Source organism: Fundulus heteroclitus, chromosome 11 (genome assembly GCF_011125445.2).
Source record: "Fundulus heteroclitus isolate FHET01 chromosome 11, MU-UCD_Fhet_4.1, whole genome shotgun sequence".
Lineage (NCBI taxonomy): Eukaryota > Metazoa > Chordata > Actinopteri > Cyprinodontiformes > Fundulidae > Fundulus > Fundulus heteroclitus.
In genome coordinates this window covers 7,853,003-7,997,181 of record NC_046371.1, presented here as the reverse complement: position 1 = coordinate 7,997,181, position 144,179 = coordinate 7,853,003, and the positions used below count along the sequence as shown (strand labels likewise).

The following is a 144,179-nucleotide window of genomic DNA, read 5'->3' as shown; positions in this document are numbered from 1 at the left end:
CGGTTTTTGCAGTGCATTTTTGACAACAGGTTATTCCTATTACCCTTCAGGGCTACATCAGCCAGTAGAGCTGAGGAGTCAGGACTCTGGGAGAGCCAATATTTAAACCAGACGGGGTCCCCTCGGCTGTGTTTTCCAGCCTGCAGAGAGAATACTGCCAATTACACATCATGGGGGAACGCTATGGGAGGCGTTTCAGTGATGCAGCGAGTCCAGAAAGAGCCTCAACGCTGAGAAATTCGTCTGCTCAGCTGGAGAAAACATGCTTGGTAAAAAGGCAACAACTGGATTTAAAGTTTCCTTCATCAGTGATATTTAGCTGAGCAGACAACTACAGATATGGTCTGAAAACGGTCAGCATCCGATCCCCCCAAAGTCTAAAGAAAAAGTCCAAGACCTTCGGAAAATCTGAAGTATTACAGTATACTGGTCAGTTTTGCACACACAACAATAAAAGCGTAAATATTCCCCCCCCCCCCCTATCTGAATCAAAGTCGACTGAACGCTGAGAAATGCTTCACGACGTCCCCCGTCAGCAGAGACGTTTTCACCTACAGCCAGACGGCAGAGACACTAAACTGGCTCCTCTTTCAGCTGATAAATAATGAAAAGGGGGCCCCTGAGAAAGACCCCCTTAGCTCGCTCTAAATTTAGCTCGGGAAGACGGGGAGGCCGCTGCCGGCTGGCTGCCCGGCCGGGTGTCCACGACGTCCCATTATCTGATGCCTTCTTCTCCCAGACAATAAATCCTCAGGTCCAAATGGAGAGCAGAGCACTACAAAAAGGGAACTAAAAGTCAAATTTTCTTGAAATGAATGTATTTTTCCATGATTTAAGCAGGTAAATAAGACTATTTGCCAATGGAATAAGATTTAAGCACTTAAAATGTGAATATTTCATCTCTATCATCTTATTTCAAGGGCAGGGTATCTAATTATCTTATTGTAGGGGTCAAAATACTAACTCCATTGGCAAATAGTCTTATTTACATGCTTAAAATCAAGGAAAAATACATTAATTTCAAGAAAATTTGACTTACTTTTGCTTCCCTTTTTGCAGTGAGGGAGCTGCTCTTCAGTCGCAGATGGTCTCCACTCCGTCACAGGTTGCCGATGGTTGACCCCCAAGGCGCCTCAACTCACCAGCAATTAGGGCTGGGTATCATCTAGGATGAGCCGATTCGATACGATTCTCGATACACAGCTCACGATACGATACGATTCTCGATACATAGCTCAGCTTGCTTTGATTCCAATATCGATATTTATTACTTTGAATTAATGTTCAGTGATTCAATCACCAAAATCAGCCAAATATTATGTTTATGTTCTATTTATTGATCACAGACATATTAACAGGAAAATAAAGTGCATTTGCTTCAATGCATTTAACGTGTCACAGAAACCAAAAATGTGCCCAAACATCTGATTTTAGGGACAAAGGAGCTTCTAAAATCCTGTCGGCCGTTCCACAAATTCGTCTCACTTGCTCTCCTTCGCTGTGAACTGTAATGGTTGCGCTGTAATAACGCCCCCTAGAGGTTGGGGGGTATATCGATATTGAAAGCCAGAATATCGATATTAAATCCTTTTTAAAAATATCGATATTAATCTTTATATCGATTTTTATGCACAGCCCTACCAGCAATCGTGATACGGATTCACATTTTAAAACCCGCCCACATGGATCCTGCTGAATACGCAGTGATCCTGCTCAGATCCCTAAGAAGAGTCCTTGTGGGTTGTTTTTTTTTAGGATTCTAGTCATTTCCAGGTAAGATCTAAGATCTAAGATGCACTTGTGGATGTATGTCGGACATGGACCGCCATCTTTCATCAATCAATGCACATCCACATATTAGAATGGCCTAGTCAAAGTCAAGGCCTATTTCCAATCAAGAGTCATGGATGAAGACTAGATTATGTTCATAAACGCTCCAAAATCCAGTTCCACTGAACGTGACCCATTAAGCAAAGAAGAGTTTATAAAGAGGTTCCAGTCCAGAGGTGCAAAGTTGGTGGAGATGAAACATGGTTTAAACTAATGTACTTTTTGGACTATAAGTTGCACTTTCTTTCATAGTTTGGCTGATTCTTGGACTTGTAGTAAGGTGCGACGTCTATAAAATATACAACATGGTGTTAAATGTTAATTCATCCTGACCAACATGAACCAAGGACTATACTGCAAAAACTGATCTAAAAATAAGTAAAATGTTCTTAAAGTTAGTGTATTTGTCCTTGATTTGGGCAGGTAAAAAAGATTATTTGCCAATGGAATGAGTATTTTGACCCCCAAAATAAGGTCGATATGTATCGTTATTGAATTATCGTAAAGCCCTATTTTTATACACCGTTTATTTCCTTCAACTCAGATATAAACACCCAACTGGTTGCTGGTCTATCACGTAAAATCTCAATAAAAACACGCTGAGGTGTGTGGTCGTAACATTAAAAGACTCGGCAGGATGAATGATTTACCGTTCTGTTTTCCCCCTTTTATGAGGCCAAAGTGGCTTTTGCATTCTTTCGGATCTGTGGACGTTGGACACCGATGCTCCAGCTAAAAAACCCACCAATTAACAGAAAGCATGGCTTTCAGAGTTCAGCGTCACACGAAGGGGTCCGTGTTCCTTTATAAAGGAGCTTATCTCAAACTACAGCGGGACAAAAACATTCAACGTCTGCCACGTTTTGACGCTAAAGTCGTCAGAAATTACCTTGCAGGATATCTGGAGTTTTTATTATGGGTTTTATTGTCTTTCTATAAATGTATCAGCCTCCCTGTGTGTTCCTTTGGTTGAGCCCTATGATGCAAAAACAGCCTGAAGTGTACAGCTGAGTGAAAACACCCAGGGAGGTGAGCTGCATAGCTAAACGGTGACTCAGCGCGCAAATACCTCAAGCCGCGTTTCTCCAAGCCGCGACTCACAGCAGCTCAAGGTCCACCTGTAAAACATTTACGCCGACGAACACGGCGCTCTTTCACGCCGGCTTAGCTGGCGTTCTGATCATAAAAAAAAAAAAACAACAACCCGCCGCAGGCTTTCTGCTGAGTCTTATCTGGCCGACGGCATTCCTTTCGCCTGACGACACCTCTGCGAGCGCATGATGCTGCACCTTGAGGAATTTATAACCACGTTGGAGGCAAAAAGAAAAAAAGTCCACCGGTCGTTTCACCTATGAGCCGTTCGGCTGATTTCTCAGCTGAGGGGGGGCTTTAATTAAGAATCGACGGCGGCTTTGTTTTCAGGTGATAAGAAGATGCGAGGAGGGCCGAATCACTAAAGATCTCTTAATTGGGCCGATCTGCAGAGCTGCAAGATATTCAAATAAAATGTTCTGATATATCTGCTGTGTGTCCTGTGGGGACGTTCTAAAACGCTTAATGTGAAAAAGCTTAACGTGGCTTAAGGTAGGAAAACAACGAGGAATCATCACCAAATTTCGCATGGCCATATCTTGTCATGAAGACTTAAGCCTGTCAAAAAAAAATAAACCAAAATCCAACGATTATAGAAGATATCTCACATTAACGTTTTCTTCTTCATTGGCGCCTATGGCGAGAAAAAGGCTTAACGTGGTTTAATGTACCTAATCAACGATCAATGATCACCAGATTTCTCTTTAATATTGCTCCTAATAAGCACATAAAACTGTCAAAATGTCAAACCCAAAGTCCAATTATTATAGACATTATATAACATTAAGCGTTTCTGCCTCATTGAGGCAAAGGAAAAAGCTTAACGCAATTCAATGCAACTAAACAACGCTCAGTGATCACCAAATTTCTCTCATATATTGCTCCTCATAAGTACATGAGACTATCAAAAAATCAAAACCAAAGTCCAATTATTATGGACGTTATATGACATTAAGTATTTAATAGAGGCTGGCTATATGAAAAAACTTAACGTGGTTTAATGTACCTAAACAACGTTCGGTGATCACCAAATTTCTCTCTCATATTGCTCTTCATAAGCACAAAAAACTATAAAAATATCGAACACAATATGAAGAGAAATTTGGTGATCATTGATCGTTGATTAGGTACATTAAACTACGTTAAGTTTTTTCACGTTAAGCGTTTTAGAATGTCCCTGTCCTGTGAGCCGGATGGTTTTAGATCCAACCCTAAATGACATCTGGGACAAAAGGCGGGCGGTCTTTCTTCATTCCTGAGAGCGGACAGTGATGGGAAGGTTTTCACCTGAGAGCCGCGGGGAATTCAGACCATCCAGTCCTTCAGCTTGCTCCGAGCACTCGTCTCCCCTTTACGGATAGAGAATCACCAGGCGACGAGAACGAGCAATAAGAGTGAGAGGATTCCTAACATTTCCAAACACTTTGTTTTTTTTTTTTGTTTTTTTCTCCCCCCCCCTCCACAAGGGAACGGAAAAACCGGTTGAACGTGTCGCATTTTTCCCGTATAGGCACAGCTAAGCTTAGCAGAGAAAAGTATTCCAGCAATCTGAGCAGATGCCGCTTGCTTCCTCTTCGTTCCACGGCGGCGGAACCGTGACTCAGAAATATGACGGGTGATAAAAAAAAAAAGAACGCAAAAGATCAGAAAAAGGACAGCTTGGACGCAAGACAGGGCTGCACAATGTTCGGAAAAGTTGCTGTAACATAGGGAAACGTCCAGATAACGGTATCAGCTTGCAATAAATACAGAAAGAATTGAAGTCTTTTGTGTTTTTCTGCTTTAGGATTAGGGCTGAACAATTAATCGCATTTTAAAAATATAAATCGCAATTTAAAAAACGCAATTTCCAAATCGCAGAGTCTGCAATTTTTGGCTATGTAACAATTAGTGAATTAGCCACGTCCATTAGGTGTTGGTAAAATGTTTAAAGTGGGTTTGCCTCCACATGGAAGGGAAGACAGTTGCAGCAGTGAGATAATCTAATTTTATTACTTGTTTTAGAGTTTATATATTCATACATATTATTAAGTACAGGTCAATCAGTTTAATACATAGACTTGCTTGTTGGTTGGACTTTATGTTCAACAAGGATTGATGTCCAAATCAACTAACAGCTGTTCTCTTGAACAATATTCTAATTAATAGAAACATTAAAAGTTCTTGTTTTGAATAGTCCTTGTTTACAAACGTCTTTATTTAGACGGCATTTTTGTTGCTTGTGGTTAACGCAGAGAAAAGTCAAAATTGCAATTTTGGTTGAAATATATTGTAGGCAGAACGCAATCATTTCTGCTCTGAGTTTAGATGCTGTGGGTCTTTTAGCAACTAATCCGCACAGCGACGAAACAAAATGATTTGTTGTGTGTATATGTTTAAAAAGACATGATAAATTAAACTGGAAAAAAAAAAAAAATCACATTAAATCATAATATTAAGAAGAAAAAAAAAATCGCAATTAGATTATTTTCCAAAATCGTTCAGCCCTATTTAGGATCTCAGCAAACATAGACCCTGGTTAATGACTAGTCTTTGCAGCTACTAAAAAACTTTTATCATTTCCATCTTAAACATGAGGCTTTAACGAAAAGGTCGCCTCTGTCCGACTTGTGATGTTTTGACGATGAAACAACTTACCTGTGGTTTCGTATCAACTTCACCGCCTCTTTACCTTCTCAAACATTTTAGGTTGCATTGAACAAGAAATGTCACCAAACGTAACTAGCTAACACTTATTGCACTGTAAGCAGTTTGTAACAGGGCTGGACGATATAAAAAAAAGAAGCATTTCGATAAAATAGAAATCATATTGATCGATATCGATAATTATCAACAAATTCAAACCATGTATTTTAAGAATATAAAAGGAAGGAAAACTGCCCTATTGAACTTTTTATTGACCCTTTTTTTCTATCATCGATATACGTCTATCGATCGATATATATTGTTATTGAATTATCGTCCAGCCCTAGTTTGTAATAACTTTGTAATAACTCCATAATGATAAATGTGCGATATTCCGTGCCTTATTTTCTAGTATAATATAATATTTCCTGTGTTAGGCATTGATATCTGTAGCATATTTATCCAGCTGTGTCCATGCCAGGATTCCTTCTTTACTGGCTGAAATGCTAATGGAGGGTTGTAGAAACACTGGGAGCGTTCGGAAAATCAAGGTTAAGCGCAATCCATGTTGTCACCGCTGAACAGTATCGCAATTAAATATTTTCCTAAAAATCAAGCTGCTCTAGGTTCAGAGCATTTCAGTTAGTTTTTGGTTTGGACTTTGACTAGGCCACTGCAACAAGTTGATTTCTGCAGGGACAGATGACCAACCCGCCACCACCATGATGGAGGCGTTGGTGCTGATTCGTAGTGTTTGGTTTTGTCTAAACAAGATGTTGTGTATTATCTTCAAGCATCGCTGGTTTCATCTGTCCACAGGAAACTGGTCCAGATGTCCTCTGGTGTCCATCACTTTCGTTTAGACAGAAGAGGCTTTCTTCCTCAACCCTTCCAACCAACCAGTAGAGTCTGAGTTAAGGCCCATTCATACCCTACGTTTGGCCTACACGTCCGTACGTTCTATCCATTGACTCCTTCATACCTCCGTCCGTTGAGGTGCGCAATAACCAATATTTCCACTATGTGGCAGTGCTGGGCGCCAATGATTCGTCACTGATCAAACATGGCGATGGTCCAAGACGTGATTTTGTTGTATTTGCTCCGTAAGTAAACTTTTTGTTTGTCCCTGTGCCCCGGACACGACACATCATGTGTGTGGGTAGTTGCGGACAAGCTCCGCAAGTCGTTCCTCGAATGCCGCCATTGTTTAAAGCCCAGAATTACAACCTTCTTCGTGATTTTGTTGACATTTTGTACTACAAACTCAATAGCGCCCCCACCGTTTCCGGTATTATTGCTCCGTATTGATCCGTTTCGTCCGTAATCATAAGCTCCCAATTTACGTGTCAAAATACGGACGAAATCGACGGTTAGAATGTATGAAACACTCCACACGTATCCGTCTTTTACATGAGGTATGAATGGGCCTTTAGAGCCATCGAGGTTTTGTCATTTCTTTGAGCATCACACTCTATGCTGGGGAAGTCCAAGATTGACAGCTGCCTTTAATAGACCACAACAATGAGCGCTGCAAAAACAGAACTAACAACAAGTTAAAAGTTTCTTGAAACAAGTGTATTTGTACTTTATTTGAGCAGGTAAATAAGATAATCTGCCAATGGAATAAGATTTTTTCACTTAAAATAGGAATTGTAGCAAAATACTCATCTCCATCAACTTATATTAGGTGCAGTATGTCTAATTATCTTATTTTAGGGGTAAAATTACTCTTTCCATTGGCAGATAATATTATTTACCTGCTCAAATCAAGGACAAGTACACTCATTTTAAGAAACCTTTACCTTATTTCTAGTTCTGTTTTTGCAGTGAGGACATTTAGTAGTTTAGACATGACCATTCATAACCGTTCAGACTGATGGCCATCAACAAATGTCTCTGTAGGTCCAGTGCTGGTGTGTTAAACAGAATGACTTTCCAGACTTTCTTACTTAAATCTCCTGGAAGCAACAAGTAATCACGTAGTTTTTCACACAAAGCAGACAGCCTCAATGTTTTGCTACTAGAAATAAATGGACCCCGATCACGCTACCCAGTCAACTCTAGCATCTTCAGCTGTTTTTATGGTTGCTGGCTGCAAAAACCCTGCAAGCAAATTTTTTTAGTTGCCGTTTAATCCGAACGCCTTTTTTGTCGTTTATGTTGCACTTACTCGTTTTTTTTTTCCACCCTGTTGCACGTCGTCAATAATGCACCTGGACGTAGCCGTTATTTAATCCGCACATTGCAGATTCATTCCTTTGTAGGATTTAATGTGGCAGTATATGGCTGCATTACATGCGCATTAGTCATTTTATTGCACTGTAGATTTTACCTGCACCCTGTTGGCACTTAGTTTGTCATTTAATTGCATCTTTGACTAATTTTATCTGGGTATACATTTTTTTTTTTAAGGATGCTCCTTTAAGTTTGTTTACACTAAATAAGAGTAGGTGCAGTAGGTGAAGTAAAACAACCCTTATTGTTGCTGAAATGCGACATAATATTCTTTTAATAACGTGCCACCATCCTTCATTCAAGTGTTTTCTAAACAAATATCTGAGCTGTAATTGTAGCCAATTGCTCCCTGCAGCAATGAGATAAATCAAATGGTCGGGTGTCTGCAACACAAACACTCAGCGGCCGCGTGGAAAGATGCTAACAGGTGAACCGACGGTGTGACATCAGCACTCGGCACTAAATTAGTTAATTATAGCAGAAATATGCTCCCCAATTAAAACCTAATCCAGTTTGTTTTAAAAGTGCGTCACCGGGTCCAGTCCTGGCTGGGTACTGAAAATCAGCGCGGCATCAGCAGCAGCGAGGCGGACAGCCGCTCATCTGATCCCAGCTAACAGTTTGCTTTGCCTCAAGCTGCACTTTGACCCCGTGCACCTTGGCAGGCGGTGAAAGGGATTTCACATGAATTGGGCTTTTTTTTTGGTCGGCGAGGCCGCACACTGCTCGCTCCTTGGCGTCGTGCGTTTCAGGAATGTGTGTTCCAAAACTACAAGCCACTGCCAGACGTCCATTACCCTCAGGAATACTGGGATGAGATCGTTAGTGAGGTTTAATTACCCCTTAAGGGTCCAGAAGTAAACGAGGTTTGCTTTCAGAAAGTCACCATTTGGAAACTGAATACTAATTCTTAACACCATTTGAGTAAAAGTTTCTCTTGCTGTGATTGACACCTATTTAATTCAGGTGTGCGATTTACTGCACTGCAAAAAGGGAACTCAAAGTAAGTAAAAAGTTTGCAAATGTTTGCATTTTTTTTTTTTTTTTTTTGCATTATGCATTTTTCCTTGATTTCAGCAGGTAAATAAGACTATTTCCCAATGGGATAAGATTTTTGCACTTAAAATAAGGACAACTCATCTCCATCATCTTATTTCAAGTGCAGGATATCTAATTATCTTATTTTATGGGTAAAAAAAACTCATTCCATTGGCAAATTTTTCTCATTTAGCTGCTCAAATCAAGGGAAAATATACTAATTTCAAGAAAATTCTACTTACCTTTAGTTCCTTTTTTGCAGTGTGGCCAGGGTTGGAATTGAAATAAAAATAAATTTCAACCTGCTACAGTGCCTGATGGCACTGTACCAGCAAGTATTTTTGTTTTGTCTGTATAACATTTGCCTTGGTTACAAACACCCCCAGTACAATTTAGTCATACCAATTATGATTCATTCTTAATTTGTAAGAAATTATATATATATATATATATATATATATATATATATATATATATATATATATATATATATATATATATATATATATATATATATATATACACACACACACAGATAGATAGATAGATAGATAGATAGATAGATAGATAGATAGATAGATAGATAGATAGATAGATAGATAGATAGATAGATAGATAGATAGATAGATAGATAGATAGATAGATAGATAGATAGATAGATAGATAGATAGATAGATTGTAAAGGAAATGTAAGAATTTACTATAAATGTGAACTTCTAACAGATTATACATCTAAACAGTACTACAGTTTAGAACTTGGTACAGTTACTGTACCAAGTTCTTTTTAGGTAATTACTAACATCAAACTTTTAAAAAAGCTACACAACCCTGTTTTTAACAAAGTCCTTTCATCAAGTTGTTGCTTTAATTTACATAAACTGCACTTCCTACGACCCGCTGTATGTATGTATATATATATATATATATATATATATATATATATATATATATATATATATATATATATATATATATAAAATCCCTCCTGCTTCCTCCCACTGTCCAAAAATATTTCAGCTCTCCAAGTTGCCCTTAGGTATGAGTGTGTGTGGATGGTTGGTTGTTCTTTGTGTATCTGTGTTGCCAGAATGAAGCCGGCCTCTCACCCGAAGACTGCTGGAGATAAGCATCAGACGAATGTGGATAAACAAATAAACACGACGCATGGAGTCTATTCTATACCTAATAACTGCTTATAGTTTCCCCACTGAAGGCAACACAAGCCCTTTGGTGTAGGCAATAATTTCTGGGTTAAATAAAACAACCCCTGATAATAATAAGACGATTTCTCTATAACAAAGTTGAACTTTTTTTTTTATTTTATTGTGGATACCTGCTGGTGATGCGTCCGCAGCCTTAACAGCGAACCTTAAAGCAGACAGAGTGAAACGCCTGTAGCGACAAAAGAATAAAGTCTGGCCTTGAAAATAAGTCGTTACACACTGACGGCAGAGTCAGCTTACAGTTCTTCTAAAATCCCAACGTAAGCCATTAAAAGGATTTGGTGCCAAAGTCCGAGGGGTCTTAAGTGAGCGGTCAAGTCGAGGGAATAAATGTTGGTTATAATCTGCTTTTTTTTTCCTGGCTTGTTAGACGTCATTGTGTTTTCTCACTTCGACAGAAAGCAAAAAAGACGGGAAAACTTCTGCAGACCAGCACAAAAAAACAAAAACAACGGATCTTAACCTCTACAGTTGATTTCCAAGGAAAAGCGTGTAAATAATGTGGAAGATCTACTAAGGGTGCGACACAGGAAGGACAAAAGTGAATACAAAAATATATATATCTGATAATTTTTCTACAAAAATACATCTGTATTTGAAAATATGTCCAACAATATATATATGCTTATATAAAAAAAACTCAGGTTGCACCTAAACAAGCAATAACAAGATTATATCCATTTTAGCGCGAGACTTGCTTCTCATTGGTCGGTTGTTCTGTGACGCGTTCAAATCAAGCGCTGTTATTGGTGGAAATCTGACCGCATGCAAACCTGTAAAGAGGCATTTTTAGGGGTGAATTTCATAAACAACTTTTCCCCACTTCCTGTTTCTAGACGAATGATGACAAAACGCAAGCGCTACACTAAGCCCGGTGACCAGAAGGCGAATTCTGCATTTTTTTGCTGCGTTCTTGGAGGACTGGTCACGTATGGAAATGTTTGAGTAAGAATAAACAGCATAGTTTGTTAGGCTAGTTCAGGGGCCTGCAACCTTTACAGTCCAAAAAGCCATTTTTTTGCCTACAGTCCACTTGAATTAAACTCGTTCAGAGCTACAAATGTCACCTGGCCTTTTGAAAAAAGACAAATTATAATTCTTGATAAAGATCTACTGTAGGAAATAATGTCGTCATCGTTAAAAAAACGCCTTTTTATGTCTGTTGTGAGGTTTAAAAAAAAAAAGGATGGATGGATGGGATAATTATGTAAAAAAAAAAAAAACGTTTCCAACATAATGAAAAAAATATTGATTTAAAATGTAATATTACTGGCCCTTTTACCATAATTATGTAGTGAAAATTAAAAGAAATTATTCCAAACCTGCATTTATTATCATAATTACATTTAAATACCATAATAAAAATATAATTTGTAGCCAAAGTTATTAAGAGCCACTGTGGAAGGTCCAAAGACCCCTGGACTAGTAAGACCATATGAAGGTAAACATTACGTATTTGCTTGCAATTTTACCTTTCTATGAGAATTTGTACATATTGTTAGCAATAAACAACATTTCATTTGACCTTTAAGAAGAACTTGGTGTTGGATCTTTCTTTATGTATCTTAAGTTGTATATTTAAGGTGGACTGAAAGCTTAAGTTGCTACATTTGTACCTGAAACAGTGAAAAAGCAGGAGCTTTAGAGAGACCCTGACGAACAAACGTTTCCCATTTTGTAGATTTACAGTTACTACAATTTTTAGGCCTCTAAAGTTATTTATTTTGTTACTAATTAATGATGTTAAAGGCTGTAGTTCTCCATATTTTACTACAATAAAAGGTCCTGCAGCATATTTTACTCAAGTTGTTCTTTCATACATCTTTAGCAGGTACCGCTTAAATTTGGGTCAAAATTAAAAACTTTCATAAATTCAAAAATCTATTTTTAGAGACCACAGCCAGATCGTTTAAGTCACTTTCAACTTTCCATTTCATATCTAATCGTTTATTTTACATCCAGTCCGGGCGGACAAACAGTTATTTATCCATATATCAATAATCTCCATCGGTTCCTCTGCAGCACGCACTGTTTATTCTCTTCCTGTCAGTCCAGCTGACTTTACGGTGGACTGAATATCGTGTTCCTGTGCCGTAACGTTTGGACGCCGATTCAGACACGACACATCCAGCGTTCGGTCAGCGTTCTCCAGAGATACGCCGAGAAGTGACTTAAAGCAACAAGCGGTTCGAACTCCGCTGGAACAGATGACGACGGCATTCCAGGAATGTAGAGGAGAAATCTCCGTTTCTGAGAAAAGGCCAAACGTCACTTTGAAAACTCAAACTGCAGGAATTTAAGGACTAAAAATCAACATCAAATCAGTAAAAAATAAAAAGGAAAATGTGTAAATGGAGTCAGCGGGGTCATCAACAAATAAATCAGCGAACTGTGTTTGAATAAAAGAAAATCGCAGACGAACCGACGACACACAGCCAGGCTGACCAATGGGAGGTAGGGCTGAACGATTTAGTAAAATAATCTAATTGCGATTTTTTTTTCTTAATATTGTGATTTAATGCGATTTTTTTTCCCAGTTTAATTTATCACGTGTTTCAAAATATATACAAACAACAAATGAATTTGTTTCCTCGCCATGTGGATTAGTTGCTAAAAGACCCACAGCATCTAAACTCGGAGCAGAAATTATTGTGTTCTGCCTACAATATATTTCAATCAAAATTGCAATTTTGACTTTTCTCCGCGTTAACCACAAGCAACAAAAATGGCCTCTAAATAAAGATGTTTGTAAACAAGGACTATTTTAAATATGAACTTTTAATGTTTCTATTGATCAGAATATTATTCAAGAACAGCTTTTAATTTAATTAGACATCAATCCTTGTTGAAGATAAAGTGCAAAGTCCAACCAACAAGCAAGTCTATGTATTAAACTGATTGACCAGTACTTAATGCTATGATTATATAAACTCTAAAACAAGTAATAAAATTAGATTATCTCACTGCTGCAACTGTCTTCCCTTCCATGTGGAGGTAAACCCACTTTAAACATTTTACCAACACCTAATGGACGTGTCTAATTCCCTGATTGTTACATAGCCAAAAATTGCAGACCTCTGCGATTTGGAAATTGCGCTATTTTAAATCACGATTATATTGAAAATGCGATTAATTGTTCAGCCCTAATGGGAGGCAGCCTTTTTTATTCTGGGAGTAATATTTTTAGTGATTGCTGTTGGTAATTTTAACTCGTCTTCACTCTGCTGAACACCTTTGGGGATGAACGACTTTAAGGTGGTTTCTCCTTTAAGTCTGGAGCGGTTCAGCCCAGAGACTAATTGGGCTCTGGTTAAACCAGTCAGCAAGCACCATCCCCTCCAATGCTGATTGGTCAGGTGAGATTGGCTCCTTCCATGTTTTTTTTAATTATTTAAATCCCAAGTGTTTGTTGATTTGTCGACTCCATGGAGTCGGCGAAGTTGTGCCAGAAACTTTTGGATCACTTGATGTTTTGATTTCCAGCCGGTGCCAAAAACCTTTGAGCTGGGTGTCTCACTATCCAAACCTAAAACGTTAAAAGAAAAAAAGTTTTCTGCTGAGCGGAGCGATCACAGAGTTATTAACTGATGGCACTTTTAATTTCGATTCAAGATGTGAATAAAGTTATTTAAAAACAACCCCCCACCCTTTCTGTTTGAAATTTGAGGGAAAGAAAAATCAACCATGAAAATGGTATTTGTACCTAAAAAAAATAATAATGTGGTTGTTAAAAAGCGATTAAAAACCTGACATTTCTCAGCGTTATATGGAGTTTATGGAGTAAAAACAAACAGCAGTGCTAAAATCAATCCGTTAAACATGTTGCGGGTCGGTTCTGCGTCCTGTTTGAGAACGACTTTAATGACAATAACGCTCTACGCTGTGTTTTGGTCAAACAAACAGAGCTGAGACATCCCATCTGACGAACTCTGAAAGGTATCTCCTGTATGACTCACTCAGTGTTACATAAAACAACAGAGAGCTGCTACAAACAGTGAAAGTATGACGTTTTGCTCAATGTTGCTGAGAGTAGCAGCCATGAATGAAGTCGGGTACCGTCCAGTTGCAGCAATGTTACGACCGGCTTTTAGGGGCCGTTCCAGATTAAATCTCCATCTTGGAGGTCGAGAATTCAGACTACCGAGGACAAATGGAACGCACAGATATTGTTGTTATGCAAGCAAAATTAAATTTCGATGATAGAGAGGCTATGAATTCAAACATGACATGCATTTAAAAGTTGCAGGACACCGGCCCTGGAGGATTGGAGTCTGAGACCACTTATCCGAACCAATCCATCGCAGCTCTGAACGTTTGCTTAAGCCCCGTTTACACCACCCTTTTTTTTAACCGTGCCGAGAACGGTCCGAGCTCGGTAACCGAGATAACTATCCGAGTATAAATGGAACGCAAACTGAACTGAACCGTGCCAGACACAACCGAACCGCGCTAAATCTAGACCAGTTCAATAGGTGGGCTCGGCCCGGTTTATCAGTGGCTCAGTTCTCTGATAAAGAGCGCATGAGCAGACCGCGTCACCTCCTCACAGTCAGCTGACTAATTTTGCGGTTTCAGACATTCATAAAAATACTAGCTTCCCTACCGTGCCACACGGTTTCCAGTGATGATTCTGCTTAGCAGTGTGATGAACCTCAACGTCTGTCATTTCCTGAGTCTGTAAATCCTTATTAGACGTTTGTTTGTCTTATCCACTTCCCAAAAGCCGACTCTGTCAAGTAAATTCACCAAAAGTTGCCTTCTTCGCCTGACTCTCTGCTAAAAGCAATTATAACCAAGCATAACTTCCTGAATGTTACGGGCGCTGCCATTTTTATTTGCTTTATTCCCTCCTCCAACCCTAGAGAGCAGTAGTACCGCAGATCGTCACTAGGAGGCGAGGAACCGTGCTAGCGTGATGTGTAAATGGTCTTAAGAGAACCAAGCTCGGCACGGTTAACTGATCCAAGCTCGGACCAAACTCGGCATGGATCGGTTAAAAAAGGGTAGTGTAAACGGGGCTTTAGGGTTGTTGTCCTGCTGGATGGCGACCAGGGTCCAAAATTAACCCTCGCCAGACGCCAAATGTGAGTAAATTTTCCGTTTTGGCAAGTAAATTTCAGAGGGCTAGCTGCTTCATTTAAAAACATCACAATCCTGGCTGCAGTGCATCACTAGCTATGTTTTTACATGCTAACAAAAATTCACAATCGGATTAAAATGTATTCGGATTGTACCGTTTATATGGGCACGCATTAAATTATTCCAATCAAATTGTGCATTTGATATCAAATGTCCAAAAAAAAAAAAGGCACAAAAAAAAAAACACAGAAGTTTGCTGAACAACAGAAAAACAGTAAAAAAAAAAAAGCAGTATTATACGAGTTTGTCTTCCGAGCGCCCAAGCTGGACTTGCACTAATTACGGTTGAAACGTTACTAAATAAATAACAATTTTTTAGGTATTTTAATGTTTTGAATAGAAAGGTTTTAGCGGGAGCCCCGACAGTTTTGCTTCCCGACGTATTTCCGCCACTCGCCAACGTAGAAATACGTTACATTACGTCGGGCGCAACGTAACGTTTGCCACATTCGGAATAACTTGAGCCTGACGAGCGTTTATTTGCACGTTGATCGGATTACCAGTCGACGTAAACCACCCCTCTCACAATTTCACTCCGATCGAGCTTAATCCGATCATCATATTAGGGCTGGACAATAATTCAATAACGATATAGATCAATCGATAGACGTATGGTTCAATATGAAAAAGAGGGGTCAATAAAAAGTTCAATAAAATAACAGTGCACTCTAGCCTATCATGTAGGTTAATATTACAGTCATTACATCCTCCCAACCAATCACAAACCCAGGAAAGCTCCATTAGCCTTCAGAGAGTTCAGAGAGCACGTATGCTTTTTTTCCTTTTTAAACACTTACAGTTTTTGTAAAAAGTTGGTTGAATAAAGGGTTGTTTGAATCCATTTATTTAAAAATAGGTCATTAAGCAACGGCATAAAACGGCCAGGGCTCCACTTAAAATGTATATTTAGAATTTTTTTTTATATTATCGATATCGATTAATATGATTTTTATTTTATCGATATGCTTTTATTCTATATCGTCCAGCCCTACGTCATATTCCGACTGCCTTATTTACATGACGATTTTTTTTTCTCCCGATCAGCCCTTTATTCCGATTATTTTTAAGTCCGTGTAAACGTAGCTACTGTCACCAAAAAAAAACAAAAAAAAAACAGCATGACCAAACTAATCCACTCCTGAAACAGCAGAACAAACGCCAACTAGATGGAAATAAACTTCGGTTGTTAATATCGGTAGTTTCACTTATCGGTCCGATACATATCGGATCGGTCCGATATGTATTGGTCCGATAAGTAACGATACGATATGTATCGTTACTTATCGGTCCGATACATATCGGATCGGTCCGATATGTATTGGTCCGATAAGTAATGATACGATATGTATCGTTACTTATCGGTCCGATACATATCAGATCGATACATATCGGATCGGTCCGATATGTATCGGTCCGATAAGTAACAATACGATATGTATCGTTACTGCACTTGCTCGGTCCGATATGTATTGGTCTGATAAGTAACGATACAATATGTATCGGGTGGGGTGGGGGGGACGTATTGTTAGTAAAAGGGGGGCTAAATTCTGAAATTCAACCCTACATTCCTTAATAGTTATAGAGGGTTCTGTGTTTTTCCATAAAATACACATTTGTGGTGGATACACGGAGTGGAAACAGGTGAAAAAGTTTATAATCTCTCCACCAGGCCTGTAGAAATGTTGATCAGGACCACTTTGGGAGATTAGGAGTGAATTATAACAGGAACGAGGTTCAGTACCGACAGAATCAGGGCATTTTCTGCGATCTTATCAGGGATCGAGGGCCACCTGTCAGGGGTCAAATGTCAGAAGCACCTGTCCTACCTGTCTCTGGGATCGATCCAGCTGGTGCACTGGTTAATGTGGTCAATGTAGTAAACTTTCCCATCGAAGTCTCTGGCTTCCTCCCAACCGTGTGGTAGTGGCAACTCCTTCCTCGGCATGTCAGGCGAGTCTCCATGTAATGAACTCCTCTCTAGGCAGAATCATAACGAAGGGAGACCATCGATCTTCTCTGTCATCCTCACCACCATCGTCGTCGACACGAAAATCCGACCTAAACTCCAAAAAAATCGGCAGGGTAATCTGCTGCGGCTCGGATTAGGCCATAATCCAGAATAATAATAATAATAATAATGATAATAATCCACAGATTAATGAGGAAGAGAAACGAGGAGGATTTTCAGAGGATGGAACTGATCCAGGAGGCTGCACTTGCTCGCCAAATCATCAGCATCCGTCATTAAAAAATAATAATAAAAAAATAACACAAAAGAAAATAAATGCTCAGATTAATCCTTCAAGGTTTTCGGGCTTGTTTTCAAACTTGTGGGGAAACTTTCAGGCGGTCTGGTGGGAACTTTTTTTTTTTTTTTTTTTTTTTTTTTTTTCCCCCAGTTGAACTCCAATTATCCACAGTCCACAGAACACGCTCCTTATGCGGCCACCAAACCGCGGTTTGTTCCGCAGTAACCAACCACCGCGCAGGTAAAAGTAACGCCGGGACGGGGACGTGTCCGGGGCCTCGGCGTCCGGCGCCGCAAACGGTTCGGGCTGCGGATGGAACTCGTGAAAAATTCCCCTCACGGAGCTCCGGGGCTCTCCTCACCAACAGGCCACCATGTTGATCAGCAGTAACCGAGGCTAACAGCCAGCCAGCGGGGGGTACAGGCACTCCTGAGCCGCACCGAGCGTGTCACAAAGAAGTACGGAGAGTCTCCGCGGCGGCCTTAATCCCGTAAATCCACGCAAATTTCCCGCGTGTCCAGTTGGAGTCTCCGTTTGAAGCGGGGAAACGGATGGGAGCAGAGGCGGTAAAGTCTGTTTCTCAGTCCCGATCACTTCGGTCCGCCGCCATCAAGCTACCAGCACTCATTACCAACTACTTCCGGTTTCAAAATAAAACACTTGTTGATCACATCCGGTCTAAAATAACTGTTTTAAATTCCTGTGGTTTATCTTTCTTTTTTGTTTTTCTTTCATGTGACTATGGACGTAAAGTCTGCTAATAAAGATTTGTTATTATAAAGTCATCAATCTCACCACAATGCATTCTGGGAAATGCATAAAATAAAATTTAAAATCTGGGATTTTTTTTAAATTACGCAAAACATGATTAATCAATTGCTTGTTTTATGCATGTATTGAATCTTAATAACACAGAATATTTAAAACAGAACATCAATTATAATATTATTTCGTATTATTAAAATTAAAAGTACTTTTCGATGGAACAGTGAAAGTTTTACGACTAACCTGCCTCCCAAAAAGTATTGGGGGGCAGAGTAGAGTTAAAACTATATACCATACTTCAGACAAAAAGGATTTTCAATGAGGAATTAATCTTTTTTTTTTTTTTTTTTTTTTTTTTTGCTTTGCAAAAGTTTGTGACAAACTTTTTTTATTGAACAACTTGACTGTCATATTACACAAACAGTACCATTGCCTTACCACTAAAGAAACAGAAAATATTAACTGTATATACACATGGATCCACATAAATACACATGCATATTATTTACACAGGTACACCAAAAGAGGAGAGATAGAAGATAGGAATTAATCTTTTGTTTAAATGTTATTTTTTCTTTTGTTAAAGCTCAGGTGTTTGGTATGAAAAAAATATTGTTATATTACATCATTATGTTATTAACGTTTTAAAATATATGTCATTAAAGTAATTACACATACATCTGCATTAATTTGCTGCATTAATAACGATGCATTTTTACAGCTTTTTACAAAATTAGTTTTTTTCTTTCTTGTACCCAGATTGTAGATTTTAACAAAACTTAACGATACATGAAAGGATATTGAATCGTCTTGTTACTGACAAGTGCTATATCGATAAACTTGCCATGCCTTATTTACATTTATAAAACAGAAAGTACATCAGTGAAAAAGTTATATAGATTAATAAATTATGGCCTTGGATTCACAAATTATTTTACAAATATATTTTATGGGCTTTTTATTATTTTCTATTTATTTGTTTTGTTTTTTTAGAACAACTGATAAGTAAATAATTCAAAAATATTTCTACTTTAGTCTCTTCTGAGGAAACTGTTCTGTTGTTCAAGTCTTCTGGTTCTTTCAGATGCAACTTTGCAAACTTATTTAATGCATCCATATTCTTTTCAGAGAGAAGAGTCTCCCCCTTTCAATGCGTCCAAAAGGCTCTTAATATTCGCTCTTTTTTCCCTAATTGTCCAGTTATGAGCTTTAACATTTAAACAACCAACTGAATCACACAGAAGTGGAGCTATAGGCCCTATTTATTTACCTCTAATTTCTATGATCTAAAGTGAATTTGCTGGTGTGTCTTTTTTTTTTGTGAAACTTGACAACAATCTATTTTTAAATTTAACCTTTATTTATACATATTCTCATTGAGATCCAAGATCTCATTTTACACAGAGAAATGTTGTCCACGTAAACAATGTCTCCCGCTTAGACGATGGATGTTAGTCTTGAAATAACCTTACAGACATCTTTGTTGATGTATTTTCGCCTTATGTTAAACACATATCTGTATCTTCCAGAGCACAGGTGGAACATATACAGGTGCTTTACTCTGACGTATAGGATGTAAATATAGACATTTTGAGAATATACTTTCTGCTTCAGATTTTTAGATCCTATGTTCCAAATCTGGGATCGATATAGTACATCTAATCTTATGTAATCTTCTTTCAAACAGACTCAGTATTCAGCTCCTCACCCTCTTAACTCATTTGGTTGCTGCAGCAATGCTGTGAAATTAAAACATATCATGAAACTACAACCAAATCAGTTGTAAAAATAGATATATTACCAGAAAACGGGGAAAATGACTAGAAAAAGAAATAAAACAACTATGATCAGATGCAACAAAAACTAAAATATGTGAACCATAATGGCAAACAGCATGACTTTCAGATACAGTTCCTCTTAGTTGTTTTTTTATTCACTCTGCCCAGAACTGATCTGCCCTTGGGAGGTTGTTCTTCTTGGGACACTTTTTCATGTTTGGGAGAACCTCTTGGTCCACTGGTTGTTACATCTTTCGACCAACAGCGCCCCCTGGTGAACATTAGTCACCCTCCCAGTTTTGCCCATCTTGGAGAAAGTCGCACTCCCCCACATTCTCAAGCTTCTTATTGAACGAAAAAAATAAAATATTGTAAAGAAAAACTGTTAAAGTCAGCTTCGTGCAGTCTTATCTTTTTATTTGCCTCATTTCTAAGTCTTATGCAAGTATAAATTATTACCACTGAATACCATTTCAACTCAACATGTTATAACATGTCTCGAATTTGTTTTTAGAACATAATTATTATTGGTCATTATTGTGTCAGACACTCAATGTGAAATCTTGATAAACCACTTTAACCTTTAATTTTAGCCTAATAGGCTTTTCGATGACTAAAATGATCTCTTCCAACATATCAATCCAAAAAAAGTAAAAAATAAATAAATAAAACACCTGGACTTCTATTTTGAAGCTGCAAATATGTATTTATTTCCCCTGACAGGTCCGTAAATGAGGTTTACAATTGATCAATAATTTAATGCTTGAAGATAAAGTAAGCCCTTATTTAAGTGTCTAAAAGCCTTTGTTTAGACCACAATTATCAGGCCTTATACGAGGTTCAACAAGACAGCAGATTCTATAGATAAAATGGAGGCCTTTCAGCATAAAACAGAAAAATATCTCAAACGCATTTCTCCGAGACTTGTTTTTATTAGAACATATCAAATTTTTAAAGGCTGACTGAATCCAGTTTTCTGAGAAGGATGGAATAGCCTCTAGATGGCGCTCCAGCCACAGCTTCCTCCCATGCAGGTGGAAAAACTTACATATTTGCAGCCTCCAAAACATTTTAGACAACGAATGTAAACTTTCACATCCTTTTATGGATATTTTAGTGCTTGTGATACCTTCAAGTCTTATAGAATACTTGCAATGTAGCACAGCTGCTTTTTTTTTTTGTTGTTGTTGTTTTTGTCTTGGGATTTGTCAAATTATCTAAAGAAACCAGAAGTGTCAGATTCCTTTATCCCATTAGATAACTTTTCGTGACTAAAAACTCATCCTTTTAAATCGGCTTTTAATTCGAGAGAGCAGTACCATTTGGCCAGACCTGTTTCTTCTTTTTGTTTATTGCTTATTTTATTGTTTATATTATGAACCTTATGTTGTATTCGTTGCCCTTTATTATTCCGCTATTTTTAGTTTTTTTATTCACATGTAGGCTACAGCACTTTTAGTTGCCAGGTGGTTTTTAGCGTGTTTTATCAACTGGTTCCCCCATATAGGAAATTTTTGACCAATCTGTATAATATGATTGAATTTGACTTTGTAAAGTGCCTTGAGATGACATGTTTCATGAATTGTCGCTATATAAATAAAATTTAATTGAAATTGTATTGAATTTTATAAGTGAAATAATAGATGACTGGATTTTCTGAGGGTACCTTTAATAATTGCAACGCATATTCTAATCTATTGAATATAACTATATACCTCATATTGTTAGATATTATAGATTTTATTAATTAAACATATTTCAAGAAATACGTCAACAAAATAAAATAATTCAAATACAAACTTTTAAAGGCTGTCCTAAAGCCAGGAAAACCACCGATTAAGATCACGTTGATAGATTAAAACAAGATCCGACAGCTTATTGTGTTTATTACGCGTCTATTCTCTCCTTATTCCGGTCTCTCCGGTCTCCAAAAGGCACCCGCCGTTTCCGAGCGGCACTCGAACGCACCACTTTTTTCCATATTCCTTCACACGCTCCACGAAACAAAAACAAGCAGCTTGCGCGCGGTCACATGTAGCGCGCGGCAGCGCAGGAACCCGACGGAGCAGGAAAGCACACGGCCCAGGAGCAGACTCCGGTGTCCCCCACCCCTAGCTCTGGTTCCGGGTGTCGGCCGCCTCACACATGGTTCTCCTCCGGCACATCTCCATCGCCCTGACCGCCGCCGTGGCTGCCCTGGGCTCGGCGCTCTTCATCGCCCTCAACTACTTCTACAAGAGGCGAGTGTGGTCCCCGCAGGCGGCGTACTGCACCATCACAGAGGTGAGAGGTTCTGCTCTGATTGCCCGGCTTTTATTTAAAGAGAACCGATCGAGATATTAGAGGTGCTATTTTTACTAGGAGCATAAAATAAAAATAATTACATTCATAAACAATAAATCAAAAACAAACAATAACACACAGCAGAACCCGGATCCCTGAGGGTGACAGCTGTGATAGGTAAGAATTGATGAGGAAGAGGAGGAGGCTGGCAATGACCAAATGACACGCTGGTGGTGAGGAAGATGGTGATAACACAGAGAATAAAAAACCCATAAGAGGAATTTGATTTTAAGGCTGAAATGTGTCAAAGTGGACGAGAAGAATCCAGATATGAGTGGGTTAAAAAAAAAAAAGCAGCCAAATTAAGAATGGTGATGAAGATCATGTGAATATGATAACTTAAGTGGAGGAGGATGGTGGTAAAAAACAGGGTGATGATGATGAAATGGAAGGAAAAGGATGACGAGAGTTATAGAAGCAGTGATGTGTCTCCCTGGGTGCTCCTTCTGATCCATCATCTGAGAGGTGATTTCCACGGGAGACCAACCGTGGGCTGGTGCCCCGGAGAGGCCAGCACCAGACGGAGTGATCCCCTACGAGTCGGGGGCCGATTTTCTGCCCCATCCAGTGGGGTTTCCACCGTGAACGACGCAGGAGATGGATAGATGGATGGATGGGGGGCTTTGTTTGCGATAAGGAGCAGCGCTCTGGTCTGGTGTGGTGAAAAACGAGCTGAGACCAAAACGAGGAGATCCTGGAGACAAAGCTGCTGGAATGAGCTTCCTCTTAGGGCAGGGGTGTCCAAAGTGCGGTCCGGGGGCCTTTTGTGGCCCCGTGACTGATTTTGTGCGGCCCCCCTGCCAACTGCAATTCAAGAATGATTTGGCCCCCCAGCACAGGTGGTTGATCCAGATGGAGATTATTATTATTTTTTGATAAGGACAAATTATTACAGACAAGTTCAAATCTTCTTCCAATTTGAAAATGTTTAGAACCACAGAAGGTATTCTTCTTTTAATAACCACACTTTTTACATTCTATTTAATTTCCTAGTACCGTATTTTTCGGAGTATAAGTCACACTTTTTTTTCATAGTTTGTCCACCCCACACAGTGAGACAGCTGGTCAGAATGCTCTCTATGGTGCTTCTGTAGAAGGTCTTGAGGATTGGCTGGGGTTTTCACAAGCCTAACAAGAGGACTTGTTAGGCTTGTGAAAACTATCCTTTTCCTGTACCACTTAAAAAGTAATTGAAACATTAACTTATAAACAACAAAACAGAACACATGTTTGTATGTTGTTCACTGTTTCGGTATGGATTCACTCAGCGGAGCTCGAAGGACCCAGACCGTGACAGAACCTGTTACTGGGCTGCCCGTGAAGCTAATAACAGCTAGTGTTAGCTTACAGCTCTGTTGTTCTTGCGGATTACAACTTCGCTGATGCATGTGAGCTTTTATGTTGCTCTGAAAGATCCGTGTCGTACTGTTAGCTTAGCACGTAGCACCGTTACGCTCACGGTCTATTTTAGGCGTAATTTTGACAACTTTCGCCGTAACGGGCCGTTGCGCTGGATAATTTAAATCATTCATCCTCCCTGGTACGTTCCATGTTATTCAGCCAGCTGTGGATGCAGCTGTGTAATTTAACAAATTGGCTTACCAGATTAAATGTCTGTTTTTGTTCTTGGATTATGTTTAATAAATGTCTAAATAAATGCAAATAGTCCGGTGCGACTTAAACTCCTGTTATTTTCCCCTCTTTATGACGCATTTTTTGAACGATGCGACATATAGTCGAAAAAATACGGTAAATAGGGCCAGATCGGTCCAGTGACCTGTTGCTCAAATGCAGACTTTAAGACATAAAAATCTGCTTTCATAGTCATTTCTTAAAATTTCCTAAATCCAGCAAGCGTTTTCAAAGGCAGAACAAAATATTTTTCTTATTGCCGAAAACAGACAACACTTTTTTTTTAACCCCCTGTCTTTTAATACAGCTAATGTGCAGAGCCTTTTTCAACTTTTGGATCTAAATCCCTTTCCTACAAAAAAATAAATAAAAAATCAAAATAATTTCATTGAATACAATTTTTGCATGCTCATATTTTTGATAACAGGTAAAAAAAAGTTCACATTGTTATAATGTTTTGGTAGTTTTAGTTGTTTTTTAGAGTATTTTTTGGTCTCAACTGGACTCATCTGTAAGGAACTCGGTCACCCAGGTGAGTTCAGAGGCCCTGATGCCCCAGACACCTGATCTGGATGAAAGGGTGGATGAAGGGGCAGATACATGAATGGAAGATGAATCTGTGGACATTTTTAGGGACAAACGCAACATTGTATGAATGAAGGAATGTATATGTAAATGGATGAATGGACTGCAGGTGGCTACATGAATAGATTTGGCTAAAAGGTGGATGGATGAATAGAACGGTCTCTCTCCGGGTGGATGGACAAAAGGACAGACAGATGTAAAGTTGGATGGGCGAACAAATGTTTAAATGAATGGATGGAATTGATAGCTGGATGGATGTTTTTGGATGGCCATCTTTAAATCAACAGAAACCTGCTTCTAGAGTTTTTTTCTAATCAAGATGACAATGATGGAGGTCGGAGGAGATAGACTCCCAAACAGCGGCACACGTGATAAGACGCAACCCTCTGGGATGCTGCTCTTCCCTTTATTCTTTTCTTTTTTTTGTTCCGTTTTAATTAACAGTAAACAAGCCACTGCACCACTTGATTCCCTCCTGATTCCCCCGACAGAAGGGAGCCCAGTTTTGCCTTTAACAAACTTCCGTTGGAGCTGCGGCGTGAATCTCCCAGTGAAATCTGCTTGCACGTCTCAAATCTGGTTTCCTCGATGCTGCTGCCTCTGAGCAGCTCAGCCCGCCGCTTATCTGGCTCAGTCCGTCTTCAGCTGGCGGCCAGAGACCCACCGCGCCTGTGTGGGTGTAAATGTTTTCAATCCAGGAGCCAAAATGGTCAGAGGAGCGTCCTAATCACAGGCGCAGACAGAGGCCGGGGAGTCGGCTGCCTGGACCTGGGAGAGTTAAAGATGGTGGGACCACAGAAGGTTGGTGGAGAAGCTGAGGATCTGAAGACTAAACACACTGCAAAAACAGAACTACAAATAAGTGAAAATTTCTTGAAATTAGTGCGTTTGTCCTCGATTTGATCGGTAAATAACATTATCCGCCAATAGAATGAGTATTTTTACCCCTAAAATAAGATAATTAGATGATGGAGATGAATTGTTCCTATTTTAAGTGCAAAAATCTTATTCCATTGACAAATCATCTTATTTACCTGCTCAGTTCAAGGGCAAATGCACTGATTTCAAGAAAATTTTAGTTGTTTTTAGTTCCGTTTTTGCAGTGCAGCCATCATGGCGATAATTTACCTGCTAAAATGGGGAAAAAAATATTCACACTGCAAAAAGGGAACTAAAAGTAAGTAAAATTTTCTTAAAATTAGTGTATTTGTCTTTGATTTGAGCAAATAAATAAGATTATCTGCCAATGGAGCGAGTATTTTGACTCCTAAAATAAGATCATTAGATATATTGCACTTCAAATAAGATTATGGAGATGAGTTGTTCCTATTTTAAGTGCAAAAATCTTATTCCTTTGGCAGATTATTTAAATTTGCCTGCTCAAATCAAGGACAAATAGACTCATTTCAAGAAAATTTGCCTTAGTTTTAGATCCCTTTTTGCAGTATAAGTTTGCAGCAGCTTGGATTGTTTCCACAAAGCGGGTGATCCATCTCACCAGGCTACATTTTTCTCCATTCATGTCTGCTTTTGTCCCTCTGGAGCCGCAGACCTCAGGTAACAGGAAGTCACGTCCACTCTGATAATATTTAATCTCAGAAAAATCCCACAATTCTCCCTCTGCAGCACCGTCACAGGCCTCACACGGGAATATGACGTGGGTTTTTTTCAGTCAGTGGTGGGGGGGACGGTTCTCCAACACAGTTCTATAGAGCCTCGCAAAAGTATTCACGCCTGTTGAACTTTCTCCACATTTTGTCACGTTACATCCACAAACTGATGCATTTGGGTTTTACGTGACACACCGGCACCAAAGTGAGTTTTGAAGTAAACCTTCCGTTACTCTCATCCCCTGAAACCCTGAAATTAGCTTTTAATGCTTTCCAGGTCTGGATTAATATGGAAAAATCTGATATATATATAATTATATATATATATAATTTCGATTTTCCAGACTTTTTTCCCCCCTTCTGTTTTTTAAAGGGGTAAAAACTAATTAAGCTTAAGATATGGAAAGGCTTCTACATTTTTAAATGCAAATCTCTCACTTAAACTCTGATTTGCCACACCTTGATTTTAACATTTTTACTTTTTTTGACCTGTGGACTGAGTCAAAAAACATCCATTCATCGCTCATCCTCGCATGGAAAAGGTAGACACACATAACTAACGACAATTTAGAGACACCAAATAACCCAACAGAGAAAGCTGATCCCACGCAGGCGCAGGAAAAACATGCAAGCCCCATGCAGAGAGAAGCAAAGACGGGAATTGAACCCAGGACCTTCAAAAAAAATGTATACAAAAACCTTTTGGGTATCAAGGTCATTTTTAATTCAGGTTATAAATTGTTTTGCAGGACAAAAGAGTCATTGTGCTTTAAAGCAACGTTTTTTTTTTACCCTGCTCCTCTAGGCACACGCTGCCCTGCAGGTTTTAGACATTTCCCTGCTTCTGACCCACCTGAGTCAGAGGATTGCTGTTCAGGAAAAGCCTGTTAATCAGCTATCGATTGAAACCAGGTGTGCTGAAGGAGGGAGACATCTGAAGCATGCAGGGCAGCGTGCTTTTTTGACCGGGGTCGACAAACTCTCCTTTAAAGATTACCCCCGACCTCCGTTTGAGCTGTGGAACGGCCTTTCACCACACTCCCAAAAATCATACATCGATTTCAGAACTGTGTTTATTCATGACTTTTCCAGAGTGTTGTTATAAAATCGAGAAGAATGCTCCCCGTCTGCATGGAGGGCAGCAAACAGGAGGAAGGCGGTCGGATGAGAGGAAAATTACACTTGTTTGGCAACATATTGAACACAAACCATCCCCATAGTGAAACATGGCGGAGGCAGCATCATGCTGTGTGGAGGGTTTACTCAGGCGTGGAAGAAGAGAACTGAATAAAATATGACAGACGGACCTACCTTTTCTTATATTGCTAATATTAACATGTTTCTTATGCATCTAAGTTTAAAAAAAAGTGGTTGATTTTCAGATTAATTCAAGAAATTAAGGCTTTGTCGTGAAAGTTTAAATGCAGGCTCACGTTCCCCACTTTTCTACCAACAGAACAATGTTTAAATCTTTGTGTCACATCCAGACCTTTTAAATTAACTATTATACGTCTGTATGGGTGTTTGCAGGACTCGAGAGTGAAAGTGCATTTATTTCCGATGTTGATGTAAAGTTCAGATTTTGTTTTTCTGTGTAGATTCTGTTGTGTTGTAATAACTCACAGCAGTGCAGTTATATATATAAAAAAAAACATAATCGCATTCAGGTGGACTTTGACAGATTAAGAGGTGTGTTATTTATTTTTTTATAATTTGAAGACACTAAGTTGAAGGTCCACAAACTCATTAAAATAGAAATTTATCAGAATAAATCGAATGAAATTGTTCGTTCTTGTAAGGAAATAAATTAATGCTTATCTTTTGGAGTTATCTGTTGCACATCTGCAAGCTTTTGATTTTTATGTATCTCTAAAGTTGTATTATTGCTATAATAAGTTATCAATAGAGTTTGAATAAAAGCCGTCCAATCTGAATTGGAATCAGAATCAGATGCAGATTATGGAAATTAAAGCAACAATTTAAGGAAAGGACTTAGTGAATAACAGCGTTATGTAGCTTTGTTTAAAGTTTGACGTTACTAATTACCTAAAAAGAACTTGTTACACTAAACTACTGTTTAGGTGTATAATCTGTTATAAGTTCCCATTTATAATAATTTCTTGAATTTCCTTCACAGTAAATGTTCTATTATAAAATTAAGAATAAATCCTACAATGGATATGATTAGATATTTTGCAAACTTTCTGTTTACCGTCATTACTTGTGGTCGTTATAATCACCGTCACTCTCAGTCTTTCATTATCGTCGTCATGCTAGATCATTATTTTGGACGTATTTTTCCACGTTGATCATAAGTGTATTGCTTTTGATTAAGGCACAGTTTATTGTCCTAAGCTTTGAAAATAAATACGAAAACGCAAGTGGGGCTCATCATGGCGTCTTGGATTTGCGTCTCAGCACAAATACCCACTCAGCTGTGTTGTTGGATCAAAGTCGCTACACTGACTAAGGCAAATGTTATGCACAAAAAAAAAAAGAAAAATAGTCGCTGGTAAAATGTTTAAGTGGCTGGCAGAGATATTTTTCCATCAGCTACTGTGGCAGGTTGAAAAGCAATTTCATTTCCACCTCCCAGGATGGGATAGTGGAGCTAAGTACAGAGCAACACTGGAAGAAAAACCTGTTAAAGCCTTCAGACTGGGTCAGAAGTTCTCCTTCCAGCGGGAGAACCTCCCTGAGACATTCCAAAAAAAGTTAAAAAACAAAACAACTGGACCTTTTTTTTCCGAAGTTTGAAGACGTTTCGCTTCCTATCCAGAAAGCTTTCTCAGCGGTACCGCGCACGTGACGTCACCGTCTCAAGAGCAACGCCCCTTTTGCCGCTTAGGTAGGACATACAGGAGAGAACGCATACAGGAGAGAACGCACGGATAACAGATATGACCGACTTTACAGCCGTTAAACTTTCCCAAGACGATGTCCCAGGCACACGGATTACTGGTCGCACTGTCGAAGAACACACCAACCTTCAGCTCAAACGATGGCTTGAGGTTCGAGGGCTTAAAAAGACTGGAAAACTGGCCGAGTTGATGAACGGTAAGCTTTGTTGTTTTTTCCTGCGCGGCGATCACGGCAGCGTCGGCCGTTTTTTTTGTTGTTGTTTGCAATCACCGTCCAGGAATGGGTATATGTTTAATGTTTGTCTCATTTGAAATGTTTTTGAGTAAGCTATCCTGGTAGCAGGCTATCATGTTAGCGCCTGCTACCATGATAGCCTATATGCTGTCATGGTAGCAGGCGCTACTTTATTAACATGTCGGCCACCAAAATACTCTTACCTTGACTTGATGTCGCTGGAATTGGGTCAGGATGTTCTTCGGTTGGGCCCTTTCCTCCGACAAAATGCTTGCTACATATGTACTTGAATTTGGTAACTTTTTCCGGGTTGAACTGTTGTGTAGGCCGACCGCCCCCGGTCCCAGCGCACACATTTCTCCTTGGCAGTCTTGAAGAAAACATCCTTCATATGCGGCCGATCAGCGTACCTCGAGTCGCTGTTGCACGTTCCATAGCAACAATGTTTAAAAACCATGGTCTTAGATTTGGAAAAAGCAGTCGTTTTAACGAGTAAAACCTAGGCTAACGCACGTCTCTTACAGCGAAACAACGGGGGCTTTCCGGAGTTTGTCCCACTGCGTACCACGTGATGTGACGTCATCGTGACGTTGTGTTTCTAAAAATAGCTCGCGCGCGGTACCGCATTGTCTGGAGTAGTGTGGAGTTGCAGGCTTTATACCACTGCACTGCCTAACAAAGGCCTTATAATGGCTTAGATAACATGCAAATTCAACCGAAACTGGTCCACGCCTCTGCAATGGGGAGTCGTTAGGGTCGTCTACGTCTCCCTGAGACATACAGTCAGAGCCACAGTGGACGGGTTTGGATCAAAGCATATTCATGTGTTACAATGTCCTAGTCAAAGTCCAGACCTGAATCCAGTTGGACATTTTTGGCAAAACCTGAAAATTGACGTTTACAGAAGCCCTCCGTCAGATCTGAGGGAGCTTCAGTGGTTTTGCAAAGAAGGACCAGCAAAAGGTTCAGAATCTAGAGACATGAACAATAAACATAAATTAAATAAGAATGTGTGTCTACCACCCTAAACCTCCTAAAATCCACTAAAGCTCGTGGTTGTAACGTGACAAAAGATATTTATGTCCATGTACCTGCAAAGGTGGCGAGAACCCCGTCCTGCAGGTCAGCACTCTGCCGTAACGATTTGCTCGTCTCCTCACACCTCTGCTTCCAAACAAGCTGCTCCACTCATGAATAAACCCTGAGCCAATCAATGAAGCTTGTGCTGAAAAGGCTGTTAAAGGAGGCCTCTCCCTGTCAGGGGTAATCTGAGCCGTTATCTTTGAGCGGATAGGTTTGCTCAACGGAACCAAAACCTATAAATAAACGTGCTCCGTCAGCGTTTTTTCCTCACTTTGCAGAAGTTAACGTGGAGGCGTCCGAGCGAGCAGATTGTGGTGTTAAATTTTACAGAACGTGGTGCAGCAGAGCCCAGGCATACAGCTTAAACTGAACATTTACACACTTCCCTCTCCACTGACATCAGATTTCTGTCATTTAGGATGACAGAATGTAGTTTTATTTGCCAGATGCCAGAGTAATGAGAGATTCTCATTAAAAAAACAACTTTTCTAAGAAAATTCTCTCATAATTCTTTAATTTTGAAAAGCTAAATAATTATGGTAATCCAGACTGACCTGAAACATTTAATCACTGAATCACAGTCAGTGAAGAAAAAAAACGAATGCTTCTTTTAATTCAGTATAAGTAAAAGTGAAATTTCAATTGAATTAATTTACATAGAGCACAAAAAGTTTCCTCTCTAAGGAAACCCAGCAGATTGCATTGAGTCGTTGACTTGCAGCATTCACTCCTCCTGAAAGACCGTAGAGCCACAGGCACAGTTACTTTGCAGCAATCCCTCATACATGAGCATGCATGTGGCGACAGTGGAGAGGAAAACTCTCCTTTAACAGGAATAAAACCAGTGTGAACAGCCATCTGCCAGAGCAGAGACATAAGAAGAATACAGAAGCGCTGATCCAGGAGTACTTTCTATGAGACAAGTCAGTAATGGCAGTAGAGCCCCATTTAGTGGCTTCATCACTGGATGTGATTCTAATTCTAATGTGTGCAAAACTTTGTCAATATTCTGCTAATGTTGAAAATTTGCAGCGCTCCCATTAAATAATAAATGCAGCTTAGTGTTCCTCTCCACTGTCGCTTCATGCATGCTCAGTATGAGGGATTGCTGCAAAGCCATCAACAATGCAGACGACTGTCCACTGTGGCTCTACGCTCTTTCAGGAGGAGTGAATGCTGCTTGGAGAGACTTGATGCAACCTGCTGGGTTTCCTTAGAGAGGAAACTTTGACCAATCTGAATAATTTGATTGCGTCTGACTTTGTAAAGTGCCTTGAGATGCCGTGTTGTGAATTAGCGCTATATACATAAAATTGAACGGAATTAAAAATTACATAAATATGTTTGTTCATGTGATAACTTATTTAAATAACATGCAGCGCCATCATCCTAATACTACTTCCTGTCTTCTTTGTTGTTGTTTTTTATTGGCAGTAGTGACATCAAGTTTTTGATAACGCATTATTCAAACAAAGTGTTTCCATTGCAGTTTTGCAAAATACACCAATTTTGAGTCGGACAAAAAAAAGAACTGCCTCACCCAAGCGCAAAAACTTTTTATCGATAAACATGAGTTTTTGTTTTTAATAATTGGGGTGGTTCCATTAAACAAATGTATTTTTATAAGTACAATTTGAGCAATATGATGGTCAATGAAGCTTAAAGAAACAGCTAAGCAGATAAACTGAGTGAGTTTTTAGGACAAAATGATTAAAGAGAGACATACAGGCAGTTGTAGGAAAGGCTCAGCCAATAGCTAGGAGAGAAACAGGGTTAGACTCTGAGAGACGGTCGGCTGGCTCATCTATAGGAAAACATGAAGGTTCCCATTTAGCTAACAACAGCTTAATCTGGTATAAAATGTCCAGTTTGTGGTGATTTATTTATTGTTTGCACAAAGTCCATGCATATAGGAGGAACCAGTGCTTCAGCCTCAACATTGTTAGCAATAGTTCTGGAGGTCAAACTCAACCAGAACCAGAAAGAATTAAGAAAAGCTTTAAGGATCATCTGCTGCGTTCACCATTAAGCATGCAAACACTCATCAGGGCATCTAAAAACGCTTTTATTCTGCAGCAGCTGCAGCACAGAATTTGTTAAAAACATGTACAAATCTAAAATTATTAGGACTGATCAGGCAGCAGCTGAGGGGATTTTTTTTCTAATGAGAGAGCTGATGGGTTTTGGCTCTAAAAGGGCTGATATTAATTATCAATTAAGTTTAACTGACAGCAGAAATTAAAGCAATGCTTGTCTGGGTTCCTAAAGAGGAGAAGACTCCTGGACAGAAAGACAATCAGCCCGGTGAGAGATCCCATTTATCAGCGCGATGCTCTATAGCGTCGTCTGGTAAAATAGGAATTTAATCTCTGATGAGCTGATTCACATTTCATGATCATCATAATGAGGGAAAAATATTATAGCGTCTTTTGATGCATAAATAATGATCCTGCCCGCTCCAGTCAGAGCTCATCTGTGTCTGAATTGATGACAACCTGCTGCTGCTGCTGCTGCTTGTCAACGCTTCAATGCTGAAGCTTTTATACGCCGAGCTCCACTGCTTACTTTTAATTGCCTAACATAAGTGTTACAGTTGGGCTGTTGACGTTCTGTGTGGGTAGTTGTTAGTAGACGGTCTCGTATAAGTATTCACACCCATCGGTGATCGCATTTTGTCGCATTACAACCACATGATTTCGACGTTTCTTGGGATTGCATTTGATAGACTGATACAACGTGGTGCAGGTATGTGAAGCAGAACGCCGCCGTTTATTTACTGTGACACCCCTAAATAAAACCCAGTGCAGCCTACTGCCTTCAGGAGTTACCCAACTGGTTACATGAGACCCAAGGTGCAGGAGGGCCTGGTTCAGGAAAAGCCTGATGCCCGCTGTAATAGCCGTCCTTGTTGTGCCCTGTGCTGTATTTTCATGATTATTTTTTATTATTTGCAAGGTTTTATTTATTTATTTTTGTAACACACACACACACACACACACACAAAAGACTACAGAAGCTTCTCCCAGAACTGACTTCTAATTTTGGTGGACTTTCTTTAAAGGGAGATATAATTTATGTTGTCCTCTTGACGTCATGATACTGTAAGCTTGATTGCTGAATATGGAGGAGAAAAAAAAAAACAATAACCCTTTAAAATCTTTCATTTGAGAGTATATTTCAATGTCAGAAGCCAAACTTAGTAAAAGACTTCCCAATGAACTAAACAGATGAACAAACAGAGAATTGAGCCATTGGTGTGATGACACACAAACTCTTCCTTAATAATTTTAAAATCTGTGATATCGCGTCTGAACAGGTTTAAAAAACACACACAATGCCATTGAAAATACAGAATGATCAAGTAAACAAGAATAAAAAAAAAAAGGACAGCATGGAATGACTCTTTTTATAATGTATTATTGTTCTGTCTGTATGTTCACTTAACCCTAAGCTGCCTATCAGAACGTACATAAATTCACGTACATAAATTCAGCCCATTTCCCATCTTCGAATGACGTGCTTCAGTGGATTTTTGTTTCTCACGTCTTCTCCGCCTGCAGGAGGAGGAGGATCGCGAGAAGCGGCAGGTTCTGGTTCTGGGCCTGGACGGAGCCGGGAAGAGCAGCATGCTGCAGGGTTTGACCCCGGGCGAGTCGGCGGCGAAGAGACCCCAATGCCGGCCCACCCGCGGCTTCAACTTCATGAGCCTGGACGCCAACGGCTGTCAGCTCGACTTTCTGGAGAGTAAGAACCCCTTTCATCCCAATCTGTGTGGATTTCTGTTTTAAGAGCATGAAACGCAGGAATTACCCCTTCTGCTCAGAACAGCCGGGCCTTTGTTGGATCAGCGGCTGAAACCGGCCCAGCTATTGCTGCATCTGATCCTCAGACAGCTTTTTAAAGCCTGAAGAATATGGCTGTACTGGAAGGCAGTGGAAATAAAATAATGACTCCATTCAGTAAGGATGAGAGCGTGAAAGGCTGAGGCCTCAGAATGAGTTTCTGCAGAAGGATTCAGGGGAGGGGGGGAATGTGTCACGCTTGGCTGCTGATTTATTCACGATCTGAACATCTAATCGGTTTCTCATCCCGGTTAGCGGAGCCCACGTCGACCGCCCACCCAGAGCACTTCAGAGGCTGTTGGGTACCGTCTCTGTGACGCGGATGCAGAGGCAGGTTGGTAGGTGCACTGCAAAAATGGATCTAAAAATAAGTAAAATGTCCTTAAAGTTAGTGTATTTGTCCTTGATTTGAACAGGTAAATAAGATTATCTGCCAATGGAATGAGTATTCTAACCCCTAAAATAAGATAATTAGACATCCTGCACTTGAAATAAGATGATGGAGAGGAATTTTTCCTATTTTAAGTGCAAAAATCTTATTCCATTGGCAAATCATCTTATTTACCTGCTCAAATCAAGGACAAATACACTCATTTTAAGAACATTTTATTTATTTTTAGTTCCATTTTTGCAGTGTGGTTAATCTCTGAGGGAATCTTGCAAACTCCAAACAAAATTTAGAGCCTTGGTAAACTGCATTAAACTGTTTAAAGCACCAGAGGCTAACTGGATCTTTGAATAAATAAACGAATAGTCTTATATTTGTCAACACAGAAGCATTATGAAGGTTAATTCCTTTATAATTTAGAAATGATCAAGGTTTGTGGATAATGTAACCTTTATTTATCCAGGTAGATCTCATTGAGATTAAAAATCTCTATTTTAAGAGAGACAGGGCCCAGAATGGCAGCAGCACGCAATTCCAGTCAAAAACTACAGACATTTAAATACATTATAGATACAATTTTTGGAGAATATGATTTCTAAAAAACATCTACAAAGAGAAACCGTATTTATAAACTGGACCAAATCCTTCTGTAAGTGGTCACAGTCTGAGGGAGCTGCAAACTGGAAAGATTTTTTTTTTTTTACCATAATCACTGTGAACTGTAGCTACATTTAATAAAATGAACTCATTCAAACGCAGAGAATAGCCTTCTGAATATTTTCTATTAACAAGGGCGAGAAGATAAGAGGGGAAGCAAACCCAAGATGGCTTTGCAAATGAAATTATACCAGTGACAGAGTCTGTGGGTGGATAAGAAAATCCATCCAACATGGGAATACAGAAGACAGCGATAAGTAGGAGCTCCTAGACCAGTGATGAAAGGTAACGCTCCATTATGCACAGAATCCAACATATGTAACCAGTGTGAGCATGCACGCATATAAATTATATCGCCATAGTCCAAAATGGATAGAAAAGTTGCAGCAAGAAGACACCTTCTAGCCTCCAGAGACAAACAAGATCAAATTCTAAAATAAAAACTCAATTTCAATTTCAGCCTCTTTTTTTTTTTACCAACAGTTGAAAACCCAGAGGACAACAATAATAAAACCTAAATATTTATATTTAGATACTACTTTGATAGGAGAGCCTTGAAAAGTAATAATGGGCTGCAACAATTGAGAATTGAACATCGTCGTATAATTGGAGAACAATACTGCTCTTATTAATCGATGCATGGAAGGACGTTCAACAATTTCTCCTTATGTCAAACATTATGTCAGACTAAAGATTTCTTGTTTTAGTTGAGTTTTAGGATTAACAAAATTCTCTGTGTTTACTAAAAGTGATCTGGTTTAAATAAAATGGATTTTCATCGAATTTATTCTAATTCAGAAATTTAAATACGTCAAGATTACTACAGATGTACTTATGTCGCCAAGATATCAGGAAGATAATTATGGACCTCCACTAGTCTGTGACACAGAACCAGTGTTTTTGGTGTGAAACGTGGACATAAACGCTACGACAAAAGCTAAAAGACCATGTGAGGATACAGGCTGGAGCTGATTGGAAAGTGTGATTATATACAGCAAAGCGACTCCTGCTCCATTGTGGGCTGAAAGGCCAATCATACAGGAAGAAGCCATAATTTGAAAAGCAACATAAAAAGTCAGTATTGTTACACACTAGCTTTATAAATCTAGTATAGAGGTGGGGCTATAATAATGCATGGGTGTATAACTTTGGTAGGGACTGGTGTATTTAAAAAATAGATGCAAAAATAACATTATGTGAAAATTTTGAACAAAACCGTAGACATTAACAGGTTAAAGCTTAGGAAAAAATGGGTCTTCTAAATGGATAAAGACGCTAAATAGCGCCCCACCAAATTTGTTACACAATGACTTAAGCCTTAAGGACAACAAAGTTAATGTTTTGGAGTTGCCAACAAGAAGCTACAGTCTTTTCCCATGGAACATTTGTGGGCAAAGCTTAAAATGCATGAAAGAGAAAAGGTGGCCTCCAGCTACACCAGTATGTTAGAAGGAAAGCGTCCAGATCCCAGCTAACTATTGTGAGAAGCTTATAAAAGGACGGCCAAACCATCTGACCTAAGTCGCACAGTTTTAACGCCACTGAAGCTCTCCCAAGCTGAATATTTCATGAAATAAATCCCAAAACTTAAACTGTGATCGTGTACAAACCGTAAAAGTTATCAAACTGCTTTCTGTAAAGCATAGCTGAGCTATGGAGGTCCAAAGACGGCCGGGTTTTTCTCACCACTGGGGCCAAAATATTTAGCCAACCCATTTCGGTTTGGGTTTCCTGACGCCGAATGCCGATTACTGGTTGAAATATCATGACGGAAACGGAAGAACAAGAAACGTGTCGAACAAGGAGTAAAACGTGCAGACTGCTCCCAGATAACGGTTTACAATGAGCGACGGAGTAAAACCAGCGCCGCGTTCAGACGTGGAAACGCAGCATCGCAGGAAGCAAACACGGATAAAACCTGGAGTGTGTCAAAGTACAGCTTACACGAACTTTGGATCCGGTTCTCAGTCATAAAGCCAGAGCCCAGTGCAGCGGTGAGATCCTGTAAATATCTACGAGGATCCACACAGATCGGTGATTTGTGCAATTTTCCACAGGCTGCCAGAAACCCACACAGAAAAAAAACAAGCAGCAGGGACGAGCTGAACTTTTACAGCTGGGGGCTGACGTCGACCACCTCTCCGGATGGTTAGAAGGTTCGCCAAGCTGCTTTCGGAGACCTTCATCATCAGGCGCACACCCACCGCCTTCATCGCCACATGACTCAGCGCGTGCCGCAGATGCACGAGTGGGTGGGCGTCTTAATAAGCGGGCAGGAACGGCAGGACCGGCGTCCCGCTGAGCTCCCAGCCGAGCGGCGTGTCGCCTCTGGTGAGCAGGTATTTACCGCTGCCACGCCGCATCAGCCCGAGGGTACATCACTGCCCAGTCTCCTAGCAACCTCCTCTAATTGATGCTCGCCGGCGAGGACCCAAAGTCACGCCTGCCAGCGTGTGAGGAGGGAGCAGTTTGACCGCCGACATCAGAGCTCCCAGCGGCTGTGAAACTTTTCCTTCCCTTCAATCAGAAAAGCGGTTCTGTTGTAAAGTTGTGTCTCTGCGGAGGGCAGCAGAACGCTTTGGTAAGCTCCTCTGCAGGGTCAGATTTTACCTGCCGGAGTCGTTTCACATCCCGGCCACTCATCTTTAAAACATGATGAACCAGCTGCTGCTGCTACTGTTTCTGTAAACGGATTCAATAAAACGCTGCACAGGAATAAATTAGTTGTCCTCAATTAAACCCACGCATTCTCTGCTGGAGAGGAAGAATAATATCTGTAAGGGCAGGGGGAAAAAAAACAAATACAAAGTCAATCAAGCGCAAATTACTAAAGTCTTAAGGCCAATCTTCTGTGGAAAAACATCATATTAGATGAAGAAAGAGATTTCCCTACAAGCCAATTTCCCCAGAGTGGAAATGTGAAGATGAAGGTTGCCGCCTCAGCTCGTTTCCTCCTTTATTGAAAAACCGATCTCATTCGGCTCGTCGTGAAAATGGAATAAATCTGTGGTCAATTTGTTTAAAGCGGTTTATCTAATTCCGCTTGTCAAACTGTCCATATATTTATTAAACAGGGCCCTGTAGCGGTAAAGGTTGCCGACAGAAACGATAGAGGAAAGCCCCGGAGGTTCGTCTGTCAGTCAGGGACAAAATCTGCCGCAGAAACATCCTCATCTCCGCTGTTTCCCACAGATTTCTTATTACAAATTTTTCCTACACTTTCATGTGTCAGACAAACATAACCTATTTCAAGTGTTTTTTCCAAATCTGATGTTATTTATCGAGGGAGGGGAAACAGCCAGGTGAAAAGTCTCTAAACCTTTTAGCTGATTGTGCCACCCAGCTGTCACCGAGCGTTTGCGATGACTGGCGATGGGTTTTTACATCACTGTGGAGCACTTCTGGCCCACTCTTCCTCACCGGAGGGTTTTTCAGCATTAATGTTCAAATTTAATTTTGATTTAAGTTGAGAAAAGCTTCCGTTTAGTTTTTATATTTTATTTATTTCACCATCCTAATAACATAACAATCTTTGGGATCATCACGATGCTTCTTGGTAAATCTGCTGTGTCCATTTGTGTTCTCAGCAGAGTTGTTTTGTGCCTCTCACATGGAGACAAGTGTTGCTTATTCTTTCCTTTGGTGAATCAGGAACTCTGACCTTAATTGAGATTAGCAACACCTACAGTCCTTTAGATGGTTTTCTGTGTTATTTTCTTACCTTCTGGATGAGATACTGATGCACTTTTAGAATAATTTAGACAGGCCATTCATTCCTGGGAAGAAGGATCACAGCTGTTCAGTATGTTCTCCATTTCTGAATAAGGGCTCTAATTGGGTGTCACTGGATTCCTAAAGTCTTAGAAATGAATCTTAACCTTTTCAGACTGATCAATGTCAATGATTTCTTTTCCTTTTAACTTATCTAATGTCGCCAGACAGGTCCTATTTAAGTGATTAATTGATTTTAAAAGTCTGGCTATTATCAGGAGAGGATGCGTCTACTGAAACTGAACTCAGCTTTTAAAAAAAACATAATGAATAGATCGGCTAGACCGGGGCAGGTTATAGTGTGAAAATACGTAGGTGACAGAAGGTTGTGCTGAAAACCTGATTAATGTGGGTCTAAAGGATACTTCTGGTCAAAGATGACATCAGGTTTATAATACCGGAGGGTAAATTAATGGCATATTGAGTAAATCACTAAGCAGTTTCTTCTGATGACAATTTATGTTTTTTGCAGAGGCTAATAGCCGGACATTAAAGGAAATCCGGGTTTTTATGATACCAACGCATGCTTGTTTAATTGACTGACTGAATTTGTCTGTTGGTTTTTTTTGGGTAAATATAGCAGATAATCATCAGCATAACAATGAAAACGGATTCTTCCCTGCAGTTGGTGGTGGCGAGGATCTGCGGCGGTACTGGTCGGACTACCTGAGACGGACTCACATCCTGGTGTACGTGGTGGACTCGTCTGACAGGAGCCGCCTCCCATTGGCTAAGGCCGAGCTGCACCGCCTCCTGAGGGTGGAGCCACAGCTGCCCGTCGTCGTTTTGGGGAACAAGCAGGTAAACTAACCGAGATTGATTGTAGTTTTTAAACAGAATGTCGACTTCGCCAGTAGACACTAAAATAAAAGGACAGAAATTATTTAGAGGCTAAAATATTTCGGTAAAAGCACTAAATCAAGCAAGTGCATGTAATTTCCTCTTCAGTTATCCTGCAGAAATAACTCCACTCCTGAAATAAACATGCCTGCACTTCCTCCTCCGCATTTATTCCCTCACCCCGTGCTCCACTTCTGGAATTATGCACTTCTCCTGGCGAGAGGAAGGAATATTTATCACATCTAACATCGGAGCCGTGTAGCTTTCATCCGCTCAGTGCTGTGGACAGACGGTATAATGAGCTAAGAATGAATTCAACTCAGACTGCACAAATGATGCATAACGATGCAGAAGAATAGAAGCCCAGGCAGAATGTGTTAACATTTTTTAAGGGTCTGCAGGTGGGAGGTTAACATACCGTTCCTTCTCTGCTTTCATCTGGGAAATTAATGAGGCGAATCAAACAGAATATTTCCTGAAGACTTTTCCAACTTATGAAATCTGTACAGAAAAAAAAGTACTTTTTAGTACTGCTAAGTTTGGGTGTACGTCTAAAATATACCACTGTACAACAAGTTTGGTTTTGATAAGTGGAAAACGAGAAACTGTTAAATCATTGAAATAAAAAAACTGCTAAATATATCATTCAACTGAGATTTATACAGGTCATAACCCCATCCAGTACTTTCTTTCCTGCCTTTTACTACATTGAGTTAAATTTCAATAAAAATCAAAGAACCTGTGTTGAATAGGATGTGTTTAATATAAACGAGGCAGAAATCTGCAGAGGCTACCATGGATTTAATGGTCTGTGCAGGAGGGCTGCAGTACCATGATCGCCTTCATGTAGATGAGCTCTAACAATGACTGCCACAGCAATTTATATTTCTTTACTCTTTTTAAGGTTATCCAACACTCAAATAGCAGATTGATGATTTAAAACCCTTTTATATATTAACTGTAAGGATAAAGTCTGAAAGATGAAAGATAAAAGTCATAATGTCGCTAAATTACATTTTTTGTTTTGTTTAGTGACATCCTAGTTGTGTTTATTTATGTTATGTCGTTTTCATTTGCTAATTTAGCTAAATAGTGAAACAAAAGTTAAAATTAAAAACATTTAAGACGCTCAAGTGAAGTTTACCTGCATGCTACAGAACTAGCATCAGAAGCACTGCATGGATGCATTTTTAGCCACATTCACCAAAGATAGCTACCTAGGACGCCTCTCTTTATAACTGCAATTATTAGTTTACATCGATAAAAGTCAACAAATATAATAATGTAGATGCTAATGCTAATATACCTCAAAGTTAGCTAAATGTACTTATTAGCCAAATATCTTGAGCTTCACTTCAACTGATAATGCATTCATGGATGTAGCAAGCTAAATGTTAGCATAGCAGCAAAATGTTAACCTTTTTATAAAGTAAAACTTTATCATTTAAAGCTGCATGCTAACTAGCTACAAAAGAAACTATTGCATGGATGCATATATAGCCATAATTCTATCGTAGTATGTCCTAACATGGGCTAATAACAGTGTTTCCATTTATTATTGCACAGATAAAATTCAAAGTTTATGATATACTCAGAATGATTTTATATGGGTAAAGATAATACAGCTTAAGCTAACACTAAACATGAACTATCGCTACATATTTGCTTACCTCAAGTAAAACACAAGGACATCAGGCTAGATTCAGTTTTTATAAGCTTTTTGTAAACACGTAGATGCTAAGGTTGTACATTCATTTAATAAAATGTCATTCCTTTCAGCAGAATGTTTTGCCTCTTTTGTGAACTTTGCAATCAATAAAAAACTGTTTTGGTACTTTTTATAGTTTTACAGACGATATAGATACTTGTCTGATCCTTCCTTAAACAAGCTGAGGCCTAAAAACACAGAAAACAATAAAAAAAAAACATGATTAGGGACAGCTGCTCGTTTAGCTGTGTGCTGATAGAGTACTAAAAAAAAGTCTTGCATAGATACAATTTTGGCTTGGACTGTTTGTCATTTGCATCAGAATATGTCAAATGGTGGGAACATGTTCACCCACAAAACCACATATAATGGTGTGTAGATTAAAATTTATGGCAAATCAATGAGTTAATCAGAAATGTGTCAGTGAAATCCATAAATCTTTGCTGATTCTAACTCCTTGTGTTCTATACCTGCACTTAAAAAAGCACGTTTACAGAACATTGCACAACTAAAACTAATTTGGAAAACCAGAAGCTACAAAAACAACTTCTGAAAAAAAAAAGATTTCTCTGCAATCAGAATGGTTTTCATTTATTAGTTTTTTTTTTTTAATCTTTGGCCACTTGAGACAAATTGTTTTACCTTTACAACTCAGAACTAATTTCCTTTCATATTGTGCATTCTTTTTAGTTTGGGCTGCAAGAGTTTTTTATGGAACAAAAATTAATGAACATAGATTAATAACTCGTTTAGAGGTAAATGTATAGTTGCCTTTGATGACTCCAATACCAATGCCATTGTCTTGCATTGACATAGCAGCTTTAAGTTAAGCTTTTGGGGGAGTTTTTTTTTTTTTAAATCCATTTTATACGTCTTATGCTTGCCACAGGATAAGCTCAACGCCTTGACTGTGGCAGAACTACACGACGCCTTGTCTCTGGATGCCGTGACCGATGATAGGAAGCTGTTCCTCCTTGCTGCCCAGCTGGGCTCTGAGGAAGCCAAGAGGAAGTCTTGCCAGGGTCTGGACACGGTCCAGGACCTCATCCTACAGCTCATCTGATCTCAGATCCCTCTGCAGAGCACAACTGGAGGACATGGGCAAAGTTTTTTTTTTTTTTTGTTGGAGCTCTGGGATTTTTTCAGGCAGCAGAGGAGGGGATGACTGCAGGAACGCTGAAAAAGACACCAAAAATCCACTGCCATGGAGCGGTCATACTAACGGGAAACGAGGAGGAACAAAGAATGTGGGAAAGCAGGATGAAGCTTTGATACAATCAGGTCAAACTGTCCCAGGTTTACTTAAGCAAATCGTTTTTAACGGAGCACATTGTAACACATTTCATTTAAAGCTGCACGCACATTTTTAGCTGGTTTCTTGATTTATTTTATTAGTCATTTTTTTATGCACAATGAGATTAAAGTGAGCAGGTTAGAAAATGTTAGAAAATGAAAAAGTTCAGGCTCATAAATTTGGGTTTCCTGTAAATGAAGAAATGACACAAACTCTATGAAATAATGTCCTAGGGTGATAATTACTGACTTCTGTATTGATGTTTTATTCATGGAAATTAAAAATTGAGCCCTATGAGATTTGCCTTTTTGACATTTTACACCTTAGCCTTGCCATAGATGTAAAGGCAGGTTAACTGTACTCTGGTTAGGAGGAAACTGTTAGGCCAATAAATAATGCACAGGGACACAGAAATGTCATTGTTTTACCCAAGGCTGGAAAAACAAACCCAGGGTTGTCAGAATCAAATGATGTTAATTGGTTCTTGCAGTTGTAGGAGATCAAACGTCTCAGTTTCTGGCAGTTAGTTTAGGCCTTTTTTTTTTTTTAGGTATACTTTCAGTGACTTTAATGTCTTGTCCACACGTAGCCAGATATCTGGGAAAACTAATACATTTTCATGTGTTTTGGCCTTTCATTCACACAAAAACCTTGTTTTACACAACTAAAAACTGTGATTTGAGAAAGCAGGATTCTTGTTTATGTGTACAGGTGAAAACAGAGTTTTATGGCCCCGTGCATCACAGTCTGGGACAACTGATGCGACGCTGACGTCACATGTGCAACCGTTGTTATTGACTTGAACTATCAGAGACGAGCTGATTTTAACATCGGTGTTGCAATTTCATTGTTTACAATATGCTTCTAATCAATGTTAAACTGGACAAACGAAATCAGCGGCATCTCCAATCCTTTATTTTCAACTGTCCAGCAAGCACACAGCATTTCCTGTCTTCACCTCGGTGTCGAGCCTTGAAAGTAAAAGCATACATGGAATGTTATGAACATTACAGTCCGTTCAGACGATTTTAGCTTGTATTTTTTTTTTTTTTTTTTTTTTTTTTTACAAGCTAAAATACGCTGAGGTGTAAAATCAAGTCTAGTTTATTTGTATAGCACATTTCAGCAACAAGGCGGTTCAAAGTTCTTTACATCATGAAAACATAAAAGCATCAAACATCGAAACGGTCACTGGTTGTGAGACCAGTAACAAAGATTAAATTGTATCAGGTGAAAACATCAATACACATCAAATATGTTGGTCAGTGTTACTGTTACTATGGGCCGAAAGCAGCTCTAAACAGGTGAGCTTTCAGTCTTGATTTAAAGGAACTCAGTGTTTCAGCTGATTTGCAGTTTTCTGGAAGTTTGTTCCAGATTTGTGGAGCATAGGAACTGAATGTTTAAAAAAAAAAACTCCCAGTGGCGTATTTGTGCGGATTAGTGCGTATGAAAAATGATCCGGTGTGCACGATATTTTTAAAAACAATGTTGGGGAGATATTTGATTTAATAAAGACTAGACTACGTGTGCACAAGGCCTGACTGTATTACGAAATATTCTCAACTCGGTAGCTTCACAGCATTGGTTAACCCAGTAAATATTCAAACAAATAATAGAACTAAAACAGAACTAAATAATGCATAATCCAATGAGTATAATCCAAATAAGGTCAAAAGGTGTGTGATAAAAAGTTATTGAATATCCACCTTAACGTTTAAGCCTTTACCTGACAGAGCTGGTCAAAATGCACAAGATAGCCTCTTTGATTTATTATGTAATATTAAATATAAAATATTGTATGTGGGATGTAATTAAAATTGATCATTAAATTTCATTTTGAAATTTTTATAATTTTACTGTATTTATAAATGCACCAATGTTTTTGACAACACTTATGTTAATGCAACAAGTAACTATATCCAAACATTTCTGAACAATTTCTCATACACTGGAAAATAAACGTTTTTTCTTCCCACTGAGCTATATTTAAACGAGTAATTGAATACACTGTTTATTAACAAGGAGGAAAAAAATAAGATCTTCAGTTTAACACCAGACACAATAAAACTAATGAGGGTCATTTGATATATTAGGTAAGATGGTGGTTGTGTAACTTTAACCTGACATCTAAAATGTAATTTGTAGCTAAAAGAGCATTTTGTATTTATTTTTGTGTTTAAGATGCAAATTTACCTTTATTTCCTTGCATCTTTTGGTCGTACATTTTGTGCTGGTTACAAGTGTTTGTCTATAAATAAATTTGATTGTATCTAACAGTATAAAATTCAATTTCAACTTACGTGAATCTTTTTTGCCTATGGAGGATTGTTGTTAACTGGCACAATGTAAATAAACTAAAGTGGTTTGAATGTCTCTGAAGTGGAGATTTTTTCAAAACTGTATGCACTAAAATTCAACACTACTTATAATGAAACATTTAATTATTTGATATGAATGTTAAATTAATCCGCGCAAAGTTTTAGACTGTAACTCCTAGTAAAAGCTGACAGTGTTTTAGCCTTTAAAAGTTGAAATATTTGTTAATGGTTATTTATGAAACATTTATAGCAAAAGTTTTTTAAACTATCAAACATTTATAATGAAATAAGATATAAAACAAAATGAGATATTTTGTATATATATATATATATATATATATATATATATATATATATATATATATATATATATATATATACACACACATATATATATATATATATATATATATATATATATATATATATATATATATATATATATATAGACATAGATATATATATAGATATATATTTGTATAATATATATAAAAAAACAATATATGAATGTATACCTTTCTGATGTCCTCCATGTATTAGCTACTGCTAATAGCTACGTGTGAAATAGCTTTTGACACTGTTGTCAAGCCATTGACATTATTATTATTATTATTATTATTATAAACAATTTAGGGCTTGTTTTTTTTCTAAAGTTGCTTATAAATTCTGTGAGTCGCAGTTTTTGTAGTATCTGAACATGGACTGGCTTATTTGGGCTCCAAAATTAGCGACTATAAACAAGAGTAAAGAGACTTGCACTTTTCAACAGAAAACTGCAAGTAGAATGATCTACGGTCGTCTTTGCTTGTTTTCTACTTCTCTTTCACAAATGTTTAATCTACTTCTTTATGTAGGTAGGCTACTACTTAAATAAATGTACATCAGCAGTGACCTTTACTGAAAAATAAGGTAGCAAATGTTTATATGCGGACAGTTCTTTCGCCTAAACTACTGGACATCAGGGGCCTGTTTCAGAAAGGGGGTTAAGTGAAAACTCTGAGTATGTTAATCCTGAAATGACGGAAACTCTGGGTTTTCTGTTTCACAAAGGGAGGTAAGTTAACCCTCAGAAAGCAGAGTAAGTCAAGCCCGTTTCTGAAAGAGAGGTAACTTATACTCAGAGTCAGTTACCATGGCAATTTACTCTGTGAACCTAACCTGGTCGGGAGCAGGTTTTCTTCAGAAAACCCAGAGTTTATTTTGGTCTCCTCCCCTTTTTCAAAGAGGAAGTGGTGTTTAAACACCTCATTGATTCTTTGGGGACATATTCATTGCGCACATTTCAGTCACGGAGAGCGCATCAAAGAGAATGAAATGGCATGTCCTTTTATGGATGATCCTGTTGACGAAGAGGCTGTATTACTTCGTAGGGAGTTACATTTACGTCGGGAAAGGATTTTGAGGCCCAGAGTGGATTTTTTGTCATATCCCTATCCTATCACAGCAATTTATATGGTGTTGTTCATCTGCTAAAAAAAAAGAAAACAACAAAAAAAAGATTTTAAAATAGTTTCAATACTTCCTAGAATTCAACTGTGACCATACACTCACCTCTAGCTTTAGTTTCAGAATGTTGATTTCCAGATCTGCCTTTTGGATCTGGCGGTCCAAGTATACAAGTTATTTGCTGTTTTTTTCTATCTTTTTAATAAGAAGTCTATATAACTCCTTAACTGGCAACTGAAAATACATTAGATTAGAGTTACATCATGAATGTAGTCTAAAATTCAGAATGAAACTGTGACATTTACTGTAAATCACTGAACTGTGTCCATCTGTGCACCAGAAGTTGATGGACCTTCCTCCTGCTGTTCTTCCATAACTCTGGAGGGTAGAGATAAGAATGACCATTTATAGATATAAACTTGGATTCTATAGGCTACTCCACATATAAATGTGAATGTGTAGATTGTTTGATGTGTAGACATATAATATTAAAATTACCTCTGTAGGCCTGTCTGTGGCAGCAGAAACGGTTTCTTCATCCCCATCATCCTGTGAAGATGAGCATTTCATAGAGTACACTTTATAATACTATTTGTCATAATTGATGGTGTATGGAGTAGGCTACTGACAACTGTATGGGGTACTGTTGGGACAGGAGGCTCCAAGAGGCAGATATTACCATCCGAATCTGTTGAGACCAACAAAAAACCCAACCCAAAGTAATATAAATGGAAATATCACATTCAGTCTATATAAAAAAATAACACTGTAGGTAGACCTCTTACATTTTATGAAGGCACTTAAATCTTCTGGAGTGACTGGCTCTGATGAAGTCCCTCCAGGAATTTCCTCAGCCATTGGCCTTCCAGCATTTAGGCTCAGGGCCATCTCTTCTGCATTTGTCAGGGGTGGTGGTGCAGGTCCTCCTGTTTTACGAGCCTCTGCCTTCTTTCTGTTGGCTGAGTAGAAGTCAAATGAGAATGAACATTTAGACCTATGTCAAAAATACTGCTGCACTGCTAGACACTGAATGCCATTTAGTCATTTAATATGTCAAATGTTTGTAAAGCCAGGTAGCTACTCTACTCCTATGATGTGCTCAAGGCTTACCTGCTTGAAGTATGTTTTTATATTTCATTTTCAGCTGCTGCCATGTTCTTTTGATGCCTGCAGGATTGCACCTATCCATGAAAATTAAATTAGGTTTAATAAAATACTGTTCTTCCAGTTTCACCTCTGATATTATAACAGTTGGGTAAGTTACTCTAAAATAGTTCTTAATTACTAACTACAAATTTTATCTTCAACAAGTCTAATTAGATTAATGTAATAATTACTGTCTCGAGAAAGTATTGGTCTACTTACTAATTTGTTTTATTTACTTATTAATTACTTTCTAAATCCCAAATCAACCTCAACCACTTGAACAATACAAGGACAAGAAACTGCACTTCTAATGCTTTCAAATTAAAACAATATTCAATTGCATGAATTAATCATAAATTGACCAAAGTGTATTATAGAGGGAGAAAGTTAAATTAAAAATATACCTTTTAAAATTTGATATTAAATCCACTATTGTTTTATAGTCTTTAATTTAATTACAGTATTTAGATGACTTAGTAACTTAATTCATTACACCCAACACTGTATAAAAGTAATTAAAATGTAAACTTACGCATTGACTCGAGCAGCTATTTTCACCCAAGCTAACTCTCTCTCCTTCGCCGCTGCAGCCGTGTTGCTTTTTTTTTTTTAAATACATGCTCAAATTCTGCATATGCTTGCATAAGCACATCCAGTTCTGCTGGTGAGAAATATGTACACCTTTTTTTGTCTGACGCTGTTGCCATGGTGACTCGTAATATCTGCGCTCCATTGATAATGGCTTTTTATAGTTGTGGTGCATGCACTTAACTCAGAGTCAGCCAACACAGAGTTGATTGAACTAACTAATTTCAGCTGTTCTGAAACCCAAAACTCAAAGTTTCCCATCTCAGGCTAAGTCAACTCAGAGTTCAAGTTTTAACTCAGAGTTGGTTGAACCTCCTTATTGAAACAGGCCCCAGCTCTTTGTTGTTGAGATAAACTGCGTTGTAGATTAACAACAATGATCTAAAAGACATTGTTTTAAGATTTTAATATAAATATAAAAGCTGCTTTAGCATGCTGTCAAAAAAAGCAGTAAGGAAGTTTTAGATTTTTTAGAGTTTTAGATAGAATAAATTTTCCATTTGTCCTTAGACAGAATAAGACCGATTACTTTTAAATATTTGGAAAACTTTCACATGATCAGAACCAAGGAAATTATCTAAAACCAGGGACAAAAATCAACCAGATCACACAAACTGGGAACCTTTTAATAAACCTTTAATTAAAAAAAATATATATAATAAATTTCCCTTCATTTCTGTTGCTGTAATTAATTTACGAAGGCAGAAAAATAGGGCCCTAATTAGATCCTTGTGTAATCCCAAGTATACTTGGCGTTCTGTACACACTTTGTGAATATGGAATGACAAATAAAGCTGTCTAAAAAGAACTTCTCAGAAGTTATGAGAACTTCTGAGCTGCAGTAAAAACAGTAGTGACCAACCTAAAAACCAGCCATTATAGTATAGGCACAGCTCAAAAAAGTGAAAAAGTTCTATGCTTCTTGTAACTCATTTTAGAATCCTATATTATATAGATTAAACAGAGTGATATAGAGATGATTATGAAATACAGATTATGAAAAAACGTGTTTCCAAAAATTATTGTGACACTTATGGTCCCTCGTCTCAAACAGTGAAATAAATCAAAACATCTGCAAAGGTTTCCTGAACCTCTAAAAGATCTCTCAGTCTCAATCATAGGGAAGACTGCTTAGATGTCCACAAGTCATGCTAAAGAGGTTTGTTGTTGACAGACCGCCGTGTCCAAGTATATTCAAAGAAAGTTTAGTGGAAGGAGAAAAGCGTTTGGTATGGAAAAGCTTTTCATCTTCCAGCAGGACTTGGTACCTACCCACCCTGTCCAACACACCTAAATTTAACCCACAAATTACAAGCAATAAATAATAATAATCATCTTTATTGTTATTGCAACATACATTCCAATGAAATGTGCTCTCTGCATTTAACCCATCGCTTTGGGGAGCAGTGGGCTGCCACTGTGCGGCGCCTGGGGAGCAATCCGGGGTTTAGGGTCTTGCTCAGGGCGCCAGAGTGGCAGTCTGTGGGAGTTGAACCCAGAACCTCCAGGACACAAGCACAATGCTCTAACCACTAAGCAACCACTCTCCCTACAGGAAGGCTTGAAAAAGTTCACTCCACATATAGTAAATCTATTAATGATTGAGTGACAAAATAAACTTTTTCACAATATTATACATTTTTTAAGATGTAACCATTTAGGTCATTTACCAATTAACTGAGTGGATAATAACACAAAATCCTAAACTGTCATATATTTACCCATTTACGTCTTTCCAATGGTTTTTACCTCATCACTTATGGCTGAAACGTGTTTTTTTTTTCCAGTCGAAATTATCCTGTCAAAGAACAAGTTACATAAACCTGATTGAATTAGGAGAAAGGTAAACCTCTGAGGACCAGAGAGCAGCTCAGACACTCAGAAAATGGGTTATGTAACCATCTGCAAGCCCCAACAAGTGACACGTTATCTTGCTGAGAAGCTGAAAACAACTTTTCTTCCGTCTGCTGACAGAGCAGATCAATGCAAATACAGACCAATAAAAACCTACAGGCCTCCATGCTTGGCCTGGGGCAAAGTTCTCAAACCGGTGGAGCAGGAAGTGCTTTCTCAGACAGAAACGTCAGAGATTTTACAGCTGAGGGACAACCTGACCCGGTCGGAGCGAGACCCCGTTGATAAATGCGGCGGCATCACGACACCCTCCAGAAGGAAAGAGGTTCCTCACGGGTCACAAGTGATTTATCTCTTTTTTTTAAAAATGTTTATAAAGTCTCAAAAGAAAACTTTCATGGTCAGAACTGAAAAATCCTTCATATGCGTGTGAATCAAGTCTGCCACCATTTATCATACGACGGTTTATTAACCTAAGCACTAAAGCAACGTCTAAAAACTCTACTAGAGTTTAGGCGCTTTAGTTCAGGAAATCTATTAATCGGCCGGGGCCAGCTTTCCACAGCGTGGTTTTAAAAAGCTGAAGAAACGGCTTCGTTTACGGTTAATAGGAGACAAGTAAGGAAAAAGAACTATATTAACATAGTTAAAAATGTGTTTACAATTTTGATATAATTTTGTCCCTAAATCAAAACGTGGCACAACTTGGAGCTTTTTCTGCAGGTGGTCACCTGGGCTGGCAGACATCTCTGTGCATCCTTTAGGTTTACTGAATAACGAATACCCTTAATTATAGCTCCTATCTCCTGTTCCTTGACCTTTCATGAGGTCAACAGTAAGAACTCTATTGTGGGTAGGAAAGGAGCTCCGGACTGTTGTTCTGATTTCGGACATCCTTTAACTCCGATGTCATGATGTTGAGTGCACATGGATGATGGAGGAAGCATACAGGCTCCTTTTCCTACCTACATCCTTAACTGAATGTACTATCCAGACCGCATGTCATGGCAACTGCACTTCCACTTTGGCTAAGGAGTCCTTGCTGGAAACAAAGTTATTACATTTATAGTAAAAGATGCTACAACTGCGCCACCTAGTGGTCTAAAAAACCCAACTGTGTGTAAAAGATATTCAGGAAGACGTGATCTTAATTATAGCTCCTGTTCAGTGACCTTTCATGAGGTCAACAGTAAGAACTCTATCAGGGGGAGGAAAGGAGCTCCGGACTGCTGTACCGATTATGGAAAGCCTTTAGCTCAAATCTGAATACCCTTTTAGAACAAGGACTCTTTAGCCAAAGTGGTAGTGTGTTAGCGGTCGCCATGATAAGTGCTGTCTGAATACTGCAGTCAGTAAGGAAGGAGGTAGGAAAGGTAGCCTGTATGCTTCCTCCTGCTGCTAGTTATGCCTAGGAACCTCACAAAGTCCCTTACTGGCACCAAGAAGCCTTAAAGTTTCCCAATATCCTTTGCATGACATGACGTATCAGCACAGACCCCTCACACAAATCAACGAAAATGTCCGGAGAGGAGCGCAAACTTTGTAGTTTATTTTTCAGAAGGCCTAGATTTGACTCATGTCATCCATGAGCGACAGAGTTAAAGGCTGTCTGAATTCAGCACAGCAGTCTGAAGCTCCTTTCCTCCCCATGATAGTTATACCGCTGACCCCAAGAAAGATCAAGGAACAGCTTTTTTTTAAATGGTATTTAGATGGTGTTCTGGTTAAACGATGAAGGTTCATATACAAGATCTTAATGCTAGTCGACCTTAAACCTTTGAAGAAAAAGAATCCCACGGCATAACATTTCCACCTCCCTGCTTTGACTTTGTAGATCAGGGGTATCTCAGTCATTTCTTTATTGGGCCAATTTGGCATCATGAACTCATTAAAAGGTCAGTTGCACCTGTATAGATTATAGTTTTGATTTCATAATTTCATTCCAGTTCACGTAAAAACAATATTCACAGTAACAAATTTGGTACACTTAGGCCCATTTGAAAAGTTATCTGCAAAAAAACAAAACAAAAAAAGGAAATCATACTGGGGTGAGTTAGACTTTAATCTTTCATTATTCTGCACTTTTCTTTTTGGAAATTTCTGGGTTGTTTTAATGTTGTGGGAAAACTGACATCTAGTGGCAGGATGCTGTTACTACACAGTAAAAAAAAGAAAGAAAGAAAAAAATCACCACAGGAGGCACAATTTTATCCACTTTATAAACTATAAAAGGATATATGCCTCTACTTTATGACATGATATGCCGTTTTTGGTTTGAGGGCCGAATAAATTACCTTGATGAGCCAGATTCTGCCCACGGGCCTCGAGTTTGACACATGGGGCGTAGATGATGCTCCTCAGGTTTGAATTGACAGACAAGCTTGATTTTGTTGTCATCTGACTGTAGCACCTAAATGTCTTAATTGAATCATTTTAATTATGAAATCCTTAACGAGCTACTCCTGTCGTGGGAGTTATTCCCTCAACTTTCTAACGATCATGCTCTTCCCACGACCTTACAGGGAGCTTCAGACCAGGGGACGACTGAGGCGCATAGCTGTCAGCTTCTTACCAATCTACTGGCTGATGATCTAGTCTACGCAGGAGGTGGAAGTTAAAGAAAGCCAGTCTGTGAACAGTTATAGTTTGAGATCCATCAGTTTGTGATGTTGGCTGTTACTAGCGTATAATAAGCTCGTAAGAGTCACACGCGAAACCCTTTATTAAATAATTGGCAGTAAAAAAGGTTTTCCACTGGGTGTTACTTTGTTTATTGTTGGTTTCTGTTTGGCCTGGTTTCCTGCAGACGCCTCCAGTCAAAAAGACCCAAAGAATCGGGTCTAGAAGCCAGAACATAAAGGCTCTCGAGAAGTTTATGATAAATAAAAAAAAAGGAGTTATAAAAAGGTAAAGACAGGGAAAGTATTCCTCCGACAGAACAGAGGAAGAGCGTTCACGCAGAAACGCTGCTGGTCCAACAGTTTCTGTCTTCGCCGCGTTACGGCCGTCCGGACCGAGCCGCCTACTGGTCCATGGCCTCCGGCGCTGCCAGGGAGCTGATGAAGGCGTCGTAGTGCTGCGGGTGGCAGCGCTTGTACTCGTTGATCTTTCTCTTGATCTGTTTGGGCGTGTCCTGGTAGTAGTTCTTCTCGTCTCGAGCCATCGCCTGCAGGGGCGACACCAAAAGACGACGGTGAGGTTTGGGAAAAAAACCACAGAGGAAGAAGATCCCTGCAGTCTTTACACGGCCTCGAAGACACGTTGAGCAAACACGAAAATGCACTTTAGAAACGATGAATTGAGTCCATGAAGGTTTGAAAAACATTCCCAGCCAGGAAGGTTCTGTGTAGAAAAGTAAACGCCCCCTTGTTGGATTACAAACTAACTGATTAACCAGATTGTTCTGGTTCAGTTTCACACCCAGACCTGATTACCGCCTGACCAACAGAATCAAGGAATCACTTAAACAGACCCTGAAAGAGATGAAGGACGAATAAAAATTAATCTGTAAAGAGGATTGGAGCCAAAACTCCTCCAGACGTCTAACAGATCCGTTCCTATTAATCGCAGCGTTTGACTACAGCCGTCAACACCAAGGCGTTCACTGCAAAAAGGGAACTAAAAGTAAGTAAAATTTTCTTGTAATTAGTGTTTTTTTCCCTTGATTTGAGCAGCTAAATAAGACTATTTGCCAATGGAATAAGATTTTTCCACTTAAAATAAGAACAAATCACCATCATCTTATTTCCAATGCAGGGTATCTAATTATCTTATTTTAGGGGTAGAAATACTAATTCCATTGGCAGATAGTCTTTTTTAGTTGCTCAAATCAAGAAAAAATACACTCATTTCAAGAAAATATTACTTACTTTTAGTGCCCTTTTTGCAGTGTTTGGTTTAGGGGGCATTTACTATTTCCACACACAGGCAGGTTGGTTTAGATTGCTTAGTCTTTTCTTAGTTTAATGACCTGAAAACATGTAAATGTAAGAAAAAACTAAAAACCAAAAGATAAAATCGTTAAGTGGCAACACGTTCTCCTCAAACCTTCAGTCTCTTAAGTTTCCCCTTATTATCAGCACTTAGTTTCCACCCTGATCTTTAAGATTTATTGTGGCCTGAAATTGGAAGCCTGATCATATAGAAATTAACATAATTTTAGAGGCATAACATTTAACTGATGCCAAACGATGCAACGTTTCTGCTCAGATTAGAGTCAAAGCTCAGAGGCAATAAAGTCCAGATAGTTTTATAACATAGTAATAACCATCTTTATGAACCATCCATATAAAATGTGTCTTCTGCATCTGAGTCGTCCCTTAGGCTGCCACTGTGTTCTGGAGCTGAGGGTCTTGCTCAAGGACCCAGAGTGGCAGTCTGTGGGAGTCAAACCAGGAACCTTGCAGCCTTTAACCACTAAGACAACACTTTCCACACAAAAAGGTCCAATAAATTACAAAGGTCATCTATGGATTAGTGACAGATATTTCTACGGTGCTGATGCTTTGAACACACAACCTAAAACCAGAGCCTGGACAGACGGACGGAGGGTAAAACTGACTGATAGGAGACAGATTGATGTTAAATTATATGATTGATGTTAAATTATATGATTGATGTTAAATTACATGATTGATGGACGGACAAACAGATCATCTCGGTTTGGCTGTAATGGCAGCTGTCACCTGACATCTGGACCGACGCAGGAGGAGCAGATCCAGTCAACTCCGTCTCATTTTTAACCGACTGGATGTGGAAGTTGTACTTTTGCTAAAAAGTGACTGGAGTGCCGACACATTATTGTTCAGTTGGTGGATTAAAACAGAAAAAAAGCCCCCCCCCCCTCGGTCCTGGACTGGAGGGATATTATCAACGAAATCTGCATTATGGAAAGACTGACTTTCTCATTAAGACTGGCTGTCGAGAAGTGTGAGAAATACTGGGCAAAATGGGTTCTTTATCTAAAACAGAATATATTGTAAATTAACACTTTCCATGTGTTTGTCTCTCTCATCTACTCGGTTGTTCTTTACTGGTCTGTACTCTTTGTAGTTTTCTTTTTGATGTAGTGTCCTTTGTTCATACTAGATGCTCTGACTGTTTTGTTTGTTTTGGGCTGTAATGTTCTGTTCTTTGTCCAGGGTGCTTGCTCTTTTTCCAAATTAAAATTCCAGACTTTTTCAAAACTGATATTTTTTTCCCCCCCAAGACCGTAACTTTATGTACTTGTATACTTGTGTGCCTACTGCCTACTTCATTGGTTGAGATTGTACAAACTGTTTATTAGAAATGTTAATATTTATAGGCTAGTATTCAATGAACAAATGCATTATTCACAGTAAATTATGCTTTTACTGATGAAAACGTTTCAAAACATGAAAATCACAATACATGAATTTCACATCAAACAAGTGTTTGATTCCATTAGGCTAATACAGTACGTGACCAGTTAGTAAAATTATAGTTTTATAGCCTACCTTCCTATTTCTCATTTCACAATGCCTTTGAGCATACTGTAAAATTCTACCACACATTTTTTTCCCCATACTTTATTTAGACTTTCACACAAAATTCAAGACTTTTCAAGGTCTGGAAAACTGTGTTTCAAAATTCCATACTTATTAAGACTTTCAAGACTTGCGCAAGCACCCTGTTTGTCCATTACAAAAGAAAAAACGATTAAAAATAAAGTTAAAAAAAAAAAAAAAACAGAAAGAAAGCTCAACTGTTCTCCTGTGATTGTTTCAACATACCAAGACTGCCTGATATGAGGAGAATCACAACATTATCGCTCAATATTGCACCTTCTAAACAAGTCAACGGCTCGTTTGCAGATTTCTGACCAAAATTAATTTTCCTCTGATTGTCGCTCATCTCCAGAAATTCCAAAACTCCTCCTTCCTGAGTCCATTCTGCATGTCTGCTTTATTCTGGCAAACATTTTGTTTCCACATGGACCCGCGTGAATGGATCAAATGAAGCCGACCCCACATGTACAAATAGTCTCTGCAGACCCAACACATCCTGCACACACAGACGTTCACCCCCAGGGCGGCGCTACAGAGCTCCGTTTGCTAAACTAGCCGACACAGCTGCCTCCCTGATGAACAACGAACATCTGACAGCTCCAGTGGTCCGCCACACTGCTGCTGAACACAACGGGTATATCTGTGTGTGTGGATGTTATTTTAATGCCTTTAAGCAGTGCAGCCCCCCCCCCCCGCCCCCGTTACCTTGTAGTTGTCCTTATGTTCCCGGATCATGTGCTGGACGTACTCGATCAGGTCGGACGACAGCGTCTTGGAGTCCTCCTCCTGGAGGCTGGCCTCCTCCTGCAGCTCTGATGGAACCCAGACAAACCGTTTTAATATTTTGAGATTTTTTAAAGACAAAATAAAATAACTTACATTAATTTAGAGTCACATTATATGTAAAACAACCATAAAACGTAACAGTAACTCTAAGCTTTCCACTTTTTAAAAAGCCATTTTGCACTTAACTTGATGTTTTTTTCCAGGGGGTTTATCACTCAGCTTCATTTCAATAAACATCCATAGACTTTGTAATATATAACCAATGATTTAAATGATTCATTTATCCATCCTCTAATAAGATTCAGAGTTCTTAATTTACAAAAGTTGACGCTGATGCTTCATACTCACTGCTGAGGATGTAGGGTTTGGTGATGAGGGGGGCGGGTCTACAGTCATCTTTGCCCGCACCGAGGAGCTGCAGGAACGTAGACAAACACAAAATATATTAAGACTTTTCATCGCTGTCGTCATCTCAGGACACATATCTTTCCTTCATGAATCGCTGGCTGGGGCAAGATAAAAACCGGGGGAGAAAACTGCAGGGGAACATCTGCAGCTCACACTGCGACGCTCCAGCAGCAGCAGCAGCAGCAGAGAGAATCGCTGATTAATCTCAGCTCTGGGAAATGAAAAGGCATTTTTAAAAAGCCTCAACTTCTCCGCAGAGGACTTGAATTTAAAACAGTTCAGAAATATTAGTGTGAAAATATTATTCTTGGGAAGAAAGATAAAATTAAGCGGCCAAAGATGCCAATTTCAGAGGTTTACAGTTGGGTTTTAGCATCCTAAGAGACGCTGGCGCCCCCTCCTGGCACAAATCTCAACTGCAGCACCACAGCTCTGCTATAAGATATTTCCTGGATGCTCTTCCTCTGCTACACTTAGGATAAAAAATTTTAAATCATAGCTTGCTTTAAAAAAAAATTAAAAACACTTATTTTATAACATTTGAAAGATTTTTGTTGGCTGTAAGTCGTATTTTACTTTGTACAACAGCTTAATAAGGTGTCTCTTGAAAATAAGAGCTCATAAGTCACCTCTACAAATTCCCTGAGTCGGGCGTTCTCCTTACCGCCTGTTTCTTTATGGGCAGCGCCCGGTTGGGATCCAACGACAGACCCATCTCCTGCAGGTTCCTGGCCGTGGACTTATTGTCGTCCCAGGCATTTCGGATCTGTGCACTGAGCGAGAAAGAGGGGGGAGATGTTAAAGTCACTGACTTTAGGAGAGCGGATCTAGTTTTAAAGCATCGGAGCGTCCAAGTCCTTCCCAACCGTCTCTGAATTTTAATTAATTTCTTTACCAAAAAAAAAAAAAAAAAAAAAAAAAAAACGCACAAAAAAGAGAAACCTATAAAAACAATTAGCTAACACTCTTCTTGCAACAACAAGCTCATATAAACCTAACACTTTTATGCATATTAAGATAAAAACGGGGTTATTTGGTTGTGTTTTTTTATATATATATTTAGAGCCTTGTTTATTAAATTAGTAAGAACCTGTTATCAGTACGGGATTATTACTAAGTAGGACATATTATATGAGGGAACAGAGGTAATACTTTGTTTTTTGCCATTTATTTTTACGTGTTTTTAGCCAATACTAAGCTCATTTTCACTTAACATTGGAATATTACATGAGGCCGATAAAAAAGGGATTTTTGATGTTGACGTGCCCCCTTACTGAGAAGTAGGGTGAGACGTACAGCTGTGTTTAGTTGACTCTGCTGCATCAATGCGAGGAACATGAAGACGATCTGCACTCATGAGGGGTTAAGGAAGTATCAGAAGCTTTAACAGCACCCTTCAGAGTCTGGCGTTTAATCTTCCAATAGAGAATATACTGTTAATCCCTGAAAGGCCATAGTTGTCTATTGTTTTGCACCTTTATCCAGCGCACGTTTTCCTTCCACACAACTTTCTATAGAAATAGTAATAATATAGTAATAGTATTACTATTACTATTAAGAGTATTACAATTACTACTATTACTTTTTCCAGCGCACGTTTTCCTTCTACTCAACTTTCGTTGATGCAGCCAGCTTCTTCAGCAGCCATTTTTTTATGTACCCTCCTCGTAGGGCCTATCACCAGCCGTTAAAAGCTACTATAATACAGCTTTTTAGGAGGCATACCTTCTGAAATACATCTAATCCAAGGGTTTAGCTCGTTAGCAGGCCTGCTGAGCTGAATGACTGAATGCTGAGGAGGTGCAGTCATTTGATTCATGCATGTTGGAGCAGGGAGAAGTGACAGGATAGTAGCTCCGGGGGACTAGAGTTGGGGACCCCGGTTATTTCCTGCATGTCTCACTTCAGCAAAACCCTTTTTTTAATTAACCTTATGCGATAATCTACTAACATTGTTAATATACTTGTAAGCCATAGTAGTCAAAATAAACAAATAATGTTATTCAACCTGGCTGACATGTAAACCTGACCTTATGAAATGGAACAAATAACCTTTTTGGTTTTACTCACTGTAATAAAGCTTTAACAGATCACAACCCGTAGAATAAATCTGCCCAGATTTGACCATCAGGTGTTTTAGATTTAAAAAGCGGTGTAAACACCCGTTACCGTCGCATGGGATGTTTTTACTCCACAGCGACATCTAGGGGGACAATCTGAAACTTCACACGTTCTCGGAGGTACCCACAAATCATTTTTATCGACATGTGTTAAAATACTAAAAACAGTAAAAGGACATTTTACGGACCTCTAACGAACCCCGATGCTAGCTAACACCCCGAATGGTTGGGAACTCACTGCTCAATCCTCGGCTTGGCCTTCTTTATGAACTTCTTCTTCAGCTTCTTCCGGTCCGTGTTGTAGTCGAACTTCTTCCTTCTCTTCGACTGCTTGGCTTTCGGCATTTTTATTTTTATTTAAAATTAGCTTTAAGACGACGCGAGACTCAACTCGCGAGCTACATACAAAACGTGCTTGCTTTGCGCCCACCCCGGTCATGTGACCGGAAGCCCAACTTTCTCGCTTTTTTAACACCTCTCTCTGCCTCTTTTTTTCTTTTTTTCAAACAAATAAATAGGACCAAATTATGCGAAATATCAACATCAACGGTAAATAATATTTTATATTATAAAAAAATTACTTAAAAATTCACAACAAGTAAAACATAAAAAAAGCCTTCAAACAAATAAATACACTGAACTAAATTACATAAAAAAAGGTTTAAAGGTACTATAATAAAATAATAATAATAATAATATATATATATATATATATATATATATATATATATATATATATATATATATATTAAAATTGGTAAATAAAAACCAGTGACAAAAATGTCGCTTGTGTCCATTTGAACAGGAAGTTTTAAAAAACAGGCAGATAAAAATAATAAAACTAGGAAACGTTACCGTGGATTTTAAAGTAATTTAATAAACAATAAAATCAATTAAAATGTGGTTAGAAATTGATCTACAGTGTAAATTTTAAATTACTTCAGTAATATATTTAAAATATCCCTTTGGAAATAAAAATATCAAAAATGTACATTTACAGGCATCAAATAATAAGAAATGTAGCCTATTGCTCATATTCCAGACATCTGGTACAACTGAAGTTAATCTTGGCTTCAATTTTTATATCTTTGTTCATATCTACAATTCTTTGGAAATAGAAATGCAACTTGGATCTTTATGGATATATGTGGTTGGAAAGGACAATCTACTTTACACAAGTGAGTAGCGCTTAATTTAAATTTAGCTATATAGCAACTATACAACAATGCTATTTTTCCCTGAAGCAAATCAGTAAAAAACATACAACTCATGTGAGATTCTCACTACAAATAACAAAAGTGAACAGTTTGATGATATTTCATTGTACAGCATAAACATTTTTTATTCTTATTCAAATATTTTGCTTTCATTCTCTGCAACGTTCATCTATAGCTTGTCCCAGGTTGGTACATAATACAAAGGTCCAGGAGGGAAGCGCCTACCAGCTCCTCTTCATGGATGATAACAATGTGATCCAGGGCCAGCCAGTGCAGCACGTTCTGTGGTTATTCCAGGAAAACATTCAAAGGGAGGAACATTTAGCATAACAATCAAGTACTCATACCAACCCAGCTGATTCCTTTTGATGTGAAGGAACAACGGCTCTACTTTGAACTCTGCCTGGAAGCAAAGCTCCTTTTCATCATTGTCATCTTTAATGTGCACCAACCCACAGAGCAAGCCTGTCCAGCTTTAGATTCGGCCATAAACCACCATTCATGATAAGGAGACTTGCACTTTTATGCAAATGTTTGTGGCATATAACAGAAATAAATGGCTCATCTAAATTAATTTAATGCTGAGCAATTTGATGTATGCAGCTGCCGATTTTGTCCTCTAGATGTCAGTAAATACTTGCTTGAGAAACTGCAATTTGTCTTCAAAAAAATAAACAAAAATAATAAAAATAAACAGAGAACCCCTAACTTCTTCAGTTTGGTGTTGTATGCATAAACTGTACTAAAATCCACAATTATTAATTTAAAAAAAACTATATTAAATTATTTTTGTGAGTTCTGCTTAGTTCAAAACATTTAATGCCCCAGGAGGGATAATTATAGGAGTCGATCAATAACTGTAGCTCTCTGCCTGATCTGTACTATCATCAGTATGAATGACAAAACAGTGAATGGCATTCCTAATGCACCTTTAATGCACTGTGGTCCTGGCTTTATTGATTGGCACAGCAAAATCCACTTCCTGCAGGATGAGAAATGACCCACTAAGAGAATCAGCTTCACAAACAAACATCTACTTACTTGAGGATTTGTAACAGACATTCAAATCTAATATTAAATATTTTGGCTTATTATTGTAAATTGTGCCATTGTAATTCATAATGGTAAGATTTTTTTTCTGACAGGATATTTTGTCAAGTAAAAGGATAATGAGAGAACCTGGCAGAGGAAGTACTTTGTAAACTGGTAATTTCTTCACCGTAAAATACTAAAATTTGTTATATTTGAACCGTCTACAATTAGACAGCTGTGCATTAAGTTTACACGTATTCTTAAGTTACAAGACAACTAGGAAGAAAAGTAATGTTACATAGTGTTCAGGTTGTTTTTCAGTGAAAACAAAGTTGCCAACTAACCTTTGTTTTTCTGCTAAATAATTGTCGGAAAAGTAGAAGAAAGATCTTTTACTTATCAGATTCCCCTCCTACAGAACAAGCTCCCAGAAGTCCACGAGGTAGACACCCTGTCTACCTTTTTTTTGGTAGCACCAGTGGTCTTTATATCAAACTGGACAGGCAGAAAATAGGGTTACGAGAGAGGGGGAAGAAGTTCAGCGAACGTCCACAGGCTAGGAATAGAACCCGGGACAGCTACCTGGAAGACTGAGACCTTTGCTGGAGGGCATAATAACCACTTTCCCTCACTCTGCTACATTCTCCTACTACTCTCTGGTTTTGCATTATGTACTATTGCTGTATTTCAATTGTCCCAGTTTTTTCTCTCCATCGTTGTGACATGTTCTGTAAACTGGCTTTCTATTAATATTCCACTGCGTAACTAGAATACTACACCTTTTTTACCCAAGCATGCCACATTATCATTAGTTTTGCTATACTTATTCTTTTAACTTTTTTTCTTTTTTTTACAGCACTAGTGGCTTCTGATAAACTCGTTCTCTGTTGTTTCAGAACTAACTAGATTAGATTAGCTTGTTTTTTCATTACTATAAATTGTGTGTAACTCTGTGTCTTTGCTACGGTCACACACAAATTTCTTCATCGTGGGACAAAAAAGTAATTTCTTATCCTATAATTTATTAATCCTCCAAAACAAGTGTCATTTCAGGGTCCAGAAAAGGAACCAGAGGTGTAGGTGCACTTCTATGCAGCTTCTGTACGGTTTTGACTGTATCTTCCCACCAGATCAAATTAAATACCTTTTAAACTAAGTCAAAAGGAGAACATAAAAACATTTACATAAAAATGAACACACATCTCTGTGTCTTATCGCTGAGGTCAGGGTTCAGTCTTTGTCTCAAAAGGAGGACATTAAGACTAAGTGTCATGTTGATGATTGATGTTAGGATGGAATAGGAGAGATGGACAGGGGCCTTGCCTAAAGTAATGCGAACATTTCTCTGGTCTGTCATCGCAATGAAGAAAGAACGGAGTAAAAAAGCATCAACTTCGATTTACCAGTCTGTCAACATTCCCCCTCTCACCTGCGGTCATGAGATATTGATCTTAATTGAAAGAACAAGATCCTGCATACAAACGACTGACAGACTTTCTCCAGAGATTTGCTGGGCTCAGGCTTGACACCCTAAATTGGGAGCGCTGTGGCGTTTCTCATCAATTAACGCGTGTCATTAGGCACCATTAGGCACCTTTAACGCCCATTTGTCACCCCATGCTTGAGTGCCTCGTGAAAAACAAAGCTACCAGACTCCATCCTTGGATAATTTTACGAGGAGCGTCAAGGTTTCTGATGCAGGCTCTGCTACTGTTACCCCACACAACCAAATTTAGAAAAATGAGAAAAAAATATAGTTGGATGGATGAGTGGTGGGTCTGGTGTCTGTCTCCAGAGTCTGAGGTGGGGTACACCTACACCCAGTCACAGGATAACATAGACAGACCCAGAGTGATCAACCATGCACGTACACACACATTCAGACCTAAGCGCAATTTAGAGAGACCACTTAACCTAACATGCTCATTTTTGTGATGTAGGAGGAATTACCCAGAGAGACGCCAGAAACGCAAAGGGTGAACATGCAAACCCCACGCTGAAACGTTTGAACTTTGGACCATCTTGTTGCTACAGTGCTAAAAAAAACTGTGCCAGGTAATCCACCTATCAGATGTCATTAAAAAAAATCTGAAGTTTTTCAGTAGACATAATGTTATGCCTGATCGGTGTTGATACTTAATGAAAGGTGATAAACCCACTCACGAATATTTTAGTTTTAATTTGGCTATAAAGAAGACAATTTTGAAATTTAACTGTAAAGTAAAATTAGTCAGAGTGAACGGTCTGTCGGTTTAGTTAGACATAAAAAAAATAGAGAACAGAGTGAGAGGTCTGTACTTCTACTCTCATCTATGTCATAATGTTAAGCCTGATCGGTGTTGATACTTAATGAAAGGCGATAAACCCATTTATTAGTATTTTAGTTTTAATTTGGCTATAAAGAAGACAGTTTAAAACTTAGCTGAAAAGGAAAATTAGTCAGAGTGAGCGGTCTGTCGGTTGGATAGACATAAAAAAAATATAGAACAAAGTGAGTGGTCTGTAGTTCTACTCTCACCTCTGTCATAATGTTATGCCTGATCAGTGTTAACACTTAATGAAGGTTATAAACCCAATTGTGAGTATTTTAGTTTTTCTGTGGCTATAAAGAAGCCTGTTTTGAAATGTAGCTGTAAAGTAAAATTAGTCAGAGTGAGCGGTCTGTCGGTTTGAGTAGACATTAAAAAAATAGAGAACAGAGTGAGTGGTCTGTACTTTCTCTCCTCTCTGAGAAGACAAGAAAGGGGCGTGGCGTCGGTGAGCAGGAGGAGGAACAGGAGGAGGAAGCGGGGAGGAGGGGCGCTTCACGGCGGCTGTGGGGAAGCAAAGACCGAGGTTTCGGGTTTTCCTCGTTCACCGGACGGTGGGCGGAGGTAGTGCACGGCGTTCAGGAACCGAAGCTTACCGGGAGGCGGGTGGATCGCCAGGAGCTGCTGGGGCTGCCTCTGGAAGCCGGCGCAGCGTCGACATGGAGCTGGAGAACATCGTCGCCAACACCGTGCTGCTCAAAGCACGGGAAGGTAAGGATGAAAGTGGCCGGGGGTGACAACTCCTCTGCCCGGGCGCCGTTTCGAGACAGCGCCCGGTCCTACAGCCCGAGGGATGCCGCAGACGTGGGTCGGGCTGATGCACTTCCTCATCGCCCGGTGTCAAAGCCAGGAGGATGTGACTGTGTTTGCTGTCAGATAAACTCTGAGGGCGCCGTGCGTCTGGTCAGTAAGCCGGTGTTATGGTGCACTAAAGTACTGGTGGTGGTGGAAGAAGTCCGGAAGGCGCTGCAGCTGTAAACTGGGTCTGCAGAGGCGCACAGTTCATGTTCTCACGTTGCAGCATCGCTCCTGAACTTTGCGAAACAGGATGTTGAGGCAGAGCAGCTGTTGCGCTGCGCCTTTTCTCTCTCTCGCGCTCTGCGTGTGGGCACAACTGGTTTGAAATCTTTTCTTTAAGATGCTAATTCAGATTAGTGTGGCTTGCATCAAATGAAAAAAATAATAATAATTTGTTTTCATTAGATAACTGGATTAAATGAGAACCATAAAAAGCGACATTTCACAGAGAAATTATGAAAAATAATAATAATCATGTGGCAGAGTGCACAAGGAGGGAAAGCCCAAAAAAGGAAGAAGCTGCCTGTTCAAAGGGTCAAGGATCAACTATTAGTGGAAAGTTGAGTGGAAGGAGAAAAGAAAAAGTGACCCGAAAAGGTGCACAAGCAACACAGCTGCAGCCTTGAGAAGACTGCGAAGCAAAGTCCGTTCAAAGTTTTTTTTTTTAGGAGGTCAGGGTTGGACCGAGGCACAGGTGAAACTCGCAACAGCATATGGCTTCCGGTTAGCTTTTGAGGCCGAGATAATTTAAAAATTTCACAGATGTTGAGAGAAGCAGTAGTTGCAAATCAAACGGCAACCTTGACCCAAGAACATATGCCTTACACAATCACTTGGAACCACGTCCTCACTCTTTTGGAAATGATCCGTATTTCAAAGCGCGCGCTTGACCCAGAAAGAGGTTCTGTTTTTAACTGTTGAGAAATAACCTCAGACTGACAAGATCTGAAAAATGCTACTAAAAACTGAGTTTGACAGACAGAAAAGAAGACTTTAGCTCCAGCAGTGACTCCCACAGAGCTGTTGTGGACTTGAAGGATTGTCCATCGTTCAGGTCCTGTGTCGGATCTTTGCTGGATTCTTTTCCTGTTTCCTAAAGACTTTCAGAAAGAAAGTCTTTAGAAAGGAAGACTTTATTCCGATGCATAAATACCAACCCTTCTTATTTGTAACTTCCTTCGTAGTTCGGGTTCATCCTGGTGTAATTTCAGCAAAACAGAGCTGCTGCTTCTCTGCATCGAAAGGAGTCAGTTGAGGTGGTTTGGGGGTCCGATCAGGAGGGAATCCTGATCAGATGCCTTGGAATCACTTCGAGAAGAGCTGGGGACTTGTTAAGGAGTTGGATGTTCCTCTTGGACCTGTTTAAATCTGAAGATCTACGATTATGTGAGATAATAAATGGATGGATAGAACGGAGGATAATTATTTGCCTCACCCAGGATAGAGAGATAAATTGAAGAAGTGGACTGGGGGGTACTTTCTATGAAGGAGAAGGTGAGGTTCTTGGTTCAGTCACTGAACAGAGCAATGCTCTGATCCATGGGCGTCTTAAGCCTATTAAAGGGTCAATCCCCTGACTTTATGGGTCTATGATGAGCCACTTGCTGTCGTCAGGAGTACTGAGTATAACGTCTGTTGTCCAGAAGGCTTGAACCTGCCTACATGTAAATGTGGTTTCATGCAAATCTCTCTAGTCGGCCATCATGTCTTAATATTTTGCTTCTGGTCATCCTGACTTCCTTGTTATCCTCTTCAGTTCTTCCCCAAGCTTTCTGGAGGACCTTCAGAGTTTTTGTTGGGACTTTTGCTGCTTTTTCATTTAGTTTCTGCTTAGTTTACCTTCCATCCATCCATCTGATTTACTATCCATCTGATTTACTATCCATCCATCCTTTCGATTTACTATCCATCCATCCATCCCTCCAATTTACCATCCATCCATCCATCCAATTTACCATCCATCCGATTTACCATCCATCCATCCAATTTACCATCCATCCGATTTACCGTCCATCCATCCATCCATCAGCATGTCTTCAAGCAGAGATGTTCAGCAGGTGTCCCGATCAGATATCAGCACCTCATGATCCTGATCCGTATTTCAAAGTGCGCACTCGGGGAAAATCTAAAAAAAAATAACCTCTTTCTGGGTCAAGTTTAACTGTTGAGAAACAACCTCAGACTGACAAGATCTGAAAAATGCTACTAAAAACAGACAGAAGTTTGACAGACAGAAAAGACTTTAGCTCCAGCAGTGATTCCCACAGAGCTATTGGCTGAAACCTCGATCTGCTGAAGGATTGTCCATGGTTCAGGTCCTGTGTTGGGTCTTTGCTGGATTCTTTTCCTGTTTCCTAAAGACTTTCAGACCCCGTTCATTTGCTGGAAGACTTTATTCAGATGCATAAATACCAACCCTTCTTATTTGTAACTTCCTCCTGTCGTAGTTCAGGCTGATCCTGGTGTAATTTCAGCAAAACAGAGCTGCTGCTTCTCTGCATCGAAAGGAGTCAGTTGAGGTTATTTGGGCGTCTGATCAGGAGGGAATACTGATCAGACGCCTTGGAATCACTCAAGAAGAGCTGGGGACTTGTTAAGGGGTTGGATGTTCCTCTTGGACCTGTTAAATCTGAAGATCTACGATTATGTGAAATAATAAATGGATGGATAGAACGGAGGATAATTATTTGCCTCACCCAGAATAGAGAGATAAGTAGAAGAAGTGGACTGGGGGGTGCACTTTCTATGAAGGAGAAGGTGAAAAAATATAGACAAGTTTGGCAACTGTGAAACATAGAAGCACAAGACCACTGGTACTGGTTCAATTTAAAGTTTAATATCAACAATAGAAGCACTGGACCAGGGGTACCTTCTATGAAAAACACTCAGAGAACATACAGATTTAATACCAGTAATGGCACCATCAATGATTTTTTTAAAAGAAAGACTCAGGGGGATAGCGGTAATTTCTATTTCAAAAAAGCTAAGCGAATAGACAAATTGTTTCATTAAGGAGATCTTAATGAAGCAACAGCTTCATTAAGATCTCCTTAATGAAACAATTTTATCCAGTTTATCCATCTGGATAAACTCAAAAGCAAGTCGTCCAACGGTTTCTATAGGAAACAAAAAAACAAAGCTAATGGCAGAAAGAATTTTAAATGCCAAAACCCACTTATATTTTTACAGTTTGGGACTAAACTTCGGGAAATTATTATTATTCTTTTCAAATCTCATTGACCTTTCTGATAGTAAAAGGATACTTCTTGAATTCAATTGAGACCTCAAAAGAAATGTTGGTTTCAAATCCCTTTTTTTAAACCATTAAGACGTGATAAGCTCATATTAACAGATATTGAGTTAAATCATGTCATTGAAGCGTCTGTACCCTAACAAACCTGCTTTGCTCCATGTAGGACCGACTGTAACCTACAGTTTAAATCGTGTAAATGTAGTGTGTGTGTGTGTGTGAGTTTATGAGGTTACGTTTCAATGGCCTCACAACAGGGAGGAATCTGAAAAAACAAGCAAACACTAAATGCAAATGTTGCCTTTTTAGGATTCATACCCTGTCCCCATCGGGCGCAGAAAGGGGATTATTGTCGTTTAATCTAGTTTAAAATGACTCCATCCATCTGTCACTTAGGAAATTTAAACACTGCTGGGTTAATTAGCTTGTTTTTTTATTTTTTTTTCTAAAGAGGCGCTGCTGACGTTCTTGGATAATGTAGAAATCGCACAGGAAGTATAGTAACAGGAAGAAAGTCGTTGCAAAGCTTTCAGTCTTTAAAGCAGCAGATTGCAAATGTGGGAATGTTTCTCGCGGGATGTGGGAAAAAAAAAAAAAAAGGGGAACAGGTTCAGCGATCCGTTTGTCGAAGCACGCAAACATAAACGGGAGAACCGAAGGCAGAAAACTATGTTACTCTACATAACACTGAGATCTCACCCTGCAGGAATGGTTCTTCAGCCTTTTTATGGGGGATCTGAAAACTACCCAAAGCCTTTTGCTCCCCAGTAAAGATCCTCATCGCTGTGGAACACGTTGCTCAAGACTTTCAGATCTCACCAAGATTTTTTTTGTTGTTGCCAACGTAGCGGTAAATATTGGTAGAATCCCACTGTTGGGCAGTCCTTCAAGCTATTAGTAGCTAGCGTTAGCGTGAGTTCTCTAGTTTACCACTTCACTGCTGCAGATTCAGTTTTACTGACCTTCTCAAACATCCGTGTCGCACTGTTAGCTTAGCATGTAGCAGCATTTGCTTTTTCGTGCGTCTGGGGAAAGTTTATCCAAACAACACCTTTGTGTTTATCTATTCTACACGGAGGCTCGCGTGTTTTCTTCTGGCTCTTCTCCACAAAGCAAACTTTAAAACTTCCATCAGCTCATTATTTGGGTTGGGTGTGTGGTTGCAGGGAGGAGACGGGAGTGTTTGCGCGCTGCTGATGGAAACCCTGAGCCGAAGGATGATGTGATGATGTGATGCCAGGCATGACCTTCAGATACTACACATCTGTTGGTTAGGGCTGGACGATAATTCAACAACCATACATATCGATTGATAGACGTATATCGATGTTAGAAAACAGGGTCAATTAAAAGGTCAATAGAATAAAAGTTTTCCATCCTTTTGCAGTTTAGCCATGTAAATTAATATTACATCATTACATCCTCCCAACCAATCACAGCGCAGACCCAGGAACCAAGCTCCGCCCTCTTCAAAGAGTTCAGAGAGCACTTTTTTTCTTTCTTTTTTAAAAACTTGTAGTTTTGGTAAAAAGTTGGTTGAATAAAGGGATGAGTTAGAATTCAGTGTTTGTGTGTTCTGTATCTAAAAATAGGTCGTTAAGTAACAGCATAAAATGGCCAGGGCTGCACTTTATATATGTTTTGAATTTGTTGATAATTATCAATATCGATCCAATATGATTTCCATTTTATCAATATTTTGAATTTTTTATATCGTCCAGCCCTACTGTTGGTGTAAGTTTATTTTTACAAGCCTGGCATCTCCTCTTTATAAACATTTAGGCTCCTCAGAGTCTTACAGATGGCTGAGCCACTTCGTTATTACCTCCACCTTGTGACGTGGTGCTCAATAATGCTGAAAGAAATTCCCAGACCACCACAAAATTGTCCCAGGATGGTGGGAAGAAATTGCCTCTGGAGGATGACTCGATCCAAGTCTTCATTGGTGTCAAGTGCTTTTGGGCAGAACTGGAAGGAAGAGTAAGCAACTCCATGCTGGACTCATGGTAGCTCTCATCTTCTTTGTACATTTAAGCTTTGCTTTGGCATCCTAACCTACAGTGATGCACAATTAGAGATGGCCTAGATGTTGTGGCTTTGATGAGACTATGGACTTATAATAATATAATACCTTATAATAACTTGACAGCGTCTGTGGTGAATAAAGCACCAAAAGATGACACTTCATTGTTTGTAAAACAATGAACTTTTAGCCTCAAATGTTAATTAAATATAATAGACATAGTCATTATGTCGACTGTGTCCATCTATCGTTGAAACCAGTTTGAGTTTTGCCAACTGTGCTTTGCATTGCTGTGACTAAAAACCTGCAGATGCATGCTCGCTTACTCAGGTTTCATGTCCACATGAGATCATTAGGCTGTGGTTTTAAGCTGGACCTGAGCTACGGTGGCTCAGATGCCGTAGGAGGAAATGAAAGAACCATTTCAAGCAGTGAAAATGCGAAATTTCATCATGGAAATTTGAAGTTACCTTAAGATTTCACCTGTTTACGGCTTTGTATCTTTGCAGTTTGGGCCGTTTAACAACTTCGTATACTGACTGTGCATCTCTTATCCTTTAATGCGTTGCTTGCATGTTGTTTTTGAGGCGTTTATGTGAGAAAACTTAACATGTCGCATTTTTGGACCCTTTCCATTTAATATAGGACGCTTTATACCGGGTGGTGGTCATTTCACACCTCTTTAGTTTTAGGCTCTTTTGCATCCAACTCTGCGAGTATGAAATGGAGCGTTTGCAACAGGAAGTTTTGTGCCGGCTCTGTATCAATTCGTACCAGCCATAGAAGCTATGGAAACCAAGGAAGGCCAAAACACGCAACTTTTCAATTCTACGGCCTGCTTGTTGTTCTCTCTTTGCATGAAAGTCAGATGTGTATTTAATTATGTATTTAAGAAAGTGCATACGACACATCAACATGTCAAAGACAGCTGAAAACTCATGTTTTTACATTAAAAAACAACATTTTGTACTGTGTGGTGGTAATTTCACCATTTTATACCTAGCAACAGGTTATTTAAATGATTTTCCATCATCCACTCATAGTGTACTGTAAGGAAATTTGGTTATGTGACTTAAATAAACAATATATAGCCACCAGAGGCTATTTTGGTCTCATCTGGGGTCATAATCTCTCATATTTCAAGAGTCGACAAGCCCAAATGGAGAAATAAAAGAAATAAATGGGAACTCAGTGAAAAAGCAAAATCCTCAGCAAAACGGTATACAAAAAATACTCAGCAAGGCAAAATAGCATGTATACATTTGTCCAGGTACAAAATGGAAGCAGGAAGGGACAAAATGGTGCTACGAATAGCTAAAAGGGTTAATTCATCCTGTGCCGCCTACTGTACAAACCGCTTTCCTCCTATTTCCAAAAACAGTTAACTTCTTGTTTACTTCTTCAGCAGCTTTTGCGAAAGCGATGACACACACCATCATTGTTAGTTCTGAAAACGCACAGGAAGAAAGGATCACATTACTTTTGCCATAGCTGCATAAACGTATATCAATTTCCTGGAAGCTTTTGCCTAAACAAACAGTTGGAGGAAGTGTTTACAAAGAAAGTGACAGGGCTCCAAGTTCAGCAGAAGTTATTATTAGACGCCTGATTAGTTTCACTCGAACAGTAATGGACTGGAGACGACTCCGGCTAAAAGTGCCCGGCAGGGTCGTACTTTCTACTGTCTACCGTGCTGCTCTTAGATGAGCTTGATTTTTTTTATTAAAGCTACCTACTGCTGGCATTTCTTTAGATCATGTAACGCGCTAAACTGAAACCACAGATACAAAGGAAACCCTCTGTTGCGACTGCTCACAGGAAGACACACATGAAGCCACAACTGAAAACATCAGCGCCTTCAGGGCTCACATCACGCTTCAAAATTTCAGGTTCCTCACATTTCTGCTCCCTGTGCTATTAGGGAGTGAAGCTTTTAATATTAGAGAAAGAAAACACTCTTAACAGCATTTTAGACAACCTTTGTAGATGTCTGGCGGTTTTGGTTTAAAAAAAAGTCTGCTTTAATATCAAATAAAGGTACAGTCACATGTTGGAAATAAGTTAACTTACTGTTAGGATGTAAGTGTTATAACTAAGTGTTATAGTCCTTTGTATACTGTATTAGACATATGAAGTCTACGTTCTTAATCAAAGGAAATGTAAGAATCACATCTGTATCCAGATGGTATACACTTAGTGTTGAACTCTGGCTTTGACAACTATAATTTAACTTGCAATGTTGAAAAAATACATATAAAAAGTATGAAAATGTGTGCCTTGGTTAGGAAAACCGTGCTAGGACTGTTAGTGGAGATAAGTCCTGTGTTAAAAAAGTAAATAAAAACTAGCAAAAAAAACAAAACAAACAAACTGCAAAAAGGTTTCCCCATAGACCAAGGGTCAACAACCTTTCAATCCGAAGAGGAATTTCGCTCATTAGTCAAGCTTAATAAAATGTACTAACATGACCTTTTATGAAAGATAACCTATATTTTATTATCTTTAGAAAAATAATATAATGCTATTTTTTATATTATGTTTTAAAATAAAGCAAAATGTTAAATTCTTCAAAAAGGATATTAACACATTTCATTTAATTTTTATGGTTTTTACTCACAGTTAAAGTGGGATACATTTTTTTTTTAGGAATTGTACCAGAGAAAATTCATCTTAGACTGTGATGATGTCCTCCACATGTAAAACTACTGAGAGACCTTTTGATTTTACCTTTTATGACCATAGTTTCTGTACAGCTCATGCTTTTAAAATGTTTTTTACTTTCACCCTGTTTGTAAACCGCTGCAACGGGACTTTGGTTTCCTGTCAAATCTCCCTAAAATGCAGAGTACGCACACACAAACTAGTTACATTACATTTGAGCTCTCGGTAGAAGGGTGTCATATGACAAAAATATCATAACATGATTTCTGTTTACAGTAAAATCACTATTTTTCTCAGTTTTCCCACATAAAATTAAAGCTCTTAAAGAAAAAAAAAGTGCATCACTACTTCAAAGAGCATTTCTAGCCTTATTTCTACTCACTTTCCACAGTTCTGCTAACACGTTTCAACCAAAATCGACATTTAAGAAATATGTTCCCATTCGTTAGACATGAAGAACACGGAGGCCTTGTTTACACGTTAGCATTTTTTTTGGGGGGGGGAAACAGAAAAGTTTTGTTGCATTTCTACTGTTCTTGTACATGGAGACAGGAAAAACGGACTCTGCCTATTGGAGGAAGCCCTGACACATGCGCAGTTTGACAAATCCCCTTTGCCATCAGTACCAATTCAGAGCGATTTGACTCGCTTTTTCAGCTTTTCCATTCCTGGCGGTTACCTGGAACTGTTGCTATTTCGATGTGGTTCGAAGCGCATCGAGTCGGCTTGAAGACATGACGTCAGAAGACTGCTGGTTTCTGATTTGATTGGGGGTGGAGTCACTGTTTGTGTAAATAGAACGACTCCAAAACAAGAATCAGACCCGCTATATTAAAAAACAAAACAAAACAAAAAAAAAAACACACATTTACAGCAGCTACCAACTATATCATTAGATACGGAAAGAAGATGGAAGCCCCCAAATTAATACCGTAGTCCAACACAAAAGTGCACAAATTTCTGTGCCGACGTCTTGTTATGTCGACCGACCCATACTGAATGGAAGTGTCACGATGGAAAATGGGAATTGGTGACAATGGCTTTTTAAGCAGCGAGTGTTTATATGGATGCACACAATGAGTTTAAAAAAAAAAATCATTCTTCCTACTAGGCGTGGAAAATAAATTACACCGCATTTAGCATTTCTACTTGTGGCGATGGGGAATTAAAATGTCATGCAGATGTTTTAACAGAAACGGAACAATAATCCCCTTTTTTAATGGCTCGACACATTTTCAAAATAAAACATCACTCAGGTAAAGTTTTCCTTTGCCACCTTATAGGAAAACAGCAGTAGGAACATTTTATATCATGGTCACAATGTGAAAATTCATCATAGTTACTCTAACGTCAATATAGGTCACTGTTACCGTTATTATTGGGATCAGTAGTGGGTGTAATATTATTCATCACATTCATAATGCCTTCTGCATTAAAGTATGTCTGTCAGGGATAAATTGCAGCCCTCATCCTTAGAATAAAATGCATCCAACATTCAAACCGTTTGATTTTATGAGCAGACAGGCTACTGGAAGCAGCTTTACAATAAATAAATCTGATGAACTACATTAAGCAGTCGAACAGACCAACCAGAGCTTTCAGCTAAATGTTTACTACCTCACTGTTAGCTGCTAGGATGCTAGTAGCAGCTCCTATGGTTTGCCTTTCCCTAGTGAGGACGAAATATCTTCCAAAAAAAAAACTTCCTTCTGCAGTTGTAAAGTTGTAAGGTCCAAAGCAGAGCTACATGAAACACTTTGGTGCTTTTTGGTAATTATCCCTGCCTGGCTTTCACGGCTTCTGGCTCGCGTCTACTGCGACACATCAGAGACGATGCGTTGTATGGATGTTCAGAAAACCAGAAGTTTTTCTAAGGGTAATCCCTTTATTAAACTGTAGTTTTTGTTTTCAGCTAATTATATTAAATGCTACACTACTATCACGGTGACCATTAAAAATACAATTTCATTACAGCTACCGAAGTTTAGTTTTCCAAGCTGAAGGAAAAGTAGGAAGACCAACTGTGCTGCGTAAGAGCGTAGAACCACAATGCATAGAATGCGCCCTATCTCACAATCTCTCTATCTGCTTCAGCAGGTTGTCAACATTTTCTAATGCTTTGTAATCCAAGAACGTCATATCACCCTGAAGAGCCACTAAAGCTTTAGATCTCCGACATGAGACAACAAAACGTAGTTGTTGAACCTCAAGAAGATTCGCTCTCATGGTCAAAGAAACTCTCCGCTTTCACAGTGCCGTCGTTTTTCGTTTAAAGTTTAAATTCTGGACTGTGAAATGGAGAGTGGAGCCGCTGGCAAAGGCGGGAAAAGAATGGAGAGGGAATCAGGGCAACCAGTGACAAATCGTTTTCTGTTGGCTCGAAGGTAGCTACTAATGGAGTTTTTAGTATCTACTCAGGGTTATCTTTGTCTAATATTTAAATTTGTTTAGTCATCTTAAACCCTGTGGGACGACAAGGCAAAGATAGTGAAGATGCAAAACAGCCAATTTCCCTCTCCTCGTTTTAACCACACCTTTGGATCAGGTTCTTAGATGGAAAGTTTGAAGGCTGCTCTTGTGCTTATAGCCTCCAATTTCTAACAAACATTTTCTTTTAGACTACATATTTTAGTCTAAGTCACTTTTTTTCCCCCATTGTGTAATATCAATAAGATAATAATCTTTTGAATTTGATAAACTTTACATACACAAGTGTACTCTCACCAATACCTACAGGTGCTTGGATCCAGGTGCTTATAGACTCACTTCCATACAGAAAATCCCTATTATCTTCTGCTGTCACTTTATACACGTCGTATTGATTAATACTGTATATACTTCAGTGATGGTATCAAGGTGTTACTTGATTGTGTCTGTAATACTTTATCCGCCGTTCTTTTTATGTCTCTCTTTGCAGGTGAAGAAGCAGACTGGTGTTTTATCATTTTCTCCCTTTTATCTCCTCTTTCTTTCACCTTTTCTCCTTTTTTTCCCCCTTTCCTCTCTTCTATTTTCTTATTGTAGTGTCCATATACCATGAAATATTTCCTGCATTAATTATAATAAAGCTATTTACATGTATAAATCAAGCGGAGCATTATGACGAAAGCGGTAAGGCTCCACTTGTGAAAGTAGAATCTGTTGGGCTCTTTTTGGCATTAAGACAACAATTCTTAACACTACATTGCCAGACAGGACACCATTTTGAAAAAAAAAAAAAAAGTTAAATTATTGGGTGTGTTAATCCACACAATTCATTATAGCGTCACCAAGCATTTGTCCTGGAGGGGAGTGCATTGCAGTTCTACTGTATATAGACCACCACGGCAGGATTTAAATGTCAAAAGGAAGGGATTAAAAGTGCCAGACAGGACACTGTTTAAAAAAAAAAAGAAAAAAAAAAAAGTTATTCAGTCCAGTTAATTCATATAGCACCAATTCACAACAAATGCCATCTCAATTAACTTTGCAACACACAGCAAGAAACACAAATACCTCTCAGCCCCAGTGACCGATCAGATCCCAGCTGTAGGTTCTGCATTAACAAATTAATGTGCTAGCCTGAGCTCATTATCTCCCAACATGGACTGAACAAAAGAGTGCCAGTATGACGGTGGTGCTTTCAGCTGCCAGCCGAAATGCCGTAAATTCAATAAGCTTCAGAAGAGTATGAAGATCAAACTCAATTTGCAGTCAGAGGAGCTATTAGAGCAACATCTGAGAGTTGGAGGAGTTTGAAGTGATGTGTGTCTTTATAGCCCAGTGGCGCTCAATCAAGGCAAGGCAAGGCGAGTTTATTTATAAAGCACGATTCAAAGTGCTGTCCTCCACTGCCCTTCGTGTTTTAGATACCTCCCCAGCTTGACGAGCTGTGCTGCAGAAACCTGTTCATCCCCCATTCAGCAAGTCAGGCGGTGTGTGGCTGCAAGGAAATGCCTAAAGCACGAAGGGCAGTGGGCCCTGAGGACCAGGGTTAAGAGCCACTCTTCTAACCTCAAGTCAAAATGTAGAAGTTTGTGTCCAGGCAGTGAGCGAATCATGTGGCTGAGTTCAGTTAAACCCGCAGAGAGCAGGGATTTTACATCAAACCATTTCATTTTGTGATTTTTTTTTTTTTTGGTCGGATGCTTCTCCCTAAGCTAATGACAGTGACAATCATGCTGACTGAACAGACAACTACACCCCTAATTGTTGTTTTTGAAATTATTTCAGGCAATGATTTCTCTTTTTATGTTTGTAGAAAATCTCAGTCACCATGCCATGCAGCCTTTATTCATTCACCTTGTCACTACTGCACACAGTGGGCATCATTCACCAATCAGCCCATCTGTGTCTGTGATATTATCTTCTGTTTACCGGACATATGCACCAAACATCTTGTTTGCAGTGTATCTATGACAATAATTGATTTGTGCTTGCACAGCAGCTGCTTTGTGGTATTTGAATACCAAATCCTGGACTGTGACGTTGATTTTTCTCCCTCCACAGAGAGGTCCGCTGCTGAAATAAACACGCCTTGAGATTGCTGATGCAAACCAGAACTTCATGCTATCAGTAAATACTTTAAATGGCTTCTACAGACATGGTTCTGGACCATGGAAGAAACACTTGTAAATGACAATTTCACAATTTTAAAATCAGAATCGGCTTTAAACGGGAGGTTTGTGCACATTAACCAGGAATTTGACTTCAGTTCAATGTTGCTCTCAAGTAAAGACATTTTAAATATGAATTCATAAACTCAAAAATAATTTTGTAAATAGGTACATAAACGGGGATTTTCCATTAGAGAAAGACTTGTTTGGATTGGTGCAAATATGCAAGGTAGCAATATGGACACCCAGGCTGTGCGGCGTGCATTGCTTTCCTCAGATAGACAATCTGGGGGGTAGAAACTGTTTATGTGGCAGCTGGTGTTGGCAAATGACGCACCTGAAGGTAAAAGTCTAAACACTCTGTATCAAGGATATTTGGGGTCTGTGGAGACGTTAGCTTCCCTTTTCCTGACCTTAGACCTGGACAAGCCCTGGATGGAGGGAACGTCAGCCCTGACGATCTTCTCTGCAGACCCGATTGTTCACTGTAGCTTGGACCTCTCCTGGTTTGTGGATAAGCCCAACCACACTGTGATGAATGTGTCCAAAACCGACTAAATTATGGCAGTGAAGAAGATGATCAGCACGTCTGTGGAAGGTTGCACTTCTTGAGTTGCCACAGGAATTACAGTCTCTGCTGGGCTTTCTTGCGAACAAAGTCTATGGCTGCATCCGAAAGCGTCCAGTTGGGAAAGACCCTTTAGCAAAAGCCACATTCGCCATGATAAGTGCTGTCCAAATAGTGCAGTTAGTAAGGAAGGAGGTAGGAAAAGGAGCCTGTATGGTTCCTATCATTGTTGCTTTAGTATAGGAACCTCGTGATGTCCCTTACTGACACTAAAGAAGCTATAAGGTATTCCACAACCCTTTACTGGTTAGATGCATACCTCACGAAAATTAACGAAAATGGCCGGCGAGAAGAGAGCGCGCACTTTGTAGTTCATTTTCAGAAGGCTGTAGGTCTGGATTAGACTAAAGTCATCCATGTGTGTTTCAGTTGTGTAAAGACGTCGGAGTTAAAGGCTGCCCGAAATCGACATCAGTCCGAAGCTCCCCTCCTACCTACAATAGAGTTGACTTCACGAAAGGTCAAGGAACCAGACCTAAGAGCTATAATTAGAAAATTTTGGATGCAGCCTGAGGACCATTTTGTGTGTGATCCACATCAGATAGTGTTGTTGAGGATGGTGAGGGGGGCAGTGTGGGGCATGTCCTCCGAATGTTCCTCATAATTACCACATCTTGAGCGGTTTGGTTAAGCTCCATGTGGTTCTGACCAGCTGATCCACCTGTATGCACACTCGTCACCGTCCTGGATCAGATCAATGACCGTCATCTGCAAACTTCAGGAGATTCACAGATGGGTCCGCTGAGGCGCGGTTGTGTATAGAGAGAAGAGGAGTGAGGAGAGAACAGACGACGTAGTGCAGGATGAAGTGTAGTCTCAGGTTGACTGCATCGTCCGCCGACAAGCAAACTGTAGCATTCGTAGATTTGTAGCATCATGAACAGGGTTTCCCCCAGAAAATCCTGGTGGTACCAGGGGTGCGAGACATTTTCTCCTCCTGTGCAGCGCTACGAAATGGGGCGTTGCATCATGCGGCTCAAATGACTGCCGCAACGTGTTGTGCGTCGAGCTAATAGCAGCTAGCGTGTTAGCTATTTCGACCGGGAGGTTTTCTCCTGGACGGGACCTTTACTCACCGTTTTATGACTCTCTCAAACATCAACGCATTTAAAATAAATTACGTTTAGCCTGGTCGGAGGATAACTAAGGTTTATAATACGCTGGGAAAAACCCACAGGACGTTTTAGTCATAAGTAACCATCGCTAAGGTTAGCAGCTAGAGTAAAAACCTTGAAGGCAGAATTTTGGGTCTTTGCTTTGGACATCTGTTTAGAAAAGTGTAATCCATACGCATCTTAAAGTAGAGGACGCCATACGTCTTTATCTCCTCTTCCATGTGCAAATCGTCAGAATTTCTATGAAAATACAAATTTAAATTTTAAGCTTATTACTGAAGTCGCTTGAATCCCGTTTCTTCTGTCGCTTGAATTCCCGTTCCTGTTGTGGTGGTCAGTTTGACCGTCAGTAAGGGTCTTCAGCACGTCTAGAGCCTGTAAAGGCCTAACTGCATTGAGTTACTGCTGTGTGATTGACTTCCTGTTTGTGTATCAAGCAATTAAACCAGACTGGATAAAAAAGAAAGTTGTTCCATTTTCTTTGCGCTTTTATTTATGTTTTTTTCATTAGGTTGAAAACATGTGACTAACTTAAATATTTATTGTTCATCTCTCTATTACAATAATTCTTTCCCCTGTTATATTAATATTTGTCTTTCAGAACAGTCTTGATCATTAATGCTGTTAACCCAACAATAGTATCTACCACTATATTGTGCACACAAATGCATATTATCCTGGTATTTATTAAGAAAATTTGACCTTTTAGGTGGAAATAAGACAAACTAGAAAAGCATTGAAATAGAAAATCACGCCAGCTTCCTTTTTAATTCCACACAAAAGGGGCCTGCAGAGACTTGATACCCTCTCAAAACTGAAGCAGCTCAGCGAGCATCATGTCGGCTCTTGTCTTGTTTTGTGGTGAGCGAACTTGCACCAGAAACGCTGTTACAGTTGATCGAGTCACAGGCAGAACACTAATGCAGAGAGGACAGGAACTTCCTCTCGCTTTTCTTGTTCCCACTGTCGTTTCAGGCAATTCATCGCCTGAAGGGCTACCACGGTTTAAACCTCGTCACAAGCTTAAAACACACCGGAAAGCCTGAAAGTAACAATCAATCTTGTGACCTACAACAGTTTTCAACCAAAGGATATAAAACACCTCTTTGTTTAAAACTAACACTTGTGGAGAAACTGAGAAAGAAAAGCTGTGTATTCACAGATTTCTCTTGTTTATGGACAAAAATATCCTTATTATCATGTGGGGGTTTGGAAACTGATTCTTCAAAACATTCCTGCTTCTTTAAGTATAAATGAACAGTAGTAGAAGTAAAAAAGTAGAAGTAAAAACATACAAAGTAGTTCCTGCTATACATTAAAGTGTCACATGATGACTGGGCCTGTTGAAAGAATAGGAGAAAAAAGGGCAAAATCACATTATTTTTTAATATGTATCAGAAAAAATACAAAATGTTAATTTTTATAGTAGAAAATATCAGGATAAAATTTTAAAGAGGATCAATGCCAGAAAAACCGCCATCACAGGCTACCTTCTGTTAGCAATGTTGGTCGTCTGGGTCTGAACAGGTTGCCATAGCAATTCCCACCTTTCCCTCAGTTAGACAAAATGTCAAACATTCACTCTGCGAAAACTTTTAGTTGTATCAGAAATTGTTTGGAATAAATAGAGGAACAACCCTCTTGTTACCATTTTGGTAATTTTTTATGAATCTTTTAATGGAGGTGGAATATTTCACAGGTTATAGAGACCCTAGAGACCCTACAGTTTTAAAAGAAAAATTCTGAGCTGAAATATAATAGCGCTGTGCACTCTGCAATGATTTAACAGGAAACCATAAGTTAAACTCCGTGGAAGTAGACAAAAATGACCATGTTTTGATGTATAAACTGCAGATAAAACCGTGGCCAAGACGGTAGTTTCAAACCGTTTGTGAATACTTCATAAAGTCAAAATCTACAATGCTTGACATCCTCACACTTTAAGTTGAATATGTCACGATCAAAGCAAAGCAAAGAGAAGAAAATCAACATTAAAGCTTAATCTGTGATTGTGATGAAAAGTGTAACATAACTTTATTGTGGAGATTTATCTTGTGACATCTGGCAAAACAAACGTACAACGTTCACACAGTTAAAACAATATATAGCTAAAAGCAACAGCTTCATCACCTCAAAATACTGAATTCATAAAAAAAAAAATCATTGTTTCATTAAAAAAAAGACGACAGTGATCTTATCAGTGCGTGTCTATTTAAAGCATTACTTGCTCAAAATGAACCCAGACAAGTGGCTGAATTGGTTTTTTTAGGATTGTGTTTTTGTCAGCCGGACCATCGGCCTCCTGCCGGATGGCAGCAGCTGGAAGGAGGATTTCAGAGGGATGTGTTGCGTCATTGGAAACCCGAACGGCTTTTCTCTTCAAAGCACCTTCAGGTAGATCCAGAGGAAACATTTGCTGGGGGCCGATTATCTCGCCGGCCCATCTGACCACCTGGTTCAGCGGGTTCCTGCCGCTGGCGAGGACGTTCCCCTACCAGGAAGCTTTAAAAGGCGAAAACACTTTGGACCAGTGCCCTGTGGTACCACTTTCAAAGTGTGTTTACTGGCAATGAAGCCTCTTAGCTTCCTTAGGGAAAAACAGACACCGTCTAGCCCTTTTTACACACACAGCTGACAGCGGACTGGAAGGTCAGCTCGTCATCTACGATTGCTCCCTGGAATTTGAATCCAGTGGCTCCTCCCTCACTGCAAAAACGGAACTAGAAATAAGTAAAATGTTCTTAAAATGAGTGTATTTGACCTTGATTTGAGCAGGTAAATAAGATGATTTGCCAATGGAATAAGATTTTTGCACTTAAAATAGGAACAATTTATCTCCATCATCTTATTTCAAGTGCAGTATATCTAATTATCTTATTTTAGGGGTCAAAATACTCACTCCATTGGCAGATAATCTTATTTACCTGCCCAAATCAAGGATAAATACACTAACTAAGAATATTTTACTTATTTTTTAGATCCGTTTTTGCAGTGCTGCTTTCACTGACATTAGGGTCCAGGATAAAAGTATGAAAGGTATCAAACTGCTAACTTAGTTGGATAAAAGAATGAGCCACGGTGCTCCAGAGAGGTCTGTATCATCATTGTCGTTACAGTAAATGGCATTTTTTTTCCTCATAGTTTGTAGACGACGTACAATGTCCAGCCAATAAACGTCATAGCTCAGTATTCTCGACTGACGCACACAGTTTAATGTATGTTTGGGGGTTTCCGATGCTGTGGGGAGAGTAGCAAACTGAGAGCTTTGAATGAGGCAGAGGATTGAGGAAACTGGATGAATAGTAAGAAAGGTTCTTTAACACTATTGTATTTACACCACTAATTAGGGAAGTAATGCAAAGTTATTTCTCAGTGTTTCCTTTTTGGACATCAGACGTCGTTGTTCGGCTTTTAGTTTCCAAGACAAAGAAATAACTGACTGTTACGTTGTTTCACTAAAAAAAAAAAAAAAAAAAAAAAGACATTGAGATGTTTTGGAAAATGTAGCTTTTTGTGCAACTTCCTGCGCACCATGGCAAAGGAAATGAAGTTTGCAAGCTGTTTTCATTTTTTTATACCTACTCATCAACAAATTATACTCATTACAACGACAAGTGTTTTTTATTTCAGGAATCTTAAAGGAATAACAAAAACAAACAGTAAAAGTGAACAAGATAATCTGCTTTTTCCACTATTTCTGCCAACATCTCTTCTAATAGCTGAGCAGCTTTTTTCACGTTTCCACTTGTATTTTTGTCAGTTTGTTTTTGATGAGCTCGACGTCATTAAGACTGGAAGCCCTCTTTACCATCACCCTTATCTTTAGCTCCCTCCACAGATTCTTTACCAGATTAAATGCAGGAGTGTGGCAGAAAAAAATAGGAAATATGTTGGTAAAATACAAAGTGCTTTAAATCTAAATCCTTATTTACGAGGGGTATGAATATTGTGGAGTTTAACTGTATATTTGTGAGGATTATTCATATAAAATGTCCTTTTTAAGCAGATCGGTATAATCTGAAAGCTCGTTTTTATGGCATAAATCTGTCTATTCGAAGGCTCTTCCTCATTTTAAAAATGTAAGAGGATTTTTTTTTTTATTTGAATTAAATTACTATTTTCGGTTCTGTTTAAATCATATAAATAAAGAAATGGGATCTAGTTGTCACTGTTAAATGTTCTATTTCTTTATGTCTGAGCTATAAGAACACGTCTTTTTTTAAACTCAATTTATTTTTGTTAATGTTAGAGCTCAGTAAAAAGTGTAGAAGTGAAAGAGTTTTCTGGTTGGGTCCATGTCATCATGTCATGGTGTCCAGTTGAAAAATAAATCACCATCTTACTGTTTTTTTTTTTTTGGTGTTTTTTTTCCAGGAGGCGGCGGCAACAGGAAAGGAAAAAGCAAGAAATGGAAGCAGATGCTGCAGTTCCCCCACATAAGTTTGTGCGAGGAGCTGCGACAGACCATAGGTAAACATGGCCTCCCTCCTCCCTTCACCTCCCAGCAGGGCTTTCATCTCAGGAAGGTCTTTGTGGTCTTTTATGTGTCAGTTGAGCCGGAAGACTCTGAAAGCTTTTTTCATAGCGGCCTGGTTGTCTCGCTGTTCCCGCGGCTCGATTGCTCAGCTTTGACACAGGTCTACTGTAAAATATGCCAATAATGAGACATTTTAGAAAGTTGTACCTGTAAAAAGTGCTTCGTGTTGAGAGAGTAATAGTTTGTCTCACATTTAATTACCCACAGCTATCTGGTAAATAATTACCTTCCAGGAACACTGACTAAGTTCAGGTCATAAAACAGAGGATTGTGGGGGATACGTATAAATATTACAAAGCAATACTATTCAATAACACATTGACCAAAGAGGTTATGAACCAAGTTATTTGGCCCAGTTTTGTTGTAACTTGGTCCAATGGAGCTGTTATGTCCAGAACGACCACCAGAGGGCAGACATTGTGAAATCTAGGTGTTATCAGGCAGTAACCAAAGCGTCCGACGGTCAGTCAAAACAGTGAGTGAAGTCCCAGCAGACAGAGGATAACTCATCAACACATTAGCAGCTGATAATTTGATTGGGTCACAGTTTGTGGCGTTTCACGTTGTTCAACTTGACTGTTGGATGCTTTGGTTACTGCCAGATGAACGCTATAAACTTGGGATCCCTGATGGCTGTTTTAGATGTTCCAGATTCTTAGTAATCTTTTCATTTATATACCAATTATTACTATACAGTCGTACTGAAATTAAATCAAAATCGGACCTTACCTTTATTTACGTCATTTAACACTTCGAAGCAGATCGCTATCACAAACTGATCCTTACTAAATTATGGCACCATCGGCCTAGTTTTATTTTTACGATTGTTAACACCCACAAAGGTAAAAAAAAAAAAAAGAAAAGCAAATGCGTCAAAGTTGACGCAAAAAAGGAACTATGTGAGTTTTTGTTTTGACTCAAGCTGTTCATTCATTGATTCTTCTATGCAGTGCTGGCCGACTCACAGGGAAACACATCCCCACGTAAACCTTTTCACGTTTTGTCATGTTAAGACCCCAAAGGTCACTGTATCTCATTGGGATTTGATTCGATAAACATACACAATGAAGGCTATAAATCAGTATCAAAATCGGCACGTTTGTGGGCGTAAACGAGGAGTTTGACTTCAGACTCCAACCCTCGCATTGTGAAAAAACAGTGAAGCAGAACAGCAAACTATGAAAGAAACATTTTACGGGGAAAGGTAAGACAGGGGGGAGTATGTACAAGAGAGGGCCGGCTACCCTGAATCTAAAACGTTCGTCTGTCGGCTCGTTTTAGCCATCAGCTACAGTTTGACAGACAGAAACTAGGATTAGCTAAACTACTGGTCCTCTCCGGTACCAAAACAAGCTGCTATCCGTTTCAAGCCAGCCTTTGTTCCATTCAGGGTTTTCACTGCATAATAAGAGCGAATTCATAAGTCAAAGACAAGAACAACTTCTTTAAAAGACACCACACAGGAAACTGTGGGCAAGAGGAAGCAGACTGCTGTTTTTACAAAGCTAATTTTTTTTTTTAACAGACGAAAAAAAAAAAAAAAAAAACGGGTTACTGTATCTGAGTCCGACCTGCACCGGCGGCGCATGTTTCAACCATTGTAAAGGTAGACGCCCGCCTCCAGGAACGATCCTGCAACATGTGGTTTAAACTCTCTGCAACACTTTGCTCTACGTGGTGAAAAGGTACAGAGGTGTAGAGCAATGTAGGCTTTAAATATGACGGATATTTCTGCAGCACTTACTACACACAGCAGTTAAGACACACACAGGAACTAGATAACAGACAATTTCTTGCCCCTTTAAACAGCACAAACTGATAAATTGCTTGAGACGTGAGCTCTAATTTTGACTTTTGCGGCATGTCGCTGTTTAATTTGAAAAATTGTTGTTTTTGTTACCTTTTTAAAGAAGCATTTGAATAAAAAAACAAATCTGAATATTGCCTTTTCATGTCAACTTTGCCAAAAAAAATTAACAGAATTACGAAAATTGAATGATTTTAATTACAGTTTTTTCTTTCTTGTATATAGAGAGGAAAGCGGCGGATTGGTTATTAATTCCTAAATACAAACACCATTGACTTTGACGATGAACGCTCTCCGTCGTTCATCGTCAAAATATTGAACAAGTCCAATTTTCTGCTCCGTTCTGCTCCGTAGGACTCCGGCCAGGTCAAACTCCACAACTGCAATCGTATCGAACAGGAAAAAGAACGCTAACAACATCCGGTTTGTCAAATTAAAATAGGGGAAACGAGTGATCGGTTACTACAAATTAAAACATCTTTTTTAAATATTCAGAGTAAAGTTGACCGTTTTATTTAAGTATTGAATGCAAACTACTGTTTTTTCAACAAAACAAGGAAGCAGATTTGTCATTTAATATATATATATATATATAGGCTAGCTCAATATATTTTGTTTTATTCTGAAAGGCTTAAATTTCGTCAAATCCTGCAGCAACATGGAAGTAAAAATATGCCAAGTCGATGTATAACCAGCAAAAGAGAATTTTTCAGATGCTGTTAAAAGGATGAATGAAAAGTTTTTGTTTCCCGCTTTTTTATATCCCCTTTTTTATCTTGTGAACTCGTACCACTTGCGCATGCTTTCCTCGAGCTACAAGGAACTCAGAGCGGGGCAAGGTTAGACAAACAAGTTAGCATTTTGTTTCAGGAAAAATGTTGATTGGAAGATGCCAGAGTTCGTCGCAGATGAGGCTCAGGCCTTACGTGGGAAAATAAAGAAATCTTTACGCGTTTTGGTCTTTCATCCACATGAAAACCCTGTTTTACATTACTAAAAATGCTTATTTATGAAAACTCTGACCAAAGTGCAGATTGTAGAAAACGCAACGATCTCGCTAGCACATTTCAGAAGTAACGAGCCGTTACTGGATCCATTTTGCTTTCCGTCTGCTGACTTTCTGCCTGAACGATCCGCTCTGCTGCAGATTGACGTGGAGTCTGTGCGGCTAGCGGGCAAAAATGGAACGGCCACCTTTTTTAGAGAAGCGGAAAGCGCTACCGCATCTGTGACGCCTCAGAAATGCACCACGACGTACCGGGTGGATCCGATCTGACCGACTAGATCAGCGGTGAAGGCGGTAGGCGGCGCTCCCGTATTCGGTGGAACCCCCCCGGGTCAATCAGTGTATTCTGTCACTGTCTTCAGGAGCTGTTAATTCCCGTTTTCTGGAATTTGGTCTGTATGTTCAGGAGCTTTGTTGTGGATAAAACAAAGAAAGGATTGAGTTTTTTCTGAGGAAGCAGTTGGTCTGAGCTCCCTGGGCTGTTTTTTTTTTTTTTTGAAAAACAAATATCATCAGGGTAACTTGTTTCTCTATTTCTGTCTCCAGGTCACATTTATTTAAACAGCTCTGGTGATATACTTGTATACCACACACTGACGGCTTTGTTCCTCAAGTATTTATTTTTAATCTCCATGTGAAAATATTTGTTTCTTTAAGTACTTTGTACTGTCACGTCCGTAAATATACACGGTAAAAAACTAATTCTTGAAAATTATTTTGATTTCAGTTATTCAGTTAGTGTTTTGTTTCACCTCTACATTGTAAAATTATTGTATTCCTGTTCATTGCATATTTGCGGACTATCTGTACTGATCTCTAACATGTTAAACCAAAGGTTAAAGTATTCACACCACTTGGCTTTGTACCTGTAAAATAGATGGATAGATAGATATATATATATATATATATAGATAGATAGATAGAACTACAAAAGTAGAAAAATATCTATGTGTATGTTTCCTATGACACCCCTAAAAGGATCTGGTGCAATAAATTACCTTCAAAAGTCATAATTAGTGAAGGCTGTATACTCTATAGAGCTGGAAGAGTCACCAGAAGAAAAGAAAAAAACATTATTTAGTTTTAAAAATAAGAAGGCATGCTTTGAGTTTCCCAAAAGCCACATGGGTGTCTCCCCCAAATTTATGGAGGAAGGTGCTCTGGTCTGAGGAGACTAAAATTTAACTTATATTCCACCAAGGTAAACACTGTCTGGCCCAAACCCAACACATCCCACCACCCCAAGAACACCCTTCCCTCAGAGAAACATGGTGGTGGCAGCATCATGCTTTTCAGCAGCAGGGACGGGGAAACTGGTACGAGTCGGGGGAAAGATGCTAGGTGCTAAATACAGGGATATTCTGGAGCAGAACCTGTCTTTCTGCCTGTGATTTGGCAATGGCCTGCAGCATCCTGCTTAAAGCGACACTCTAGTGGTCTGAGCGGAAACATTTAAGTGTGTTGGAATGGCCTAGTCAAAGTCCAGACCTCAATCCAATTGAGAATCTGTGGTTAGACCTGAAGATCGTTGTTAACGTGTGGAAACCATCCAACATGAAGGAGTTGGAGCGGTTCTGCCTTGAGGAATGGGCAGAAATACCAGAGGCCAGATGTGGTGACCTCATAGAGGCTTAGCCTCTTGCTGCAAAAGGCATGCTGATGTTTTCAGTTTCTTCCTAACAATAATACTACAAAGTTGTACAAAGCAGGTTCTGTAAATGAAATGGGGCAAACTCTCAACCAACCTGTTTTAATTCAGACAACAAAACATGAAAAAAAAAAAATGTGAGGTGAGGTGAAAACTTTAGCATAGCCACTGTATATACTGGAATATTTGCCCTGTAGTGTGTTGGCACCTTTCAGAAAGAAACAACATGTGATGTTAGTATGATGTGAACTTTGACACCCGCTCACAGCAAAGTTCACGTCCATTTTTCTTCCTAGTTCTGAGGTTTCACGCAGTTTGCAGTATACATCCATACACACCGCCCAAGGGAACAGAGCAAACACACGGGCTTTATTGTTGGGAGGAAGAAGAGGCAGAAAGGGAAGGCGGATCATTACCAGTGATAAAACTGGTTTGCCTCGAGCTGTACTGTGGCGACAGACAGACGATGCTTCAATTAAATCTGGGAGGAGGGACTATTTTCTGTACGGTAGTTGTTCAGCTTCACATAAGGGAGACTAAAGGTCTGTATTTACCCTAATACAGGTCTTTTAAAATTGAAGGCAAATAAAGGTAAAAAGACTAAAATCAGCTAAAATTATTTATACACACATACATACATATAATCGTCTTGTTTTGGATACATGACATCAGTAGAAGATAAAAGAGTGAGATTGGTTATTTTTCAAGTGAAGTGGTGTCAGATTCAGCTATTTTTGTACATTATTGGGAGCACGATCAGAAATTAGACTTTAGTTACAGCACTCAGAGCGTACAGACATTTGGAATACATGTATAAACAGTGTGCTTATTTTATGTAGAGAAAAGAAAAAGGGAGGTTATTAAAGTGCACTATAGAGAAGCAACAATCCAGTTTTTCCCAATCCGATACGATACCTGGGCTAAGCGCATCGCCCGATACGCGATACTGATCCGATGCTACTGTTGAATGAATAAGCTGTATACCTTGCCATGTGAGTGAAGTTATCATGCTTGAAATAAACATTGTTAAAAAAAAGTTCTGCATGTTGTTTAGCATGGTGCTTTTGGAGGTGCTTATTTAAATTTGTAGTGTTGCATTTACCAAACTTATAACCCCCCTTGCAACTTACGCATTGCAGATGCTGCATGTTGCAGTCGGATTTGTTGGCGCATCAAGTTTGAAATGTTTCTACACAGCAGACTTGGCTTGTTCTGGCACTCGCTCCATGTTGCTTTGTGTTTGCTCACCGCTAGCTGCTGTGCGTGCTCTGTGTAACCGGCATTACAAACATAGATGTGACTAGATCCCCGTAACTGTATTGCTGTGTATGATGTTAATAAAAAAAAAGAAATGACTGGATCGGCATCAATCATCCGATATCCGATCCAGCTAATTAGTCAATATCGGACCGATATCCGATCCGGGTATCGGATCGGTGCATCTCTAGTGCACTACAATTATTTAGTTTCAGAGTCTCTGTAGCGGCTGGTTTAAGCAGATAATGTTCTGTGGTGCCGACCTGGAGGTAGAAAATCTAAACAGTTTGTGTGCAGGACGTGTGGCGTCTGCACGGATGTTGGGGGCCTTTTTCCTGCTCAAGTCCTGGATGATGAGCTTCTCTGCAGACATAATTGTTTGTTGCAGTCTGGACCTGTCCCTGTTTGTTGGATGAGCCAAACCATACAGAGGTGGAGGAGCATGGTACAGACTGAATAATGGCGGTGTAGAAGACGACCAGCCGATCCACTTCCTGTCTGTATGCGGACTCGTCTCTGTCCTGGTTCAGATCGATGACGATGATGTCATCTGCAAACGTCAGGAGTTTCACAAATGGATCCAATGAGGTGGAGCCGTTTGTGTACAAGAAGAAGAGGAGCAAGGGGATCTTTCCCTCTGTTTTAGTACATTATTCAGAAAGGGCCAATGTACAATAATCATAAAAACAAATGAATAGTAAAAGTACCAGAGTAAACTAAAAATCAATGACCACACCCCTCTACTCTAGTAGTAATCTAGTAATCTGAAATTTCCTAGAACAAAACCTTTTATCCGAACAGCGTGGACTGGAGAATTTGAAAAAAGTCGAGTAAAATTGTGTCCAAACGTACGGTTATGTGTCAAAATCTTGTGTAATAGCTTGAAGTCCCTGCAATGAAAAAGGGACTATTGTTATATCGCTCTCTCCCTTTCCTCTCCTCTTTCCCTTTCACCTTTTCTCCCTTTTGGCATTTTGTCTCGTCTCTTTCTCTCCTGTTTTTCCTGTTCTACCTTCCCGTTTCCGTGTCCATTTAACATGAAATATTCCCTGCATAAATTCAGATAAAGCTTCTTGCATGTACAAATCAAGCGGAGGACTATGGCGAAAGCAGTACGGCTCTGCTTGTGAAAGTAAAATCTGTTGGGCTCTTTTAGCCATTAAGACAACAATTCTTATTGCCACACTGCCAGACAGGACACACACAAAAAAAGGAAAATGGACTATTAGCTAATAGCAGAAAAGAGTAAAAAATATATGTATATATATTTACAACCTTTTGTATTTCCTTGATTGGTTTGCTATACGTATTTATTTAATATTTTCAACTGAACAATATCCTCTCATGCTACAGTGACTGAGTTAACTTGTAGCTGCTTAAATAAGCAGATAATTAGTTTAGTCCACCAGGAGACATTTAGTCTCCAACAGTAGTTCATCTGACTTTTTTCAGACTTATACACAAATCTTTGCCTCCTAAAAGTACTTTAGCCCCTTAACTCAGTATATATTTACGTAAACTTTGCACAGCTAAATGCTTTTAAAATTTCAGATGCAAAGTAATGGATTTCTTGTTATATATCAAATGCTCTTACTAACAAATGATTATAATCAGAGAATCGTGCGATGGCAATGATAATGGTAAATATTGCGATATTAGTTGCAACATGAGCCTATTGTCTTCCTTTCTCTCTGTCTCATCTGTGCTTCCATTGTTGTGTGACCTTTAGTTTTGTGAGTAATGTCTTTAGTGTCCAGTGTGGACATTTTCTGCAGTGACACTCTGTCTAACTGGCTTAATATTACATTAGCATGTTAAATGCAAGTTTGTACCTCTTGGAATATGTGAGCCAACAGTTATTGCACGCCAAACTGTCCACTGAGACATGAATATTGCACACACTGACATTGTGATGATGATATATTCGCAATATATTGAACTGCCTTAACTCTTGTATACATTCAGTAAAGCAGTTTCTATTGGAAGAAAGGTCATGCTATGCTGATTAAAAGCTTATTTAGTGCTTCAAATTAAACTTTTACACTAAAACCCATGTGAAGCTAAAATATTGACAAATTTTGAATTATACATAATGTTTTCCCCTCTTCACAGCTTCACACTGACATATTAAAAAGACAAAGAAGTTGTCATGTTTCAGTGCTTTTTAGATTCAGTTGAGAAAAAAAATAAGAACTCAAAAAACAGACCAGACATGGTTTCTTTGAACCTTTTCTTCCAGAAGGTTTCTATTCAAATGCGGCAAGCTCTAATTTAAATGAGCTCAGCTGAACGCATTCACACAAAGAGGCAGGAAGTTGTAGCTGTGCAACAACAACTATGAAGGTTTGCACAAAGACGACTTCCTTGGTTAGTCAGAGACAACTTTTTCTTTTTTTTTCTCCATCTTCTCGTCTTATAACGATTACATCACTGATTAAAACATACAGTTCAGAAAGGAATGGCTAACCTCTATTTGTTGCACAGTGATATCTTCTTCCTGCTGTATCACAGCTTTCTTCCTTTGTTAAGAATCATCCTGTGGCTCAGATTCTTTTTTGGTAGGTCGACAGATTGAACTTCAGCAACATTTCTTAGACAACATGATTGTAACTTTATGCAAAGATTAGGTTTTTATTTGCTTCAGACTGTAATCTGATTTTGTTGTGCCAGAACATGAAGTTGGTTTTGTTTACAGTTTGGGAAAAGGAGAGAAAGTGAGATTTTGCTGAGTGAACATCCTGCTCCTGAGTGTGAGACACGTGCAGGAAATTCACCTCACGTGTGATCGTACAAAGCGCCAATGAGGAAATATTGAGCCTGTTTGATCACAATAAGCTCCATTTTCTTCTGATTCATTATGTAAAAGAAACACAGAGACTATAAAACTAAACTACCAGCACCAATTCTATAATCTACTGAAACAGAGAAGTTTAAGTTAGCCGAGTTCAGTCATAGGCTGGTTCTGCCTATGCTACTCTTTCCTAAACAAACATTTTAGATAAAACATCTGAATAACCCGAAATGAGCTCGGTCCTACAAGTTTTTCAAAGTTTAAAAGGCCAAAGAGTTCTAGAGGATGGAATTACATCAAGTTTGGGGACAATAAATGTTCTGTTACAGGAGCAATACATGAGCAGATTAAAATTATTTTTTTAATCTGCTGTTTTTTGCGTGTTTTTGTGAAGTAGAATATCCTTTATTATACCTCAGAGGGGAAATTAAAGTGAACCAGCAGCAAAGGGACAGAGAAATGTATGTATGTCGATTCACGCAAAGGTAAAATATGATATGAAAAAGATGTGAAATAAAACTCTGCACTGCATGGGTTATTTTACAAGATAAAAATCCAGCACAGTTATTTTAAAGAAATGGGCAACTGAGTGGGAGAACTAACTGTGCAGAAGCCGAGATTAAATTTGACTTCATCTTGATTTAATACCCATTGTTTATGAAGAAAATGCCAACATTTAAATTTTTCAAATGTTCAAAAGACAAATTTCTAATAAATAATACATACTCTAAACAATGTCATTTTAAATGAACAGTAATAGGTTTTCATGCTGAATGTGGTACATTATACATGTAATTCATACTTTTAAATGCAAAACTGAAATGACAGTTTATTACAGTTTATCTCTTTATTTTCCTGAGGAAAAAAAAGAAGCTCTTCTTTTTTGGAAGATTTATGGGTGATATGGAGTCAAAATTTGATCATGACATTTAGTAATATTTATTGGAACAGTAAAAATGGCCATAAAAAATATATTTGCAACCTGTTTTCTTCATGTCACAGCAATCATAGTCACACAGCACAAATACTGCTCTTAAAATAGCCTGTAAAATAGTAAATGGCCTGTACTTGTATAGCACTTTATGGTATCCTGAGAACTCCAAAGCGCTTCACACTACATTCACCTATTCACAAGCTGGCGGTGGTGAGCTACATTGTAGCTACAGCTGCCCTGGAGCAGACTGACAGAAGCAGGGCTGCCATATGATCAGCGCCACGGGGCACATAAAACACATAGCAATAACAAAACTGCACCCAGTAACTCCATTTTGCTATTTTTATATTGATATTTCTTGATGCACTTATACAACCAGGAGTAGAGAAAATAGTTAAAAAAAAAGCAATTTTGACAATACAGCCAGTTTATAGGCTTTTTTGAACATCATTAATACAAATTCATCATTTTCAAGATAAATCCAAATTTTTCTAATTATAGGGAATTTGTCACGACGCCAATAAACTATGTGATTAATTATGAGCTATCTTGGACTAGCAATGGATCCCTAGTTAGGGTTTTTTCATGTGATCATTTAAATAAAAAGAGAGGCTTTTAGTGTTGGGAGTTAGAAAACAACGGCGTTACTAATGGTGTCAGTTTTTTTGGTAACAGAGTAGTCGAATTAATGACTTTTCTTATTACGGTACAATGTAACAAGGCATATCACTTGAACCTGAACAATTAAAGCTGCTTTTCTTAAGAGCAAGCTCTCCACTGTGGTAGTTTTTTTTTTTTCCAGTGTGGGAAGAAGGCGGAGGCCAGCTAAGATAGAGGCATACGCGATCCAATTGGCTCAGGAGGCTTAAGGTGGGCGAAATGTGCATGATGGATAGATAAATAAATGGAGATTTAGTAGTTTATATGGAGTGGGTGTCTTAGCTTTGCACTTTACTTCTTCAGTGGTACGCTGGTATTGTTTACCATATTTTTCAGACCACAAGGCGCACTGGATTATTAGGCGCAGTAAATATTCTTCCCAAGTGTATAATATCACTCCACCCTTCCATGTACACAGCTCTCTCCTGACAGGGAGAGCTACCCGTCTCTGTCGGGAGGACAGAGTAGTTGGACTACACTGCCCTGTTTCCAAAATAAGGCCAAAAGAAACGTAATTTTATATCGAATTAACTTAGGTTCCTGAATAGAAACAAATAACTTGAACAGAATAACATATATGAAACACTAATAATCCGCATGAAAGCTCTCACTACCCTTTTCTAACATGTTACACTTTTTTCCTTAATGCTCTCCTCTTTTCTGTCTTCACATCCTTCCCTTCTGAGCACATTCTGAGAGTTTTGGTGGAAAAGCTGACTCTGCTCTGCCACGCAGACGGGCGGCATGGCAGCTATTTAGCTGACAACTTAAGGAGCTTGTTGAGTGTTTGTATCTAAAGACAGGACCACATCAAGAGCTTTTTGCATCCTTGTCGCCATCAAATAGTGCAAAAATAATCCCACATCAGACTCAGTTTGGACCGCTTCGGGTTCCCTCTGCCGTGACGGTCCGGCTCCACTTTAGAATGAGCGGAAGGGTCCTCTCCTGAATGCCGGTCATACGACAACACTAAAAGAAGGTCTATCTAAGTGAACCCTGTCAGTTAATTGGATGGAACAAACTTTAATCCAATTAACCTTTAATCAACAATTAATCGTAAGTCAAATATCTGTTTTCGTCCCTATTTCATATGGATTAATAGTCACCCAGACAACTCCTCTAAGCATAACACGTCAGGACCATAACAACATCCATGTGTTTTTAAGATTAGCCAAACAGGTTGTCTGGCTACTCTAAAGGGTCTATCATTTTGAAAGTAAAAGAAATGGTTTAATGTGTGTAAAAGGTAAAATTTAAGGTGTCATCACTACTTCAGTGTTATAGTTCTGGTAAGAAGACAATGAGCTAATAATGCTTCATCGGTACACATCTTATTGGCTCAATAACAACAATTAGATTTTCCATCTCATTTCTTACCTCACCTTTGTACCGTATCACTGGTGGTTTTTCCAACCCGCTGGTTTGAGTACTAACATTTTTCTTGTGCTAGTTTAGCACCAGCTTTGTTTGCACAGGAAAGCAAAAGCTCTATCAATGCAAAACTGGTTTCCCCTTTTTACTGTGAAAGAGACGTGTTAATCAGGAGCTTGTGGTGGACTAATGGAGACCAACCACTAATCTTGTTTTGAAATTAGCCCTCACATAGGGAATATAGGTCTGTGTAAAGCCGAGTTCACAATCACACAGTAGTGATTGTTTACAAAATATTTATATATTTCAGCTTTTAATTCTGTCAGTATTGGTCCTCCGTATTATGATGCGGTTTCCTGGCTGTGAAAAATAATCAGTTGTTGCTTAGTTTCCACCAGCCGTAGTAGAGTACTGGAGCCACCTTGGCTAAAAGATCATCTCATTTCCATTTTTATTTCAACTGACTCAGAAAAACAGAAATTTATGTTTCAAAAAAACTGCAGGAAATGTATGCTTGTAAAGATATTTATTAATCCTAGAACATCTATATGTCAAAAAGTGTTATGTTAATCTGTCTGAATTCTCTGTTACATTGTCTAGTTTTTGTTGGCAGAAAATGTTGGTTATTTGTTAAAAAAAAAAGAAGATAAAACGGACATGTATTTATCCTTTATTTCAGAAATGATGAGTTTCTATCTAAAGAAAAAAATGCTATTCTGGAGTTGCTGATCATTCATTCATTTACGCTTTCATTCACAAGTCACATCAAGTATAGCTCTTCTACTCACATAAATTGATAAACTTGGAGTTTTGTTATTGTCCAATGAAATTCACCATTAAACATCCAAAACCTCGTGAAAGGTTTGCGGCACGTCCTGAGGCATGTACACCGTCATTTACAACACATTTGAACAAATACACGCTTGTAGAAGTGGAGCCTTCCTCTTTGGCTCCTTTGAGTCTGTTTTGGGTGCGAAATAAAATTACATTTGCTTAGATTTCATGCAGAGGTCTTGTGACATTTGCTGTCAGTGGGTGTCTATTTGTCCTCTGGTTGAAAACTTTCGTTTTAAAAAAGGCAAGAACAGATCTTGATGCGTTTTTGGGGGATTTGGAAGTAAGCGGAAATTAAGGAGACTACGAAACTAAATTAGAGTAAAATAATAATGTTTCTTAGATATCTCAAACAGTAATTATATTAACATGAATGTGTATGGCTAGCATGATTCTAACAAGAACCAGAACTGTGAAACCAACCTGGCCCACACATAAATTTCAACAATAAAAGCCAAAGCTCAAATGCTACTGATCCTAGCCTTTAGCTAGATGATTAAAATCCCTGAATTAGCTGCTCAGTTTGACAATTAAGCTCTGCAGGAGTCTGCTAAAGATTTTATCGTTTGATTCGGGTGTGTTGAACCGGGGAAACATCTGAAACAGGCAGGACACTAGCCCTTGAGGATTTAAGCAGGACACTACTGTGATATACAGCTTAGATTATGTTTTTTTTTTTTTTTGAGGAATCTTATGATTAATCTATGTAATTTTCCCCACATGTTCAAAGTTTTGCATTTTTTATTTTTTAGTTTAAATGAGAAAACTCAAGCGTGAACCTTTTTGCTGGCTTTGGCAGCTCAGTTTATTGCTGAAGTGACTAAAATGTCGAAGAAGTCCGTTCTAAGAGCTGTTGGGGTCAGACCTTTGGTCCATTTGAGCTGGAGAAAGCTTTGATGTGGTCCAGTAGTTGCTCTAAATTGATTTCCAGAAGGGAAGAACTGCAAATACCTTTGTCTGATTTCAAACACCTGGCATCATATTATTCACAGTAGAAAGCACTAGGCCCCTCAGAGCCAACAGGTTCCTGGCCTTTTTTTTTTTTAGCCTTTTAGCCTCTGCATTGGTTAATCTGTACCACTTCCAATTCTGGAGCTTCTTTTTACACCTCTACTTATCTCTTGACAAAGCCCCCAATGGTAGATTCCCAGAACCATAGAATGCCATATTTCACGCTTGACAAGTCCATGTCGAACCAACTGAGCAGCTTTATTATGCATAATGAAGCTAATTATCAGGGTTTTTGAACAGAAAACTGTGGTTCATGGAATTTGAAAGAGCACTACAGACTGTTAATTAGAAATGTTAATTAGAGTTGCTCCGATTTTTCCAGTTGACCATCCAGATAGTCATCGGCTTTTGGCTTTCTGTTTGGCTTCCTTTGTTCTCCGTTGTTTCTTTTGCCTTCGGCTTTGCTTCCTGTCACGGTGACCTTTCAGTTTGCTTTGCAACAGGGCGTAGGTGGAAGGAATGAGAAATCATTAGAGTAAGAAGAGGAGAACAGAGAGGATGTAGCTGCATGAAGACAACTAGAGCAGAAGGACAGTAAGCAGAGTAAAGCCAGGCCTTGACTTGGATAGACATAAGTCACTAGGTCCTTGAGGGGAAATGACTCTGTAGATGATTTGAGACAGAGATGTCAGGGATGCTCCAGCTGAGTCAGATTTTATTACGGCACCAGGGAGGGATGCAGTAATTAATGACACTGCGGGTACTTAATTTGAACTCCGGCTGGACATTCGCATAAAAGTGACCCCGTCCACAATACTTTTCAGCAGCATCCAAAGTTATTTGGTGGCCAAATTGCTACAATTAAAACTGAAAAATTTGTAAGTTTTAGCAAAAGTATTTTGAGTAAAATTGTGCTGAATGTTGATTGGAATATTTTACTTTAGAACCCTTAATTTAAGGTTTAGGGCAGGCGTGTCCAAAGTGTGGCCTGGGGGCCGTTTGCGGCCCCTGTGCTGGTTTTGTGCGGCCCTCCAACTCCATTTTAAGAAAGATTTGGTCCACCAGCAAAGGTGGCTGATCCAATTGGCAACTTTTCATTTTTAATTAGGGCAAAATTATTATTGATAGTTTCAAAGAAATACTGAACCAAATCCTGTTCTGATAACTTCACTGGAAACATGGAACTAAAAGTAAGTAAAATGTTCTTGAAATGAGTGTATTCTTCCTTGATTTGAGCAGCTGAATAAGAGTTTTGGACTTAAAATAAGAACATTTCATCTCCATCATCTTATTTCAAGTGCAGGATATATAATTATCTCATCTTAGGGGTAAAAATACTCACCCCATTGGCAAATAGTCTTATATAGCTACTCAAAGCAAGGGAAAATATACTAATTTTAAGAAAACTTTACTTACATTTAGTTCCCTTTTTGCAGTGTTTGGATCTACAATGATTTACACATCCCTTTCTGGCTGAATTTCTGACTAATTTGTTTAAATAAAATGATCATGCTTTGTAGAGCAGGTAAAAAAATAACAAATTCACATACTTTTTATTTATTGATTCATTTTGTGGCCCTCGAGTACCTTTGACTTGACGATTTCGGCCCATGTGCAAAAACGTTTGGACACCCCTGGGTTAGGGATTTAGGCTGCTGAGTTTCTAGATGTAACTATTCAGAAAACATATGAGAGCATTTTCAAGAAAGAATTGAATCTGGAAATGAATTTGAAAAAAAGAAAAAAGAAATCAAAGGCTTGGCTTATAGATTTGACTAAACCTTTGGACAAATTTGACAAGACAAAGAACAAAATAAATTAAAAACAAGTCTTGTCCTCTGAGAAGACACAGACAACCAATGGAAAAAAAGAGGAGCAACAGAAATGTTGCAGCTGCATACAGTCAGGCTCTAAATGATTAGATTTGAAACAGCCCCATTATTTCTAGATCTGAGAGAAGAACTCAAAGCTAACAAAAACAACCTCAACGACCCGATGTCATACAACAGTTGTGCTCAAAAAACAACACCAAGCCGAAATGAAGGAATCTCAATATTGGACCAGAAATGCAAAGTTATGAAAATCAAAACAGCAGGAAACCAAAACCCTGACATACTCTGTCTATAAAACTGAGGCTAATTATGTACAATTTCTTCTTCATAATGTTTTTTCAGTTTGGGGTTTCATTTGAGATGATTGACTCCCCAATATTCTGAAATTTTATAGGCAGCCTTTAAAAGGCCCGGCTTGCAGGTGTTTGCATGTTGTTGTTTATTTTTTTATTTTTTTACAATTGACAGAACTCAGTGTTTTCTTTGTAGTTTCGTGTGGAAGAAGTATCCAAGCGGGCTTTTCTCCCTCTTATTGGGTTTTCCTTGGAGTTCTGAGATATAGATTATAGAGATAAACGTTGTCAGACTGGAGTAAAACTGCCCTGTGGGAAGGTTTAGCAGAAATGCTCCGACATGACCCTCCCTGAAACAGATTTATTTGTGAGTAAAATATATTTTTGCTGCTTTGCATCTGTCTGCATCTCAGATGCAAATCTTTTTCTCCTTAATGTTGCTCTGTTAAACTCGCATGAACTCAAACAAACCTGATTTGCAACAACAAAATGAAGTTCCTACGAAAAGATGTAAGATTTTTCTCAAGATTATAGGGGATTAAAACAACGTTGGAGATGTTTTTGTTTCACAGAGTAGTTTTACTTCTTCCTTAGTTTTAAAATCATTGGAATTGCTGCTCATTGCTGTCACTCTGAATCAAAGACACTTACCAGGTCTGGTCTAAACAGCTTATAAGAATGCCTTGTAGGCATCTTCCTGGAAAGGTCTTTACCTCAGTGGACAACAAGGGATGTTGGATGATAGCCATGACAGGTTTTGTTTCCACTATTGAGAACTGAGTGTCATCTGCATAGCAAGTGAAATCTATATATTTGCTATGATTTTTTAATACTTTATATGATGATTAATGTTGTTTACTTAACGGATTGGTATAGATAAGTATCATCTGCATAGCAGGAAAGAACCTATGCACACCGCATGGGTAAATATCAAAAGAATGCAACATGCTGGGGCGAACATAAAACCCTGTGGATTCCCATTCATTTGAAATGCAAAAAGAATCCTAAACTCACCATTTGGCATTCATCTCGTCAATGCCGGTTATTGTTCCGTCTTAGGAGTCATCAAGCCTTGCGCTGTTCTAGTAACAGCGCAGGTGGTGTATTTTATTTTAATAAGTTTGGGTTACAAGGACGTCAACCTCACTGGGTTGAGCCACAGTTTGACACTGAAGAACATCAAGCCATCCTAGATGATGCTGTGGATAGTGAAGATTGTTTTTCCTAATTAGAAACTAGATTATATAGTATTATACATCTAAAGTGAGGTTGGTTGGTTTTACACAGTGGGTCTAGGTAGTAGCTATAAATTCCTAAACAGAGTTATTCCCATGCTGCTTATCTGGCACCAAACTGGGCGAAAGAGAACAAGCAGAATCCAAACCACCAGAGTTGCAATATGTAAAGTTATCAGCATGGTGGTGAAACTAGACTCAGACAGTATCTCCTGTATAACAGATGTGATATATTTGCATAGATCTGTAATCATGTTTGCATACACCTGCAGTCTCACATAGTTACAGGAACACTGAATCCTTATTAAATGTAATACAAGGTGGGCTATGTTATTATCATATATTAAAAACTCCTTGAGGAAAAGGAAATCAGATTATGACAAATTAATATATTTTCTGATTAATTTTCTGTTTTAAATTTTACTCAAGTTATAATGTGGATCTGTTTATAGAAGGAAATGGAAACATATCAGTTATGGAAATTTTGAATTATTTGAGACAGGACCGAAAAAAGGAGGAATGAGCTAACAAATGGGGTTAACCATAATTTCAGCATCTTTATGAAGCCCAGGTGTTTGTGCTTATAATCTTTAAAATAAAGTCCTAGTTTCCAGATAACTTCCAGTGGTAAATAAAAACAAGAACCTGCCTGTCTTAAATAGCCAGATTAATATGTCTGTTGATGTCTAGTGTTTAGAAGGGATTTGATTTGATTAAAAAAAAAAATCAAACAAACAAAACCAAAAACACACCTTGCATGTTGTGGCCTGACAATACTTTCCTTGTCATCTACCATCAATGTTACAGAGTCTCTAGCAGCCAGTTTAACAAGGACAACCTACAACTACCAATCGGCCACCTTGATATCATGAGTTTTCTAGAGAAATCGTGACTGAGTAAAAAGGACAACTAGACTTTATTCACAGCAGCAGTTATACTCTTTAAAAGCATTAAAACATCAGGGCTTTCCATTTATCATTGGACTGATTATGTCTGTCAGATGTTTGGGTTGAAATCGTGCTGCAGCAAGGAACCCCAACCACCCAACATCTATTAAATCTTACATTAGCCGTGTTTCCATCACCGTATTGTTTTACAAAAGGGTGATGGAAACGGCAGCATTCAACATAACTTTCTCAGTGTTGCAAGAAACTTTTTTTTTAACTCGCTTGAGGAGGTTTTTGGCTTTTCCAAAAGAGTTAATGGGCAAATCGGGTGAGATGAAAACAGGCTTGCAGAAAAAGTTCTTCTGACGTAGCGAAAAATTTACTTCACATCACTAATCAGCCGTTTCTTGATAGGCATCGCCAATACTAGTTGACATGAATTAAAAGTTGTCCGATAGCAACACATTCCTGAAAAACGTCTCAGTTTTTCTCAGACGTGTGGTTGATGCTAGTTTGCAACCTCTACTTCCAGTTTTTTACAACCACGCGTAACGTCAACCTCTGGTGAAATTTTGCATTGCGTAGCCTGTTTAATTCACTCCAAAACCAGTAGATGGAAACACGCCTGTTTCGCATTTTAAGTTTGCATGACAGTTGGATGGAAACATGGGCTTTGTACAGTATTGTTGACAGACTGTTAGACATTAAGCATGCATAGTGTGTCCCGGTCAATTAGCGGATTTTAACCTTTGCTCCCTTTTGTTTTTGTGCAGAGAAAGACTACTGCAGCCTTTGTGAGCGGCAGCCCATCGGCCGGTTACTGTTCAGACAGTTCTGCGACACGCAACCTGACCTCAGACGCTGTGTCAAGTTTCTGGACGCTGTGGTAAGAAATCTGAACGACTGGTTCTGCGTCTGTCTGTTACTCAGAGGGTGTTTGGTTCAAGGCTTAAACTGGTGGTTCAGCCAAAGTCAAGTCAGGTTTACTTCTATAGTAAGTCTAAAAACAACCGTGGTGGAGCAAAGTCCTTTACTTGAAAAAACTAGCAAAACAAAAACACACTGATGTACCATTTAAATAGAATTGGAAATTAAACAAAAAAAGTGCTTTTAGCAGATATTTTAATTGATTAACTGTTTGAGGAGCTCTAATAATAATTGAGTAGTGGTAGTGGTAGATGAGTAGAGCATAAAGACGTTTAAAAGTTAGGTGTAGAATAAAAAAAAAAATGAATCCTGCAGCAAATAGGAAGCCAATGCTAGGTTTTCAAAACAGGGCTTATGTGATCGAGCCTTTTGCTGCCAGTCAGGAGGCGAGCTGCTGCATTTTGTGCAGCCTGCAGACACATTAGCAAAGCTTCAACAAGGAGTTGCAGTAATCCAAGCGAAATGTGGAAAATGCAAGGAATACACTGTCTCGAACTGGTCAACGGGGTTGCAGGCCTTGATTTTACTGAGCTAATGGGTGTTGAAAAAAAAGCTTGTCTTTACAACATTGTTAATCAGTTTCTCACATTTAAAGGTGTTGTCACATTATGAATCTAACACACTACATTAGCCAACCTCTTAGCCACCTATAAGATGATTCAGTGTTGCTTTTACTCAGATCAACAAGGGTTTACCTCCATCAGTGTTTGAACATCTCTGAGCCAGTTCAGTAAGGCTTCAAGAACAATGCGGCTGTTAGAAAAGAAAAATACATTTGAATATCATCTGCAAAACAATGAAAGGCCATGTAATGCTATCTGAAAATGGTTATGCTGATGAGGGTCGACCCAGATACCTGCTCTCCCCACACACCCCTTCCCCACAGTGTTTTGGTAAATGTGTTCCCTGGTAGCTTTTGTTGTGTTTACATTACCTTTTAGAGACAGGTCCCAATTAATAAAAGAAGCATCTAATGAGACGTTCAGACAAAAAAAAAAAACGAATTTCCCCCTGAGCCACAGGAGACCTTAAAGATCTGTAAAGTCTTTAACTTTTTGGTTACTTTTTGTTGCTTGATTTACATTGACTTGCATGTATTGCGTTGGTTTGAGACGCTTTGTGGCTTTCTATCTATTTGGATCCATGCATTTTCTTTTTTTTCCCTCCTGGGAATGAATCTTTCTTATGACTGTTTAGTTCATGGTTCCTGGATTAAACACATTTTTCATAACAAAACTCCTTATTTCTCTGGACTCAAATTTCTAACATTTTCAGCCTGGTTTTAAACAGAAATTTGAGCATAAAATGTCAACCTTGCACCTGCTTGAATAGTAGTCGAGTCTTACTTTCCACAGATTCCACAAATAATACAATTGTAAAAATGGCTTCCTAGTTTCGAAGCGTGCTACCGGGCCATTTCTCTTTCCCCAGATGTAATTACACGGAGGTTCCTTTACAAACAGGTGGACTCTAAATAGGTGGCAGCTGAAGGTAGTTGTTGCGCTGGATGTTATTTAGGGATCTCAGAGTAAAGGGGGCAGAATACAAAAGCACACTTTGCAGATTTTATTTTGTTTCTTTCTTTTCTTTTGGCATGACGAAAGGTTATGAAATCGTAAATTTGTAAAAGTTTGGTCACCAAACGCCCCACTGAGGAGCAGAAAAGCCCATGGATCGCTGTATGAATAGATGCAAAGAGAGCTAGAACAAGGGAAGGCTGAAGTGCGTCAGCTTCTACAAACAAATTAAGCAAATCTTTTATTACGTGTTTGCAAACTGAGACACGATAAATAGATATTATCCATACGTATCACTGCAGTCCATAAAGGCAAGCAGAACAAGAATGTGCTTGTTGTTAATAGACAGGATCCAGTCGAAGATAAAACCTGCTGCTCATGTTTGTCTCTTTGATGTTTAATAAGCGACTTCAGCTGTACAGATATCTCACTACCTCACTGTTGCTCTTACCTGGTACCACTTAATGTGAAACGTCTTTCCATTTGTATATAAGTCACCTGAGTGTACATAAGTCACCCTAAATATCTGCTTTATTTCCCCTGTACTTTTGTTTTTATTCTTATTTTTTTTTGATACACTCTACATATGTGGACACACTGTATATACGTTATACCTTATGCACCATTTCATTCTTGTTTATTAAACCGATGTGTGACAAGTAAATTTCTCCACTGTGAGATCAATAAAGCCCCATCTTGTCTTATCTTGATGCAGGAAGCTTAAGTTGTCCTGAAATGCCTGAGTAAAACACTTAATGCTTGCAGGGAGCCCGAGGAAGTGAAGTTTAATGCGCGTTTAATGAAACACAGGAACTCTTGACTTCTTGGAGCAAGCCGTGTCCGTGAGTCAGCCTCCCATACCTCCCATGTTGCAAAAACATACAAGACGAAGCCCTCATTTGGTTTTCCTCTCATCCTCAACTCAAACGTGGACGGACCTTGGCGTCCTCACAGCTGTGAGACGTCCCCGCGTTGATGGTTTTTTTTTTTGACTCGCTCCCATGGTGGAGTTGTGTTTTTACTGCTATTGATTCTTTTTTTTAATGTCACAGAGAAATGAAAGCTAAACTAGGCTTATCTCAGGACCGTGGTCCGATCTGACAATACGGACAGGTCAAGGAAGCGCTCGTGGGTTCCCCTTTTCAGCCGGCTCCATTCAGACTCATCGATTCATCCCAATGGCTTTGTAGCCTCGCAGCGAAACAGCAATCATTTTTTTTACCCCACCAACCGCTTCCAGCCTCTTCTCTGGGAATACAGCGAGAGGACGAGACGGAGAGGCAGGACCGGATCTCGACTGGCTCTGCTGTCACTTAGCATTCATTTAGCAGCACTCTCAGTGAGAGGAAGCACTTTGGATGTTTCCATTCAGGCTCGTCTTACTGCAGGCTGGAGGAGCTATGACCCCCCCCCCCCCCATCGTACGCGGCGGCGTGTGGAGCAGGAACGTCAGACGCCTGTGGTGATAACATCCACGGCTCGGCAGGAATTTCAGTCTGTATTTTCGGAAACTGTTGGGCAATACCTGCATGCCGTTTCAAAACAGCTGCTTTCTCCACTTATATACGGGGGAGTTGATTTGCTGCAGGTGTTTTCGGAAAAAGGAAGAACCTCTGTGGGTGGAACGAAATATTATCGCCGTCCATCAAGATAAAAAGAGAGAAACATTAAAACGTTTAAGCAGAAAATTTCAGAAAAAAAAAGGTTTAAAAGCTGTAACATCTGATAACCTCTTTTTGATTTTAATCAGTTTTTGAAAAGACAAATGTTTAACCTCATTTCACTGCCTTTACAGTAATAAAGAGCAGCATACTCTGCTTTTCTGGTCTGCTCGCAGTACCAGCCATGAGCCACAGGCTTCCTGTCTCTACATGAAGGAGATGTGATGTAGTGAAGTAGAGATAAGGAAGCCTGAGAAAAATACGCAAGGTTTAAGAAGAAACTCTGCATGCCTGTCTTTAAAAAAGGTTAAAAAGTACCTTTTGTAGAGGTTCTGCTGGCATGCATGTGTAACTAAGATGTGATAAATATGAAAAAATGTAATTTCATTTATCTTTACATTACATTTATCCAATTTAAAGGATCTCTGTGGGGATGTGAAACAGATAAATTAAGGAAACATGATTGGAAGCCAGCTAGACGACAAAAAAAGAAAAACGAACTGTAGCATCAAGATGGTTGACGGCGGTTATAAGAAAATTGTAGCAACAAGATCCCAGGAGGCCCAAACTTTCAAACTTGGTCCACAAAATTTATCGAGTAACATTTTGAGATCGGTATGTTAGTGTAAGTTTCAATCATGGGAAATGACTCCCACTCTCAAAGTCTTGAGAAAAACAACAGAAAAAATACATTCTTGCTGCTTTCCACAAATTTAGGCTGGGAAGCAGCAGACACATTCTTCGAATTAAAGCATTTAAATAATTCACCCTCAGAAAGTGGGACGGCCTGGAGCTGTGTCAGTTTTCTGCTTTAGACCATGTGTGCCAAGACACCAGTAGTGATTTAACAGAACTGTTGTTGCCCATCAATCTCAGAAGGATTTAAAAAAATCTATCGCGTTAACGGCAAGAAAGATGATTCACGGGTGCAAAACGTGTAAGAAAGTTGTCTCCTTTCCTGGAGTGGATGTCACAACAAGTTCACCCCAAGGTGAGATCATACAGTGCTAAGAGAAAATAGCAAAAAAACAAACAAAAAAACCAAGAAAACTCTTTCACAGACTTTACTGGCATGATTTAGATTTGAGTGGCATCTGAATGAACCACAAGACTTCTGGAACGATGTCCTTTGTCCAAAGGAGACCAAAGTGCTGTTTGGAGAACACCAAACGCCGCGTAGAACTGTCAACCACAGTGTTGGTGAGGAGATGACCCGGACCACAGAAATATGGCCCCTTGTGATCACTGAGTCAGCTATAAACTCCTCTGTAAGGCTGGACGATATAGGGGAAAAAAAGCATATTGATAGAAATCATATTGATTGCTATCGATAATTATAAGAAAAATTCAGAACAAATATTTTAAGTGCATCCCTGGCTATGTTATGAAAGCTTTTTTTTAAAAAATAAATAAAAAAAAGGACACGTGTTCTCTGAACTCTTTGAAGGGGGCGCAGCTTGGTGACGGAGCGTTTCCTGGGTCTGCGTGAAATTAAAGCACCAGGCTTTGGAGTGACAATGGAAAAGGGGCTATTGTGTTATAATGGCCCAGTCAAAATCAAGACAACTTGATTGAAATACTTTGGTGGGACCCAGCGGCCGCATAAATCACGCCCAGGGCGAGACACATCCACTATCTTCCCACAACCAATTAAAACACAGGATAAAAATTGTATTCTCAATAGGAAGCAGGGGTGCCAACTCTACACTCACTTATTGTAAAAGCAATAGAAAACATATTGTATAACAGAAAGTTACATATTTTTTATATGGTACTTGTGCGCCCCTTTTCCAATGTCGCCCAGGGCATTTGCCCAGAGCGACAGAGGTCTAGAACCCATTTCTGATTATAACAGCTTGTTTGTGACTAATCCACAGTTACACAAAATAACCTCATAAATACCATATCTGCAGCTAAAGCATAAATAACTAGAACGGAGAGTTTAACAAAATCCAAAGCAAACACAAGGGTTGTTCAGATTGTGATAAATGTTTCCTTAAAGCCTCAAGAAATTGTTAAATCCCATGAAATCTAAGTCTGTCATTGAAGCTCTCATGTCCATTTCCTAATCCAGCAGCCAAACTTATTGTATGTCAAAATATTAACTTTTACAGGCGGAGTACGAGGTGACTCCAGACGAGAAGAGGAAGGAGTGTGGACAAGAACTCATCGACAAATACTTAAACCAAAAGGTACCCCATCTTACCCTCACAGCTGTTTTTTCTTAATAAATATTTTTAATTTGGGGATATTACAAAAAAACTGTTTAAAAGATGCTGGAAGATATTTACATAAAAACAAACCAATGCTCAATGTTTGATTTAAGATGCATCCAAAACTGTAAATTCATAAACTTACCAGAGATATTAAACTCAAATGTAAAACATTACTTATTTTGATAGCATTTTTTTTTTTTGCTGTTCATCTGATAGAAATTCAATGATTCTTCTTCGGATAAAGAAAGTTTTGTATATTTCAATATACAGTCAATTATGGAATAATTATATATATATATATATATATATATATATATATATATATATATATATATATATATATATATATATATATATATATATATATATATAGTTTTTCTTTTTTTTCCCTTCAGGCTGAGCTAATGACACCCTTATATTATTAAATAAATGAAAAATATTAAATTCAAATTGATAATTTCATAGGAGTATAAATATTTATATAAAAATGTAGAATCAATTCTCCTGCATCTCTCTCAACATAGCAATTACATACATTTAACAATTGAGTAAATTAATAAAGTAAATCATATTAAATTAATATATAGTACAAGTAATGCAATTAGTCAACAGTATAACATTTGTCTATAAATTTAAAACTAAATTAAAAAAAAATCTAATAAAATTTCCAGCATTACATTAAAACATTTTGTTTTTATCTAACCAGTTTGGCCCCAAACATTGTTGTTGTTTTTTTTACTGTGCCCTAGATGAAAAGTTTGCGCCTTTTTAAAAATGAATTAAGAGCAGAAATAAAACTTGAAAAGTGTTAAAGTTAAAAACGACCAAATAATCACACCCTTCTGTTTTTCTCCTGCCACCATAAACAGCTCTTAGTCTGACAGCTAAACAGGATTATGAAATAAAAAAAAATATGTGGTTCTGCTCAAACTGAAGTTCCTCTGCTGATTTAAGTCTTATTTCTTCAAACTGACTGTTTTTTTTTTTCTTTTTGGTATCTTGAAACGAGTCTGAACAAGTCTGCAGCGTGTTGATGAGAATCTCCAACCAGGTTCCTTCAGCTTGTGTGTTTCTAGACATTTATTTGTTTTTTTGTTTTGTTTTGTACAGTCGGATGACCATGTGTCTGAGGTGGAGGCAGCCATGATGACTCAATGTACAGAGAGGCTGCAGCAGGAAGCCTGCAAAGAGCTCTTCAAGGAATGCACCAAGTAAGGCCCCAGCGATGGCTGGAGCAGCTGGCTTATTGCAGTCCTCAGTTTATTTCAGTTTATAAGAGTTATTTACTTATTCCAGGGGATATTGTTCACAATTTTACCAATAACAATCGAGACAGACATTTTCAGCATCCATTTTCTATCACAAAAAAAAAAACTATTATTTGGCTTGTGAAATATTAGATAAATGGAAGATTTATCTGAGAAGTCCTAAAAACGAACCGCTATATCTGATCAGACCTTTTGCAGGTTGATTAATTTTGTTTTGGACAGAACATCATACTTACAGACAGGTTTTCCCACCAGTTTTCCCCCAGGGCTCTGTCCTTGTTACCTGACTCCGCCAGATAGATTTGCTCCGCATATCCATCTGGAAACCTTCCGTTGAAGTAACTTTGGGAAGGGGCGAAAATACTGGTTAGCTGATTGGCCTATGTTGGTGATAGACGGGCCAAATGAACCAATCAGATTCGTCGTCGCTCGTAACAGAGCGATGACGAAAACACAACCACAAGCCAAGCTACTCTTGCTGCTCATGCAGGTAAAGGCTCGTTAGCTCAGCAAAGAAATACTCTGTAATTCCGATAAAACTTGCTCGATAGCCACGCTAACGCTAGTTTCATCGGTTGAAGCCGCCATGTTCTTTAGACTGAACTGTCGCGCTTCCCGTTGCGTCACACCTCAACCCGCCTCAAAGCCAACGCTGATTGGACGTTCATTTGGTGAACGGCTCCAAATTTTCTTTAACGGAGAGTAGCCAGACTGATCTGCGAGTGAAACCTTGAAAGCTCGCGAGATCAGGATGGTCTCACGAGGCTACTGTCCTTGAGCTGTTGTTTATCCTCTATGTATTTTTTATTTTTATTTAAACAATAAAATAATTAATAGCTCTGCACCAACACCCAAAAAAAGTTCTTACTCGTCTGCAGTCGTATTAATACTGTACAATCTAAATTTTTGGGACACAAAAGTTGCTTAAACTGAGAGGAAACTAAACCATGTTGTCCTCAATATCCAATTGACAAGCATTTTCTGTTTTTGAGCTATATGACAGTTAAATGTTCGAGATCATCAAAACCAATTTTAATATCAGACAGAGATTTACTTGAATCAATACAAGTACCAGAAAAAAGGGCAATTTAGGGAGACTATTAAACCAGTCATGTTTTTGGATTGTGGGAGGAAGCTGGAGTACCTTTACCTGACTCCGCCAGATGGATTTGCTCCGCATATCCATCTGGAAACCTTCCGTTGAAGTAATTTTGGGAAGGGGCGAAAATACTGGTTAGCTGATTGGCCTATGTTGGTGATAGACGGGCCAAATAAACCAATCAGATTCGTCGTCGCTCTGTTACGAGCGACGACGAAAACACAACCACAAGCCAAGCTACTCTTGCTGCTGCAAGTAAAGGCTCGTTAGCTCAGCAAATAAATACTCTGTAATTCCGATAAAACTTGCTCGATAGCCACGCTAACGCTAGTTTCATCGGCTGAAGCCGCCATGTTCTTAGACTGAACTGTCGTGCTTCCGGTTGCGTCACACCTCAACCCGCCTCAAAGCCAACGCTGATTGGACGTTCGTTTGGTGAACGGCTCCAAATTCTCTTTAACGGAGAGTATCCAGACTGATCTGCGAGTGAAACCTTGAAAGCTCGCGAGATCAGGATGGTCTCACGAGGCTAGGAGTACCTGGCGAGAAGAAAAAAAAAACAAAAAACAAAAAAAAACATGTATTCAGACCCAGGGGCTTCCTACCAGAAGTCAAAAGTGCTACCAACTGCACCACTGTGCATCCCAGTTTATAATGAGCAAAATGTATTAGTAAGAGTAATGAAGGGATGCTGACACTGACAGCCTTTCCTCATGAGTAATTTCCATCAGATCATCTGTCACAACAATGACGAAGTCAGAGGAAGCATGCTGGTGAAATTATTTGTTTATGCAAATGCTGTCGTCAGCTACGTCAACTCAGACGCACAGCACATTATTAAAAACTTGAGCTATAAAATACACTGAAGTTTACAACAGTTAGAAAAAAAGTTCAAGGTGTATGAATACTTTTCCAAGGCACCATATTTGATCCCCTTTTTTCATTTGCTCCTTAAGTCGTCAGCTAAATAGCTCCCATTCAGCCGTGCTGCATGGCGGAACAGCGGCAGCTTCTCAACCAAAACTCTGATGTGCTCAGCAGACAAGGATGTGATGACAGAAAAATGGAGGGCATTACGCAAAAAAAATTGTGCATGATAGAAAAAGACATGATGCCAAAAGCACGACTGATAGGGAGGGCTTTCGTGGAAATTATTAGTGTTTAATCTATTTTATTCTATTCAACTTATTTGTTTGTATTCAGTAACCTATAACCTGATAGGTTATATTTTATAAATATGTCTTAATTTAATAATGTGTGAAAAAAAACACAATTGTTGTTGATTAACACAGGTGGCTCAATAAACTATTAAAATATAATGATGTGTCTCTTTCGAAATTCAGCATATTGAATAAAACAATATGAAAGACCATCTTGACACAAGAGAAAACTAGTTTTTTTTTTAAGAAAATGGCCGCTCATCATTTAAATGTTAGTCAAATCGATAAGATCAACCAACTTTAGATTAGCTCATTAAACTGCTCTAGCTGGGATGCTTAACAGCCGGGGACTATGTTTTGGCTGGAAATTGACCAGCTTGCTTGTGGCTTCTCAAATTGTCCCCGCAGCTACAGCACAGATTTAGAAAAAAAACAATAGTTTGGAGGTAACGGAGGTCAAATGTGTACAGAACGGCTCTTAAAAAATAACAGAGATAAAATAAGAGATAATATGGTGCATAGATCAAATCTTGGCTGCTCAGTACTTTCCAGATCCAGCCCACATTTCTTTGTATCTCATTTCCAAGCCTCCTAGTGGTTATGCGTTAACGGCTGTAAAGTGGTCTCCACCGAGAGCCAGCTATGTTTTCTGACATTTTCTGAGTTTTTGTTTGGATTTTGGCAGCTTTTTTTCCTACTCTTTCTCAGACCAGTACCGTACAAATTTCATAAGAATGTTTTAACTCTGACCTACGAATACTTTAGGTATAAAAAGGCTCCTAAACTCTGTGGATACACTGTTAGATATTACATAAAGCTACAGGTTCCTGGAGCTGTTGAAAGCAGTAATTGGTAAAATAATTCCCAGCTCCAGCAACAGTGTCTTACAATGTTTAAAAAACTGTCACAAAAAACTCAATCTAATTTTCTAAAATGGTCCTAAATGCTTAACAAAGAGACAACAAACATATAAAAGACAACCTTTTTGTATTTAACTAACTTCTACCCAGTATTTCTGTTCTTTTATATCAACACACTGACTTATGGAGATTATTTTAAGGTGATTTTAGCGCCATCCAAGTTGGACAGCAAACTTGCTGTTTCCACGAAATCACCCATACTGCTTTCAATGTGTTTTTTAAGGCGTATAAATTTCATTACTGGGAATCCCATGACTCCAAAATGCTGTGTGGGAATCACATTTTTTCATTATAACTCATACCATAAATTGTTCATGCTGAATGAAGCTGTCTCACATGGATTTTATTTACAAAGTTAATATTTTTATCCAAATTCCTGGAATAATGTCTTGTTTGAAGGGGTATGATGCCTTTCTTCTGAAAAGACTCAAACCTGTAGCTGAGGTCATGTAGGAGGCAGGGAATTGAAAATAGACTTTATTTTTAGTAAGGCTAAAAGTGTTTCAAATGCAGGATATTCAGAAAGCTTTACAAATTGTTCATGGCGAGAGTTCAAGATCAAACGAATATGAGAGAACCGTGGAAACTGAAGTTGTTTAGAGGGAGCTGATGACTGACCTGAGGCACGTGTGATAATTTACAAACTGAAACCAGGTGTGAAGGGCGAGCAGGAAACGAGCCAAGGAAAACACTTTAACCATACAGTAACACGCACGACAAGAACAATTCACAACGCAACACAATTCCAACACTAACTTTCCATAACCTAATGTAGAATACATTAAATAAAGAGTCTGCATTTGTCCCTGGTTCAATTCCATTTTACTATGTCTTCCCCTTTTCTCTGCGCTCTACTTCCTGTCTGGCTAATAATGAATAAAGCCCGCTAGCGCCAGAAAACCTTTACAAAATATTTTGTGTTTGTAGACAATGGAAAATATCATGAAAATCTGACAGAATCTACAAAAATCTATAAAATGCCTTAAATACAGAAAAACCCCAGAGGGCCTTTCTGTAAAAATCTAACTGTAGTCAAAGTTTGATTTATAATTAAGACTACAATAAAGTTCACTTGCTTCAACTTTGACAAAAACATATTTAGTGTAATTCTTTTTAAGGATGTGACTAAAGAAACAATAATAAACAGATTTTGTGCCCAAAGAGGCTTTTTATACCTAAATTATTCATAGGTCAGCTTTAAAATGGTTTGATACTGGATTTAAAATGGGTGTCCAGTCGCTATGGCAACTCCCTCCATTTCTGCAGGGACTTGGAGGCAAAGCCCACAGCTGCACCCTTCTAATCAGAGAGCCAAAAATGTAAACAGACATTAGTCACTGGGTGAAGAGTATACAACATATCGTATAAATTCTTCAACAGTAAATGAAGAATGATGGCCTCACATGTAGTTTTTCGAATTTTGCAGTATTTTACATAGTAGATGAAACAGGTTAAATAGGGCTTCAAATAAAAAAAAAAATGACAAACTGAAATATAAAGGGAATGAATCAGGGTTTCAATGTTTGCTCTGTGTATTTCTAAAGGACATTTATTTAATCAATCCAAACATCCTACAGCGGTGAGAGACATACTGGATGGAAGAGACACAAATACCTAAGTTTGAATGTTTAAATTGCACATATAGAGATAATACTACAGGTTCGAAAGCAGTTTAATTAAAAAAAGATTTCTGAATATTAAAAAAAAATCATCCCACTCTCTAAAGTGAACATTACATGGATAAATTGAAAACAAACAAAAACTTAAATTGTGATTGTGTGAAAACTATTAGAGTAATAAAAATGCTAATTCAGTCAATTAAAGGCAAAGGTGGGTAATAACTACTTACATTTACTCAGTTACATTTACTTGAGTAGCTTTTTGAACATAATGTAATTTTAGGAGTAGTTTTACTGCACTGTACTTTTACTTGAGTCATTATTACTCAAATTTCGCTTCTCTTACTTGAGTACAATTTCTGGCTACTCTACCTACTGTGAGAAACTTCATGAATAAAGGACATAGTTGTTTTAAGCAAAAATGCACCAGAGAGACAAAAACCCAGTTTATGTTAAAGAGACTTATTATTTGTACACAAACTTTATTATTTTAATGTTGTTTTCTAAATCTGCTAAGCTCATTGAGCCATTTGGAGGTCAACGTACATACCATAAACTTTAGATATTGTCATTAAAAGTACTTCGGAACGTTCTAACATACTGTATATACATTAACTGCTGTAAGTATTACTTTCAAGTTTGATGTTGAAAAAAAAGTTACTTAGAAAAGTGTTTCCTTTATCTTTAGAGTCTTCAGTGTATCTTTTGTCTATGAAATACCAGAATTTACATGTAACCGTATATTTTTGTCAGTCCAATTACATAATATCCAAATATTAAATCATCAGCTATTGTGATTAATTGCTCAGTACTTGAGTAGCCTTCTTACCGAATGCCTTTTTACTCTTGAGTCATTTCTTGGCTGACAACCTTTCACTTTTACTTGAGTAAAATAGAAATAAAAAGGCATCTCTGAATCAAAGATTTTTCCAAATGTCTCACTGGCTCATTTTTTAACAAACAGCTGTAGATAAACACAAATATAAGAAACAGCTGAAAAATATCTTACTGGAATACACAAAGCTATAATCATAATGCAACATAGACCATCTGAATATAAACGATATACTCTCATCTAACATACGTTTTTAAAAAAACTCTATATTTTTTAAATCTGGATATATTGCCCAGCCCTAGTTAAAAGTCAACTTTGTGAGACTTACTTATTATTATAAGTATCGCTACTCTTACTTGAGTAAAAAAAGAATTTCTACTCTACCCACCTCTGGTTAAAAGGTAGGGCCTGGAGCGACATGGATCAAAAATAATATCTCAATGTTTTCAGGCTGAATGCTGATATACGATATTTATGTTGATATATTATTTTCATAAAGTCATTATAAAAAGGGTTCTCTGAATCAAAGCTTTATCCAAATGTCTCACTGGCTCATTTTTTAACAAACAGCTGCAGATAAATATAAGAAACAGCTGAAAAATAACCTACTGGAATACACAAAGCTATAATCATAATGCAACATAGACCATCTGAACATAAACGATATGCTCTCATCTAACATATGTTTTTTTTAAAAAATCTCTGTATTTTTAAAAATCTGGATATATTTGCCATTCCTAGTTAAAAGTCAACTTTCTGAGACTTACTTAACTCCTGAACAGGGTGTACTTGCATACTGCCTCATAGTTAGGAAGCCAGGTGTTTGTGTCTTGGAGAAGCTACAAAGGTTGCCAGTTGGAAACTCAGTGTGTCTCTGGGTCCCTGAGCAAGACCCTTGACCCCTACACTGCAAAAAGGGAACTAAAAGTAAGTGCCATTTTCCTGAAATTAGTATATTTTTCTTTGATTTGAGCAGGTAAATAAGACTATTTGCCAAGGGAATAAGATTTTTGCACTTAAAATAAAAACAATTCATCTCCATCGTCTTATTTCAAGTGCAGGATGTCTAATTATCTTATTTTAGGGGTAAAAATACTCATTCCATTGGCAAATAGTCTTATTTAGCTATTCAAATCAAGGAAAAATGCACTAATTTCAAGAAAATTGCACTTACTTTTAGTTCCCTTTTTGCAGTGCAGCTTGCTCCCAGTGCTCCACTCAGTGTGTCAGCACATTGCTCCCTGAGGGTTGGGTTAAACACCAAGAGAAAACCTCCCCTCTGTGGGACTATAAGGGAAATATTAATTTACTGTAAAGTATGGGTGAGTTCATGGAGCTTCAAAAAGGGCTGGGTTGACCTTAATCGGTCTTGATGAATCCCCGCCAATTTCAGCTAATTGACAGTTTTAAATCTAAAGCAACCCTAAAGAAAGCTCAACCTATGGCCGCTCATTTCGACCTGCTGTTGTTTCCCCAGATTGATACACGACTACCTGAGCGTGGCGCCCTTCGCCGACTACCTCGACAGCATGTACTTCAACAGGTTCCTGCAGTGGAAGTGGCTGGAGAGGTAGGAGTCTCTAACTGTTTTTATATTTGCCAAACACGCTACCAGTAGCGACACGCTCAGAGAAAGTTGCCTCACTACTTCCTGTTCTCCTTCGGGTTACAACAACAACACCAGGACACATTTCAAAAGGCAAGTTGGAAGTTGCATAATGGGAAGCACTGACTTTTCTCTTGAACTTGAGCAGCAAGAGATCCTTGCTGTAGCTGCAGTCAGGAGGTAACAGAAGAACCACCAAGTTTTTTTACAGACTTTTATGAACAATAGAGGGATCCTAGCAGGTTGGACTAGTGTTCAATCAGTTTTATAAAGGAAAACATTTGAAAGAATCAAGCAAGGAACCTAAAATAATCTAAGTTAATATGATTTGTAGTTGAAAACATTAGCTAGAAACGTCTTGATGAATTTCTTGAAAACTAAAGAAGTCTAGAAATTGCTTTTAGTGTTTTCTCAAACACGGAAAGGTGTTAAAATAGAAAATAGAGTGAGGAAATTTTTTTTTTCAAACTTTACTCCATATCCATCTTCAATCAGTACAGGCAGAGCTAAACATCCATCCATTAGCTCAGTTCATATCATTACAACTGAATGATTTCATGTTCAATAGTTTACTACCTACAAATTCTGAACTATATTCAAAACATGAAGTTCAATTTTACTTAGTCATTATCAAATAGTTTTGAATTATATATATCAATTAAACTGATGTAAACACATTGTGTCAGTTTATTTTCATAGATGTGTTTAATTCTCTCTTGATCTCTCAGTTCGATTTAACCGATTTATTGTGAAATCGGCTCTCATTCACAATAACTACGTTTACATGGACAAAAGCAATGGAAATAAAGGGCCAATCGGAATCAAAATGTGTCATTTAAACAAGCCAATCGGAATATTGTGATGGGATTAAGCTCAATTGGAATGAAACTGTAATCCGACTGTGGTTTATGCCGATTAATAATCCGCATGTGCGCCCGGCGTAAGCATGACGTATTTCGCCGTTTATTGGCAGAAATACGTTGGGGAAACAAAACTGTCGGGGTTCCTGATACAAGCTCTGTTCAAAACATTAAAAGAGTTCAAAATTGTCATTTATTCAGTAACGTTTCAACCGTAATTAGAAGCTAGTGTAAATACAGCCTGGGCGCTCGAGACAAACAAACTCACTTAATACCGCTTTGTTTACTATATTTTGTTGTTTGGCAAAGACGGAAGTACTTCTGTGTTTTTTTTTTAGGGGAATGTGATAACGGCGCATGTCAGAGTGTTTCTATTCTGAATAAAGCAAGGCGGATATACATGCACATTATGGCTGGATTAATTGATTGTGTGTTTTTTACAAATGATCCGATCTGATTTTTTGTTTTTGTTTTCGTGAAATGAAATCCAATCGTGAAACTTTTTGCATGTAAACATAACTATAGTTGCCTACCTTAATTATTAGAATAGAAAATGAGTGAAAATGTGATGAAAAAAGGGAGTTTCCAGCCATGCCCACCCATAACTTAAAAGCACTCAGCAGATGCCGTTCGATGATGAGACAAATGAAGGGACTGAATGCATTAAGATGTTGGTCCAGCCGTACCTCCAGACCCACTGCTGCTCTCATTCCCTGCCTGCAGCATGCGCTGCACAAAAACAGCAGAAACAGGGGGGCAGACACAATCAGTTTTGCATATCCACTGGTTTATTTTAATTCTAAAACGTAGGGGGCAAAGTTTTAATTACACGTTGCAACGAAGACATATCTGTATGTAGCAGCCTGAAGAGCACACAGGCTTAGATGCAAACGCTAAGCTGCTGCTTGGAGGGAAAATGTTGAGGCGTTTTTCTTCAAAAAAGATTAAAAAGTTTGCCCCCAAACGTTTCTCAGCTTATGCAGAGTTCAAGTCTTTCGTGTAAAAAAACCCAAAAAACACAACGTTGTTGAGTTTAAAGGTTAATGCCACGCTGAGCAGTGTGCAGGAGCAGCTGAGACTAGAGCCGCGACGCTTCCAGTCCAAGTTCATCTGATCCTCCGGTGCCTCCTAGGCAATCCTTTTGAAGGTCTTCATTTGAAAACCCACAATTCACTGCAGGAAATTTGAATCCCTTCTGGCTTGTGAATTCCCCAGAATGAGCTGAAGAGTGTCGCTGAGAACGAGGATGTTTAGATTTTCCTCCTGGACATGTTACCTTTATGATTTAATCTTGGATATTGGCTATTTGTTAGTTGACTTTTTAAATTGGGCTTTGATTTTTTTTTGGAGCCTGCAGTTTTCCACAATTATGAATCATGCATTTTGATCTTTGCGCATAAAAAAATAGTCAAATAAATAAATTAGTAAGGAAAGAGCTTTGTGTAATCGGCTGAATCGCAGCAGAAGATCTTAGTTATGTTTGCAGTTTTATAATGACTGTATTGCTTTGTCTAAAGTGATCAAAGGTTTGGGTGTCGTGTTTCTTTCCAGGCAGACAGTTTTTCCTGGATCCCTGATGGTTCCCAGAGTTTTCTTTGGAAATGCCACTGAGGGCCTAAACAAGCTTCGGTTTCGTGTTGAAGTTTTACTTAAACTGTACTTCGTCTCCGTTTAAGCTTGACACACATTTCCCCAGAGAGCAACATCTAGACCAAGTCAGCAGACACAGATGACCTCTCTCTTTATCAACAGCAAAGTGAGGCGTGTCGGCTGCTTTTGCTTTTATGCTTCGTTTTCCAGGAACTTTTGACCACAAATCTGAACAGTTCACAAAGTTGACGAAGCTGACAAAAAAACCAAAATGGCGATTGATTTTCCATGAGAGGAAGACGTTTTAATCCTTTTACAACCTCGTCGATAATCCATTTTTGTCCACACAACTGATGGTGGCTGGATTTTCTCCTTTTATCGGACCGTTCTCTGTAAACCCGAGAGAAGGCGGAGCCTTGTGATTGGCTGATCTGAGATTTAATGTATAGTTCTTAGACCCTAATTTAAAGTGTAAATGACCTCAGCTGACTCAGAATAAAACTGCTACACCAGGTGTCCCGGGGCCCATTTTGGGCCAAGGTTTGACCCAAAATGGGCCAAAAGGTGGCTTGTGGGCCAAAGTTTGGTCCACCAGCACAGGTGGCTGGTGCAGATGGAAACTTATTATTTATTTTGAATTAGAGCATAATTATTACAGACAAGATAAAATCTTATAATTGAAAATGTCTGGTACAACACATGGTATTTGTCTTTTTTTTTTTTTTTTTTAAACACACTTTTTACATTCTCTTTAGTGTCATAGTAAATAGGACCACAGCCTTTGGAAAAGTAAAATTAAAATCTTCTTTTAATTTGTTTATTAAAGTTGCCTAAATAAAGCAAGTGCTTTTAAAAGAAATACTGACCCAGATCCTGTTCTTGTATTGCTGGAGCAAATGAGCAAAACCCAGTTTTGACTTCTGGATTTGCAATGATGTACACATCCCTTTCCTAAAGAAAATATGACTAATTTGCTTAATTAAAACAATAACATGTAGAGCAGGTTAAAAAAAAAAAAATCACAACATACATTTTTGTTTTTTTGGGGTTTTTTTTTGGCCTTCGAGTACGGTACTGTCTACAATTTCAGCCCACGTGCTGAAAAGTCTGGACACTCCTGTCGTTTCAGGACTCTGACATGGAGTAGGAAGCTTTGTTCTGATTCTGAGTCTCCTGAATCAGACCTGAGGTTCTGCTCCGATCTCCTCACCTTTCTGTGACGTAGAGCCCAGCCGCCCCACAAAAGGAAACTTTTTTTTTCCCCAGGTGCTTTTAGCCCGTTTTTCCAGCCATGATCTGTATCTCCCCACCGGTATCCCGAGTTGGTATCCCGACCCTCTTCCTGTGTGAAACCCAAGCTGAGCAGATCAACAGGATATCAGCTCATCCTCCTGTCAAATACAACAAAACATAATACGGTTTCCAGTTGTGCAGCTCTTGTAGGTTTAAGCACTAAGGAACTATTTTTTCCCCCCTGTAAAGTTTCAGGTGTTGAGATAAGAGCGACATGATATCCTAAAACTAAAACCTCCCTGAGGGTGACAACAAGCTGTTTAATAGTTGACTCCAGACACCAGTAACACCTAAAGGCTAATGGGAGCGAACAGGCTGGATGAAAGCTACGGGGTTTAACGTAATGACAGCAATACAGGAATACCGGATTAGTTTTGTGCCTGACCTCATTGTTGTGCTGATTTAATCATTCTTTGGGTTTTACCGAGTGTCTCCAACAAGATCAAGCACGTTTCTCCGCTGCACCTGAATGCTGGTTGCTGTTTTCCACAGAAAGCTTTGGTGCTGCAGTTTGAACCTGAAAGGCTGCACAGATACCGGGATAAATACCACCTGCTAACAACAAGCAGCAGCTTCCCAATCACAGGCGTGTTTAAACAGTCAATGACTCATTGTGTTAAGGAGCGTAAACCCCAGAGAAAGGACCTAACCACCAGAGTCGAGGCTAGCGCACCTGAACGAGACGTCGGTCTCCGCGTCGGACTGGAGGGAGAATTTCACCGTCCCCTGTTTGAGACCCATTGCCTCAGATTTAGAGGGAGTTAGATGTCTGAAACAACCTAAAAATACGGGAGTTAAACAGACAGAAGTTCATGATTGTAGCTCCAACACGGTGATTCCCAAAGAGCCACGGGTGATTAACTAAACCAGCGGTAACCCTAACCCCCTGGGGGTTCCCAAAGAGGGTTCCGGGACCCCCTGGGGGATCGTGGGATAATCCAAATGTCTGATTTTACAATATCAGGGACATACTTGTTTTAATATAGCCAATGTATGCCTCTAATCATATAAAAAAAAATTTCTTGTAAATGTAAAATTAATCTTAAAGTATAAACTTTACGGTAGAAATGTACTCCTTTTTGGCCAAAAATTACGTTCATTAATCTAAATTGGTCCTAATAATTTTTTTTTTTTATAATAATACTAGATGTATAAGAATAAAGAACATTACGAGAATAGTCATATATGAGAATAAAGTAATATTATCAGAACAAAGTGGTATAAAGTTGTAATATTAGTCACACAGTTTATGCATACTAATATACGGATGTTAGTCCTGATACTAATATTAATTTGATTGAGGTGCCAAAAAGATTTAGTATTATCTTATTTGTGAGACTAACACCAAGGTATAACTTTAACAAGATGCTTGACATACTTCTTTTTAACACGGGGGAAGGACTGCACTTTTTCTTATGTGGGAGTTCTCATAAAAACAACTTTATCCTCGTATTTTTATGACTTTATTCTAGTAACTTCCAAAAACCACCCTCCACCTACCCAGACAAAAGGGCTCACCAGTTATTTTGGCGGGTCGCAACCTTAAAAGTTTGGTAATCCCTGAAACTAAAGGATGATGCATCGCGCCTTTTCTGTTGTCAGGTCTTAAATTTAGGATCTCCTTTTTAAATGAATTATCTATGAAATATAAACAAAATTAAAGGTGAACCTTTTAAAATGAATAACATCAATTTTAATTTTGGAATATGATGTGAGATAAAAATTTAAGTTATATGCACATTCTGGTATTTCAAAGAATAAAATCAAAACTAGCACAAATAAATGAAATCATGACAAAATAAGTTCAAGCAGAAAAAACACGTTCAAATCACAAAAAAAGTAGATAAATAAATTGTTTGATTTCTGCTTGGCCTTATTAAAAGAGGCTTTCCTGACAGATATAGTTCATAATAACTTAAACGGATTCACATTTTGTGGGTCCAAAGCCAAATGTTCACACACCTGTGTGTACAAATCGTCACCAACAATCACACTAACTTACAAGTCCGCACCTTTACTAAAATACGTCATCGTCACTGAAGGGAAACCACAGCTTTTACCTGCAGCGAGTCTGCCAAAAAAATAAATGAATAGATAAAGTGGTTTTTCTTTTTTAACCTCTGACTGTAGAGCGACAGAAATCTCAAAAAGGATGATGAAGAAGATAAAACAGTGTTAAAGTCTCAACCTCAGCCGTCCAGTTCCCCTTAGAAAATACAGTCCAGGGAAAAGTATTTGCCCCCTTAGAGATTTCTTTGGTTTTTTTCTTTTTTTCCCCCCACACTTTAAATATTTGATACCACCGAAGGAATTTTATTATCAAAGATTACCTAAATAATAAAAAAAAAAACTGTTTTGAAATGATAATATCAGTTACTAGGGGGGGAACCTATGAAACCTAACCCTTTATAACCAGAAACCGCCTTCATGGTGTTAATTACTCGGTTTATCTTTGTTTGGTGACACGAAGCGTTTACGCGCGAGAAAAAGCCAAAACAGAAATTCTTGTTTTCACAGCATTGTACTACCCGTGTGATATAAATAAAGGTCTGTCTCTCTGTCCAACAGGCAGCCGGTGACGAAGAACACGTTCAGACAGTACAGAGTTTTAGGAAAAGGAGGTTTTGGGGAGGTGAGTACCTACAGTTTTCTACAGCACGTTTCCTCCATGCAGGTTGAATCACACAGGAAACCGATTCTACTTGACTTTCTGTTGCTGAAAATAGAACTGTTATGTCTTTAAAGTCTTTTATATTTGGTACAAGTATGCTGCTTTACATTTAGGATTAAAAGCAAAATAAGGTTCAAGGTTACTTTATTGAGAGCCATAGCTAGATTTGTTTTGCAGTGATTCAAAAGATTCATAAACACATCTTAACACAACCAGAACCGTCGAAAATAAATGCAACAATGCTCAAAAAGCCGGCGGATCCACAAATCAGATCAAGGCAAGACACGGAAGAGGATACTTTAAAGGAACTTATGCTTTTCAGATATTCCTATTTACATTGAAATCTTTTCACATTGAAATCTATTTTAAGTGGAACTGCTTTGGTCTGAATTCCTCATTAATTTACCATTTTTAGCCCTGTTCTGAGGTGTGTCTGAGTGTAACTTGTTTTGGTCTCTTAAACTTAAAGGAGGCACTTCAAACCCCGCCTCCTCTCCAGGTCGCAGAGCATTTAACTCCACCCCGTTCAGCCATTTTTGTAGCATGCTGTGGGTCGGTGTGATGAACAACCGGACATTTTAATTATTCACTTGCAGCTTTTGCATTATTCAGCTCGGACTACAAAAGTGCGGTGAGAAATAAAAATGGCATATTTGCAAAATTCATTAGACCTTGTTTAGTGGCTCTGCAGCAAATACTGTGGCATAATTCTTCAAAAAAACATAATAGAAAACAGAACGGCTTGAATAATACGACCCAAACAGAATATAAAGATATCTTTGCAGCTGCTGGAGAGCCTACGTTCAAATTTTCTCCCCACCTAGAAACTCCAAGTACACAACAGAATGTATTCAAGGTAAAAAAAAAGTGGATTTTGCATGATCAGTATTTTAGAGTCAATAAAAGCACAATTTCTAAAAAAAAAAAATACAAGTAAGCCAACCTTTAGGCCTGACCTAGATTGAGGTTGTGCTTTTATCTCACCATTCAAAAACAAAAGACAACAATGTAAATGTTCCCCTTGCTAGTCCACAAACCTTGGCCTGCCTGGATAAATGTGGATTGCCGTGTTTCTAACCAAATCTTCTCGCTGGCATCTGAAAAGAGGAACTTCGTCACTGACGTCTGACTCCCATTAGACTCCACTGAATAGCATCTCTGTGTAGCATATTTATTTAACAAGCAGAGGCCTTTTTGATTCCATGCTGCTCTCATGGTGACAACAGATTAAATGTAAGAGCAATGGGTCATGAGATAATGAGGGGCAAGATGTAGGGGTCAGGGTTAAGCCTGTGTGTTTAAATCACTCTGGGTTGCCCTTTTTTGCTGAAAACTGGAAGAAATATGTAGAATGTAGTGATTCAGTCCTGTTTTGAATGACTTCAGGTCAAGCTTAAGCTGTTAGACAGATGACCACAGTTGCTTCTTTAAGGTCATTTGTTTTCTTTTTGGCATTATGGTAACACATGCACACCTGTATTACCCAGTGCAACAAATTGACCAAACCTCTGCTTTTATAGAGAAATTGCATCTGTTGATCAGCTAATTATTTAATGCGTTTGACGTTGCTGAGCTCGGCGGATTTCCTGCCTCTTTGTCTCCGTTCCTCACAGGTGTGTGCGTGCCAGGTACGAGCCACAGGGAAAATGTATGCCTGCAAAAAGCTGGAGAAGAAGAGGATAAAGAAGAGGAAAGGAGAATCGATGGCACTCAACGAGAAACAGATTCTGGAGAAAGTCAACAGCAGATTTGTTGTAAGCGGCTCTGAGCAACAGTGTTTTATATGCAGGGAAATACTGCCCCAAAGAGGCAGAATGGAGTTACCACAGAACCAGTTGTATTATGGGGAAAGGAAGTCTTTTAACTGAATATAAATGTTTGGTTAAAAACAAACACATCCATAACACACACCAGATAAGCCCATTAAGGTTAGCTGAATACCTGTTTCACTAGTACACTGCAAAAACTGAACTAAAAATAAGTAAATTTTTCTTAAAATTAGTGTATTTGTCCTTGATTTGAGCAGGTAAATAAGATGATCTGCCAATGGAATAAGATTTTTGTACTTAAAATTGGAACAACTCATCTCCATCGTCTTATTTCAAGTGCAGGATGTCTAATTATCTTATTTTAGGGGTAAAAATACTCATTCCATTGGCAGATAATTTCATTTACCTGCTCAAATCAAGGACAAAAATCCAAATTTTAAGCACATTTTACTCATTTTAAGGTCTGTTTTTGTAGATGGACTCTTTCTCGTTAGAAGTAACAGAAATAAACGGCAGAAAAAACTTCATATTGCAAAAGGTTGTTTCAATGTATAAAAAGCTATGAAATCTAAAACTACTCTTTTTTTAAGCTAAGGGTAATCAAAATCATTACTGTCTACTTATGAAATTATATTTTAACATTTTCTCTTTACCAGCTTTTCTGCTTGGATTCAGATTTTTTTTGCACTTTAACTTTTAGTTGTTTTCTGCTTTGCTTTAGCTTTGCCGTTGGCCATCTACTGAATTTTTACTTAGTTTGATACGTTTGCTGTTTGACTTTTGATGTTTTTAATTATAAATAAGAAATGTCATTAACTGCTTGGTGAACATCTTAACTGCGGTAGATTGTTTTTCTATCTGCTATGGGTTAGTTTAGGAATTGGACGTTTACTACTTTAGCTGTGTTAGCCATCGGTTAGCCTTCCGTTTGCTACCTTTTTAAAATGACTTAAAGGTGTGGGGACATCACAATATAAACCAATTCATATAGTTGATGTTGCTGCATATTTAAATTCTCCAAAGAATTTAATAAAAAAAAAAAGTCACCTTTTTGTAGGGGGTTGTTTTGTCAGGCCAGGTTTCCCTCCTTAGTAAAGGGGTTGAAGACGGTAATATGTGGCCCTAATTTCTCCATTGTGAGATCAATGATGTTCAATTATTATTATTATTACCAAGCTGACTTCACTCTGATTGTCAAACACGCCCACACAACTCTTCCCCCTCCATCCACACCTCTCTTCTCAGTGCAAAAAATCCATATCATGGTTTTATGGCTGGTTGCTGGATTTTGGCCAAGCTGACCAAAGGCTTTAACCTGGCGGCGTCATTCATCATCCACACAGTGGGACCACCGCAGTCACCGCGGCAGAGAGCTCGCTGCTCTGCTGCTTCAGACAGTGCTCACACGTTTATCGGACGACAGCATTTAGAGATTAAATAAAGTTATGGGTAATGACAGCCTTGTAGTCGCCGCATTCAGTGATGTTGCAAAAGTTTTTCTTTTTTCTTTCTTCAAAATCAGTTTGTTCGAAAACCCCGACTGTAATTCCCCCCACATTCTACAGTGAAGTGCGCTGAACATATGAACACAGGACCGCGGTGAAGTTAGTTTTAAGTTGGATATTGGAAATTCGTGCTCCACGGGTTCAGTGGCGAGCGCGCAGAAAAAAAGCGGCAGCCCCAGCTCCCTTCGTTGGCTCGAACGGGACTCAGACGCTGCAGAAGTGCTTTGAGTGGTCAGTATGACTGGAAAAGTGCTATATAAGTTCAGTCCATTTGCCATCCGTTTCTGAGCACTCTCAGACATACAGGAACAACTCACCTTTTTAGTAGCCATTCCTCTGCTTGTGTGGAGCACTCAGACATGCTAGCGCTAGGGCTGTTTGCTTGATGGTGTGCTCTAATCGGTTAATATGATCTGATAGTTTATGAGCAAACAAAGCTGACCCCCACTGAGCAGATCCTTTGGGACCCACTCTTGACTTTCACACGGCCTCATCGGTGCATCGTGTTATACCCCCAAAACCTCAGAAAAATTAAATGCGTTGTCATGGCCCCATTAAGTACTTTCATCAGCAGGAACAATATTTATATTACCCAAGCTGAATGTTTGAATGCTTGACTAAGACGAGACTTTAGCTAGATATTTTTACTTTATTAATTAGCCATTTGTGACTTTAGCTGCGTAGTTAACAGTCTGTTATAGCGATACCTTTCAGTTAGCAAACTACAACATTAGCTATTTGATTAGTGATTTATTTAATGATGTAAGCAGTAAAGACTATAACTGTGTTGTTATTAGTGTTTGTCATTTTGTGTTTTTTGATAAGTTTATAGTTAGTTGTCTGCTATGCTTTGCTTTTATACATGTACAACTTTAACTGTGTTGATCGCCTTTGTATCTTTGACTTTTTATTACCCATCTATTGTATTAGCTCTATCATTTATTTTGTATTTATTTAACGTAAAAGAGAAAAGACACCAGACTTGTTACAGCGTAAGTGCAGCAGAGGTGCATGCGTGCGTCCTACGCGTAGGTTAGCTTTCCCTTGTGATCGGTCAGGATATTTGCACCAGATGCATAATATGCAGGTTCACAGTTCAAGTTCTAATTTCAGTCGTGTATACACCCCTGTTTGGTCAGGAATAAACAGGAAAACAACATCCTGTGTCAAAGTTCCCTTCTGAAAGTAAACTGGTGGTGTCTTTGCCTATCGAGTCTCAGTTCAGCCACAGGGTGGTATTGGTCACCTTGTTGTTGACGCTGATGATTGATGGGATGCACCCATTGTGGCCGAGCTCTCTGCCTTTCATCTTGCAACACCTCATCAACTAGCAGAAGGAAGACCAAGGTGTGCCTTCTACTTGGTGCTCTGTCTACAAAATAGTACACAAAATGTACAGCTGTTAATTTCTGTCAGCAGCTCTTTGTAATTGTGACAAGCTGACAAAAATAAAATATCTGTTTTCGAAATCAAATGGTCAAGACACGGATATTACTGGTAATTTAATTACTTCCATGTGGGGAAAGATCTTCTCTGCTCAGAAACACGTAGCTGTGGAACGTACTTTGCAGCTTCTGGTGTAAATTTCCACTTTTAAAAACACGTACATAGCTCCGCCGTTTAGGGCACGCGCCCTGTGTATTTACTGATTATGTATTGTTGCTAGCTGCTTGGCTAGCACCTAATCTGTTTTTTTTTCTGTCATTTTTTAACCTCCATTTTTTAGCTTTCTTAGCATTCTTTAGTAAACCATGATTTGAAGATATAGTTGAAATCAATTTTGTTGTCCTCAATGGCCAGTAGAGGGCCATTCATTCACCATAGAGAGCTTTTCTGTCTCTGTGGATTGAGTCTCACAGCTTATATTACACAATTTGGACACAGAGAGTTTTCTGCATTTAAGGTCAGAATGTAAGTCGTGTAGATGAACAGGTAAGCGAGATTCTCCATAGAAGCTAATATCTAATTCAGAGTTGTTCTGTGTCCAGGTGAGTTTAGCGTATGCCTACGAAACGAAAGATGCCCTGTGTCTCGTGCTGACCCTCATGAACGGCGGAGACCTCAAGTTTCACATCTACCACATGGGAGAGGCGGGTTTTAATGAGACGAGAGCCGTGTTTTACGCCGCAGAGATCTGCTGCGGTCTGGAGGACCTGCACCGGGAGCGGATCGTCTACAGGTGAGTTCCTTTAAAGACTAAACCAACTTCATCTTATTCTCTCATCCTTTCTCTCACTCTTGGGCTGTGTTTTTCATTCTGTCTCTCAGGGACCTAAAGCCAGAAAACATTCTGCTGGATGATCACGGTGAGTCTTACACCTAATCAACAGGCTCTCATACTATTATTATTATAAATGGGAGCATAAACGCTATTTTACAAGAACTCTAATTTACTAATAAAGATGCATGTTCCTTTTTGTTTCAGCAAGAAAGGAACAAAATAGTCTTAAAAGATTGTATTTCTGAGGTCAAAACAGCAAATATACCATTTATTTGCACTTTCTAATACTTGTCTGCTTTAAATAAAAAAAAATTCTAATTTGTAACAGTTTTAAATTAATATTCATTACTCATTTTGATTAAATTCAAGTCAGTTTATATTTTACTGTATAAAAAACAAAGCCACGGTAAATTTTCCTATTTGAAGGACAGGAAAAACCTGTTAAAATTTATTTAAAAACAACATTACATCTCATTTTCTTTATTGATTATGAACACACCTTTTTTATGTTTACCAAACCAACCTTTTACCTTTTAAGGTGAGTTTTCTCACATGGCAATTTGTCCTATAACATTGTTATTCCACATGCTGACTGAAAAATATACTTTCTGATTTTGAACACCAGGGGGCGATCTAATTCCACCAGAAGTTATATCTAATGTTAAACAAAAGAGGTTTCTGCTGTGACATGCATAGAAAAAACACAAAATCTCCTTTATACAGGGTCAGACAAACATATCTTAAAATTATCACAATAAGTTTTGCTTTGATTTAAATATTAAATGATTTCAATTATACCACAAACTTAAGCACAAGTTACTACTTTTATGGAGCGTTCTCAACAGTCTGAGCTCAAATAAAAAAAAAGGTTTATGACAAGTAATTATTTTTGGGAAGATCTTGAAGTCACTATGTATATTTCTGTATTTGTTTCCTTTTCTTCAGGTCATATCAGAATATCAGACCTGGGTCTGGCCATCCATGTGCCGGAGGGAGAAACCATCAAGGGACGGGTGGGAACAGTCGGATACATGGGTGAATATCCTTTACTTGCATAGTTTTAGATTTTTTTTTTTGTATGTTTGTCTGTGAAAATCTGTGAACCTTTCCAAATTCTCACATTAAAATTTAGAATTATCCCCCCCCTCTCCCCCCAACAAAAAAAAAAAATTACTTCTTTATTGACAGTTATCCATGGTACTGCACCCTGAACACTTATTGTCATCCTGCTGTCATGTTGTATGGGTCAATCCAACTTTTATTTTAAAGGAGCTATAAGTAAGATATTTACTGTAGAATCAACCTAAATGATTCTCATTTCTCACCAGGGATGGAAGTAACATTCCCAATAAACAATCGGTCCTCTCCATCAACAGCATTTTAGTCAAGTTTTCCTCCTTTAAAACCTAGAAGTAGGGTACGGAACTACTTCGGTTCAGAGTGTAGCCTGTATTTACTTCATGGTTCCTGAGCCAATCATATGAGAGTTCCCAGGATTCCCAAAACGGGGAGCCCAGCACTTGGTAACAATATCGCCATCTGCAGCAGCTTGCAAACATGGAAGCCAGTAACATCTATGATCCTGTGTAATTAAAAATTCACAACAGCAACACACCGTTTAAAAACGGCATATTAGATTTTTGTGATTGGCAAGCTGTTGTACCAATTTGAGCCACAAGGTGTCAGTATTATTTATAGCTCCTTTAAGTAAAAAATATCAGCCCAAATCTTTGTCTCTTAAACCATTGTTATGTTGACCCAATGATGACCTATTTTCAGTTCCAGAGGCTGCTAATTTTTTTTTAATAAATGTTCTGATATTTTAAAATACTTCCTGATGCCATGTACACTAACAAGGTTCCTGCTTATATTGCTGAACTCATTGGGACCAACACGCATCTGCCTTATTTTATTTGAATGGCATGCTCTCCTGTCTTTGCCATTTTGAAGATTGGTGAAGAAAAATGGGTTGCTGTGTCACGTCATATTTATACCCTAGTCAAACAGGAAGTCAGTGCTCACAAATTAAAAGTTCCTAGACGTACTGATCAACCTAATAGATGTAGAAATAAAAAAATTATTGTTATATAAACAATTTTCCTTGAGATTTTTCCCCAACACAAATGATATATATTTTTTCTGTTAGATTATGCTATTTCTATAAAAGATTACTCTATTTTATGGCATTTTTTAAATCTTTATTAGGAGTGACAATACCTCTAGAGGGGGCTTTATTTCCATATTTTCAAAATAAGACTTCTGACGCACCCTTTATTTCTTAGCATCTTACTGTTAAGAGGTCAGTTATCATTTTTAAACCATTTAGTTGACTCTTTTAAGGCTTTAAAGGTTTCCTTCCTCATGTTGCTTAGCCCCAGAGGTGGTGATGAACGAGCGGTACACTTTCAGCCCTGACTGGTGGGCCCTGGGCTGCCTGCTGTACGAGATGATCGAGGGCCAGTCGCCGTTTCAGCAGAGGAAGAAGAAGATCAAGAGGGAGGAGGTGGAGCGGCTGGTCAAGGAGGTGCAGGAGGAATACTCCAGCAAGTTCTCTGAGGACGCCAAGTCCATCTGTAAAATGGTACGTCTCCATTTTCCGTTCTCTGCACCTCCAATGTGCCTTAAGTCGACCCCTTTCTTATCTACATTTCACTGCAAAACCTCACTTCAAATATTCTTGTGTTGACCTTTTTAATGTTAGTATGTATAAAAATCTGATTTCAGACTTTTATTTATAAAGTTTATGGTTAGTTCTGTCTCTTTTGTACTCATGAGCAAAGTCTTTGAAACATTTAAATTGTTTAAAATTCCTCAGCTGCTGGCCAAAGATCCCAAAGAGAGGCTGGGCTCCCAGGGAGGCGGGGCTTCTGAGGTCAAAGTTCACCCCATCTTCCGCCTAATCAACTTCAAACGGCTGGAGGCCGGCATGCTGGAGCCGCCCTTCACCCCAGATGTAAGTTCATCAGAATTACGGCCTATATCTGCAGCAGGAAAATACCCAGAGTGGTTCCGATTGTTTTTATCCTTTGTTTCCCCACTCTTTCCAAGTAGTCGGGGTCAATGGCTGACTTCTGGATTTCTGAAGGTTTTGAAAGTTTTTCTTTGGACTCTGACCCCTTGATTTTTCTCATTTTAAAAATTGAATGAGAAATTAATAGTTAAAAGTGCTAATTGATGTCACCTAATAACATGTTGAAGAGATAATAGATGTTACTGCATACCTACAATGTAACTTTCAGACGCATTAATGTTGAAAGCATCCGTATGTTATTCTCAAAGTGCAATGGTTGCAGATTTTAGTTGCAAGTGTTGGGGAGGTCTCTGCTTGCCCCACTTCTTTTATGAGTGGAAAATTAGGGTTATTGCTTCACTGCTCCAACAAGCCTTTAAAATATGAGAAACAAGTTGTTGAACAGTCCACTGAATGGCGCTCTCATGCAGATTAAAAGGTTCATGTCAGTCTGAATACTGAGTTTTCACAAGGGAACTCACTGGATGGGACAGGATAGAACATCACATTCTGCTCCATCATCCCTTTCTTTCACAGTGATGAACTGTTTTTTTTTTTAGTCTGCTCTTTGAATTTCAGTTCTGAGCTTTTTTTTCCTGCAGGTGTTCTGAAACGTTTTGAAAGAAAGAAGTTTTAAAACTTTGAAATTGAGCATTACCAAAGTGTCGCTTTTCATTTCTTCTTGAGGGACATTAGATTTACCCCTTCCAGAGACCTGGAGACCTCCTAATGGAGGCGTCCTGATTGGAAGAGCAATCACTCAGGCTCTAGCATTTTGGTCTCTTAGTCATGATTTATAATTCTTGACCATAGGTAAGCATTCAAACTTTGCTGGACCAACAAATCCAGAGCTTCACCTTTCAGCTCTGGTCTGTCGCCAACACCATACTGGTGCTCATAGCTGCAGAAAAAGCCCCAGTCTATCTATCCCCATTCACGTCTGGAACAAAGCATCAGTATGCATCAGGGGTGTCCAAACTTTTCGATACATGGGCCAAAATTGTCACGCCGAAGGAACTCAAGGTCCGAAAGAAGTATATAAAAGTTTTAAACCAAATTTATCATGTTAATTTTTTCTCTGCTCTACAAAATATGATAATTTTAAATAAATAAAATAGTCAGATTTTCTCTAGGAAGTGAATGTGTAAGTCACTGTAAATCCAAACTTTAAAAAAAAAGGTCTTGCTCATTTGTCATATTAAAAGACGGTCATCCAGTTTTCTAATTATTTTGAATAACTTCATTTGACACTAAATGATAAACGTTACTCTTTTTGGTCTGTTTATATAATACAATACTGTTTATATAAGAACAGTATTGGGTCAGTTGTACTTTGAACACACATTCGCTATAATCAGCCAACTTTAATAATTGAATTCAAAGCAGATTTTAATGCACCAAAGTCTGCATTTGAGTAATAAAATGTCATTGGATAGATATATTACTATGAAATTAAAGAGTGAGTCAAAAGTGTGTTTATTAAAAGATGAAAACTTTGTGTTGTACTTAACATTTTTAGTTAGGATCTTACATTTTCTGTAATAATTCTCTCCTAAATAAAAAACAATGACATGACTTCAGGATAGGGTTCATTTGATTAAGATATTTTCTGAGGCTTTAAAGAAGAATGTGTGTACTTTTTCTTTTGAAAAAAAAACTGTGCAGCATGTTAAGTTAATTAGTTATGCCTTTGCTTTTGTTCTTAAGCTTTAAACAGAAGAAAAACATATTGCAAACTTGCTTTTCTAAATTTAGTATTCACCATTTTGTTAAGTTGTTCACATTTTTAGTTTAATAAACTAAAACTTGTTACTTATTTTACTGAAACTCTCTCATTGTCTCTCATTCATCATCCCCCAGTGATTGCAGATGAGAGCAGGCTAATAATATAACTGAAGGAGATGCTTCTCTTCCAGGGAGAAGCTCTTTAAATAGACACAGGAAGTGCGGTTAATTAATCTGTTCAATCAGAACAACGCTGAAGTGCAGGAAAGATTCAAATGTGAAATTAAAATTACTATGGAGAGCTAGTGTTCTTCTGCAGAAAGTTTTCAACTATGCAGGGAGATTTTTGTTCTTTTTAAACAGTTGGACTGTCTCTAACCTCTGCTGTCTGTCCAGCTGTGTTAACGCTGCTGTCTCTGTTCATTTCTGTGCTTTTAGCCTCAGGCCATCTATGCTAAAGACGTGCTGGACATCGAGCAGTTCTCTACGGTAAAGGGCGTGGAGCTGGACCCCAAAGACGAGTCGTTCTACAGCAAAGTGTCTACAGGCTGCGTCTCGATCCCCTGGCAGAACGAGGTCAGAACCGAGGGACAAAACCACTCTTCCCAAAAAGCGATGGGGAAAATGTCCCGATTGTTTGCATTATTTTATTTTGGACAATGAAACCATCCACCAAAAAGGAGTCTAAAGGTGCGTTCACATTGGACGCCAGAGTGGCAGGCGGAGCGACAGATTTACAGGTTATCCCTATGCAGGAGCGACGTGACGCAAAGCAACGCCGGGCGAGGCCACAGAGGCATTTCTAGCCACGTAAATGTGCTATTTCGGCGATTAAAGCGAAGCCAGAGCAACACGACAGTTGTTAAAGTTGAAAAGTCTGAACTTTTATGTGGAAGATGTCTTCATGGAAGATGTCTTCATTCAACATGGAAGACAAGCTGATAACGGCGGTCTGTGATTGGCCAGAGGTTTATCACTCAACCAATTACTACCTCCGAGGGTCCAGAACGGACCAAGCCTGGAGAAGATTGAGTGTGGAGGCTGGAGTGACAATCAGAGTGAAAGCTTTACTAGATAGCGCCATTGTACTGCTGTATTTCTGACATATCGCACAGGCGGGCAACAGCAAGCAAAAGTGGCAACACTGTGGCGCCAAACGTATGAACGCACGTTTACCTTTAGATTTACTTGAATAAATAAACAGCAGAAACAGGACGGCAGTTTATTCTAGTATTTTTATATCTTTGGTCCTATTAAAACATTTGTATCATATCATTATGTTTTTAATAGATGTCTTCTCTTCAGTTTTGGAAAATAATTACCTCCTTCCAGATAAGAAATAAAAAAAAAACAAAAAAAAAACAGTGATGTATGTACTCTTTGTCAGTAGGTGGTAATATTGTTATAAGATTTAGTAAACGAGCATAAAGATATCTACGCAGGTCCTGGACAGACTAAATTGAAATTTTCTGCACTCCTAGAGATACCAAGTTCACAATAAAATGTATTTAAGAGCTAAAAAGTAGATTTTGCATGATATGTCACCTTTAACGGATTACAAAAGAAGGATCTAATGAAGGGACCGACTCATTTTCGTATTGGTGGTAGTGTGCAACAACCAGGAACAGTTTTCTAAATGCAATACAAAGAAGGTCATATTTGCTGACCTTTCTGTGTTTTCTGTTGTGTCTCTCAGATGATTGAGACAGAGTGTTTCAATGAGCTGAATGTGTTTAATGAGGATGGCATCGTTCCTCCGGACCTGGACTGGAAAGGACAGCCATCTCCGACACCCAAACAGGGACTGCTGCAGCGGCTCTTCGGCCGACAGGTGAGAGCAGCATTCCTACGCAGTCTTGATAGAATGGATAAGTAGGGAGTTTGCCATCCAGGCTTGGTTTTATATGGGCAAAAAATCGATATGGAAAACATTTGATTTTCCCTTTTTTATGTCTTCCATTTTCTAAAAGAGAAAAGCCTAATTGCTTAATTAATACAGTGATTTTTATATTGATTTTAAATTAAATTGATGTATTTACTCTTATAGCTTTCCATACTAGACATTTATTTTAACTTTTCACCCATCAGTATTTTGGTCTGTCCTGACTTACATTTACTTGCTCTTTTATTAGACCACAAAAAAAAAAAAAAAAAAAAGTCTCTGGTTACAAGGTTACTTCCTGTCAAACGGGAGTCATTCCTTCCCACTTTCGCCACGTGCTTACTTAGTATGAGGGATTGCTGCAAAGTTTACGACTCAGTGCAGTCAGATTGGTTTTCATGGATAGGAAACATTGACACATTAAGTGCACTGTTTTATAAATATGGTTGAATTGGAATGTTTGTAATTAGGGGTGGGAGATATAGACTTAAAATTTTATCACGATATATTGTGGTACTATTCTGATAATGATAAAAATGACGATAAAGATTATTTACAGCTTCCTGCTGCTTTTTAGGAAACTGTGGCTGTTACTGCAATAAGCATTAACAACTTTTTTCTGCAGATAAACTGTATAAACTGGGCCTAATGTTACAGTGCATTTTTAAATTGTAACTGAAATGAAATTCTGAAATCAAAAGTATCTAGACAGGTGCAACCGGCACTTTTAATGACTTTATGATGCCAAAGTGGCCCGATACAGAAATTAATTTGACGCCCCTGGTGTTACATATAACATATTAAAACTACATTTCAAATACGAGGCAAGGCAACTTTATTTATAAAGCACTTTTCAGTAACAAGGCAATTCAAAGTGCTGATCAGGATAGTAGTTCCATAAAGAAGTGTGTTGGTTTCTCTCAAGAAACCAAAAGCAAAATAAATCGCAAAAATAACAAACCTGACAATACTGGCTGTTTTGGGGGTTTACAGACAACACTAGGTGGAATTTATTGTTGTCACGATAAACTTAAGTTCATATCAGGATAAGAAAATTTTCACAATAACGATACGATAAAGGCCCAGCCCTACTTGTAATCACATTTTAGTCAATATAATTGAACTGCTTTGAGTTCAAAATTAAATCACCATTTCTGAAAAAAGGATGTTTTTTTTTTTATAAAGTGTCCTGAAATGCCCTTTATTATGAATATATTATATTATATAATAAACTGAATAAAAATAAGACTTCTGTGGTTTTTTTTTAACGATTAAACAAACGCTGGATAAGCCTTTCCATTTCTGTACTCTGTCTCCCCCTGCAGGACTGCTGTGGTAACTGCAGCGACAGTGACGACGAGCCCACCAGGCTGTGACACACACACACCCGGCCGCCTGAAACATGATGTGTTTACAACTTTTGCACAGCGTTTGCCAGAATGTATATTTTCAGCATAGTCAAAACGTTGGAGTTTATTTAAAGCGTGTGAAAAAATCTGCTGCGGACGCATTTTTCAAACTGGGAACACAGACGGTCAGAAAATTCAGTTCATGTTTTATTGTCTTGACCTTTAATGTCCAGGGAAAGATTTGCCTTTCATCCGCTCAGACACTGAACTGGGCGCTCCGCTGGAACAAGCGGCTGCTGTAAGAGTGCCTTGCTTGAGGGCACCGTGGCAGTGATTACTCAGGGAGGACTGGACGTTCCTCTCTCGTAGGATTCCCACTTTGAGGGGAAAACCAGTGACTTTAAGCCCATAAACTGTGACCACTTTACTCCACGTGCCCTCCGCCTTCCTGCTCTTTTTCCACTGGTTCTGTTTGCTTAGACGTCGTTTTTTCCTCATGTACAAACATACGGTCAGCTTCTGCCTGTTTTTAAGTCTCTCTACATTGGATTCCTCGAGACAATCGGCTCCTGGTGTGGGAGCGGCTCCGGGTAAACTCCCTTAATAAGAGCTGCATTAAAAACAGCGTGCAGAGGTTTCAGGGGAATCAAAGCGGGTTTATATGAAGCCACCACAGTAACGGTTTACTTACTGCTTCTGAGTTTATTTAAAACACCAAAAAGGGGCGTTTATTAGGGGGGGGGGTCCTTTGAATGACATTTCAAAAAACAAAAAAACATGATACAGCTCCTTGCAAAAATATTAACACCTGTTGATCGTCCTCGCAATTTGCCACAACCACAAACTTTAAAGAAGCATTTTATTTGGATTATTTGGATTTTTGTGATCAACCAACGCTGAGTAGTAGTGCATAGTTAATTAGTTGAAGGAAAACAATGAAACGAGGGTTTAGAAATGTATCATCAATAAAAATCTGAGGAGTGTGGTGTGCATCTGTGTAGAAGGTCAGTTTAAACGATCTGCAAATGGAAAAAGATTTCTCCATCGTCTTATTACTGGTGCAGTGTATCTAATGAACTTATTTTAGGGGTCAAAATACTCATTCCATTGGCAGATAATCTTATTTAATTGTTCAAATCCAGGACAAACGCACTCATTTCCAGAATATTTTACTTACTTTTAATTCCCTATTTGCAGCATGGGGATGGTTTGTTGAATAAAAGGTGTGCTGTTTGGGTTTTCTTACTCAGACCTTTTGTCTTATCTGACCAGAGCACCTTCTTCCACGTGTTTGCTGTGTTCCTTCCATGGCTGGTAGCCAGAGCTTTCTGTCTTTCTTCTTGTCATTCTTCAATAAAAGCCCGATTTATTGTGTGCATGACTAAATGGCTAGATATATACTCTCCTTACATGCACTTGACAGTGGCAGCCGCAGTCATTTCTTTATGCACTTGTCTGATGACAGTAAAAACATCCGATTCTGATACAGAGAAAAATGTTCTCTCTCCTGGTTCTTGCAGTCCTGGTTTAGTAGTTTTATTGGCTTGTCCTTGTGCAGGAATGTTTTTCCTTTGCAACGTCTGCTAACTATTGTGTGATTGGTCAGAAATATGAAGTGGGCGTGGTTACTACACTGACAATGCTGCAGTAGGAGGAACCAATGAAGACTTCCCAGGGGTTCTGCACTTGGGTTCTTGTGAAGTACTTAAATGATCTGGTCAGAGGGAACTTTGTTCTTGTTTTTGCCACTTTAAGAAGAAACAATTTCTCTCTTCTTGCAAAGTATGTGCTGGCCGAAAATGATTGTCCGCTCAAAAAGCCCCTGAATAGATTTACTAATTAAGGATCTCCAAAGGAGTTGGTTGTGTTGGATGTTATTTAGAGGTAACAGAGTGAAGGGGGTTGTAAAATGTTTTGAAAATTATTAATCTTTTTTCTGTCCTCCTCAGTTTTGCACCATTTGCAATGTGACAAAATGTGAAGCAGGTCAAAGGTTACTGATGCATTTGCAAGGCTGTACCCCAGTTTTTACAAAAGATAAAGACAGTAATCAGGATTTGAAAAAAAAATAATGGAGTTTTTAGTCTATTTATCAGGCTTTACCAGACAAATATTGCTGGAAATTACCTATATTTTATATTTTTATTGTTTTGGATTAAATTAAAACCTCAACCTTTTTAATTAGATACATATTCCTGTCATGTAGACATGGTTTTATATTATATTCGTCTAAATTTAGTCTATGGGCATTTTTTTATTTGTCCTTTTCTGTCCTTTGACTTAAAGTTAGTTTCTAATTGTTTTATTTAGGAACAAACAAGAGAAGATATGTACTATAGTTTAGGGGATGCAAGAATCAAGCGTGCCTTCACTGATCTATTAGTCACAAATGAGTTTTTTTTTTTTTAATGTACTGTTTATTTCCACTGTGAACCACTCTGCATCTGGAATTCCTCCTAAAGCTTTCTGAAGGATTTCTTTTTCACGTTTTTTTATTTTTGTTTCTCTTAAACAACAAAATGATTGGACGACAGGTGACTGATCTGTTTATTAACCTTCATAAAGAGACTCACCCGCCTCGCCCTGACCTGATCACAACGACGGGACTGAGACGTCCGGGTCTAATCCCGAGCGCGCGGCGGGTCTTGATGGACTCCATATAGACATTTCTCTGCTGGAAAACCCTCAAACAATGTGGCCTCTGTTTGTAAGCTATTAAAATGAGATACCTCTGACTGTACACATGCTCGACTTTCTTCCCCCTTTGTTAATTTGATATGAGGAAAACTAGAATAAGTAGTTATTTTATCTGTCGGAATTGCTTTAGTGTTCCTACCAATGTTACACAATTACACTGAAGTTAATATCTGAAACACGGCAGCAGCTTTAAGGTTTAAAATAATCGTTTGTTATTCCTTGGTTTTATTTGCACATGATGGACAATTGGTTTTGAATTATCTCTCAACACACATTTGTTTTAAAGTTGCATGAAAACTTTCTTAAAACTCCTTGTTAAGGGGGTGAACGTAAAAGCACCGAATTACGCCGATTATTTCGGTTTCTTTTTTATTTGCGTGTGTCCCGGCATTTCAGGCGACCCTTATAAAAAAAGATGGTGGACAACTTGAGTCAAGGCAGGTTTGCTCAACAAAAAAGGGGAATCAGAGTCGAACCGCCGCAATATCTTTGTTCATGAGCTGAAAACTCACTTTGAGGAACTGAGCATTCACAGCAGTTCTTATTTTGAACAGTAGGTGGCACTGCAGATTAAATCTGCCCATATTCAACAACTGATCCAACTCCTAGGTGTCACTTTCTAGCCTTCTTTTCCATTTATAATTCCCTCTGTAATGTCAACCGGTTTCAGACTATTTTGCTGCTCTTCCTGTTTGGCAAGCACCATTTATGCTGCAGATTGTTACAAAAATGAGGATGTGCATCAGGACACCTCAAACATTGCATAATCTCCTGATCGCTGGAACCCCCTGTGAGACAGGGACAGGGGGTCGGGCATGCGCGGATCTAGGAGTGAGGAAAAAGAGATTATTAAGGGTACTACATCACTAAAGTGTCCACTTTTGTCACTCTGGGTTATCGGTGTCCGAATGCATGTGGAAATCTCACACCTGTAGGTGCGTAGCAGCTTGCTAGACTGGCAGGAAGGGTAAAAGCTTCCCAAGATTCAGTGGCCAAGAGCAAAACAGGGTGAGCGACATGAACCCCCACGGAGGCAAAGGAACAGCAGCTTTTAGGCCAGAGGTGCAGAGAGACACACAGAGCACTAATCACCGCCAAACTTGCACCCTGCAGCAAGACCTGTCACAACCTTGGAGGGAGAACCTTAACTTTGCGCCCCGCTGGTCAAGCAAAAACAAACCGGGCCTCTGCTGGACAGAAGGAGGGAGAGTCCTGTTCATTCCTACCTGGTGGGACAGTCCAAGGGCGGTCAGGAAAAAGTACCAGTTCCTGCAGCCCACAATACGCTCAACACACCCATGTGCCACCAACCAATGTCTGCATCGCATTAAAACTGTGGCTCCATTCAGGGAGTGGGAGATTTCACTGCTAAGTGACATTAGACTCCACCCCAACCCCCGCAAAGCTCTGCTGCTTATTCTGCCATTTCCGTCAACATCTCCGGTCTAATTCTCCTCCCACAGGGTTGGCAAGACCTGTACAAAACCTACATAAAAATATGTGACTTGATCGACTGTAGTGTGACTTTTGGTGCCAAAAATATTTTCGCCAAGTTTTCCCCATGGCCTATAAAAGGGAATTTGGTGAAAGAGTTGAGTTGTAGCAAAATAATGCTGATTTAAACAGTTTGATACCTTTTATTTTTTAATCAGTTTTATAGATTTGACCTCTGAATGTGCTTTAATGCGTAAATGGGAAAGCAGAACAAACCATCAGCATGCTGAGAAGCAGCAGAGAAAGTGACGAGGCCCTCAGATCTCAGCAGGTGAACATTATGACCACGCTGTGATGCATAAAGATATATTAAAGGCGAACTTAACGGCTCAGCGGGGCCCTTTTTTAAAAACCAATACATCATAAAACCTGAATGGTGTAGATGAACTGTTAATCTGCGGCATCTGAAGAAAAAAGTAGCGAGCTGAAAATGTGGAATAAATGTTAAATTCATTGTTCAACTAAGCAAACTATTTGTCCAAGTAGTTCAGTTTAACATAAAAGGACGATGAAATTATAAAAGTAGACGCCCACTCGTGTTTTCTCCATCACAAAACGCCTTAAAGTCCACATTAGACCGTCTTTCATCGCCGTTTGTCTTCGTCTCTCGGCTGTTGTGTCGTGCTCAGAGGATAGGTCGCAAGAACGTGACAATGGCGCTGATTGCAGGTTGTTTTTCACGATTACGGCCTGTTCCATCATGAAGCAGATCAAAATGAAGCGAGGCGACGGAGGTCGAGAGGGTGCCGGGCCTCTCGACTATCAGCTCGCGTGCTTTGTGAAGGATGCAGAAACTCAACCTGCGGGGAGGAGCGCCTCATGCTTCACCGTCATTAAAATAAACCAGTCATCCTGATCTGCATCTAATGTGTCATCTCACTGAGCTGTTTGGAGAGGAGGCGCAATTTTCCAACCATTAATGTTTTTTTTTTTTGTTCATTTAGTGGAGGAAAAAAAAAGCTGACATGAGATATTGACACTGTATAAAACGATATAACCCTATGTTCTAACTTTTGAACATTAAACCAAACTTAGCTTCTTCTTTCTGGAGCTCAAGTAGCTTTACTAAAAGTGTTTCCATTTGTTTAATGTCAGAATAATCAAAGCAGAACTCCAAAACATCAACTTTCTTGTCCTTAAGCCACTGCGTAACTAATTTGGTTTAATGTTTGGAAGACCTCCTGTATTTGTGTCCAAGCAGCCTGATGCTGCAACATTTCCAAATACCGTTCTTTCCTTATAATACCTTATTTTGGCCAAATAATTCAGTTTTGGTGTCATACAATCACAGAACGTGAATTCAAAATTTCAGCCTTTAGATCCCGATGCAGGTAACTGTGAGGAAACTTCACATTTTTAAAAAAGAAAACCCTTTTTTGTTTGCTTTAAAAAATAAAATGTCAGGCTTTCAAGTTTTCTTTGTATCATAATTGATACATTAGACCAAAAAAATATATATTTTCCTCATGTTTTCTGCATTTTTTAAAGGTTGTGTAAAATACATGACTTTGTATGTTCAGAAAAACGCTGACTGTGTTGAAGAGGTGGAGTGGAAATATTTGTATTAAAAAGTAATCATTTGGCGTTATAGAGTTAAGGTATTTGTCCCCAAGTTCCTCTCCAAGCTGTAATCTAGCTTTTTATCTTGCTTTTGGACTGGCTTCTTCCTCGCAGAGTGGCCTTTCACAACATCTCAGCAAAAAAACTTGTTTCACTTTGAGTAATAAACACCTTCTTAGCAGCATCTTCACAATGGGTTTTACTTTTGCTTTGTGTTTGATTCACACGCCTCAGCTAAAGAAACTTTAAATTCAGTTTCTCAAAAAGTCTAAGTACTACAACAAGAGACCAGTTAAAACATCTTTCACAGATTTTTTTTTCTGGTTTTCCTTTATTGTTGTACATAAATCCTTCAGTTTATTAAACTAATTTTAACATCAGACAAAGATAACCTGAGAAAACCTTTTTTTTTTTTTATGATGAGACCTGTCAGTTTGCCTGTGGTCTGAGACTGGGATGGAGTTTCACCTTCCAGCGGGACGACCCGAAGCATCCTGCTAAAGCAACTCCAGGGGTTTAAGGAGAACCATTTAAATGTGTTGAAATGGCCTAGTTAAAGTCTAGATGTCAATCCAATTGAGAATCTGTGGTTAAGACTTCAGGATCACTGTTCACAAGCAAAAGTCATCCAATGTGGAGGAGCTGGAGCAGTTTGGACTTGAGGAATGGGCAGAAACCCCAGAGGCCAGATGTGGTGAGCTTATAGAGACACCTGCAGGTGGAATTGCTGCAGAGCCTCTACAAAGTACTGACTTTAGGGAGGGCGAGTAAGTTATGTACGCTGACATTTTTTGATATCTTGTCCAATTTGTGGTTTGCTTCACAAAAACATCTTCCAAGTTGTAGACATGTTCTGGTGCAAACTCAAACAATCCATGTTTTGAGGAAACAAAACATGAAGAATGCCAAGGGGGGGTGAATACTTTTTGCAGACTAACGCATTGGGTTTAGTAGCAATTACTTTTTCCAATTGATCAGCAGCTTGGTTGGGAAAATCAAGTCATGAAAAAAACAACTTTGTATTTAATCAGGCTGTCTGATTTTAACACTTTGATGATCTGAAACCTTTTTTTTCCCTCACAACATAGACATAAGCTTGGTGAAACCTTAACGTCAGGTTGTTCAAATGAGAAAAAAATCCAGTAAATGCGTTCATTAAAACCTTCATATCCACGATGAATCAGCTCATCGCGTATTTGGAGGGCTTCCCACTGTGAATCAGGACTGAGCTGGCGGTGCGAGACGCGTTTTAGCGAACATCCAGCACAAAGACCTCCACTATGTGTCGTTGTGTCACTTTTGGATCGGACGTCACGCTCTCACACTTGCTCCCACGCTACATTTCTCAGGATTGAGTTGTCTGTTGGTTTCAGTTTAAAGTCACTGTGTCCCAGAACCTCAAAGCAGCTGCGTCACCTTGAACCCACTCAGGCCGCCGCTTTCTCCTTTTCACTCTATTGTCTCTTCTGCCCAGTTGTCCCGTCTGCCGGGTCAGACCCCGCACCGATCCCCGATGCGTTGCTCTCGTGCTTTTTCTGACTCATGCACACTTGACTGAGTGAAATGATCTTCCCAGATCCTGACACATGAAACCGGAGATGCTTTTTATTGTGAAAGGTCTTTGATGCTGGTGGTAAAATCTCCAGAGTTGCTCCTTTTTCGTTTTTGTTGCTAAAAAACAAACGTTTCAAAAGTTAAGGTCCAGATTTACAACCTTAACTGTAACAAAATATATTTATCGGAAGAGCTTAATGAAGGTGGTACACTTGAGGAAACAAATAATCTTTACGATTATGATTAGTCATGATTAGGATAGCCATCCCTTTACAGTTAAATCCAGGCATTTGCATTCACTCTATATAATAGAAACAATGTTTTCTTCCACCGGGACATTAAATTAGACTAAACCTTTCCCATTTTAGGTCAAGTTTATTAACACCTTCCATTTGCTAAATGTCAAAATAATGGGACAGATAATGTTTTCTTATTCTGTAAAGGTAGGGGTTTACATACATTAGAATACTATGCTTTTAAAGCAACGATGCCCCAGCTTTGTAAGCTTCCTGTTGCAAAGCTGGAGGCACATTTGTGGCTGCATCTTAAGCACAAACACACTGCTTCCCTGTGTGACATCATGGGAAAACCACCAAGGCAATCTCCTCAAATGCCTGAAGTGCCATTTCAAGGCAAATATAACCACCACAGGAAGGTCCAGCCACAATGGCGTTCAGGAAGGAGACTGGTTCTGCATCTCAGAGATGTGTTTTAGTGCAAAGTGCGAACCTTGTAAAGAGTGTATGATTATCCACAGTGAAAGAACTTCTGTAACTACTGAAAGGCCACTCAGAAAGGAAGAAGCCATTACTCCAAAATCAACTTAAAAACGTAAGATAACAGTTTTCCAATGCCAAGACATTAGACAAAGACCGAAGTTTCTGGAGCCACAAGATTTCCTCCGTTGCTACATTTGGATGAGAAGCCTGAGAACACCATTCCTACTGTGAAGTAGAGAGGGGCTAGCATCATGATTATAACCCAAGATGGTGCCATAAACAGCCAGCTCAGACTTTGTTTTCTGTATTTGTACTACACGTGGCTCCTGTTCTAAAGTTACTTTCACTAGAGAGAAACTTCTGAGCATCAAGCAGAGTTTTTATGACATCCTGGAAATGTGCTCAAGAATAATCAACACGGCACTCCCCAGGGGTGTTTTCTCTCCCCACTCCTCTTCTCTCTGTAAACAAAACGACTTAACCTCAGTGGACCAGTCTTCTGAAGTTTGATAGCAGTGTCGTTGGTCTGGTCCAGGACCAATCTGCACAGGTGGTGGATCGACTGGATTTTGAGAGAAATCCTCCCACACTGCTTCCTCTCACCATCCTCAACAACACTGGGCATACTGTGGTTCACTTCTGGTTGCTGGAAACTACCCTTTTACGCTGCTATCATTCGATCTATCATGTGCAGAGAGGGTCATCAGGGCTAGTTTGCCCTCAATCCAGGGCTTGTACAGCTCTAGTTTCAATGCACACCT

The 144,179-nt window shown here is 38.8% G+C and overlaps 4 protein-coding genes across 4 annotated transcripts in view; 2 read left to right on the top strand and 2 right to left on the bottom strand.

Moving 5' to 3' along the window:
• wwc1 (WW and C2 domain containing 1) overlaps nt 1-18,057 on the bottom strand; it is a 66,008-nt gene extending 47,951 nt beyond the window's left edge. Inside the window, exon 1 of the mRNA XM_012873399.3 lies at nt 17,009-18,057. Within this exon, the coding sequence (XP_012728853.2) occupies nt 17,009-17,127 (119 nt within the window). The 5' untranslated portion in view covers nt 17,128-18,057. The remainder of the gene's footprint in view (nt 1-17,008) is intronic.
• Nucleotides 18,058-21,926: 3,869 nt separating this feature from the next.
• Nucleotides 21,927-45,199, top strand: arl10 (ADP-ribosylation factor-like 10). Its single transcript, XM_012873392.3, has 4 exons — nt 21,927-22,257; nt 33,884-34,067; nt 39,607-39,782; nt 42,419-45,199. The coding sequence occupies exons 1-4, from the start codon at nt 22,120-22,122 to the stop codon at nt 42,590-42,592; spliced, it is 672 nt and encodes a 223-aa protein (XP_012728846.2). The 5' UTR covers nt 21,927-22,119; the 3' UTR covers nt 42,593-45,199.
• A 7,409-nt stretch (nt 45,200-52,608) lies between these two features.
• Nucleotides 52,609-59,435, bottom strand: nop16 (NOP16 nucleolar protein homolog (yeast)). Its single transcript, XM_012873414.3, has 5 exons — nt 59,259-59,435; nt 57,565-57,673; nt 56,841-56,907; nt 56,412-56,518; nt 52,609-53,344 (listed from the first exon to the last, which is right to left on the bottom strand). The coding sequence occupies exons 1-5, from the start codon at nt 59,363-59,365 to the stop codon at nt 53,201-53,203; spliced, it is 534 nt and encodes a 177-aa protein (XP_012728868.2). The 5' UTR covers nt 59,366-59,435; the 3' UTR covers nt 52,609-53,200.
• Nucleotides 59,436-64,051: 4,616 nt separating this feature from the next.
• Nucleotides 64,052-138,138, top strand: grk6 (G protein-coupled receptor kinase 6). The gene is made up of 16 exons (XM_012873405.3): nt 64,052-64,289; nt 83,023-83,118; nt 101,465-101,577; nt 106,911-106,988; nt 108,123-108,223; nt 115,391-115,483; nt 121,831-121,894; nt 123,547-123,687; nt 127,196-127,386; nt 127,476-127,513; nt 128,374-128,463; nt 129,801-130,009; nt 130,244-130,381; nt 132,602-132,739; nt 133,860-133,994; nt 135,371-138,138. Exons 1-16 carry the CDS (start codon nt 64,238-64,240, stop codon nt 135,419-135,421), a joined length of 1,728 nt encoding a protein of 575 aa, XP_012728859.1. The 5' UTR covers nt 64,052-64,237; the 3' UTR covers nt 135,422-138,138.
• The last annotated feature ends 6,041 nt before the right edge of the window (nt 138,139-144,179 follow it).

Bases quoted from the DNA above. Each gene is read 5' to 3' on its own strand.
- nop16 (XM_012873414.3), bottom strand. From the start codon at position 59,365: ATGCCGAAAGCCAAGCAGTCGAAGAGAAGGAAGAAGTTCGACTACAAC. The intron at 57,674-59,258 runs GTGAGTTCCCAA...TTTCTCGCTCAG, and splicing joins GCCAAGCCGAGGATTGAGCA to TGCACAGATCCGAAATGCCT. The intron at 56,519-56,840 runs GTGAGTATGAAG...GGGTTCCATCAG, and splicing joins CAAACCCTACATCCTCAGCA to AGCTGCAGGAGGAGGCCAGC.
- arl10 (XM_012873392.3), top strand. From the start codon at position 22,120: ATGGTTCTCCTCCGGCACATCTCCATCGCCCTGACCGCCGCCGTGGCT. The intron at 34,068-39,606 runs GTAAGAACCCCT...TCTTCCCTGCAG, and splicing joins TCAGCTCGACTTTCTGGAGA to TTGGTGGTGGCGAGGATCTG. The intron at 39,783-42,418 runs GTAAACTAACCG...TGCTTGCCACAG, and splicing joins TCGTTTTGGGGAACAAGCAG to GATAAGCTCAACGCCTTGAC.
- grk6 (XM_012873405.3), top strand. From the start codon at position 64,238: ATGGAGCTGGAGAACATCGTCGCCAACACCGTGCTGCTCAAAGCACGG. The intron at 83,119-101,464 runs GTAAACATGGCC...GTTTTTGTGCAG, and splicing joins GGAGCTGCGACAGACCATAG to AGAAAGACTACTGCAGCCTT. The intron at 128,464-129,800 runs GTGAATATCCTT...CATGTTGCTTAG, and splicing joins GGGAACAGTCGGATACATGG to CCCCAGAGGTGGTGATGAAC.